The sequence below is a fragment of the Pelecanus crispus genome, chromosome 13 (genome assembly GCF_030463565.1).
Source record: "Pelecanus crispus isolate bPelCri1 chromosome 13, bPelCri1.pri, whole genome shotgun sequence".
NCBI lineage: Eukaryota > Metazoa > Chordata > Aves > Pelecaniformes > Pelecanidae > Pelecanus > Pelecanus crispus.
Window position 1 is genome coordinate 4,349,215 of NC_134655.1, and position 125,853 is coordinate 4,475,067.

Below are 125,853 nucleotides of genomic sequence, written 5' to 3' on the forward strand. Positions count from 1 at the left end.
ATTGTACACGATTTTCGTGTAGTAAATAAAATAAATAGGGAAACCATTCCTAAAAATCTCATAATTTCTTTACTTATGTTAGCTGTTGCACGAAGAAAAGTGACCAAGGCAACTGCCTCTTAAGCATTTATGATAAGCCAAAAGGAAACAGGGGAAATGTAGATACATGAATGTTAACATCACTGAGACGGCAATCAAAGTAGAAATAGCTTATTTAATTAAACCCTGATCACAAAACTGAGAAACCACTGAAACCCTTGAGAAGTGCCACATTTAAACTCAGAGTGGTTAGGTGCTTGCAGACCTTAAGCTGTCCCACTCCCATTGTTTATACAATGCTGCCCTCTAGCAACTGGAAACCAGCGCACAGGATTCGTGAAGGTTTTTCTCAGAACACAGATTGTCTTTTCCTTTCAAAAAGCATTTGTTGTTTGCCACGTCTGTGCTTTAAACTGCATTTTCAAGCTCTTATTTGGCAATTTTCTACACTAGTTGCATTTCTCCTGGCTAAAGAGAAACAGCAAAATTGGCTGCTCACTTGCAATGGTGAAAGTTAAACATATTTGGAGACAGCTGCTGATTTAGGAAGATATATATACCTGACTAACCTTTGCTCCATTAGACTAACCTCTGCTCCATTAGATGCATTATCAGGGAATCTGGCTCCAGCCCTTTGCTTACTCAGTGCAAACTGCACTGTAAGAAAAACAGCCTGGTGCCAGTCAACTCAAGCATAGAATCATAGAATCGTTTAGGTTGGAAAAGACCTTTAAGATCATCCAGTCCAACCATTAACCTAACACTGCCAAGTCCACCACTAAACCGATTAAGGGTAGAGTAGTAATTTCATGTTTCCTGGCTTGGTGGCTGGACCACCCTTTAATGAAAGTAAAAACTAGGAATCATTAAGGTTGGAAAGGATCTCTAAGATCATCAGTCCAACCCAACACCACCATGCCTACTAAACCATGCCCCAAAGTGCCACATCTACCTGTTTTTTGAACACTTCCAGGGATGGTGACTCCACCATCTCAAAGCAGTGGCTCTACATGCTTCCAAAGATCCAGGTAATATCTTGTCTTTTTTTTCTAGTGCTACATGTACAGGGGACATTCCAGTTCAAGGCTGGAACTATAAAGCCCAACCACACCAGACCACACTCATGGGGTCTGACATGACATCCTAACCCATTCTGCCTCTCCCACAGGTTCCCCCCATAACTTGTGATCACTCTCTGCTGCTAAGTCAATCCACCTGGGAATTAAGATGCCAAACGTGTTCACTGAAATTAAAAATTAAATCAATAATTTTTAAGGGCAGTAATAAAACAAATAGTTATAATTTCATTTCTTCTTTGGCCTGGTAAAACACGTTAAAATTCCCAAGCCCTGTGTTGATATCAATTCAGGCCTAGGCTAGCAAGGCATCAAAGCGCTTGCTCATCTCTAAGGTATCATGAACAGTACCACTGAAGTCAGTATGAGTTATAGACAGACTTACAGACTTTTCTGAATGCCTGCCCTAAACAGAAGTTAAGATTCTGATCTCTAATTGAGTTGAAAGCCACTGAAAAAGGGCTTCGTTTAGAAAATCTTGTTCTAATTAAAACAAACCCAAGCTGGCTCCAGACCTAAACTGGAGAGAAACTTAATTAAATATTCTGATTAAATGGCTTCCACGATTACCAAAAATAAATAAACACAAGTTTTCTGTTAAAAAACCCCACAGCCATCTCAGGGAAAGCACCAGAAATGCTAGCAAAACAATGAAGGTGAGCTGGAGCCACTGGGCTAAGGGAGGCTCTTCAGCTGCCTGTAAGACCGAACCGTTCTTAGAAATGATGCAGAATTGGAAAGTCATAGCAAAGTAAAGGTCAGGCATCAATAGAAACATACTTCAAAAGGCAAAGAAATTTGTATTTTACATAGTATACTCCCTAAGGACCTAGCAAAAGATCACTGCTGTCACGTGAATTCAGTTGAGCTGAGGAAGCATTGAGAGGAAGACATCAGTAAGATGCATTTGACTCCCTGCTTCTTTTCCTGCCATTACCCCAAGCTGAATTCGAGTGCCACAGGCTACAGCACCCATGGGCTGGGTGACTCAAGACAGCCATACTGACCTACATGTCCTTCTTACCCTCTTTCTTTTCAATGTCTTTTGTAGACAGCCCAAGTGGAGGGAGTATGGCTACCAGGAACAGCACATTTGCACTAGAAAAATCTCAGCTGTGTATTTGAGGAGGCTTTTGTATTGCCCAAATAGGACAGCAAACTTGATCATTAAATATCAAACATTAAATAAACATATGGGGGTGAAGGCATGGTTAATGTACCTGCCTCAGGGACACCAGGGTACTGAAATATCATTTTACAGTAAACTGCTACATTGCATCTGCTGAGAACTTCATATTAAACTCAAAGCTTTTCCAATAACCTTCCCCCCATAAATTTAAAACTTGGGAGGGGTTTATAAGTGACGTTACTGAAAAGCATGGTGCAGTAGTGGAAAAATGTGTTACATGGAACAAATCAGTAGATTAAAACCTCCACCTCTGTTTGTCCAAACAACTGTTCTTCTCCATTAACCATAACACAGGAATCCCGTACCACAGTCTTTGAGGCTGATTATGTGGAACTGCTTTTAAATATTACTTCTCGGTTTCTCTTTTTAGCTAACCAATGGGATGTACTTAAAATACCATTGAATTATTTCCCTTGCTTAATATTAACAACACTTTCTGAAATGTTTGGCTTCTTATCCACACCCAATTTGCTGAAAGGTCAGAATTAGATCCACTAGGGTTTCATACTGGATAATTTTTCAGTGTGTTATAACCAGTAATTGTCAAATAGCACAGTTAAATCTTGGGTAGGATTCTACAGGCCTCAGGCAAAATTCCTACTGCAGTCATGAGAATTTTTCTTGAGAAAAGACCACGGGATTAAACTGTTGAAGGAAAAGAATAATTTTATGAAGCCCTGCTGGCCACTTTACACATCAGATAAACTGGTGTTGGACCTGACAGGCTGTTTGGTCAGGAATGGAAGAACTATCTTACCCAGTCAGACCTCCGATTCAACTACTGCAAAATCTTGTCTCTGGAAACCAAAAGTTTGCATATGCAGGGGGAGATGAGAAAGCCCTAGTACTGAAGATACCTCAGAATAGTACTGAAGTACCTCAGATATGAAAATTACACTTAATCAAAAGAATGGTTAAATATAATCCTAATATAGTCCTAAATATGGTCCTACTGCAATGTAAGCTTATCTTCAGGTGCATGCTTCTGTGCTTTCCTAATTCAAGATATTAATGAACACAATGTTTCCTAAGACAGTACTATCTAAACTGAGAAATACAAAACTTCAAGAGTACATGTAGCCACAGAAGATGTCCGACATCTTCAGTTGTAGGAAAAACACCATGAGCTGATAAAAATATCACTGCCATGGAGAAATCGGATGCAGAGCAAAGAGCTCCAAGGGACAGAAAAGGTAGCAACAAGTCTCTGAGGTGAAGGGAAATTTTGGAACAATGGTACACACTGTGAAACCTTACTGGTGTTGCATTTTGTTCCTCTTTGTTCAAGGTTTTTTTGGTTTGGTTTTTTTTAACTGATTTTGGACACTACCAAATTTCCCCAGTTTCAAAATGTACCACAAATCAGCTATAGATTGAAAAAAAGCACATGCTTGGGCTCCAGTCTGGATCCTGACATATCCTGTGCAGCCCTTGACAAGTCATTTAACTTCTCTACTCCATTTCTTCCTTATTATAAAATTGCTACCCTACCTCAAAGGACTACTGTGATACTATTTTGCTGTGCATACTTTCCCAGGATATTTAGATAGACTGACTGCAGGCAGCAGAGATATAAAAAGTATTTTTAAACAAGAGGAACCTCTAAGCCATGTTAGACCAGAATCACTGCACTGGGAGCAGATAATGATGCTGAGAGAAGGGAAAGGCAATGCAGCAACTGAACAGCAAATTTTCCCCACAGTCAGTGTATCAGACAGACAGACACTGATGGGCTTTGGGCTGCAGCTGACTTTTAATGGAACCTTTCCTGATTTGTACACTTCAGAGTAAAATCCAGTCCAACAAAAAAGCCCTAATTCTGACAAAAGTCCATGCATTTAGAAACTGCACTAATCACAACTATGAGATAAAGCATCTTTCCTTTTTGTCACTGTGAAGCTCATCTCAAGAAAGGATATACCAATTATCTAACTCAATTTCTACACTGATCTGAAATGTGTAAGTTTAGAAAGAATTACTTGGATTTACAGCTGTACAATGCAGCAGAACCAGGACCATTTTGCTCACTATTTTCCCTACATCCAGAATAAAACTTTTGGTAATGTAGTTGTTAGTATCCAGGAGTCAGTTGCTTTGGAGTATTCTGGTTTATACTATTGTATATATAAAACTGAACAAATATAGTAAGCCCAAATTGAATGCTTCATAGCATGGGACTAATTATGGTTTTGGTGGTTGTTAATATTGGTTTCTTACCCTATTCTCTCACTTTGCTAGGGCAAACCTGCAATGCTCGGGCCAAGCAGATGCAGAATGTATCGAATTAGTACCTTAGGGCAAGGAATACAATAAGATGTTTCATTATAAATGCAGGGAAGCAAACTATATCCTTGATGTACTCTGCTCCCAGACACTGCTGAGGCAATTGATTTCTTTATGTCTCATGTGAGGATCACCAGAGAAAATCTCTGGAACTAGTCATTAATCAAACAAAGCATAGCACAGAGTTAGAATTTTTGAAATGGTGCCAAAAGCAGTTGTGGAAATTTGTGATGACAACTGATGAGAAACTTGGTGCCTAGAGGGAGGGCAGGATTGTGGCTTTCCTCTGGTTTTGTTTTTTTTTTTATTTTCTTTTTCACTGATTGTAACAGGATCTTTATAGGAATCTCACTAAATCTTCCAGTCAGTCCTCTGTAGACAAGAAACCAATTTTACAAAGCGTTTCTATTATACTGGCACTTTTCCTGTAGTTATACAAGATGAGACTTACCCATCCCAACAGTAGGTTTCCAGCTAAAGAAGAAAACCAAAATGCAGGGCAACAGTATGGGTCTGGAATAGAGTAGGGTGGGATGAGCCACAGTCAGAATACACTTGACAAGGGAGATGGGGATTAAAAGTGGGTTTTAAACACGAAGGAGAAAGACAGTAGGGCAGAAAGGCACAAAATAGAGCAAAGAGAAAAAATGAGTGAAGAGTTTCTGGTAGTGTGGTGGGTTGACCCTGGCTGGATGCCAGGTGCCCACCAAAGCCGCTCTATCACTCCCCTCCTCAGCTGCACAGGGGAGAGAAAATATAACAAAAGGCTCGTGGGTTGAGATACGGACAGGGAGAGATCATTCACCAGTTACCATCATGGGCAAACCAGACTTGGGGAAATTAGTTTAATTTATTACTGATCAAATCACAGTAGGACAATGAGAAATAAAACCAAATCATAAAACACCATCCACTTCTTCCACCCTCCCTTCTTCCCGGGTTCAGCTTCACTCCTGATTTCTCTACCTCCTCCCCCCGAGCAGCACAGGGGGCTGGGGAATGGGGGTTGTGGTCAGTTCACCACACGTTGTCTCTGCCGCTCCTTCCTCCTCACACTCTTCCCTGCTCCAGTGTGGGTCCCTCCCACGGGGTGCAGCCCCTCAGGAGCAGCCTGCTCCAGCGTGGGTCCCCCGCGGGGTCCCCAGCCCTGCCAGCAAACCTGCTCCAGCCTGGGCTCCTCTCTCCATGGGGCCACAGCTCCTGCCAGGAGCCTGCTCCAGCGTGGGCTTCCCCCGGGGTCCCAGCCTCCTTGGGGCACATCCCCTGCTCCGGCGTGGGCTCCTCCCCGGGTGCAGGTGGATCTCTGCTCCCCGTGGGCCTCCATGGGTGCAGGGCACAGCTGCCTCACCATGGGCTGCACCAGGGCTGCAGGGGAATCTCTGCTCCGGCGCCTGGAGCACCTCCTGCCCTCCTCCTGCACTGACCTTGGGGGCTGCAGGGCTGTGCCTCTCGCATATTCTCACTCCTCTCTCCCACCGCAATTGCTGTTGTGCAGCAGTTTTTTTCCCCCTTCTCAAATATGTTATCCCAGAGGTGCTACCAGCATCGCTGATGGGCTCAGCCAGCAGCGGTTCCGTCTTGGACCCAGGTGGTACTGGCTCTGTCGGGCATGGGGAAGCTTCTGGCAGCTTCTCACAGAATCCACCCGTGTAGCCCCCCTGCTACCACAACCTTGCCACACAAACCCAATACAGTAGGTAACAGCAACTGTCTATGCCTAATTGGCCCTGGCTAGAATGGGAGAAATATATTGTAGCAAACCCATGTGAATCAGTCGTCAGGTACAGGAAGGGGCATTACTTTTCAGTTTCCTGCCATAAAAGAAGATATTTTGCACATTTTTGCACTCTGCCTAGATAAACAGTGCTACCTACATATCACTGTACTGAAACAAGGAAAAGGAGAGTTGCAGTAATCAAGGCCATTAACCTCAGGGTGCCCTATTCTATCACACCCAGACCCCTATAACAGAAGGCAAAAAATCTCCGTATTACAAATAATGCATACTCAGAGAATCACCAGCACTCCAACCAGAAGTTTATTTAGCATATAATACTGAGCAACAGATTATTCCAAGATCCAGTGGACCTTATGTTTAGGCTTTTAGATTGGCATTTTCCAAATGACTGTGTTTGAATTATCACTTAATATCAAACAAAGCACCTAGGAACATATTACATGAAAGGCATCACAGAAGATGTTTCATTATAAACTCAGGGAAGCAAACTATATCCTTGACATACTCTGCTCCCAGACATTGCTGAGGCAATTGATTTCTTTGGTTGATTTGATACCTTAAATGAAATGGGGAAAACCTTTTGAATGTCCCAAGGAACTCTCAATTGTTTTAATTCAATAGATCCAGTTTAACCCCACATTGTTAAACTTTGGCAAAAATGTTTTGGTGTTGATTTAGTGATAACATAGTAAAAACCATGAAAATTGCTCTGAACACTGATATTTTTCAACTCTAAGTTAGGAAAAAGACTAAAATAAAATTTCAGCAAATAAAATCTCAAGATTTATTAATTTTGCTTCTTTGTCCCTATCATGCAACGTTCCACATTATTTCATAAGAAAAAGAAATATATTGTATGTTAGATAGTTAAATCTACCTTGTCAGTGAGGAATTGGGATTATGCCTGTAACTGTTTCAAATAATAATTTGTGGTTAAGCTCTACTCACTATCTTAGCTCCTTTAACAAAGGATTTATAGAAACTACACATATTCATTCAGCACAACTACTAAAATTTCACAAGGCACCGATGAACGGGAGATAGCTGCCTTTGTGGGTGCTACATAGGTGTTTGAGCTGGGCATTACATTTCTAGCATTTCATGAAAGCATAATATGTTATTTTATTCTCAAGGCCATTAATTATTTTGCCATTAATTTTTTCACCATTAACAGACACTTTCAGCATATCTTCTCCAAGTTTACTACTTTAATTAGGACCTCATCTAGCACCCTGAATCAAAAGGAGTTTTCCTATTGATTTCAATGGGGCCAAGGCTTGGTCAGTGTTCCCTCATGTTATTAAAACAAGGATTTTCTCCAACCTATTAGCCAAGGTATTATATTAATTTAATGATTAGCTTGTTTTGACTTCAGAAAGCTCTCATATGAGTTTTGGTCTTTTTTTTTTAACTCCAAGTTACTTTGGGTAAGTTCATCCTTAAAGTTTTCATAATGCAGTGTAAGGGACTGTGTTCCTTCTCTTCCAACTGATCTTACCAGGGCTGGCATTTGAGGCCTTTTTTTCAAATCACAGTTGCAGTTATGGATAATGCAAAATGTCATTTTTGTACCAACTCTAGCATTTCCATAAAAAGATAATTACCTGTCAACCCACTGGAAATTTTCCTACATCAGTGATTTACATGTGCCAGGCATAATTTTGAAGTTCATGTTCCAAAGAGCTCCCTGAACAAGAGACTGTCTAATAGGAACACCAATTAGTGACATCCTGCCCCAGTGAAGTGTGTAAAACATTCACCTGCATTTCCCGGTTTATTTTGCTCAACAAGTTTCTGGAACGGAGTTCTCATTTACAGCCACACTAGTCTGGTGACTCGATTGCACTGGTAGAAACAGGACTTTGTTTCTCCAGATCAACCAAAACCCACAGGTAAAGACTCTCAAACATTACCAGATGCTGAAATCCAAATCCTGATGTCCACCCAGACACAACGGCAGATGATTTATTGATCACACTAGATTATACAGTAGGCTCACAGCTAAGTCAGTCCTGGTGGGATAGCACTAGTTTCAGGTACTTCTCCCCTTTTTTCCAGGGAAGGCAAAGATGAAAGCCAATACTTTGCTTATACTGGGTGCTCAGGCAAAACTCAAGTCATATGATATTAAAGAAATTACTGAATTGAAGAAAAGAACAATAGCTTTCAAACATTTAGCTCTCAAGACCGTGCTAGATAATTTAGAGGTATCATGGTATAAAGCATCATGCTTAGTGCAAGATGTACTTTGTCCTCACATCTATTCGATAGGCACCATAAGCATTAGTGTTTCACTACAATAACAATGAATGTATGCTAACTTCTTTGTTTCCATGCCAAACCACCCATCTGTTCTCTGCCCAGAATTCTGTCATGCTATTTTCTTTTCACTTTTGCCCTATGTTATATTTAAGTTAAAAAATACAAAAGTATGCGTTATCTCATATATATAATTTATGATCAAGACTCTCAGTACTAATGAAATTCAACAAAGAGAGAACGGAACAAAGAGAGAATGGTTCGGAATACTAAGTTTCCAATTGTTCGAGATGAAGCACCACTTTATTGTGTTGCATTAGCAACCTCTGCATAACAAGGAGAGACAAACAGAGTGTTTGAATTAATGACCTCATTTGTGGGGGAAAAAAATCTCATTTTTTAATGCATAGTTCAGCTGCTAACACACAAACACTAGCCTCTAATGGTAGTCTTGTGCTGATATATCACTAGCAGTGTACCATACATGATGAATTACCCACTAGCCATCATTATTAATGGCTTTAGGTTTTATTCACTTACAAAAAAGGTGCCTACAAAGTCGTTTGTATTATCACTTGCTGCTTCGAAGACAGGAACAGAGGTTTGCATCAGGATTTTTTAGATTAGTAAACAGACTTCTTGAGCTCACCATGAAATTTATGAGATAATATATACCAACACTAGATATGTAAAAGTGCTTACTGCCTTTTGTCTGAGAGTGAATGCTGCAACATGAGCCATAATTATTTAGGCCATAATTTCTAATAGTCAACATTTCCTTTTGTTCAACAGAAGTACTTCAGAAAGTGCCTGCTGGAGTATAAATACAAATAAAATGACCAGCCTACTTTAGGGATTGTGTACTCTTCTAGCTCTTAGAACACCACTTATGAGCAGAACAGTTAGAACTGTAGAGAGACCAAAAGACCTGATAATGGGCCTTTTTCTCCAAAGCACCTACAAAAGGGAAGGTCATAGCTAGGCATTCTCAGCTGTCCTTGTACATGTGCAACTTAGACGCCTATTTATTTTCATAGGACAAATGCTTAACTCCTTAGTCCCACAGAACGCCACTGTGAGTGTGAAACTACAGCAACTATATTGCTGTATATATTTGCTATAGTATATATTAAATACATTCACATACACACAGCATCTTCAAGACAAAATGATCAGATACTCTTAAAGAAGTATAGCTTCATCGCATGAAGTGGACAGTCCTATCAGGATAAGTGATCACACACCACTATGGTTGAAGCACATGAAATATTTTGTTCTCCCTATGATGCCATTATTGTTTGGCACATCTTAAAAAACTGATATTAAAACAAAAGCACATTCTGAAGTAAGGGCAATATTCAGCTCTTTTCTCAAATGCACAATTGCTTTCCAAAGCAGCAGCTTCTCATAATCCAGTCCCATGTGGTTTGAATCTAACCCAGTTATAGTACTGAAGCTTTTTCCCTTTTCAGTGTCAGTACAAAGAAAACTGGGGACCAGGTCCTAGCCCATGCTCTGGCAGCTTTAATATTGTCCTAAATAGGTTACTGAGGATTACTTTTGGCACTACTTGGGAAACTTAACTGATGTCAAGCCAATGTACCCAGCTTTGTGCCAAATGCTTGTTGTTCTCTTCTAAATCAGGGAAGTAACATAAAAAGTGCCAGAGAGCAAGCTGAGGGCTGGGGCTAAAGTATGCTATGCTCTAGTGATCTGTGTAAGCACAAGGAATCCATAGGGGACACTTATAGACCAGAACAACCTGGAGTAGTCCTTAAGCTACTGCAGTTTGTTCTGGGCACAGCATAGAGATACCAGTGCGTCCTCCAAGGCTGTGCCAAATACTTTGGCAATTCTTGATATTTTGTCGGTAAGTCAGTGTCTGCAGAAAATTTCCTTAACTCTTATGTTATCCTTCCTTCCTTCTTCAAAACTTTACCTGAAATCCCTTTCACTCTGTGGGACCACAAACAGCTTAAAGGGGTTATTTAGCATATACCCTATACAAGACCGAGCTTTCCAGAAGTTAGAACTGTGCCGTTTCCAAGACCTCTGCAACACATCGGCTTGCCCGACTGCTTTGAAATTTAGGAAATGGGGCACTGCTATAAAATATTGTCACTACATCACAGATATTACAGTTGAAAATAACTTTTTTTGGTCATATTTCCTCTTCCATCTGCTACTGCAGAACCTTCTTTCAAGCTGAACTCTTAAGGGTTAACTGGCATTGGGTGGAGGAGGGGGAAAGCAGAGGTCAGCTCCTGTTCTGATAGCAGTGAACTCACAAGTTACTCCTTAAGCATGTGGTTTCATCCTAGGTTCTTCCTGCCAGCATTTTCGCACTTTAATCATACACCCACAGCAACCCAGATCTTTAAATTCAGCAATTCTTTCTCAGGTTTCAGCAAGTCATTGGCAGCCTGAGCTATTTTTGGGATATTTTCTCTACTGCAGATGCAGCTCAGGAAAACGCAGGGAGCATGCTAAAGACCTGCAGCTATTTGCCTTGTACAATTTGCTCATTTCTCTTTATTTCTCTGTTTTCCTGCACTGATCACTTAAAGGACAATCTCTCTTGCAAACAAAATCCCCGGAGCCTGATTAGAGGGACTGAAGGCTCCCAGACACGGATTGCCTGCCAGCCACAGCACGGTAAGGACATGGACACTTTTGGCTAGCCTTGCATTGCAGTTTTTTTAAGCTTTGCTGAACGTTTATTTGTGTCCATCGCTTCTAAATCAACACTGCTGGCATGGCAGGCAGTCTCCAGCTCCTGGTCTCCATTTTCATTCCCTAAAATCCTCAGCACTTGTAAGTAACACATTTATACTCACCGTCTCTTTGTGTGTTCTAGAAATCAATGACTGACACTGATTTTGATCAGTCCCAGGGGTTGGGTTTTTTTCCTTACATTTTAGCATCTTTTGGAGATCTGTAATTTGTAATCCTGATTGAAACTGTGGATATTTCTATTGCCTGATCTTCCCTATTTTAGGTATATTGCTAGTCTTATTATTTAGCTCAGCAAATTATTCAAATCAGGGAATGGTTTTATGTACAGTAGATGGAAGCATTATAAAAAAAAAGACCTGCTACTGCTGATTTACAGTTATATACATAGCTTTCTTGTCTTGTGTGCTGGCTCTGCTATAATACCTTTAAGCTGCCACACAGCAGTGCGCTAACACTACAAAGACATATACAGCACAAAACCAATGCAGCAGACCCAGCTGTACTAAAAATGAATAGGTTTTATCATGCAGTTCTTTTTATATACGCTCACAGAAATGCATCAAGTAAGCTCTGCAAGAACGGCGAGATTCCAATTTTATAGGACATACTATTTTATTGAAATACTTGTAAAAATAGTTTAACATCCTCAGGGACATTTTACTTACACCTACTACTGCCGGAAGATGAACACAGTACATGTCTAATGAATGTACAGACCAAATTCAGGGAATCTCTGGTGACAGAAACGGGAAAAGGGATTCTTTTTGTCCTTTCCTGTACTTCAGGCTTTTTAGAAAACTGGAATTGCTTTATGCTTTATCCTTTCACGTTCAGTAATATGATGATAGCAAACAGAGAACTCCCCTGAGGGCTTAATGTACATCATCCAAATATTTGACTGCAACTCAGTGTTTGTTGTCCTATTAAGAGAGCTTTTAGAAAGCCTGACTTTGCAGTAGGGGTAGGGACGCCTTCAGATAGAATAAGCAATCAAAACTACCTGTGTCTGCTGCCAGACCAGACAAGAGCATACTGTAGAATTGTAGCTCCATAGTATTTCCTATCAAAATGCTTAGACATTACAGTCTGCAGCAGCAACAAAAGTTAGCACAGTCTTTGAAACAGTGTTTTAGGAACTTACTCAAACCTCACCTTTCACCTTTTCAATATGGGAGAATTTTTTGTTCATTTTCTAGCTTGCAAATGTTTCTTGAGTGATTTATAAAACCGATCGGACGGATGGGGGAAGTGCTGTATGTGTACATGAGTGGACTGAAGGTCTTTAGGGCTTAATTTTCAGTATGGGAAAAGTTCTGATGTTGATATGCAAAGAACTGAGGGAAAAAAAAGTCATCCAGGATATAATGACTTACAACTCAGAAAACTAGAAGCAAAAAATGAAAAGTTAAACTGGTATCAGTAGATTTAGGATCAGGCTCTGAAAGTGGTATTTTTGCTTCTGAAAGCCTCTCCTCAATTTTGAGACAATTTCTGTGATACTGTCTATGTTGCTTCTGAACGTAAGACTGCTCTCTGAGCCTGGCTCTTTCCTCCCACTGATGAATCTCTGCCTCAGTTTCACTGAAGTCACTAATACTAAATTAGCTTAATGAGAAATACGAATCACTCCTTTAGTCCTTAGATCCATCTTAAATTCAATCCCAAATGTTAGCACCCAGCTTGCTGGAAATCTTGAGACTCAACACATTTCCCAGAGACCTCAGGAAGAAAGAAATTATTATAGCTGGATGTGTTTTGCTAAAAGTTAGCAAAGCATTTGATTGTTTACTGTTAACAGAAGGACTGAGATGTTATTAGACAAGTTACAAGGCATACATGTAAATGTAGGTCACATATTTCTCTCGCTCTCAAAAAAAGTTACTCCCAGCACAAACAGAAGTCGACTGAAGGAAGTTCTACCGACAGGACAGGTCTGTGCAGAATTGAATGTTTTGGGAGTTCAGTGAGATGAAACTCAGTACAGTGATACACCTGTACAGGTAACCAGTCAAAGTGGTCCTTGTTTGGGCTCATTTTAGAAAATGTCATACTAAATGGTGCAATTGATAAAACTTATTCTTAGAAAGACAGTGCATGTAATTTCACAATATGTGCAGAAAGGAAATAATCTGAATAATGAAAAAGCAGATGCCTTCTAGGACATACTAACTTTCTATTTTTAAAAACAAACTGTTGCATACGGGAGCTCTCTGGAAGTTGCAGACTCCATCTTTGTTAGAAAAGGAACACAGACCATGGGGATTAGCAACTCTCCAGACATTCCCTCATGCTATGTTAATGCACATTTTTTTCCCCCCGCATATATATTAAATCAGCCACACACAAGATACTAAAGATTAACTGACTCTATAAATGTACTGATTTATAATTCAGCAGCAGCTATGATGCCAGGCACTTCATAACTCATACTTGATGGTCCCTGCCTAGAGACAAGTATATCTAAAGGGCTAATGGATATCAGTAAGGGCAATGGCTGAAGTGGAACCTGTGCTGACTTACAGTAGAACTTGTTCTGGAGTCAGAACATGAGTCAAAACCACAATTATACCTTCACTTGAACAATCACAGAAGTGGCTCCCTCCAATTTTAATGACATCCTATGACACACAGTAAAGTTACAATAAATAAGTTATTGTGCATGAGCACAGCCATGGTAATTGGCCAGTTATATTCTCTTCACCTGACTTTTTTTTTTTTTTCCCCCTAAGTTTACTCTTTTCAATTTTAGCTTAAAATTCGGTTTAAAAAAAGTTTAATTGGTCATGCACTACTCTGTAAATGGCTAGACTAAAAGCACCTATAGTCGCAATGGTTCCATTGACATGCAGTAACTCGCTACACTGCAACAACCTGATCAGGTGGCTGAACTCTTCATTAAAATTGAAGGAACAGTTTTATTTTTCCTGGCTGTCACTTTGCACCAGACTAATTCTATTAAATTGAGCTGAGGGACTGGGTTGAAAGAGCAATCAACAAGAAGAAGTGAATAGTACAAGAATTCTTCAAGGACTGGGTCTGAATTTTAATAGTCTCATAGAGGGGGACTCTGCAACAAAAACCAGGCATGCACTGACAAATTGTGCTGGCAATATGTTGGGAGGCAGCATTGATTTAGAGGAGGAATATCGCAGAGTAACAGAAATGAGAGGAAATGTAGTAGAAATTTAAGGCTCATCGGAGGCAGGAATAAGCAAACGAGGGAGCAGCCTGGAGTGGCAAGCGGTGGACTTGTGTGTGAGGAGGTAGGCACGAGCTTGGCTAGTCCGAGTAGCTCAGCTTTGTCTTCTCTGTAGCTGCTGAGTCCTGGCAGCACCAGCAGTCCCCAGCCTTCTCCCAGGTGGCAGCAGAAGCATGAAGATGCTCTGCACCCATTTCTCTCTGATCCTCCCATCTCCATTTCTTCCCACATGATCCCACAGCAGGAGCAGGCCTTGACCTGCTTTTGGCTCTCACCTCAACCGCAGCCTCTGCCTCCGATACCAGTTAGAGAAGCACAGGAAGGTAGTAAGGGCTACCTGGGAAGGATGAGAGAGGGGCTACAGGGCCTGGACAGCAGGGTGGGAATGACACAGGAATGCAGATGAAACAGGACATCCCGGGAGGAGAGTGGGAAGAGATGGGTAGACAAGCAAAGTGCAGCTGCTTCCACCCAACACTTCCCAATGTGCTACAGCTGAGAAAAAGACAAATCCATTTTATGGTATGCCACTAAAAATAAAGACACTAGAGACAGTACACCACTGATGGCATCCTGTAAGTATGGGTGAGTGCCTATTTGGAATATTATATAGTTTGTGTGACTCACAATACAGAAAGATCAATACATATCATAACAATGAGCCAGGAATATGAGTGCTATTGGTAAAGATATAATCAGGGAAATTAATTATTTAAGATGTATGACAATGTTGGCCCAAGAACAAACAGATAAAAATCAAGCATAGCAACTAGAATGAGGAGAATACACTGAAGTAGTGAGATGGGAGCAAGAATCCTATCTTTTTTTTTTTTTTTGAGATGGAGCATGATCAATTACCAAAAGCACTGTATGTTTTTGCAAGTTGCTGCAACACTATAATCGCTCCAGAACTGTTTTCTAGGTCACTGTGATACATGTTAATGTAAGTGAGATAAGAATCAGTTCGTGGATGTAATGCATGGATGAATGGATAGGTGCTGTCATTTACTTCAGCAGATGTTGCTCCTTTTGACATTACTTGTATCTCTGTACAAAGACTAAGGTAACATCGATGCGATAGCATCAGCCTCTTTAAGACACACAAATGAAACTAGCACTTTGAGTTAGAGTAAAATGAATGGAGCAAACTTGGTTCTTGTTGATATTCTGAAGAATCTAGGAAATCTGTTAAGAGGCTGCACAGATTAGGGTATACTGAATGCATTTTAAGTGTAAACGAGTACCGAAAAGTTGTTTTCATGTTAAGATTTTTCCTCTTTTGCTCAAAACCCAAGTTGACCGGGTAGTCCAACAGGCTGCCCTCACTGTGGAGGGAGGGGAAGACTGAGAGCATGAAACCCTTACTTCTTTTTTCCCCAAAAGAAAATGAAATTGAATGCCACATGGACAAGAGACAGAGACTATAATATAGATCTGGACTGATGTGTCCATTTGACACCAAAGCAACAGACCTCAAGCACAAAGGTTAAATTTTTGTCAAAAACATGTCAGAGTATCATAACTCAGTTTCTATGTAGATTCTACAACTGCCATATAGATTACAGTATGTTTGACTTGTATACTTCAGAGGTCTTTTCACAGGCTGCGGTATAAAGAGAAGGCTCTAAGTAGCCTTCAACAGATCAGCATTTCTGGTGCAATTAACTTTTAGAAATGGATGGCTGTTCTTTTCAAATTAACTTTTGAAAGATATCCTTGCAAAATTTATGACTGAAATTCCATCATTAAAACTGGAATCAGTCACTGCAAATTCCATAATATTCAAGTATTTAAATTATCTTGAGATTGTAAGGCTGTAAGCTCTCACAGCAGCAGCAGGGAGTACCATATATCAAGGAGATCCATTTAAAGATTACATGTCTGAGGCTATGTAAAACGGTGGCTATAAGAAACAGTTCAACTGCACTCACTGGGTAATTTTACCTTAACTGCACTGAAAAGAAATAAATCCATTGGATGAAAAGACTTTATTTCTGGCATTTTAAGATATCTAATTCGTTGCCCAAAAAAAAGTAAAAGTTTTGAAACAGGTAAGCTGGATACTTTAAAATGTTACCTATAAAAAGACTGACTTAGTTGAATCACTTAATAATTTTCCTTAAAACTAGTTGGGAAAACAAACCATTGTCATTAACGTTTCATGAATTTCAGTGATAATGTTTTGTAGCCTGCAAGATAAATAGATATAATCCCTGACACCGTCTTTTGGCTTTCTAGACATTGGCTCCAGTTAAACACAGCTGCAATAGACTCCTTAACCTTCCCCATCAAATCTGTCAAACTTTCTCTAGTCAGCTCTAGTGGGTATTTTTCTAATCTTGCTGATTCTTGATTGACTTTGGTTTTACTACGTATGATGATCAGGCCAGCAATCATAAGAAGGAGAACCATTAGCAAAGGCATCTAAAAATGTTATTAATTCCTGAAAGTCCAAGCCCAAGTCACTAAGGCAAGTCACTGATGGATACTAACAACATACAGCAGATCCTAACTCCGACGTCTCCTTATTACGCGTTATCATTTCCACTGCCACCTTCTAACTTCACATAAAGCTAGATAAAGTATACAAACTCAAATATAATATATCAATGCAGCAATGGTCTACCAAATGTAAATACTACTTTTAACAAGGATAACAAATGCAGGTAAAATTTGGCTCTCATTAACACTGTCTCATTTATGCTGTGACTATGTCTTTCTTGATGCCAGACACAGTATTCAGCTGTCAGTCCTCAAAATCAGAAGGTATAAAAGGGTTGAAACGAATCATTTTTTTCTGTTTGCAAAGGAAAAACAAAAGGCCTCAGCTGGGAAAGAAGAAAGAGATTATTACCACTAAGTATGAGAAGGCCTTCAGATAAGATACTGATCTAGTCATATTTATGTCTAATAATTTAACCATTTTAGAGTTAGATGGAAACAAATGCTATTTCAGCCTTGCAGATCATGCTGACATCACACAGCCCCCAAATTTAGTTCTTTCATGTAGTTTGTCGGTGCTGGTGTTATTAATAGGCACACTAAAATGGGAACTTCACCCTGGCTCAGTTTTGACTCATTGAATGGCCTTGGGCATCACATAACCTCTGTTTCCAGTTCTGTATCTGCATAATGCATTTGTCTATCTAGTGGCTTTGCAGAGGCATGGGGCAAATAAACGAGCCACTTCACAGAATTTTTAGATTGCAATACACTGGCTTATAATCCCTGTGCACTTTTACATTTCCTGAATTTTAATATAAACTTGCCTTTTTCACGAAGGCAACTAAACTGTTTAAACAGAAGGAAGAATTATTTTAAAACTTCCAAATTAAGCCTCCTAGGATTAGTACCTTGAAGTAAAAGAATAGAACCATAGCCACATAACAAAGCTTGTAGTCTCACAGCCCAAAATATCTATACTTGGTGATAGTTTTAAAAAAGCTCTTCACTGTTCAGGGGAAGAAGGGAGAAGAAAGAAGGAAGCTTAATTTCCCACCTTGCAAAGAAATAACAGATAACGTGGTTAGTAAAACCTGCACTGCAAAGTATGGTCTGGGCATACCAGATGGAAGAATCTGCCAACCAATCTCCGTTATTAAACTGGCAGGGAAAAGAGCTATATTGTTTTGGAATCTGAACTGGCTGTGAGTGCAGGACAGTCATATTCCTTTGACTGCACCAGAGGACATAAATTCTCAGAGTAGCTGAGATGATTTGCCCAAAGGTAATCAAGTTAGTTATATGCTTAGTTAATTTTTTTCCTTTTGTCCATTGAAACTATTCAAATTTTCTAGCCTTCTCTAGATTATAACTTCTCTGCTCCAAGTCTGACCCTTTCTGTCTTAAAGGGAGAAAGACACCCTCCCGTCAAGGAAGCTCCTGAGGGGACTTTTAAGACATTGACCTGCAATACTCAGGTGTTTATTTATTTATAATGGAAGCCTAAAGTAGATGCAAAAATAAATTAGAGAGGCATCTGACATTAGCTGAAAATGCAAAGATGGACAACGCAAGCACATAAATTATCAAAAGTTGAATAGTTCAACACTGATTACTGCATCAGTGAATGCCAGGAGATAATCTCCATGCTGCAGTTTTACAAGGTCCAGACATTAGGCTAACTGCTGATGCCTCATTAGATACAAGAGATTGAATCTTTCAAGGTGGTATTCTTTAGATGTTTGCTCATCCACTGTTTTCTTATTTTTTCTTATGACCTGATTTACTCTTTGCTTGGATTAGGGTCTAGATCAAAAATGGACAGTAATGTAAAGGAATACTTACAGTCCTGGGATATATGAGACATATGTTGAATGGTGTTGCCTTAACTAACCGAGCAGTGAGTTGTTCCCCAAAGTTTGGCCCTCTCAGCTATGCTAACCAGGAACATGGATCTCCAGATAGCACAACTCCCAGAGAATGGTAAAGGCCATTCCATTTCTAATTATATCACTGCAGAACAGTGAGAAGAAACAATGTATTACCCAAATAGGGCTGCATGTAGATATGCATGAATGCAGAACAGATGCCTGGTGTTGGAAATGCCTTGTCCACAAGAAAAAAGAATTCAGAGCTCCAATCTAACTCACAGCTTGTGTCCTCAGGGAACTTGGCCACAGGACAAGGAAAAAAAATTCTAAAGCTGATCTAATCACTAATCATGACATAATCATTACAACACAACTACAAATTTATGATATATCTAGTCTGACAATGCTATTTTAGAACAATAGTTCAAACTCGGATGCAAAAAACCCAAGATCTAATTCATTCCCAGTGTAAACTGGCAGTATGCCCATTGACTTCAATGGGAGATTTACTCATTCACCCCAGCTCTAATTTTGGGTCAGCATCTTTCCAATATTTAGGATTGAGTTGCACCAGCCTAAAAACTACTCACTCTTAAATCCAAAGCAAGCATCTCAGGGAGCTGGGGGAAAGGCATATTTTCATGTAAGTATGTGCATTTAGACAGAACATTTACATTTAGTGTTATTGGAGTAACTTACCCATATAAAGAGAAAAGTTCTTAAAAAAAATAAAATTACAAAGCCTCAGAGTCTAAAACATCTCTGACTCTTTTATACCCAGATAACCAGAAAGCAAGACTCAGAAGTTGCTTAATGGCCAAGCAAAATAAAATCTGACATACAATTTGATGGCAATGGCTCTGAATGTCAGATGGAAAAAGGTACAAATCCTTAGCAAAAAGAGAATGAAAGATAATGGGAAATTTGAGTACATATAGCCCCCCACCATGATCCTGACTAGCAGACAGGTTTCTTGCAGAGGAAACCTGTGGTCATGCTGAGCTGAGGAAAGAATGGAAGGAGTCCCTGAAATAGAGAATAATGAGGAAGAAAGAACAGGCAGAGCCTTAGATACACGTAATCTGCTTGGGTTGTGTAAGCAACAATAATAAATTCAAACATTAAATCAGAATGAAATGTTTCTACTTTTTTGTTTTGCGGGAAACGAGATTTTGTTTTCATTGTGATGCAACCAAATGAGTTTCAAACCAGCAAAATTTCCTGAGGAAGGGAAATTTTGAGTTGTGCTATGCGAAATACTTTAGTCATGTTAATGTGTGAATTGCAGTAAAGCACAAAAAGATACTCCACCCTACTGCAACCCAAACTGTAACAGCAGTGAGGCTAGAGGACCAGTAGTAGCCCACAGCCAAACCTAAAGTATTGCAACAGAAAGTTCTTGATCCTGGAGAAAACACTTCACCACAGGTTGGGCTATCTTTATAAATGGTATGATGATAGAGCATATATTTAGATACTTTATTGTATTACCTGAGGGATTTTGCCAGAGAGTAGCTCTATGAGGGAAAAATGAAGAGATAACTGAGGCAGCCAAGTGGTCCATTATGTCTTCTCAGAAGACAAAACAGTGAATCATTTATGATTAGTTCAATAAGCAAAGCCACTGGTTTTAGAGCTTAGCTATAAATACATTTTTTTATGTGGCTATTGATTTACGATTTAATGATGGTTGGTTAAAAGATGAGGTTGCACAAGATCTGCATCCATTACCATTAAAGGATAAGTGTCTAGGACTTGTGGATAGGTGCTGTTTATTGACTTTGATGTATTGCATAAATATTGTGGCCATACCTCAATGACTCAGTCAGGTCAGGGTGTGTTGCTCAAAACTCTACAAATGTTGAACAAGTGAAATCCCTGCATCAGCATTTTATATATTAAAACATAAAAAGTAATACAAGTTTTATAAAAGCACAGGACTTGAACAGTAGTTTCTGAACGGCTAGATTACTTTCAATAATGATCACCTAAATTTTCATCCACTGTAACTATTGCTTTGCATCAAAAAGAAATCGACTGGGCTCCGTTGCCTAAATGGCACTGCAAGTTTCTGCCACTAGAGTGTGTCAAGGCATAAGTGAGGATAAAACTTCTCCGTACTCTGTATCGTTGAGTTCAAACTACTACTGTAGCACTGGACAAAGACAAGCAGCTTGAATGTACCATTTTTCTGATCTCCTGCTTGACTGCTAGAACTTGCCTTATAGGTTATACTGTTGACAAAAAGTCTCACCCCATTACTCTGCTTATGCTGGGCACAGTGATTTTCATATGAATACTGAACAACAGAGGCATCCAGAAACAGTCCAGCCAATTTTAAGATCCATCACACTGTGCCTGTGTTTTCAGTTCAATGTCAATGAAATATCCCTTCCAGGCTAAGACTGTTATTTTGAGGCAATACAATAACCCTGTTATTTTGTATTGAAAAGTCAGCACATCCAGTCAATGTATGTAAATCTGTCCCTCCCTGCTTCTCTCTCTGTTGGATGTGTGCAGTTGAACAGTTGCAGTAAAATTTGGGGAAAAAATCCCCACATCCCCATGCAAAAACTGAAAATCTGCTGTTGTGCTGAGAATGGAGATGCTCTGCTGTATTTAAGAAATAAATTCGAAGAGAAACTATAAAAAAACCCTCTCTTTGATAGTAAAAAAAAAAAATTCAGAACAGTTAAAATTAGAAATGCGTAGGCATAAAGCGTTGCCAGTATCAAACAGAATATGTTGAAATGTACACATTTGGAAATGCTAAAAGTCAGGTTCTGCCTCCATACTTTATTGAATCAAGGCTTGGCCCCTTCTCCATCTGTAAAACTGCACTGACAGTGCTCCCTTCCTCTCTCTTTTTGCTCATTTTTGTCTCTTCAGAGTGCAGAGTCTTATTAGTTGTTTTGATTACAGGCACTAGCTCTTAGTAATAGTTTTTCACTGTCTATAGTGTCACCCTCTTGCTGAAGATTTTAGCTACTAGACCAACCCTATTAACTATTCTTTAAAATACATTAAAAAAAATTAAAAAATCCCCAACACCCAGGCAACTACCATATGAGAGATAGGAATCCTACGCACAAATCTGTAGACACATACATACTCAAGTGGTGTTCTGAATGGAGACATGTAGCACTTAATTTCATTATCTACCTTAGTTCCCTTTGGACAGGTCTGCTAAGCCTTTCTTGGAAACTGTATCAGCTTTCTGAGCTTCCAAAGGTCCACAGTGTTGTAGTGGCAATGATGACAGAGCTAAACACCTTCTGAAATCCTTAAGGATCCTTCCAAGTCAGCCACATAAGGTCAATACAAATAATGGGAGAAGAACCCCAGATCTGAAGATTTAGCCTTTGAGTTGCCCAGATCAGCCTGAGAAAAAGAGAGAGTCTGACTGGGCACCTGGGGTTCTCATCTCCTGCTCTGTAACTTTACATGAAAATTTCAAATGTTGTATTTATTTGAAATGAACTGGTGCCTGACAAGAGAACAAGGAACATGAAAGAGAAGAATAGGGACATGAAGTATAAGGGAAAGATCTGTGACGGATCAGGTCTCTTTTACTCAGTGTATACTGAGCTAATGATACGTTAGGTAGGTACCCCACAATCACATCAGAACTAAGAGATCCTTCTTTTCATGTGTAGCCTGCTGAAATCACAAACCCTTGCACGCTACATTTTCGTCCCAAAGAACAGGAGTACGGCACAGGCAGAGCACGCAGCAAGGCTCAAGGTCTAACACTGGTACAGCACAAGGGAGGAACTATTCTTACACACTAACAGAGGCATAAGCAAATGTCTTTTCACAAGTCACCTGAAAATTATTAGGACGGTGTCTCATGAAGATTTCATAGACCTGAGCAAGTGAAGTTTTCTCCAGTTCAATAACCAAACCAACAAGTCAGAAAGAAGCAAGCAGAAACCTCAGTTCACATAGAGCTCACACAGAACATTTTTTTTCTTACAAAACAAAAAACTAGTAATTTTAATTTGGGGTAAACCTGAAATATTACATTCAATTAAAAATAAAATGTTTCATGCCATTTTTTAAAAAAAAAACGTATTTTCCTTTTTTTTATTTAGATTAATTTTGAAGTGGAAAATGGTATTTCAGTTTCAAAAGATGAAAAATTTAATTTTAAGCACGTTAAAATAGTTCCTTTAAAAACTGAGAAAATGTTTTCATATTTTTCCTATTATTCCACTTGAAACTATTTGTCTAGTTCAACCTAATCTCAAAAATGGTCCCAGTCCTTTCAAACCTCTGTTATTCTAGGAGTTTAAAAATAATTCAAAATTTTTGTCCAGCTCTATTCATAAATTCAAGCAACATTTTGGCCCTACAATGTTGGGAAAGGAAATAATCAAGAGCCTTGCTAAAGGAAATATTCAAGAGCCTTTCTAAAATACCTTTCCATTTCCTGCCACTGTGTCCATCATTGGTATTGCTTGTATCCTTGTGCAGCAGCAGCTGCTCTACTCTCACCATGGCAGAGTCCCTCATTAAAGATTTTCTAGAATTAGAGTGTGAAGGCTAGAAAGTGAACTTGCTGCTTTTATAAAGAGGGAAGAACACCCAGGAGAAGGTATTTAAATTCTGTCCTGAGGCAGAATGAAGTCGATTTATGTCAGGGATTATTTTTATCTCTCCAGTCAACCAGAAGTTATGCAGCAAAGTCTGCATAGGCACAGACACGCAGCACTGTTTTGTACCAGACTCTGACAGTGTTTGAAAATAAAGAAAACTTAACAGCAGGCGGAGCTCTGCCCTTCATGCAGTTCTCCACAGGAAGGGTTTTGCAGGCCAACCACCCAGGAGCTGGCTCTCTGCTCAGGTAGGCACCAGGTCTACCCAGTTTGCATGGCTCAGGCAGTACAAGCCAGACTTCGCTTGCAGATTGCCGGTGGAGAATTTCTGTAGAGGAAGGAGACCGTTGGGTTTGGCTTCTGCATCTACCGCTCCACACTTGTCCCGACATAATGATGACAGGAAAATGAGATGGTTATGGAAGAATCCCATGCCCCGTTCTTCACTCGCATAACAACACTAAACATCTCCAATCCGTGCTGAGATCAGGGTAGTTGAACCACGAACGCCTGGGATCTTTCTCCCTCCTTTTTAGGCAGGCTCTAACACAGGAAAGAATATATTCTTCCACCCCTGAGACCTCCATCCAAAGCCCCCAACCTTTCCATTGATTCCAAAAATCCTTGGATAAAGCCCTAACCAATTATCTGTGCAGAATAACAATAGGAAAACAAAACCAAAACCCCACAACTGTGAAATTACCTCTGGAAGAGGAATGGCTATTTCCTCCGAAAAAAGGCAGTGTATTTACTGAGTTTTTCACATGTAGGGGCACGTATTCAGTTGCCTGGAAGAACATGATCTAAAATATTAAAACTCTGCATTTAATTTTCATGGGTAGAGAAGGAAAATCAGTAAAAAGCTGCTAGAATAACAAAATGGAGCAAATGTTTCCAAGCAGACTACTAAAATAAATAAATTGGATTTTAAAATTCTCTTGCAGTGTTTGGAATACAAACATTGCACCACATATCCAGTGCTTGCAAGCAAGAACATATTCATTATAAACTAACACAAAACTACATTTTCCTGTACCACTGGTGAACAAGCAGTGATGTGCAAGCCCATAAATAAGAAATTTAAATGTATTTGTATGTTAATAAATGTAATGATATATACAGCTGAATTGTAATCACCTAGTGAATATAGTTCCTAAATTACAGAGGGTAAGGAACTAATAGGATTCTCCTCATCTTGTCTGTTGGCTATGAGTAGCATATTGTGTGTTCCCCAGAACTGAGAAAGGACAACCCTCTGGAAAAGGAAGGAGTTACATCCAGAGGCCATCAGGTAGCTTGAACTTTATGATGAGGAGCTTTTTATCTTTTTTCTTCTTTTAAATTCTCTAAGTAAAAATACCACTTATTTTAAGAGATCCCCCATCCTTTGAAACAAATACGATTGAGAATCAGTTAGATATGTTATTAAAAAAAAAGATAATTATCAAAATAGTAGCTAAAAAGAATAGTTCTTAGAGAAACATAGTTTAATCTCTTTGAAATTTCCAAGAGCACATCTTCACAAAAGCTAAGATGTGATTTTGCATTATTTAATACAAGTGTAGAGATGCAGTGGATATATATGTTTTCCTAATGAACCTATGTCCAAGTTCTTGACACTTTGAATCAGAGCAGCAAAAAGCACTGGGACATAAGATGGGGTAATGCCAAAATAAAAACATTTAAAAAGAAAAAAAAATTCTGTACATGTTTTCTGCTAAATATGTGGTATATACATACTACACTCAAAAGCTTTATTCCTTTCTTGGCATGAATTTTTATGGCAACATTACTTGCAAGTAGAATGGAAAGATTATAACATATATTACAGATTTAACACATATAAATAGTGTTCTGCCTACTAAAATCCAAATATTTTTTGGAGTCCTATATTACATTTGCTTATCGTTTTTCCTGTTATTAGAAGAATCTCATATCATTCCTATGAGATAATGACACCTAATAAGAGCAGATGAAATTTGCACAGCAGTTTGCAAGAAGGAGAACTATTTTTTAATCTCCATTTTACATAAACAAAGCTGATAATAGCAAACCTTCTGGTGAATAAATTATTAGCAATTAGCCTTAATTTGGGTAGTGTATACTATCGGACCATTTCAGCGGTAGACAAATGCAATTTGAGAGAGGTTTGTTCTCTAGCAGTAAAATAACAGGCTGAGGTCACTTTAAACAAATGTTTGAAATGCAGTGTATTATTAGTATTTCAATCACTGCCAATTGCCTTGACTTACTATAATTATTGTTTCATAAGATTTAGAACAAACATGTTGTGCTATCTGCTGCAAGACAACATATGACAAATTGAGGTGATTCAGATTGAGACTTGTCTTATTGTAAGCACATTCTGAAGCCAAGGCTTTAATCCTAATATAAATTATTCAAAGCTCCTCACAACTGTACCTGTTTCCTTTAAAAGATAAAGTAAATCTTGTATGAATTTTGCCCTTCCTTCGCACAGATGATGGCTCCTCTGATTCTCTTAGTCAGGACTTGCCCATTCCAAGCATTAATTCCTTTCTACCACTTTTCCTTTCCTAATTTTCCAAAAGGAATCTTAGTGACCACAGTTGTCTGATTTTGTCAAAAGTAACTAATTTACAGCTTTCTACAAGCTTTGTGGAGTGGATTCCCTTTTTCCACAGAAGGGTGATGCACAGGCCACCCTGTTTTACCTAGCAAATTAAAAGCTAGGTAAACAAACCTCCAAACTTTTAATTTATCTTTCAGGGGAAAAAAAAAAAGGTGTATGTAGGATAGTGAGCACGAATGGCTATGATTATCTCCTTGGTCCTGGAATCTGTGAATGCATGAATGCAAGGGTTCATACCTCTCACTTCATACATCGCAGATAGAACAGGTTTCCTGCATTGTCCTCGTGGGACCCATAAGAATTGAAACTCTGCATTAAGGCAGTAATTGCAATCAAACCACATACTTCAGCCAGCAATCCACAGGACTCAGGAAGGAGTTAGTTTCCCTGATGCACAATTAGTTTCCCTGGTACACAGTTTTTATCTATTGGATTTAGGTTTGGGTATTTTTCACCTGCCTCTGAAGCATCAGCTCAGCCCTACTTGTCTGGACATACATCCAAACTCCACCCACACAGATCAAGCCAGAAGTTAAATGAGATAGTGCCAACAGAGTTTTAAAATCAAAAGCAATGTAATTCAGCAATGTAATTCATTTATGTATAAACCATATTCTTCCACTGGCAGCTATGCAACTTCTAAAGCTCATCTGGTGATTCTTGTTCCAAAGCAGAAATAATTAATTTTATCTTCATTTAACAGTTTCTCAAATAATTCCACAAACTTTGTATAGCACAAACAGCTTTTCTGATATTTTGATTTATTTTTCCCTAGTAGTGACAACTATGTAAGTAGGACTAGAAAAGTGTACTATTCTGTTCCAGAATTCTGTTTTGGTTAATGTATTTCTAGTCTTCATGACCCTTTTCATGACTATACAGCTTGACTCTCACCCTCCACAGTCCTGAGACCCTTCCCTCTCTACTTCCTCCCTACTCTGCATTTTTTGTTTTTACAGCCCTTTTTCTCAAGCACACAGCCTAGGTCGGTCATGGAGTCCACCTCATGATGGACTGCAGCTTCAGTCTGAGTAAAATACAAATATGATCACATCTGACATGACTTCTTTTCCTCCTGATATCAGCATGACAACACAGTTGATGGCAACATAGCCATGTTAGAGCCTGGGCTGCTGCTAAGGAGAAGGGAACTTGGGAAAACATGGTAGCGACGTGACTTTAAAATCTATATGCACACAAGGTCTTTCACACATTTCCTTACCTCTACACTGGGAAGAGGAATACCGAAGTCACATATGGCATTATTTCTCTATTCCTTGGATAACCAAGGAGGGCTACATACAGAAAATACAGAAAATTTCACACAGAATATCCCAATCTTCTTCACTCCACCTCCATAAAGGCTATCAAGATCACATGTCAGATTTGGGGAGACAAGAATTCTGCATCACTTTAGGTGCTGACAGCACTTAGAACAATCTTAATTTGATCTACTTCTGATCCCTTTTCTGTTTATGTCCTTGGTGCAGGTAGTTCAAAGAGCAGGATTTTCCTTATCCCCCTTCTCCTCCTCTGCAAGTCCTCTGTCTTGTTCTCTGAACTTTGCTCTCAGCATCTCTTACTTCCCTCTCTGTCTGGCAGACAGGGCAACCTTTGGGACCCTTGTGCTCTTCGTGTCACCACAGGGCAGAGGTTACGATTCATGCAAGAGCTGCCTCCTGCCAGGCTGTGAGCAGTATGCTGATGTGACAGCTTGGCAAGTATTTGAGACTGCCACTTCTAGCAAAATAACTGTCCTGAATGCTGTTTGTCATATATACAACCACACATCCATCAACAAATAGCCCTATGAAATGCAACTCTAATGTATATTTCAAATGAGATGCCCACAGGCACTTATAACATGAGTACATGTCAGTAGCCATATGTGCTGTAATCCTCCTCTTTATACATATACCCAGCACAATCTACTCTGTATTCTCTGCTTTGGAAGCAAGATTAATCTAAAAATTTCAGAATTAATTCAAACGCATTAAATAGAATATGAATCTTCATTACTTTGGCTACCAAGCAGTTAAAGAATGTGGCAAATGACCAAGTCATCAGCCTGCCATTCAGTTTCAGCTATATGCTGTGCTACCATTTCATTTCAGGTTCTTCAAAGCCCTGCAGCTGAACTACAGCCGGGTATTTAATGCAGAACTGTATCTTTTGGGGGAATGTGTTATTTTTAAATGCTTAATAATTATGAATTCATTTGCCATTCTTTTTATAAGCAGGGGATCATAATGAACTCATCTGATATTCATGTGAATGTCAAGTGTGTTCCCACAGGAGTTTTATTCTAATTCACTATTAGTTAGTGGACTCATAAAATAAAAAGCTATCCATTTTTCACTCTGAATATGCAACGCTTGGTAATTGTTCATCAAAGGGCAAATGTAATATTTTTCTTTGATAACTTTCACTTCTGATTTAACCAGGTAAAGAACTAGCTTTAAAGTAAGGGTACGTTTAGAAACAGAAATAGATTTGATAAGCTGTGAGTCTTCCATTTAAAATGCAATGAATGAGATTAACGTGAGCTAGCATTTAAAAATATAGATGTATTATACTATAAGCATACATGCTTGAACTACATGCATTTAACGTAACAAGACAAACTGTACCCTGATATATAATGCCTAATGATAGTTCCATGAAAGACACATTTTTAGTGTTCATGAGGTGATCACAACTGTTTTCATGCAGCTGTTGTATTGCAATAGAAAATTTAGAGGTGAGATACTTACAGGTCACCGCAGGATTTGAATGTGATGACACTGGACAGTGGGACTTTGACCTGTGAAAACAAACACAAAATAAGCAATAGAAAAAGAGAGAATTCAGACTTTGATTTGGGTTTTTTTTCAGAGAGTTAAATTCATGGGGTTTCTTATGAAATTATTTTCAGATTTCTTCTAAATCCCTAATCTAAACTGAATGTTAGCTGTAAGGACTTACCCCATGAAATGATAGCCCTGAACTATTTCAGCAACAGTTCCTTAGATCTGACATGCTGTGCTAGGCTTCTCCTCAAGCATCTCACAGTCACTCTTCCAATCTTTAAATGCTCTTTAGAAATGCTGACCAAAATTAATAAATTATTATAAAGATGCAATTCAGAATCCCATTTGTAATTGGAACCACTAGATTGATATAGTTTAAGATACACAAGGAAAGGAGTTCTTTTTCTCAGTTGAAGTAACAGAAGGACATGTTTTTAGTGTTAAGGATTATCTCAGTTACTTCTTTCTGCATGGAAATGGTCATTTCCTCAAGTCAAATGTACAGTGTTTAAATAAAAATGTTACCCCTGTGCAATCTCTGGCAGTCAGGAGGTTTAGAATATTAACAAAACCATTGAGAAAAACAAGCATGCAAACTAAAGCTCAGATGTGAGTCTTAATGATCACAGATATTTCTTTGTGTTAAAGATTGCAACTTCACGTTTTACAACAGTTAGCAGAAAAACATAAGCAGCAGTGCTTCCTGAATGCTATGACTCCTTTCGTAGTTGAAGAAATACTGTTTACTTTACTCTTTTGAAATACTTTTTACTTTGTGTAAATAATGATCATGTTAACAACAAAAGGTCTGTTAAATTAAATTGCTGTAATGTCAGATAGGAGGGACTGAGTTACATAGATAATGTGAAAATAGAAATATCAGCAACAGTGAATGAAGACTGCACAAGAGGGCTAAAACTACTGTGCCAAGAACTGGGTGAAACTTTGTTGAAGCTTGCATGTTTATCAGCTGCTTTTTATTCAAAATGAACATATTTATTTTATACATTAAATAACTGTGACAAAAAGTTATCACCACCAGCAGGTAGCCTGAAGGCCCTTCCCTAGAGTGAGAATACAAGAAGTGTGGGAGATAAGAAGCTTGAGAAGACATACAGTTTTGTATAACAGAATTTGTGTGTGCATGGACATGTATCTATATAAATACCACTTTCCTTGAAAGCAGAGGATAGCTCAGGAGACCTAGGAACAAACAAATCATTCATCAATTTACAAGGGAACCTACAGGTTTAAAAGGCCTGATTTTGAACTCATCATTCTTTAATGGTGAAATTCTATTGACTTCATTGGAGTAATTTGATTTATACATGTCTGAAAGGAGAATTGACTTTTGCAATAGAAAGTACATTAGAAAATATTACTCTGGAGAACATGAATTCTACAGAAAGGAAGCAATAAAACTAATGAATAAGTAACTATGAATAAGTGAGGTACTGAATGCTACCAGTTCCCACAGATTCAATTTTATTCAGAAGCTTGCAGGACTTGGGGTTCAGGCTTGCTAGTCTCCTCTAAAGCCTTAAAGATACAAGAAAGAGTTATGGATGTGGTGTACATGAGCCGTTTGGCTTTTGCTACCACACCCAAAAGAAAAAAGAAGAATCTGCAGGACTGAATGCATGAAAGCAGATAGGGGTGAGGGTGAGAGGTGACTCCAAAGTGCCATGAGGATCAGCCTTAGTGGGGCTGCACTCACAAATCGCCAATGATGAAAGTAACAACTGCAAAGAGGTTTTGCTGGAGCCCTGCTGGCTTTTTGCCACAAAGGGTAACGTCTGCTATTAATTAACATTCTATCTATATCTCTAGGCTCTTCTAAGACAATGTATTTACTACTTTTAGCAGTTACAGGTTGATAGTACTGAAGCACCAGCACCTTTATGGCAAAACACTGGCATTTGTCATTTTTTCCTTTGTGCAGAAAAAGAGAAAGTGCACCAAAGTGATATAAATGGTGATTTTATAAAACTAGTCACAGAAAGGAGGACTAACATGACACTCAGGGTGACACGTACCGATCAGAAGCACTGGAAGATAGAAGGTTAAGTAATTCAGGCATCTAATATAGAGAATGCTAATACTTCTAGGGAAAAAGGAAAAAAAAAATTCAGTAAATAATAATACGTAACAGTACTGAAGGAGAAATACTTACAACTGACAAACGTATTTTTATAAGCTGCAATAGTCTCCTGCAGCTAATGAACTTTCTTTCAAAACAACAGTCAAAATACTTCATGAGGTGTGACTAAAAACATCCGATATAGAGTGATTAGACGTTCCCACCTGGAACCGTGGAAGCAGTTCTTGGCCATCTTAACAGGTTCTTTTGTAGAAGTGAGAACGGTAAAGGGCAGGCAGAAGGATTCACTGATTCTTTGCTGCTCACAAAGATTAAAGAAAAGTTCTTCAGTCATTGGAGAAAAGAACAGTATATCTCATTTCTCTGAAAGGAATAGAGAGATGACAGCTTCAATGCTATCTGAGCAGCGTAAAATACCAGAGCAAGGGAGCACGAACCTAAGCCAAGAACTGGCCGTTAGAGCAATGGAGGTGGAATTCCTTCACATCAAAAGCTAGATAATATGTGCAAAAAGATAGCAAAAGCAGCAGCCAGAAAAAATTAAATAATTTCACAAGAAAATTAAATAACATCTGAAAAAGGAAGCGCACTCTTACATCAAAGGGAAGATCAAAATTTATGCCTGTTAGCTTCCTTACATGGGAGCATTTCTGTCATCCTAATCAATTAACATTGTTAACAATCAATTAACATTGCTAACATTCCCCTCTTTTGTGAAATTTCTGCTCCTTGCGTTAACTAAATTTACATGAAAGTTTCATTTTGGTGTTTTTACATGAGATACAAAATCAAGTGCTGACCACTTGGGATGGTTAAAGATCTAATGCAATTCTTAGAAACAAACAGGCATGTAATTGTGGTGTCCTGATCAGATTTTAATTCTCAGCAATTGCATTCTATCCTCCTAATTTACTCATTCATTTGAAAATTAATGATGACATTTTTTCCTAATACACCTCAATTGTTGTGTCCTATTAGATTGTTGCTAGGTTTCATTAGGGGTGGCTGTGTGACTGAACTGGATAAACAGACACCTATATATTGTTCTAAATTTATTAACTTAAAACTCTTAAAGCTAGCACTTTAGAATCTTCAGAAATGAGAAATGCTATTAACAGATATGGGTTGCTTTACAGTAGTGGAAAACATTTTGTGAAGGGGACCAACTACAAACAGCCATGTCAAAAAATATGTCCTAAGGCTTATTATTAATGTATCAGCTAGCATAAATCACTGTAGCTCCACTGACCTCAATGAAACCATGGTGAATTTATGCTGAGAATATAGCTATGTAAGCTACATCATCTTTTATCACTGTACAATGGAAAAATACATTCAAAAAGCACAGGATATTGTATTAACATAATATTTGAGGAACATTCCAGCTCATGGAATTAAGCAAAAAGAATTCCATTAAAAAGCTACTACTAGTCTCACCTTTCATTTATACCAAGTGCTTTGATCCTTAGGTTTTTAATTAAATAACTTTTCTGACTCCACTGACACATTTTTTTTACCTCTAGATAGAAAACTGTCCAGTCCTAGATATTTAGTTTGACAAATAACATTTTAGAATACGTGGTGGGTTTTTTTGTTTTCTCGTTTGTTTGTTTTGGGGGGTTCATTTGGCAGGGGCTTTTTTGGCATTTTTTTGGGTGTTTTGTGGTGTTTTTTTTAACAAACCGATGCCCAGTTTTGCAGTGCAAGCTCCATGCACAGATGGTTTAACAGGACCAAACCCTAAATTTGCATAAGAGTGAAAAATGTCTGTAAAACAATGTTAATTTTAAAATAACACAGATTGGATTCACAGTATGGTGAAATTATAACATAGCTCAAAATATGAAACAGGGCCAGGATTCCAGTAACACAACATGTGAGGGCCTTTTGGCTGCTGGCTGGTATCACATCCTGAGATGACTTTTTGTACAAGATTTTTTAGAAGAGACTTCAATAGGAGCTTGATATATGGAACAATAGCAGGATATGGCCTCTAACTGGTAGGAACAATTACTGTTCTCAGACATGTGCAAGTTAACTTTCATTAACTTTATTGGATTTTGTGCACACTTTTCTGGCCTAGATTCAGAGCTGCATCTAATTTCTCCTGGGGACAGATGAGACAGGGAGCATACTGAAGAACAGGAACTATTCTGCCTAAGCAGAATATACTGAGGAAAACTCACATGAGCCTCAAGAGTGTGATAGACCAGTTGGGGAATAATGTGAGAAAGCAATACAGGCAAACCCACTTTCTTCCCAGCTACAGCCATAATGCCTTGTAGGCTGCAGGGCAGGGGAAGAGTTGTCTAGACTGTCTCCACAATGGGTGGAAACTCCTCAGACCAAAGGAATTCGCAGCATGTAAATCTTCCAGTTTTATGGCAGGCCCATCCAAAAAAGATCATTATGATGGGAAGATACAAAGTTAGAATTTAACCTTTGAATTTTGGGAGATGTAAGTACAGACTCTTCTCTAGAATAATAACTAACTGGAATAATAACCAACAACTTCATCGAGATGCTAGCTGTTTACTGCTCAATTTTTGCGGTTTGGTTTTTACAGAATTAACTGTGGTATAACATTTCCTTTAGTTCTAAGAAAGTGGAAAATGATATATTTTGAAAAGAGGGCTTTCTGTTTCCCTGTCTTTCAGTCCCTAGCTCTGAGTTTTCTACAGTCTCAAGCATAAACTACTTCCCTTCAGCCCTTTCAAGGCTCTTTATCCACCCCTTATCTTTCATATCTTTCCTCAACTGGCTTTCTTCACCTATTATTTAAAATTCAAATTTCTGGGATTTCTTACAGTTTCCCCACAAATACGTGTATCTTGGTTTTGGCTGGGATAAAGCTAATTTTCTTCCCAGTAGCTGCTATAGTGCTGTGTTTTGGATTTAGTATGGGAATAGTGTTGATAACACACTGATGGTTTAGTTGTTGCTGAGCAGTGCTTACACTGAGTCAAGGACTTTTCAGCTTCTCATACTGCCCTGCCAGTGAGGAGGCTGGGGGTGCACAAGAAGCTGGGAGGGGACACGGCCGGGACAGCTGACCCCAACTGGGCTATTCCATACCATATGACGTTGTGCTGAACAAAGAAACTGGGGGGAGTTGGCTGGGCAGGGTGCGGCCACTGCTGGGGAACTTGCTGGGCATCGGTCAGCAGGTGGTGAGCAATTGCATTGTGCATCACTTGTTTTGTATATTCTTTTATCACTGTTATTATTTTCCCTTCCTTTTCTGTCCTGTTAAATTCATCTCAACCCACCAGTTTTACCTTCTTTCTGATTCTCTCCCCCATCCCACTGCGGGGGAGTGAGTGAACAGCTGTGTGGCATTTAGCTGCCTACTGGGTTAAACCACAACAACGTGCAATTCCACTTTAGGCTGCACCTTCTCATTTTTTCCCCAGCACTGTTTAGGCTGCCCAAGGCTATTAATTCTCAATTCTGTATAGCCACTCCAATAGGCCAACACAGATTTTTGTGCGGCCCTCTGATAAACCAGACTGGAGAACTGATTTGGCTGAAAAATAATCGAAGGAAAAGAATAATTGTTTTGCAGCTTGATCTTCTGCCTCACATCTGCACAAACAGCTGCATGAACACAACAGAATGGGTGGGTCAGGAAACAGAACAATTAGCTGAGGTAGAGCTGCTTAAACCAACATTACTACTACTGCAGAAATGCACACAGAACCACAGCCTAAGCGTGCTATTTTAAGGACCCTTTTAAATCCCTCACCTGTCACAGTGCCTATTAAAAGAATTGATACTAATAAGGCAAGGATTATATCACTGCTGCTTACTGATGCTGCCCAATTTTGGCTCATTGTTTCCTTGTTCTGGTTGTTCTCATCTTTGTTTTTTTTTTTTTTTTTTGTGAGGTACTGAGAACATAGATCATCTTTTGGCCTACTTGAGAACAATCCGACTTCTACTACAGTCAGTGCAAATTTTACCTTGGATTCAAAAGGAATTGGATCGTGTCTGTTAGCATACTATTTCCCCCAGATACCAGCCATTCTGATTTTTTTGTTTAAGAAGGGGGCAATCCTTCAGAGCAGCTTTGGATCACTGAGAAATATCTTTCTGCAAATAATTCTATTCTTCTTATCATCATTTCTCTAACAGCTCTTTTCAAGAATCTTGGGTTGTGACTTTTAATTAAAAAATTAATTTCAATCTCTCATTTGTTACAAGTGACAATTCTAAAATCACTCGGGCTTTAGAACATGAGGTGAGCAATAGTGCTAAACAGCTGGAGTCATAAAGGAGAGCTACATCACACCTAAATTACACTGATCTAATTGCACTACCATACTGACTCCATTTGTACTGCTAAAGAACTTGTTTTTTATACTGAGTTCACTCAGTACATTTGACTGCATATGAGGCACAGCATAGTCATCCACCAACAGGAGAAAATCTGCTAAAGTTAGCAAAATATAGAAGTACTACATACGTGAAGGAACTGAACACATTCAGGGTTCCTTGTAATAAGAAACATAAAGGTCCTTGAGACTTAACTGAAGCACAGGGCCAATGAAACAGATGTTGCAGTTAACTGAAGCCATCTTATCCAAAGAATAAACTCTTCTTTAAATATAAATGGAAATTTTCCATTGAGCTATGAAAAATGTTTTGCGAGTCTGCAGTCCTCTCCACTTCAAGATACTGACAAAAAAATTTGATAATACAGTTGTGTCTTCCCGATTACATTGCACTGAAGTAAAATAGGAGCACAACTATAGGCAAATACAGCAAAGAACACCTGCAGAGGTGGGAAAAAAAGTAAGCTGTTTTAAATGCATAAGTAATATATTTAATTTACCCTTTCATTCAGGGACCATTGTAATGCAATATTTAATCAAAAAGTGAGCGCTGTGCAGTATCAGTAGTCTTGATACTGCTTAAGGATGTCAGTCCTAGCTCTGAGACTTACACTGAACGTTACAAATATGTGTCCCAGTGGAGTGAACGATTTATATTTATGTCTGTATCACGAGCTTTCGCAATTATTTGGTATTTTTACAAATATGGTGTTAAATAATGTAGGCTGGTAAAAAAAAAAAAAATTAGAAAAAGCCAGAATTCAATACCTGGAGAAACTGTTTTCCCAAAAGCAACAGAAGGTGTCACTGCTAACTGATTTTAAACAAATGAATCCCCTAAGTGGAAAACACTGCCTTTGTTTTGAAAGAAACTTGAAAGTTGGTTGAGGGGAACTGGGTTCCTTTCTTAAGTATTCTCCAACTCCAAACATAAACATTACATTTAAAAATGTAAAAGACTGCTTTACACCATCTAATTCTTCTCCATTCTGTTTGCTATTATTCCCCCGCAGCTGTTTCACCTCAGGCTATGATTCACAGTCAAAGCCAGAGAAGTTTAGGCCAGTATTTGGACAGAAACCCTCAAAGGGCTTTTTAACCCGCTAGTATTGGAGCTCTAGTAACTGGGGATTTTCTCTTCAAATCCATAATTCAAAATCCGGACAAAATCAAGATCATGAGGATGCTGGAGAAATCATTTCCAACAAGAAATGTAAAACTGAGTCTCTGAGTAGTTTACGACTGTGAAAACTTTCTGTAGACTGCATTTTAGCTCAGATAATGACCGTCTGTCTCTCTAAACTCACGATATTATTTTAACTCTATGGCAGTCCTCACTCCCTTGTCTTCCTTGATACTGTGGTGTTGCTATTCTATGTTAAACAGCTGTTACATCCCATGCCAGAGATAACACTGACGGGTGAGGTGTTATTTTCTAAATATACATACACACAGCTTTTGAACTACTTTATAGCCCTTTGCAAGTCTCACCATAAATTCAGATATACGTGAGGCTAATATAAAACACATTTCCCCTCCCACCCCGGTAGCTTGGTAAGCTTCATTTGAGATGTGTGGAGCACTGCAGGAACTCGGCATCTTTTTCCCTCTGGAATTCCCTTCCCTAGAGCTCTCACCATGGGAAAGCCTGGGCTGCAGGCACCGAGGGCTGTGGTCTCACAGGGCAGCAGCCGCTTGCCCCGCAGCTGAGGGCCTACGCTCTGAGCCGCTCCTTATTGGATGGGAAGTAACTAACAGAGCTGTAATTAAAAAAAAAAAAAAAAAAAAATATATATATATATATATATAAAGCCCGTAGCTTTTAGCCATCACGACTGCATGTTTAATAGGTGCATCCAAGCACTCTCTCAGCCTGCAGACTCCAAGACAGCCCCTCGCTTCGCTGCTTTATTTTTTTTTTCCCCCCTCCCTTCTCTTCCCAAGAGAAAGGCATCTCAGGTCACTTGAATTATTTAGCGGGGTGTTTTTAACCATCTCAAGGGCTTTGCTTCTGCCGCGCGGCTCCTGCGGAGCTCCAGCTTGTGGGGGGTTTTTTATCATTATTTTTTTTTTTTTTAGCACGCGGGGTGGAGTTGCTCCACTTCCCTGGCAGAAGGAGGAGAAAAAGCCCGGGGGGGAAGGCGAGAGGGGCGGCTCGGCGTGTGGAGGGGAGGGGAGAGGCCGCCAGGCCCCGCCGCGGCCGCCACACCTGCGGGCCGCGCTGCCCCCGGCCCCGGGCCGCTCACCGGCTCGCTCTAACGCAGCTCTCTCTGTCTCTCCCCCTTCTCCCTCCCGCTCCTCATTCATTCTTCCCCCTTTCCCGCCGCTTCCCTCCCGCCCCCTCCCCGTTGCAGGCGGAGCGGGCCCGGCAGGAGGCGGAGCGGGCCGCCGCACGTCCCCCGGCCGGTCGGCCGGCCCCCCCGCCATGGGTCGGAAGCGCTGCGTGGGGGGAGACGGCTCCAAGATGGCGGCGGGTTGCTGCGGGGTGAAGAAGCAGAAACTCTCCAGCTCCCCTCCCTCGGGCTCGGCCGGCCCGGGAGGCGGCGGCAGCGGCTCCCACTGCGGCGGGGCGGCGGCGGCGGGGGGCGAGCCGGGGGCGCTGCCCCCGCCGGGGGGCTCCCGCCTCAACGGCCTCGGGGGGCTGGCGGGGGGCGCCGCCGGCTGCGCCCTCTCCCCGCCGCTGCCGCCCAGCTGCGGCGGGGGCCCCGCCGGCCTCTCCCCGCCGGCCGCCTCGCTGCTCTCCTCCCCCGGCGCCGGCTCCGGCGGGCCCGGCTGCAGGAAGATGGTGGTGTCGGCCGAGATGTGCTGCTTCTGCTTCGACGTGCTCTACTGTCACCTGTACGGCTACCAGCCCCCGCGGAGCCCCCGCTTCACCAACGACCCCTAGTGAGTATCGCCGCCGCCGTGCCCCGGCCCGCCGCCCCCGGCCCGCCCTACTGCGCGCCCGGCCCGCCCGGCTCCCCCGGCCGGGCGCCCCGCCGGCACCCGCCCCCTCTCCCGCCGCCGCCGCCCGGCCCCTGTCCTCGCCTGGCCCCGGCCGCGGCCCGCCTGTCCCGGGGCCTGGCGCTCGGGCGCCCCCGCCCCGCGGCCGTGCGGGCGCCGGCCGGGCTCCCCGGGGGCCGCGCTGCCCTCCCGCGCCCGGCTCCCCTCAGGGAGCGCCGCGCCGCCCGCCCGCCTGCCCCCCTGGGCCGGCCGCGCCGTGAACCCCTGCCGCGCCCCGCGGGGGCAGCTCCCCGCCGCTCCCTCACACCTCCGGCCGCGCCTGCCCCGGCAGCGCCCTGCTCCGAGCCGCCTTTGTGCGAGCGCGGCGGGCCGGGCTGCGCGCCCCGGCGTGGGCTCCGCGGGGCCCGGGCTTCGCGGCGGCCTCGGGCTGCGGGCGCTTCCCGCAGCGCCCCGGGCTCCGTGCCCGCTCCCCGCTCCTGCTTTGCCTTCAGTAGCGCCCGCTCCGCGCTGGTTTCGCCGGCAGCCCTTGCTGGGACCCCTTCGCTCGGCGGCCTCTGGCCGTGTGTTCTGCCTGAGCACGGGCCTCTGCCTCGCCGGTGCTGGGTGGTGAGCACCCAGCGCAGGGACCTGTCGTGCGAATCCCGGATTTGCGAGCGCTGGTGTACCGGTACGCTCCCTGTGCCGGGCGCTCGTAACGCTACCGCGGTCTCAAACTGTGCGGAGTCCTTGCTTTGTAACGACCCCTGAAGATCACCCGGTTGTAGACATCCTGAGTAATCCACCACATCGAATTCCCGGAGTTTTGAACAGATTGCATAAACACCTGTTACTCCCATCCTCCTCCGCCTCCCAAGCCTCCTTGTGAGAGCCTCCACCAAGGGCCTGCTTCGTGCCCGTCCCTGGCCGCTCTTGTTCAGTGTTTGTCCTGAGCCCCGTGCCCTCCCGCCTTCGGAAGCGACCTGCCGGGACGGCGTTGCCCAGCGTGTCGGCACCTGCAGCCTGCCTGCGCCGGGGAGCCGGGCGTGCTCTTAGAGAGTTCAGACACTTCAGGGAGTAGTTTCTCTCTGACAGGAAGTTACTTCCTCTCAGCTGGGACGAGTTACTGAGTCGCTGCATGCTCCAAGTCTGTTTGAATGCAAAGTTAACGTGAGACGTTGTTGAAATTAAGTTTCTGCTGTTTTACTTTGCTTTTAAATGGGATGGAGCTCGTGTGGTGAGTTTCCAGGCTTCAGCAGAGACTCAAGTGTGTTGGTCCACCAGAGAGCATGTCACTTGTTTCCTCTTACGTGTCGTATGGCTGTCGAATCTGTGAGAACCCGTACTTTACCAGTACTTAATACAAATTTTCTCTGTGTGTCCTAGACCCTCGTGCACCCTCAGCAATGCAAATGGTTATCGTGCAGTCCGTGTTTCGTTAATGAGACGTAGTGTATGCTTCTCAACGTTAAAAATAACGTAATGTATTAATGATCTTATTTGGAGTCCTTGCTATTCTAACACCCAGGATCTATACATCTCTTGCGTACTTTCAGCTGCTGTCATGACAACCCATCTCTGTGGATTCCTACTTAACCTGCCACCCCAGCAAGTCTTCCCTATACGCTCTTCATAACTCCTGTGTGATTACATCAGAGTACCAATAATGAAAGGAGGGCAGGGAGACTCCACTGTGAGTTTCTTTACCCAGGTCTTTTGTAAATCTATGTTTGTCCTTTTGTAGATACCACCTGTTTAGGAGCTGCTGCTCTGAGTAGCCATTTTGCTTTGTGTTGTCCTGTGTCTGTTCTCCATCCCAGACCACTATAGGTTACAGCATCAGCTTTGTGCCGTTTCACTCTTTCGTTGCTGTCAGAGAGTGGAATTCTGTCTGTGTCTCTCTGTAACAATATTACCTTGTTGTTGCTATGTTTTTTTAATTGTATTGTGGAATGTTTCGTTGAACAGATTAGTGCTACTGTCTCTGTTTTGTTAGTGGAGGAAACTGAGGTGGGGTGGAGATCTCGCCACTGAAACGTTTTCCAGTAAGCACTTTGATTCCTCTTAGTAACCAGTAGATCACTTCACCTTTCTGCTCCCACTTCTTGCTTTAACGGTAATACAATAGGAAATTAAGTACAATGAGTTGTATTTTTCTAAAATTCGTATGTGTGCTTAGGTGTTCTTCAGATTTAGTTGCTAGACCTGGTGAAAAGTTGCTGTACCAATGGATGGCTGAAAATGGCATCGCCATTAAAATTAGTGATATCATTTCTGCTTATTCCCATGCTTGTGCCAGCATGCATGGGTTGTACAGATTGAGAAATGATCTAATCATAATTTTATTTTTCTCCCTGGTTAGTCTTCACAGAGATTGGTTCCCCCTAGATCGTTGCATGGCTTCACAAACACTTGTGCCTGCACAAGTATGAGGTGGGAATAAGCAGACAGATGGCAGAACTGCTGCTTTCAGCAGCCTCGTGAGCTGATTATGTTTGTGCAGTTGGGGAAGCAACTTTGAAAAAGTTCTTCAGTATTACATGGAAAATTCTAGGTTGGTGAATAAATTGCTCCTGCTGAGTGTTCAGAGGCAGCATGACTTCAAGCATTCAAAAGATTTGCAGACAGTCTTATCGATAACTGGGTAGCTCACAAAGATACGATGTTGTCTTCGAAGCTGAGCTTCATCCTGTACAGCAAAAAAACCTGAATGAGAACTGGCAGTTTTCAGTGAATGTATGTTGCCGCTTTTTGCCTGGAATCCTTTTGGAAGTTTTGTCCGTAGACCAAAAGATCTGTTCTAAGAGTAGTAGTCTAAAATAATGTATGTGAATTCTAGAAATATTTTTTTTTTATATTACATTAATTACAGGGAGGATGAAAGATCTGTAAGCAGGTATCCTCACACAGGCATGACTCATGTTCCTTGCAGGTCTTTGAACAATGAAACTGGGCATGATCAAAGAAAAGCAGGTGGCTGAATCACTTGGACAAGGGGTTCTGGTGCGTTGTCTTTTGAACAAAACCTGCTTGTGACACCTCCGGATTTTCGTAACTTTTTGATGCCAAGGTGAGGACCATGGCAGGGCTCGAAGGGAAGGAAATTTGGAGCAGTTAGTAGGAATGAGACCAAATGCCTGTTTTGAAAGGGTGCAGGTTTTGGACTCTAGCACAGCCCATACATGGATGAAATAGGTGGCATTTTCATATCTCTGACTAGTTCCTAAAGCACAGGATAGGGGGTGTTGGTTGAGGGTAGTGCTAGGGAGCTGGGTTGGAAAGAGTGACTCATGTAGTCAGAAGAAGGTAGCTGGAAGATACTGAATCTGTCCAGCAGTGTCTTGGCGAGAATAGGCTCACCAAATCCTTCCAGCCACAGGCTTCCTCTTCTCTTGTAGGCTTCCATTGGTCTCCCAACGTTTTATTCTATCGCTGTCTTAATTGAAGAGCTTTCTTCTACCTATAATTTCACTTCACTTTGAGTTGCTCGCTAAGTGACCCCTTCCCTTCTTCATGGGATATGTTCTGCAGGGCATGCGCTTTCCCCTTGTTTCTAGCAGTGTGGTGGCTCAAACTACAGGTGCAGAAGGAGTGTGAAAATTATCCCGGAGGTGTGGAAGCTGATACAAAGTTTGAAAATTGCTGCCCCAGACAAAAATTGTCACTTACACAAAGTGTCATTCAGACACTGGTATTGAAACGCAGTTTGATGAGTAAAGTTATAGAACACTGCAGTTGATTAAAGACATTTTTTTTTAGAAGTGGCCATAGAAATAAATTGTAAGGGGATGCATGAAGAGTTGTAAAAACATTTTACCCCACTCATTTAGGGAGAAGGAAAACTGACTAGCCTTTTTTCCTGTGTTTGTTACCTTTCTGACAAATAACTTGCATCCCTTTATTTCCTTTCTGGTTTGGTCTTGCGCAGCACACCCTGTGCCTCCGTGGTCAGTGGAAACAATACTATGTCCTGCCTTCCATTGTGGAAGTGGGAAAGGGCCGCCCGCCAGTGCGAAAGGGCTCAAGGTTCACACTACTCACTACTATTTTTCTTCTAGTAGAAAAGTGTTTGAGTGGAAGTGCAAGCGTGTGCAGGAAGGTTGTGACAGGATGGGAAGGGTAAGTGTGTGAAGAGGAGTTCAGTTAAGCTGTGCTGTGGGGAATGAGGAAGACTTTTTTCCTTAAGGATTCTCACATCTCTGCTCACTGTAAAGATTTCCCTTGGCACACAGAAATCACCCTTCTGAGGAGTTTTTGATCCTGCGCGGTGTCTGCCTCAAGCTCTTCATCATGCCTACTTAATTTTAATGGCGACATCTTCGTGGGGAAGACCTTGTATGGCAGTCCAGCAGGTTAATGCATTTGCCGGTTCTTTGCTTCTTATAGTCTCTTCCTGAAGGTCACCTGCTAGCGAACAGGATTATTTTAGTGGTGACCACCCATACTTGACACAATTTTTAAGGGGAGTCGCTTGTTCTGCTCCTGTCACCTGGTACCTGGTAGCCAAGAACAACACTTTGCAGCTGGAGTGGCTAATGCAGCCCGTGCCCTGCTTCCCATCTGACTGAGAAGCTCTTGGGAAAGATCTTTACCGTGAACGTCTTGCATCAAATGCCTAGAAGATGGCTTGCTCATACCCTCCTCATCTGGCAGGGGGGTCTGCGCCAGAGGCATTAAGCGGTGCGTATAGCCGATCTGCATACCTGTGGTAGATCTGGTGCTTTAGGGAAGCATCAGACCCGCTGTGCCTGCGCGGGCTGCCAGCCCTCTGCACGTGCGGAGGCTCCAACCGCCAGACAGAAGCGTTGCTGGCAACCATGTTCTTTGCCATAGGGATAATCTGTATGGCTTGACCATCTTCTGTGACTGAAGACCTCTGGATTAAAATATTTGCTAGGCGATATCCAGTCTTGACCTAAAGGCTTAACTTGGAAATCCACCAGTTCCTTTCTTCATTGGTGACTTGTAGTATTTTCCAGCAACTGTTCCATTTGGCTACAGGACAGAGATATAGATATGCTGTAGTGTTGATGTGCCTGACCTTTGTATTTCATTGCATTTTCAGATCTAAGATCTGTCAGTTTATATGTTCTAGAAGGGTATGGGGTAGCAGTACTACGCTACCTTAATTCTTCACTAGTGAGGTTTGGAGACATTTAAATTTAATGCAGTTTAAAAATGTGGAGCTAGCTAATCTTGTGCCTGTTAGTTTTCACACTCTCAAGGAAAGTTGTGATTCTGCTCAGAGTGAGTGTAAATTGACCCTGTAGTAAAGAGATGGTTCTACGGTTTGTTACTGGCCATCCAGTTTTTGCCTTAGTTACTGTGTCTTGATACTCTGTTGGCACTAGTGGTGGTGATTTGCTAGTAATTTAGATTGAAGTAGTTTAAAATCTTCCTGTACAGTCCCAAACCTGATTTTTTTCCAAAATGCTGAAGTATTCTCTGATGCTTTCGTTTAGGGTGTTGAATAAAGATTAGGCTTGTCTGTAGGTGTGTACATATGCTTACACATACATGTACCTAAAAATCTTACAGCTTGCAAGTTCATAGGATTACATGCTTTTCTCAATTTCTTGTTTCTTGGCTGCAGACTGATTTCCTGTTTTAGTCTCTACAAGTTACTGTAATGTTTAAAGTTGGAGCCTTGTCCTTGACTCCTTGCTTGCCTTGGTATATGCTTCATTACAGGCGTTTTTGTGAAACTTTGCCTGGAAGCTTACCAAAGCATGAGTTTCACATTGTCTTAAAAAAAACAACGTTCTTCCTTTGCAATCCCTATTCAGAGTTCAGCTGTACCTATTGACTATTTGTGATGTCAGAAGTTTGAAATTTTGTTGTTTCGCTGCAGGACTTTGTTGTATGGCAGTGGAGACTTACTTGTGTGGCAGAGTCTGTGCAATAATTTGTATTTATTGTCACACTCGGTAACATTACAGAACAGCTATAATGATTGCTTGGTCATGGCTAAAGATCAACACTAGTCATAAAACAAAAAAACCAGCAATAAAGCACACAGACAGGGAAGTGTTCTCTTGTGTCTGTGCGTCTGTCTGACTTCATTCTGTTTTTCATGTGAATGTCATGTGGTTTTGTATAAGCTTCAGTATTTTCTTCTGACTTAACACGGTCTTTACTGTTGAATATTAAATGTTGGAGTATGAAGTGGTGGTTCTTTCAGAGTGGCATTCTGCGGTACACGTTTTTAAAACACAGTACAGTAGAAAATGTGTATTTTGACAGGTGTTGGCAGTGCTCAGCAGGGAATTCCCAGCATATTTGAAAGCAGGACTGGTGAATGCATCTTGGTACAGCAGAGGAGGACAAGGGATAAAGCTACATGGCTTCAGAAAGGACTTACCTTTGCCAGTATGTTTGCCTTCTGATACGATTGATGAATGGAGAAAATATTGCTATGATAAACTCCAAGTTAGGTTAACTATAATTTGAGGGCTTTTTCCTTTATAAGCTCATTTTAGCGAGCTGTTCTTATGTCCAAATGAGGTAGTTTCTATTATTACAGGAGATCATATCATAGGCAGTCTTAAGGATGGACCCTGGTTTTGTTTCTTCAGCTAAAAACAATCACCACAAAGTTATGGTAAATGCTCTGATTTCACTGCAATACTCGTTTTGCAGAAGTTAGTCGTTCTCACACCACTTGCAGGAGGAGTCAACAGCCACCTCTCCCTGTGCCATCAGTCTGGTCATTCATTTTTATTGCCTCCTTTGTTTTAGTTACATTCACATCTTTTGTCATGTTTTCTTTTACTCTGTCCTGTACTGAAGGTAACTTCCTGCTAAAGATTTCCGTGTATTTTGCAAATTCAAATTTTGACATTGTTTTTGACATTATATATTCCTATTTAACCTGTCTGCCAGTGAGCAAAATATGTTTTGGGTCTGGATTTGACTTACTTCATGTGTACATCTAACCCAATATTCTTTGCTAGAAATTGTGGAGGACTTGATTTAAGAATGCAGATATTTTATCTGGAGTTACTAAAAGAGTGCAAAGCTCTGCCTCTTCTTCAGTTGTGAGTTAAACATGTTGTTTCTTATGACACCTTTATAATTGTAATGTTTTCTGGCATTGAATGCTAAAACAAGAGGAATCTAATGTTGGGACTTTTTTTTTTGTCATATCTGTTAAGAAACAAGTAGATATCATCTAAGTGTATGGACAGTTCTGTTATCAAGCCCTAAACATCCTTTTAACTTCTCATCTCCAGATAGATAGGGAGGGGTTGCTATTGTTGACAACTAAGAGATAACCAGGAAATAAAAGTTTGGAAGATGGGGCTAGCTCAGCTTAATTTACAGTTCTAGGCTGTGACCAGTCAATGAATGAAATATATTTATCTAGTCCATAGTTTTTGGTTCTCTGAATCAGACTCATGCCATAATTAAGGGTGCAAACTCAGTACGCCAAGCTGTCTGTTTTTACATTAAGTACTTGTTTACAGTTAACTGCAGGTTTCCCATAGCATCAAATTATTGTCTTCAGAAGTAGAAGTGCTAGTATGCTAACACAGAAGTTGTTTGAGCCATATACTGGTGGTTTCTGTGGTAAGTGTCTCTGTGGAAGGCAGGAAAGATGCAAATTATTTAAAAATAATAGTAGACTCATCAGACTTTGGCCAATACAGAAACTGTTGCTAGGCTGGAGGCCAAAACAAGTCCAGTCAGGCTCTGACCCTCATTAGCAAAGCATTATGAAAATGCTTGACCTTTTTTATGGTGTTCATGTTCCTACGCAGTGGGGTATTACATTGGTGCTCAGTTTGGCATTGCAAAGTTTGCATTTAAATAACAAGATGGGGCAGCTCTACTGCAGCTGATTCACAAATTCTCAAAAAGGTGTCCTTTAATAGCAAAGAATGTTAGGGAGTGCAACAGCTGTAGAATAGAATGTAGCTGTTAAATTGGTCCTAGTGCTGCATTCGGATAGTATGTAGTTAATCGTTTGAACTTGGATTGATACATTATCTAGATTTCCTTACTGTTTGTCAGTGCTGTGGTATATGCTGACTGACCAAAAGCTGTGGTGTCTTTCAGCCCAGCGCTGTAAAGAGTAGGTGTCTTTCCTGGGCTACTTGTATGACTTTTTAAAAAGCCTTTCATTTTCATAACTGGGATCTTGTCAAAATGGATCAGCGTAAAGGGCTTCATTTGTTCAGTGGGTTACTCCCCTGCTCCGTTGGCCATAAACATTTATTCTGTGAGATATTTGTTGCATTGGTCACATCGCTTCACTCCTGCTGTCCCCCTTCCGGACCGCACGTACATTTCTGTGCCTTACAGGATATGCCTTAAATTTCTGTGATCTGACTGGGCTTTGATAGCTTCCTGGAAGGCAGTGCTTCTTGTGAGTATGTGGATATTGCTTTGCCACACTGAGTACTTGCAGCCAAGGTTATTAAAGCGCTAATTTCATGAGAATGACATCTTATGGAATGCAGAACAGCTCCGCTGAGTTGTGGCAAGGTCACTGGGACAGCAGCCATATAGACATACGTATGTCTTCCAGAGCACTCGTGCCTTTCTGTGTTATAGGGAGTGAGTTCTCACAATCCTTAATGCCGTAGAAAATCTCATTTTATGCCCTTCTTCCCATTAGCTTGAACTCTGTGGCATTGTTGGCACAGCCTAGGGCTGTGGTGTTTGTAATATATGAGCCTTAGACAGACTCCTGTAATTTATGCTTTAACCCTCTGCCAGCAAAGATGTCTCCTCTCCAGGCTTCACTGGCACGTGATGGGTTCCAGCATCTGCTACGTTGCCCACTTCACTGGGTGGTACTTGGGAGTCCATGTGTGAAACGGAAGAGGAAGGAGGGAAGGATCCTTGTCATAATCCTCTTGTAATCAGCATCAGAATTACTTCTGCTGCATCCTTTCCAGAGAGTTAAATCACTTTCCTTGTTTTCCATGTGGCATTTTGCACAGCAATAAGAATTGTGTGGATGAAGCCCTGGAGTTCATGAGTTTTAGGTGTATTAGGAAAGGTGGAAAAAAGTGTGTGATCCTCCACTGATGGGCAACAACAATGTGAGTCAATTAAGTAAATCTGGTTGCTTCCAGCCCCTTTTCCAGGTAACTGTAAGAATGTAAGGAGTGGGTGCCACACCATTTTCCTTACCCGGTAAGTGAGCACAAGGATAAGTTCAGCTGTCAGTGAATGACAAGTTGCAAGGCAGTTTTTTCTGTATAAATAAAGATGCTAAAAGATTGACTTTTGGGGAAGATGATGTGCTAGGTAGAGGTCCCTTGTAAGCTTCATAAGGAGAAAAAGGTTTTTTTTTTTCCCTAGTCCTTAGTACTTTAATTTGGCTGCCACATTAAGCAGGCAATGAATGCAGTCAGAAAAGTGTTGCACAGGCCTTCTCTAAGTAGTCTTTCTGCAGAGAGAGTATTGGAGGCTGAGGAGGTGGTTGAAAAACCCACAGAAAAGGTGTAGTCGTAGTGAGGAAAGAAACCCTCTTCAAAGACTGCTGCAGTGCCTGCGGGGAGGTGAGTAATGTACCCCTTGCAAGTGATGTATCCCTTATGCATGAGGGGAACAAAACTTCAGCAAGCCACTGGCCCAGATGAAAAACTGCAAGCCAAGCAATGGAAGGCAAGTTCTTGTGGTACAGTGTTGTACAAGTGGTTATCCAAACTCTGAAGAACCAAATTGAAATGTAATATTAAAACTAATCGCTGTAAACATGCTGATAGAATGTGAAATTCTACTGATTATAGATTCATTGTTCCTTAAGAAATAGGAGCATAATTCTGGCTCTGATTCAGTTCAACTGGAACTGAAAAGTAAACAGATAGAGAACAGGCAGGTGGCAAAAATCTCATGTGCGATACTCACCACCATAATACCTGAATTCCTGTAAAATACTGGGAATAAAAGTTGAAAGAAGGTAAAGATTAGTGCTGTTCATTTGGAAGAAATGCTGGATAAAACCAAGCACTAAAAATAGAGGGTTATAAAGAAGGATAAATAGAATATAAATTACCTTTCTCTTATTTCACAGAAAACAGATTCAAGTGAGACAGATACTCCCATATACGCTTACCATTGTGGTCTCTTTTCACCTCAAGGGTGAATTGTTGCGGTTTGCTGTGCTTGGACTATATTTTAACATAGAAATGTAAGCCACTGCAAAAAGTAGCTCCCAGTAGTGCTTCTTTTTGGGAGAATATGAAATCTGTGCTTCCGGTTATTTGCTGCCAGCTGCTTTTGGTTTTTTTTTTTATTTCCCCCCCCCCCCTTTTTTTTTTTTTTTTTTAATTTTGGAGTATTTCAAAGTGTTAAGTTTTTTTACATACGTCATGTAGGTGGCTTGGAATAACCTACTCAAAGACTGCCTACTGCCCTATACCATTCTGGTAACTTAAGTGTTTTCTTCCTCTTTAAATGTGTCAGAGATGCTCAGCAGCAGAGGACTCTTACTTGTCATAAACTGAAAGTAGTTAGACTAGACAGGATGGATGAAGATAGAAGAAGGTGATGCGTGCTCTGCCGCTACGATGTGTTTTATGATAAGTGGTTGGAAATAAGAAACTTTTGTCCCTGCTGAATAAGTGGGCTATTCCTGAATGGTTCCTAGTATGGTTTCTGACAATTTTTGCAGACTGAGACTGTCAAAATTCATAAATTGAATTATGGAGGCTATAAGTCTGATTATTTTTGAAGTTTTCACTGAAGTTTTGTCTTGGTTTAAAAAAAGTTCTTGTTTTTTTTTCCCTAAGGAAAAGTGCTAAGCCATTGATACATGCTTAGGTATGGTTTAATCTTAAAAGTCAATATGTTGCAGATTGGAGATGTGAGATATTTACTCTTCCTCTGAGCAGTAGTCATCTAAACGTATGGATCACAGACATACATCCAAAAGTTAGGCAGCGTAAGCACAGTATACTTTCTTGGTTTTCATTTTCTGTAGAGTGTTTAATGGAAATTGCTCTGGAGGAGAAAACTAAGAGCAGTCCAGAGTGGTCTCTGACATTTTGATACTAAAGTTTAGGTTTTTGGAGATGCCAGAAATTTCTTGGAAGTTGCCATTGCAGAGATCAGTAATCTTCAGATGGTTCCACAGATAAGGCCTCTAATTGTTTTTAAGTGATTAGATTAGTCTAAAAAGAAAGAGAGAATCTTGCACAAAAACATTGGCCATTGGACCCCTCAGTGTTTCCAGGATTTTGCAAGTTCTGTCCAACTTCTTTGTATGCAAGTTATTAGAGGTGGCAAGTGTGACTTGAAGGGTAAATCACTGCAGCGAGATTGGGAAGACTTGTGTTCTGTTCCTGACCATGTCATTATGGTGGACAAACCTGGATGAGACCCTCAATCTCTCTACCTTGTGTCCTTACTGAAAAAAATAAGGTACCTCAACCTACTTTTTCTTTGTTAAGTTAGTAGTGAGAGGGACTACAGAAATTGGCTATTGTTGCGATTGTTCTTTCCCTTGACTGGATTACCCTGAAAGGCACGCCAGGAAGCTTTCCAGACTTGGCTCAGGATATTTTTGCCTAAATTGGCAACATGGAGGCATACACTTTTTTTTTTTTAAGCTGTTATCCATTATATCTGAAATGAATTACGGTTGTACTCGTGTTGGCTTGAATCCTTTGAAGGCTATTGTTGCTTCTCAATTAAATCACAGAATTTTCAATGAAATTTTTTTTTCAGGATAGTTTTCTCCATTTGGGTACTCTTAGTCGTAGTATCCTCCTTCAGCTTTCTAGGCTACTATTCAGTGAATCCTTTCTCTGAGAACACCTTAGACAGTTTTAAGTCTGTTACTGCAAGTTGAAGACAAGACCTTCTGAAAATCATTTTGTTTCTGCTCTAGACATCCTGTGTGTCCTAGTTGCATGAACACCATGCTTTTATGGGCATTTTAGAACTGAGAGGAGAGTATGTTTACTCATTTACTGCCCTGTTAGAGCCAGTAAACTATGGTTCTGTAGTGAAACAAGATTCCTTGATTTACTGGATGTTGGAAAATGGAGACGAGCAGAAAGAGAAGGTAGGGTGGCAAGGAAGGTACAAGTGGTGACCGTATTATACTTCCCCAAATATTTCTCTAGTGTTCAGCAACTTGCAGTTTGGGATGTTTTGAGCCAGAAGCAACATCTTTTATCAGTAATTGTCCCCAACATCACCCCCACCCCCACTCCCCCCAGCAATGGGTTGATTGTAATGAAATTTTAATGAGGCACAGTTGGAAGGAGGATCAGAATGCTGTACAGCAATGATTGAAATACTTTAGGGCCTATACTGTTAGAAATGGGATGAAAATCAGTATTTTATAGAGCAGCTTCATGTACTTCAGGAGTAATTAAAAACTGATTCTGTAAGTTAGGAGTTTGTTTCTTTCCTTAGTGGTTTCCAGGTATTACCAGTTGACTGTCAGTTGTCTTTTTTGCCTTCATTATGCTATAGATATGTAAAGGGCAAGAGAAATTACCAGTTATCAGCATTAAATACAATTGTACAAGAGAGTGGCTGAGATCTTATTTGTAAAACTTTATGGTTCTGCTACTCTCAGGAAAAAGACATTTTCTGTTTGCAGAGCAGGGCAGCCAGAGTGCCTGGAAGAAGTGTGAGATCAGCTTGCAAAGGAAGATGAGAAGAGCTAGGCTGCTTTAGAGGATTGGAACGATAGCTGAGGTACAAAATTTGATCGGGGGTGGTGTGTATGTATATGTGTGTATACATACTGGTGTATGTGTGTATAATATATATGTTTGTGTATGTGTATACAGGAAGAGAAAGACAGAGGGACACAAATTAACTGTTTAAATTAGATGCCAGTACTGCGAGAAGAACAAAAGGGTATAAAATGACTGTGAATAAGTTTTATATTAAGAGTGTAAGGTTTCTACTTACTGGAGCAGTATGGCTTTATAGTAACCTTTAACAGGATTAATGGGGGCAAGCAATTCAAATAGTTTAGGTAGATCTTGATTACTTTATGATAAGAAATATATGATGCATTGCCTTTGGTAGTGTGCTTAATAGATTTGATAGATTCTCTCTGAGTTCATTGGAGTGGATTTGGGCTTTAGGCATCAGTGTGGGTTTTTTTTTCCTTGTCATGGTCCCCCTGTGAAAGGGTACTGATGGATGGCAATAATCCTGGTCCCTTAGTGGCTTGTGCCTTGCTAGAATGTTCTAGATTGAGAAATCTTCTGGTGATGAAGTTTTCAAGAATGAAAACATTAGTTTTGCCATTGAAAGTCTCCAGTTATCAGGCTGTTGTGACAAAGCATGTCTTCTCTGTATCACATTATTGTCAGTTTATTTCTGTCTTAAAAATTCCTCTTTTTTTTTTTTTTTTTAAATTGACGCTTGCAGATGTTGGTAAATTGTTCATGTCCTCTTGTACAGCCATAGTAGTTAGTAATGATCCACAGATACTTCTGATACAGAAGTTCAGTGCTGTCACTGATAGCTTCTGTGTCTGCATATGGGGATAGGTGTTTTAAACTGTGACACTGATACTTTTTGGTTTTTTCTTTTAAAGGAGAGATGCAGAATGGTGATGATAGATGAAGTTTAATATCTTATCTCTAAGGACTGTTAGATGAACTCTCTGTAGGCAGCTTTTGATAGAAAAGTGGAATAACTTATTTTTGAACAGATTATTTGTTTCAGTGTGAGTTCAGAGATGCCCAAGGTAGCTCTCTGTGACCTGTTTAGGTCTAGCAGGATTACTACCTTAGTAAGTGGGGTTTGTTTTCTAATAGACTGTTCTGCTTTGCAGAGAAACTCTTACTGTTCTTTCTACCCTGCTTTTGGCTTGAATAAGATTTATGCCTTTCTCGAGGTGGAGATGAATAAAAGCAAACGTTGGTCAGTAACAGAGCTCTGTGGAGGTAATAATGTGGAGAATGTTATGTGTATAAATAATTTTTCACTGAATTGGAACTGAACCATAACTGGGTAATGGTTCATGTTGAACAGGGCATGGGGATATTGCTTTTCTGAACACAGCATCTTTGCTGTTAATAAGAAGGGTTGCCAGAATAAAACCCAAGGAAATCACAATTCAAATGGCAGAGTATTTGCTAAGCAGTAATTTTTTTGAACTAGTGATGCTGGAGAGAATTTACTACTTGACTTTAGCCAACTAACAAAATGGATTTTGATTTACACAGCAATTCATGACAGCAAAGAAATGGAGGAGAGGTTCTATGAAAGGGAGTAGCAGGGAGCTGAAACAACAGGCTCACCCTGAGGTATCTGGGGAAGTCGGGGCTTCCATGTTTACTTTGAGATGTCAGAAGACTTCAAATTGGTAGGTTTTGAAATTGGGGTATGTGAACAACTTTTTAAGCAAAGCTGGGTTTTGGTGGGTTTTTTGTTTGTTTTTTAGGGGGGAAAAAAAAACCCCAAAACCCAAACCAGTGAAGTGAGATAGTAGGTGATTATTGCTTCCACAGCTGGTATGTTTGTTGTTTATCAGTGTTTTCAAATGGTAGTTGTTCTGTTCCCCCTCATCCCAGCTGAGGTTTCCCCCATCAGCTGTAGGGTGGCCACTGCTGCCTGTGTTTTGGGCTTAGATGCAGTTGAGGGAGTGGCAACCCCTAAGGAAACAAAACAGGAAACGATGGTCAAAGGAAGAGTTTGGCCTCACACCATGAGGTAAACTGCTGAGGTGGGCCGTGCCACCTCCTGTGCACGGGTATGGTCTGGCACAGAGCTGAGCGCTGTTGATGGGGTGGGTGCTCTACCAGTGGCTGCACCTCAGCAAAGTCAAGCATGTAAATCCATGCTTTAGTTTTCAGCAGACCTTGCCAACCACAGTGTAGACCCACCTGGCACAGGTTACCGAAAGAAAAATAGGTGCCAACCTCCAGCTGTCAGGTCTGGTGAATAAGAATTGTAGCCTGGAGTCAGGTCAGTGAGTGACACGATAGTTGAATTCTTCTGCCTCGGAGGAGGTGAAAATAGGAGGCCTGGCGCCTTAAAGCATTGCACTGAGAAATCCGAAAAGGAACAACTTAGACCTCTGTGTTGTTGTCAAGGAACTTACAGCCTTTTTCATAGTCCTTTAAAAGCCATCTACCATTATAAGTGTGTTGATTTTAAAAATAAATAGGTAGTAGGATGGTTGAATCTTTAATTCGTCTTCTGGAATAAAGATACACCTTCAGTGGTTTAGCCTCTAGAAACTTCATTGACTAACCAATGTACAGATTTAATAACAACAAAATAATACTGCCCCTTAGGTCAGTGATTTGGTCCACAGATGTTTATTTCGGTTAATTCCCAGAATGGTTGAGTTATGGTTGTGTGGGATCTGCTCATGGATAGTGAGTTGTTGGGGGCTTTTTGGTAGTATACCAAATAACTATCTTTAACAAAACCAGTGGTTTTCTACTATATATTTTTGTGACAGAGTCGTAGCATACAGTATTTCCAGAGAACTGTGGTACTACTTTTGAAAGGCTACATATGTTTCGCTGGTGTGCAATGTAGTTGTAATTTCGTGTTAAATAGCTTCAGAAATTTTGCGTAATTTGCAAAGTTAATTTGAAAATGTAGTTAGCTTTTTGTTTTCACAAAATGGCATCTAGTGAAGAAAAAACAAAACTTGCACGCACTGGTTTTAATGCGTCAAAATTAAAATGCACCCTGGTTATTTTCCAGTGTTTCCAGGCCGATGAGACAGTTTTTGAAATTCAGTTTTGACATTTGAAGGGATCTTACTGAAGGTGTTCTGTACATAGTTATGAGAGCCTGTTTGCATCTCATGTGGTGTTTGAGAAAATATTTAATTTTAGAAAGAAATGTTTAAGCTTTGTTGTGGAAACATTGTAGTCTCTTTGCTTGAGGTTAATTCTAGGTCTTCCAGAATTTTGTTTTTCTTTATTGTTGTTAGTGCTGAATAGCTGACTACCTTATGCAGCGCATTTGTATCCTGCCAGCCACTTGAATGACATTATAGAACTGGACTGTAGTTTCACAATCTGACTTCACTCACATACCAAATCTATTGCACGCATAATTAACAGAGTGACTATAGTCTGCTGGTTTGGGGAACTCACGTGAGTTAAATGCAACTTTTGGATGAGGCTGCACGTCCATGGCAAGCAAAACATCCTCATGTGTGTGCCCCACACCCTCACTTGTACTGCTTGCATTGATCAGCGTATGCTTGCTGTGCTGTTTCTGCTTGATAAGTCAGCAGCAGATACTGTACTGCTTTTTGTTAGGCTATTTTTTTTGCTGAGTTTTAAGACTTTTTTTTGCTGAGTCTCTTAGCACACTAAATACCAGAGCTGGCTTAAGGGATTGGGTCTTCCCATGCAGGCTGGGAAGGGATGGGACCCTTGCAACCAGCCATTATTAATTTTAGGCTGTTAAGAACTGCAGCTTAAGTTGCTTTAACCTGAATTTGTCTGCTCTGAGACTGTTAACTGCTCTCCTGGTTGAGACCGGTAGCCTGCTATTGTTTCCAGCAGTGCTGAAGGTATCAGTGGAGAGAAATGCTTGAGTTTCAACCTGAATTTTTTTTGTGGACTCACCTCGGTCACTTCTTCCAGCTTTTGGTACTATCGGCTGGTAGATTGGTGCCTGTGAGTACATCCAGAAGCTATGGAAGAAAAAGCAATCACATCTGACAAACTTCCTTTCGTGCGTCTGCTGTTGGCACTATTGCCAGTTGTTTGCCCTACATCCAATTCCCCAGTCATCAGAACAAAGCTTACAGGCTGGAATATAAGGCTAAACAAGGTTAATGGGATTTTTTTTTTTCTTCCCCTGCTGAGTTCATGTGGGTGCATCATGGTGCTTTTACGCACGTAGTTGCAAACACCCCAACGTACAGCAAACCTGCGCATCATGGTTTTAAGATGGTGAAATTTGTCAGGAGCCTGCAATATGTAGCAGAGGAATGTGCAGGCTGTCACAGAAGGTCTTGAGCCCCTTTTGGGTGGCTGAGGATTACACTTACAAGTTTTCTCCAAAATGATCCTGACTGATCCCTTCCATAGGACTAGCCAGTGTTCAACCCAGCTATTCAGTGGGTCCAACAGCTCAGTCCCCAAATTCAGAGGGATAGGTAAGCTGGCACCAGCTGGGGGGAAGAGTTGTGGTCTTGGTAGGATTTCCTTTTACAGAAGCTGTGCATGCTCTTTCCAACAGACTGTAGTTGTCTCTGCACAGGGATCTGATCTGCTGTTACTTTGCAGGGATGGAAATCACATTTGCTTTTCTGTAGTGCCAGTCCTCTTGGGGTCTTTTATGTGCGCTGGAGTTAACACTGGCAACCTGTTGCCCAGCCGTTCTTCAGTTTCAGGTTTGGAACTGTCCTGTAAATGCCTGATCTAGGTGAGCTATGTCTAACTTGTCTGTTAAGCCTAGTGCCTCCTCTGTGCTTAATTCAAATTGACCTAGTCCCTCTAACCTATATACTATAAAGGTAGGTGTGAAAGTCTCCCCAGTTGCTTTACCAGTAAAGACTGGGAACAGTGTTCAGTGAGCTTCTCTGCATTGGTGCCATCATCCTTGTATCCCTTTTTCCCCTTGGTCTGCAGGACATCCCACTGGTTTTTCTAGCCGGTTTCCTGCTTTTGATGTAGTTAAGTAACTTTGCAAGGTGCTACCCAAACATTTTTAGTTCTTTATTTACTGTTTACTTTTGACCTACCGTGTGTTTTATAATCTCTTCTGTTCTCATGAGGCAAGCTTTCTGGTTTTTAAAAGCTGACCTCTCTCTGATGCCTTCCTTAACTTCCCTATTCAGTCATGCAGGGTGTAGGACTTTGTTGCTGGGACTGAGATATTCTTTAGACTGCTTTTGTTTTCTCTTGTAACCGTGGTGAATGTTTTACCTGGTCTTTTAATACAGAATTTTGTCTGCTTTTGGGGTTTTTTTTGGGGGGTGGCTGTGGCTTTGTTTTTAACAGCCTCCAAGCTGTTGTGGTCTTTTTGCTGTTTGGATTGCTCTTTTAGGGTTGTGTGTGTCTGGGTTGGGTTGGTTGGTTTGTTTGGGTTTTTTTTAGGGGGGAATGGGTTGGGAGGATTACTAATTCCTTCAATTTTTTTACACTGTTCCATTTCTTGAAATTCATTATCCATGTGCCAAATATTTTTATTGCCTGCTGTATTCAACTACAATGTTGAAATATAATTACATTGCAGACACAGTTACAGAGCAGCTTTCCTATTGATATCCTTTAACTAGGTCTTGTGTACCACTGAAAACCAAACCAAAAATGGCATCTTTACATGTAGGACCTAGCACTAATTTCCAAGGAAGCAGTGATTATTGGGGGGGGGGGGGATCTCTACATGTCATTCTGATGAGGCACAGGGTCCAATTTAATTTATATCAGGAGATTTCAGTTGCCCGCTGTTACTACCTTTCCTAAACTTGCAATTTTATAATCTCCCTGAACTGGTACTGCAGTTGATGATATCTCTTTATTACTTGATTATGCAACTTCTACCATAAGAAGTTCATTGGGTTTTTCTTCTGTAATACTTTATGCCGTTAAATGTTTGTATGTCATTCCTAAACAGTGCCATTCCCCACCTGCCTGTTCTTTGTCATTCCTGTTGGAATTGCTGAGTAAGCTGGTAGCCTCTCGGCGTTATACTGTATTGATTTGTCCTCCTTCCACCAAGTCTTGGAGATGCTTTTTATTTTGAGGGTGTCAGGTGAGGCCAAGCATTTGGGCTTCCCATGTGTTACTGCTGAAATTTCTAGCAGTAGTGTAGAAGTTTGTAAGTTCCAAAACTCTTATTAGCAGGGCAGTCTGGCTGACTCTGGCATGGCTAATGTGCATGCCTAACAAGTTCTTCCTGTTCTCATCATGCCTAAATCCTTTCCCTCCGTATAATTGACTTCCTATCTCAGCCTCCCTCTCAGGCCTTGCATGTGGAACTGGCAGCATTTCAGAAAATAACACCATGAAAATCCTGAATGTAAGTCTTCTGCCCAATGACCTGAACTTATTCTCCAGAGCATCCATCCTGTGTTTGCATACACTAGTGTTACTAGCACGGATCCTGTGGGCTATTGTTTTCTTTGCTGAATCACCAAATAGCCAATGTAGATGCCCTGTGAGGTTGCTGCCTTTTGCATCTGATGGGCAGTGTGCCAACTGATTGCCAGATGCCACAAATACAGCTAGCTGTGTGTCTAGTAAAGTCGTCCAATACCCCCGTCTGCTTCCTAGTCTTTAAGGCTGTCTGCTGCAAGGAGGATCCCTAGTTCAACAGGATGCAGTAATACCAACCGGAGGGTGGATTGTTTCTAAGAGATTAGCTGTGACCCAACTTATGACCACGTGAGTGCTTGAGATGGCAAAAGACATGATGCAGTGTGGAACAGAAAACAAATAGGTAACATGAGAGCGCTTTTTTAATGGCATTGCTAGTTATCGATTATAAAACTGCAGTGAGGTTCATAGGAGGCGGTGGTTTGTGGTAAGTTGGGGGGTTTTTTTAAACTTTTTAGATTTGTTCCCTTGTAGTGAAAACATAACCCTAAACTTGTCAGTCTTCAAATATAAAAAGTGCATTTTTGGAAGCAAAATTATTGTAGACAGCACCTCTGTATCTGTGTGAAGTTGTGTTTGATAAGAGACAGTGAAAGAACTGATGTCTCAAATGAGGATCTACTTGGCCCTGTGCGTTGTCTCCCGGGGATGGCCAATGACAGATACCGCTGGAGGAATATAAGAACAGGGAAAGCCTGTAAAGATGCTGCTGTATCCTCCAGTAATTTCCCAAACTAGAGCGGGTGTCTTTGTGTTTATTGGTTGTCTACTTGTATGGCTAGTGAAAGCATGTAGTAACCAGTGTAGCTGCTCAGAAAATGATGCTTTGTCTGTTATTTTCGTGTCTGAGAGTAACTAAGGCATGTCTGCTGCGTACTAAAAGTTGGGGCCTCGATTAGACACACTGGCTCTGTGTATTACTGCATCATTCTGTCATAGAGTCATCGAATCGTTTAGGTTGGAAAAGACCTTTCAGATCATCCAGTCCAACCATTAACCTAACACTACCAAGTCGCTAACTGCGGTTTAGCCCTCTTCCAAAGGGACCAGTGACAGGTCATCTGGCCTGTCGCTAACACACTTCTCTGCCTAAATGCTAAGTGCTTTTCTTGTTCAAGGTTAGCACAGCTATGTTTACATTATGAGCAGTTTTGTTCTGTCTTCTGCTTTGCCTAATCTGCTAAAGCAGCAACGTAGCTGAAAGCTCCTCTGCTTTTTCTAGCAATACAGGCAGGTCCAATAAAAGTAATTATCTTTCTTTAAAAATCTTACTGCTGTTCTTTTTTTGTTTAAGCTGTACTGCGTGCATTTCTTCTTGTGGGGTGCAGATGTAAGCAGTCATCATGCTTGCCCTTTTTCACTGCCTCTTTTGCTGCTTCTTCACTTTTTGAGCTGATGTGCCTGCACGTGCTCCTGCACAGTGAAACAGAGCAGAGAAACAAGCTTGGTTTAAGTTAAACTGGCAAAAAGGAGAGAAAGATGTTTTTAACCAGATCGGTTCCCCAATCACACATGTTTGTTCCAGAACAGGAAAGGAGGCTATCAATCTGGGGATGGGAAGGTTGGGTGAGGCTGTTTTTATTTAAGCAACAGCTCTGGACTTCGCTGTTACTCAACCATCTGTGCAGTCATTTCTGATTTAAGGGGTGGAAAGACATTGAGAGATCATCTAGTTCATCTGGAAGCATGATATCTCTGTATTTTATACCTGTGCTGACTGACATATGTCTGTCTGTCTTAAAAACATACAGTCTCCATAGCAGACATTACATTCAAAGCAGTGAGAACTCCCTAATTTTGAATCATCTTTGTCAGTCTTACAAGTGCCGTCTTTAGTATGTCTTTTCTGTGACAAAAATATAAATCCCATTTGGCTCCAATTCCAGCACTGTATTTAGTCTGCCTTTAAACCGTTGTCTCATTGGTTAAATTACATGGCTAAGTTCTATACAAATAGTGCAATCTAGAGTGCATTGATTTAATAGTAATTCTTGTGATCCAAAAGATTAATGTATTCCAGCTGTAGAGTTAGTGAAGTCTGAATTAGAGGGCAAATTCAAATTCTGCTGAGGCTTGTTTTTTAGCTCGTCTTCCAAAATTATCATGAGCTTCTTAAAACCAGTACCAAAATAATCAAGTGTTTATTAAATTTTCAAAGTTCTGCATTTTAAAAACATTCAAGTATACTCTAATGTATCTTGTTACTGTATAGTCCCTAGTGTTCCAAGTCTCTTGCAAGCTACTGTTACGCAGGGGACCTTTAGCATATGGAGTTTAACATGAAGAAGGATCAGTGTTTTTTAAAGGAATAGTTTTGAATGTTTGGCTGAATTGCAGTCTCTCCTGTCAGCTGACACCTTGGCATATAAGTTTTATAACATATTACTGCTATTAAAAAAATCCTGTGTAGTTCCGGTTTTTTCTTAGGTTTCTTTAAATATTTCTCATTCCTTTGAACTAAGTTCCACTTTAGGAGAAAACTCCTGTGTGTTAATTTCTCACAGGCTTGACAAGTTCTCAGTCATTGGCATAAATTTTTTGTTCAGCTGTTTATGTTGTGCCCCTAGGTGCTTATGTCGCGGCATGCCTCGTGCATTTGGCAACGAACAAAAAGCATTTTAAAGGTCCAAATGGATGCCTTTATGACTGTATGTCTAGTGTCTTATATGTATAAAGTGTGTGAATTTAATTAACAAAGTTATTTTCCAGAACAAATTGCATACGCTTCTGCCTGCTTCTACTCATTCATCTAATATTTTGAAAGAACGTGTCTCACAGTTAGCTGAAATTCATTAAGGCATAAGTTATGATTTGTCTGTAGCAGGAGAATCCCAGTTAGAGCTCTAATAACATTTTGTGTGACCTTTTAATAACTACAACTCGTGGTTGACACTGATGTCTTAACTAACTGCTTCAGGTAATATTTCAGCAGCACAAAAAAAACAATTTATGAAAACCCAGCATCCCCATTGCTAATGGTCACTGGCAGTTTGGGTAAAACTGTCAAGTAAGCAGAAGAAAAAATTCAGTATCTTCACTGGCAATGAGAACAGACTTTCTTTTAAGGTAGTATGTGTAGACTCTAAAGGTAGGAGTTGTGTGTTAAGCTGCTGTCTGAAATCTATGCAAAACAATATTCTCTGGCTCTTGGTTTGTAGTTAACATGCAGCAAATACTTGTGAGCATGGAATTGCTTGCTCTTGTAGAAGAATGGAAATGGTGCTGTGACGCTAAACTTCCAGACTTTTAGTGCCTAGAGAATGCTTTTTCTCTATCAACTTTCAAAACTAATTTTATGCCTGAATCATCCTGCTAGTGATAGAAGGGGAAACATTATACTAGCACCTCAAAACTAATGTTTGCTGTATTCTTGCTAGTGAATTCTAAGGAAAGAAAGCATCTAGGAGCTGGAGCTATTCTTACCTGATCTCTTTAGCATTGTCTTCACTATTCTTTTACAGGGTAGAAGTTCTGGGGACCTTATGCAGCTTTCTAAAACATTTTGGGTGTGGTGTTCTTAAAACATTTGGTTTTGGATATATTCTACTTCATGGAATTTTAGGAAAGGGTTCTGCTGAATCCTTTCAAAGCATTAATTGCAAAAAAATGACTATTCGAAGGAAAATGCTTTCACTGGAAATATTTTGTCTCAATTCCAGTTTCTAAGTAGAATGATCATAAACTATACATGAGATCTTCAGTGGTACTGAAATTGTTTCAACTTTGACTTGCAAAGCTTCCAAAGTTTTTAGGGTGATGGTGTTGCATCCTTTAAAATGTTTTTCTTTGATGTTAGTATCTCTAGTTAGGACTACTTGCTCCTCCTCAGAACAAGATTGCATAGTGTTGCTGGGGGAGGATAAGTAGTGCCAGTCCTTTTAAGTGCTTGTTAATTTGAGCACTTGTTAATTTGTTAACATGTTTGTTCATCTGACTACACTTGAACGTGGGATACATGAGTTTTGAGCTCATTTTTTGATATGGGAGCAGCATGTGTTTTTAAGTTGTTCACTTTCTTTGAAAATTGTCGGGGGGTGACTTTGGCTGGGACCTGTCCAGTTCAAAACACTTAAAATGTAGCCAGAGCTACTTGATGCAAACTATTTACTGGATCAAATGCAGTGGTTTCCCATTTTTTCTGTCTACTGCTGTGAAAGGGAACATAAAATCTTTTCATGGCTTCTGGGGTATGGGGAAGGTAGGAATAGCCAGGGAGAAAATGCCAGCTTTGCTTTAATAGTTTTTGTGAATAGTTTCTGTTAACAAACCAATAGTTTCAATGTATAATCTGAAGTAAGTTTGAGTTGATGAAAAGTAGTCTAATGTATGACTAATAATAAAGGTATCGGGAAACAGAATTATATTTCTTAGAAATATTTAAATACGCCCCATAGAAAGTCATAATCAGCTGACTGCAGACTCTGAAGTAACAACATTAATAATTTGTAATAGCACTACATTGATTTATTAACTTCATAAAGTTTAATTTTTCTGCTCTGGTTCATAATTGTGCAATTGGGGAACACCAATTTGCTTAAGTAGGTCAGAGCATAAATGTGAGCAGTTTTATAATGTAAATATACATATTGTTATATAATTTTATTAAATGTTACAAATTATGGTGTCTTAATAACCTAGAATACATTGACACTTGGTTTTGGTTGCTTTTGACATTAGAGCAAAAGTTTATCTGGAGGTACAGTCCCTACTCTGGATGCGTTTAATAAGCGTGTCTACTGTCTTGAAAGATTAAGTGTTATTTTGGTAAGAGGAGTTAAGTCTTCATGTTTGCATTCCCAAATTCAAAATCCACTTTCTCATAACTTTTTAGTGAGTTTTTGGGAGACATGCTGAATGCCACAGAGGTTTTAATCAAAATGAGGGTTCCAGAATTTATGAAAGCAAATAGCGACCCATTTAGGGAGAAAGGCTGCAACCCTCACTGACTTGTAGTGGGCATGTGGAATGTGATAACTTGAGTATTACTTTATTTCTTCTTCCTCCTTTTTAAAAGCTCATCACAAAGGGAGATGGATTAAGTATGAAAAGATGGAGGGAGGACAAAAAATGGAAAAGGAGACGGAAGGGGAGGGAGAAGGGAAACAAAGGATAAAAATACATGAAATACAGAAATGGGTACAATGGGCAGAAGAATGAATTTTGAAGCGTAACGCATTCAGAGCCTGATGGAGGCAGAAGTAGAATCATAGAATCGTTTAGGTTGGAAAGACCTTTAAGGTCATCCAGTCCATCCAGTACACACTTAAGCTGTCAGTTCCCAAACAAACGATTGCTTTTTAAATTTGTATATACCCATGGTATTTGGCATTGAGGATACGAGTGCCCTACTGCTTCCCATAAGGAGCTGTGTAGAGATGGGCTTCTGTGGCTTCTCCATCCCTGCCATTCTGGTGCTGGGCTGCCGAGAAGGCTGGAATCCCATGGGATGGAGGGCTCCCTGGCTTGGTGAGAGATGGGAGCTGGCAAGTCCAAACTCACACCTGCTTTTCATCACCTTTACCTTGAGCAGTATCAACAGTGCCTGTTACTGCTGTATTTCTGTAGTGTTCCTTGAATAAATTGTGATTTTGGTCACTTATTCCCATTCTGTAATACCTTGTCACATCTCAAATTGTGTGAGGCTGGTAATGCTGATCAGGGGAGTGTTACGTGATTATGGCTTTGTTACAGAATGGTGTACAGTTCAGCAATTCCTGATCTAGTGCTTAACGAGAGCTGGAATCAACTAGGGTAAGTGCAGAGCCCTCCTATCTGCCGTCACACGCGTGGCGCTGTACTGCTGGGATAAGCATGCTCGCCTCAAGTAGCTGAGGGATGTCTGTCTTCAAGCTGTGGTGCTCCCTCTAGACCTGTGCTGAGAGACTCGTAGGCACCTTTAATGGGAAGAATAGGTATAAAACAGTAAACCTTTTTAAGAAAGCAAAGCTGATTATTTATTGTCTTCAGTGATTTTTGGTGTTGAAATGGAGAGATTTGGTTGGTTGGTTTTGAGGAGCGTGTTTGTATGTTTACCTTGCTGGTCAGGACTTGGGTAGGATTAGCAGAAGTTTACAAGGTAGAACGTTAAACCGAGTAGTCAGAGGTAAATGTGGAAGAGCAGGGGATCATGGTCTGCATGATCAGAGAAAGTACTGTGATAATACCCTGGTGAGGAGCCTTGGCATCACAATTGCTGTGTTTTAAAGAGGATGTAACCCCATGTCCCATTCTGGTAGTTCCCTTTTATGTCGTTAGCTTTTATTATTAAAGACTAGCAGACTTGTTCTACTTGGTATTTAGAGGAAGATCAAAACACTCAACTCTTTCCCCACTGTTCCTTCACTTCCACAGTCTTCTGGAGGAGCTCTGAATTTTTCATTTTACTTTGCCTTGCTTTTTTCTTCCTCATGTCTACTCTCAAATCACATCCTCCCGTCCCTCTCTTGTGTGGGTGACGGCTTTGTGCCACTGTTCATTATCATTGCAAAGAGTATTCTAAATTTGAAATGACTAATGTTTTCCCTGTTGCATGCGTGATTCTGACAAGAAATAGTAAACATTAAGGCTGTGTTAACACTGCTGTTGCGAAGATCAGCGGCCAAGGTGCTGGAATAACCTTGTGATGGTACATTGGCTAATACCTGGGTCATACTTGAAAAGCTGTCTCCACAGCTGTATGGGCTAGAAATATTTTTAATGTTTGGGTGGGGGTTTTTTGTGGTTTTTTTTTTTTTTTTTAATTAAAAAAACCCCAACCTTAATTAAAAAATATAGCCATGCCTATACCCTTTCTGGCCTAACTGCATAGGATCTGTGTTGGATCCTCACTTAAACTTGGCCTTAATGTCTTGGAAATACAAGTGGCTTTAGTGGCTAACGCACAACCCTTGGGACTGATGTTCTGAAGACAATTCTAGATGACTTAACGATTTAACAGCTACCCAGATGTATAAACCTGATATCTGCTGATTGAGATATAAAACTGCTTGATGATCTTGGGTTTGTGGTGGACAAGAACCGAAGTTGGAACATTGTTGAAGCATTGTAATTTGAAGCAGTATGACCTGATGAACCGGTAGGTCCTCTTGGTTAGTGCGTACATGCTCAGCTGTGCGTCTGTGCAGACACCGTGACAAATCAGTCCCTCAAACTCAATTTATACCCAGTTGAGGTTGTCATTATGGGAATTTGGGGAAGAAACATTGAATTTTAGAGGAAAATTCAAGTGTCTCACCCTAAAACAAGATATGTAGACTTAAAGGTGCATCAGTAACCCTGAGCAATGAAGCGAGTAATTCGATGACCTCTGTGGAAGGTGCCATCCTGAGGAATTTCCAGGTGCCCTGTGACCAGTGGTGCTGCAGACTAAGTGCTCTGCCATTGCCACCCGTACCGCCCTGAGGAGTCTCTCTATGGAGGATGTTACCATGTTATGTCGTGCTCCAAGTCCTTATGTTCAGTTTCAAGCACACTTGTGGGCTGGCAAATTAAAAACTGCCTTGAGTATAGAGGTGGGTAAAACCGGGTTTATCCTGAGCCACGATTCTCTGCTTGTGTAGAACATAACTTTTACTGTTGATTTTGTTTCTCTGAGGAACTGTAAATATTCAAATCTTTTTTTAGCAGTGCGAAATAAGCCTACATAACCAACTTGTGTGATTTCTGAGGAGTTCTGGATTTTGTTACATGTAAATATTTATTTTAGCAAAGTGAACAGCAAATTTAGGAACATATGCCATAGAAACTCGATTTGTTTCACGAAGTTGATGGATTGTCTTGTGAGAGTTGGAGGGAGAAGGTGCAAAAGGACAACTTTGTAAATGCAGCATAGTGTCTGACTGAGCGTCCGGTCTGGGCATACCTAAAAATTGTCATCCCACCCTTGTCAATTGTTACTTTTACCTTCTCTTTTCTGGAATGCTGCCCATATTGCCTCAGCTTGTCTAATACAGTATACAAGAACAGCAGCGCTGATCCTGCAGCCAAGTGAACAGCCATGTCATCTGGCTGTATTTGTGAATTTATGCCAATTTTTAAAATGAATTTTAATATATTGAATGCAGTCTTATTTAAGGTGGTGTAGGTTCACTTTAGCAAATGACCTACCAGTAAGCAGTCCTCTTATTTTTAACCCTGATTATGCTGTTGTTTAAACTAGATTTTCTTAAAATAGTAGCTGCTTTCTGACCTTCCTTAAGATTAGCTGCTCAGCTAAGCAGAACTTGCTAACAAATTCACACCTAGCAGCTCAGGTTTTAATTGTGAGGCTGATCTCTGTAGGGCATGTAATGATTTCAGGAAAACCACCAAAGATACTAAGTCTGTTTTATAGGTAAAGAAAGAGATCTCTAAATGTTTGTTTCTGAAATAGAGTCGTTGGAAGAGTTGCTCGTTTGATCATTTAGTCCTGAGAATGACTGAAAGAATGTGCTGTGCCCTCAGAAGTATTTAATAACTTTTTCAGTAATTATATAGTATTTTAAATAAAATGGCAGATTTTGCTTCCAGCTGCTGAAGGCAGTAGATTGTAGTGATTGTCTTCAGATCATCATGTATTGGCAGTAAGGAACCTGCTTCGTTGACTAAATGTGTTGAAGGAGTAATGCAATATAGACTTTTTTTAAGAATCTCAGCATATCTCCCACGAGGAAGAAGAATGTTATCACAGAATAAATTTCCTCCTGTTCGGGGAAATCTATGGGGTTTTTTGATGTGCTCTCATCTTTATGAATTTTGCTAGATGAAGTCCTAGTCCTAGTAAGTTGGGTTTTTGTGTGTGTATGCGCGTAATTGGACACAGGCAGGGTAATGGATTTCAGACGCTTTCATCGGTAACTAATTCTTTTTCCGATTGTGTAGAAGTAGCCAAGCAAGCAGTGCTTTTTTAACTCATGTAAAAATGTGTGTTAAGTGGCATTGTAGTAGAAAAACTAGCTTTTTGTTTGCATCTAGGCTAAGTAGGCTGAAGGAGAAACTAAAGTTTTTAAGGTGAGCTAATTCTAGAAAAAAAGTGATACTTACCCTTCCCCCAAAAGGCTCTTTATATTGGCTTTCAGAATAGTGAAAATATCATCCATGGGCTTCTCTAAATTTTCACTTCAGAGCCCACTTTGAACTTGTAGATAAGTTGCTGCAGAAACTGGCTTCTGTTCTTGAATCAGAATGATTACATTCTTACACACTCAAGTCCATGTTGAATAGCACCTTGAAGCTCATTGAAGCTACTCAGTCTTACATTCTTTGAAGCAATAAATAGATTAATGTTTTTTGATCTTTAGAATACGGTTACTGTTACATCTCTCTACTCACTTCTGTAATACTGGTACATAGAAGGAAACATACAGAAGTGTAAGACAAATGTGTATTTTTTTCTCAGATTTTTTTTTTCCCCTCATCCTAGAGGTTTGTAATGACAATTGTCTTTCCCACAATTTAACAGATAGTTTCACGTGTGAATTGTCCCTTTGTTCTCCTACATTGCATCGTACAAAATCAGAAAACGAGTCTGCAGTAAACATCAGGAGGCCATGTGGTCTTGTCTCTTGTTAAAGGGCAAAATCAAATATATTTCCAGTATTCCTGGCACTGGCCGGGTTTTGGAGGCCTTTGAGGATACAGTGATGATGGCAGCTGTATGTCCTCCCAGGCAGGCAGGCCCAGCATTTATGTTTCTTACCATTAGGATTTTTTAAACTGAACATTTTACAGTTGGGGTTTCTTAGCATCGTCTCTTGCCAGATGTTACCCTAAGTCTCTGAGTTAAGTAGCTGGCCAACAGTTTCCTTATCTTTCTCTCTCTTCTCATAAATGATAGCTGTTTTTCCTTTATACTCATTAATATTCATATGTCATGTTGTAAATTAATTGTCTTCACTGTGCCTCTCTTTCTTGTGCTTTGCTGTTTTTCTGTCTGTCTTTTCAATGACCTGATTTATTTCCAATTTCTCCAAGTGGATCTATTACTGTGATTGGTGGTCTTTTTTGCACTTGTGCCCATTTGCTTTGAGGAAATTTCCTTTCCTGTGAGGAGCTGCTGGCTTTTTCTTCCTTTTCTTGCTTCTCTTGTCTTCCAGAAAATCTTATGTATTAATTGTCTACATTTATCAAATTCTGTCTTTATAAACTTGGGGTGGGTGGGTGTTGCCATTCTCCCTTATTCCCCTTTGGGGAATGAACTCATCTTGACTTTCTCATGTCTTACCAGATTTTTTTCCAGAATATATCTGATAAGCTAAAATGTCCTCACACTATGTTGTATGCTTGTATGACTGCTGCAGAAGGGCACTCGCCAGATTTTGTTGTTGTTGACCAGCTCCATAATACCATCCATCAAGTTTCCCCTTTCATCGCAAACTAGATACGTTCAACGTCTGTCCCCCTCCCGTGCCTCACAGGGTATGTACGGGGGCCCTTGACAAAGCTACCGGTGTCCGCGTTCCAGCCTCCTTCATTACGAAGCTGTACTCTCTTATATTGAGTAATGTGAATTAGCTCGCTGAATTGTGACATCTGGAAATGCCACAGCCTGGAGTATAACAAAATTGAGAGTGCATCCGTTAGCGGGGAGGCTGCTTTCTGTGATTCTGAATGCGGCTGGCATTGCTTGTGGGAGGCAGCACAGCGTACTGTTCTAATGATAAACTTTAATTTTTCTTTCTCCAGATGCTTCTGGTTTGAAACAGTATTACGTGAGGGTTTAGCATTATTTGAAGGTGTGGCATGATCCCAAATAAGACAGAGTAAGCTTTATGTTAAAAAATAGAAATGTTAAAATTTGTGGAATTTAGGAACAATAGCTTGCTCACTTGTGGAAAACAAGAAGGAAAACACTGCCACTGCAACTTTGCTTGTCGAGAGTACTTTCTGGGCGTGTTGTAGCTTGGAAATCCTCGGAGCTGAAGTGGAAGCACTCTGGTGTTACACAGGGATGAGTGTGCTGGCTTTTCAAAGTGTCTGATCCGACAGCCCTGGTGTCAAGTAACATTAGGGCTGTAGAGACTTTCTTCCCCTCTCTGGTTATAAAAGATGGTAGGTTAAACAACTGTAATTAAAATGCCTGTCTAAATATCATTTTACCTCTCAATTCATCAAGTTTAATCCTTTTCACTTCAAAGGCCTACAAGTTTTTTTTATTACTTGGAAGTCTTCAAGTGAAACCAAAAAAGTTCTCTCTCAACTCGCTCATTTCTCTAAGTAGAGAAATATTCTTGCTCTGTTACCCTTCCTTTCCCCTGTTCTTCCCACCTTCCTCCCCTTTCTTTTCCTCCCTTGCTGTAACAAGGAAGAGAAACTTTTCATACTGCTCCTGATTGTACCAGAAAAAGGCCAATGTATTAACACTTCTTGCCTTCTCCCCCACACCCCAACTTCAAGAATCCCACCCCATTTTTATTAAATGTACTGGTAAATAAAAGACAGCTTGTATCCCGTGCCGCTTTATATTAAACGAGGTTATTTTTCGCGGTGCTTTCTACATGATGTCAGTGTAAGTTATTGGCATGCTGACTCTTACTGTGATAGCTGACTGATTACTAAAATAGCTGGCACGCTTTCGCTTTCAGTCTAAATGTTTTCAGTAACATATAGCAACCAGGTCAATAATTGATTTAGGTGATTTTTGATTGTAAAACATTAATAAGAAATTTACTTAGGGCACTGGTAAGCATGGTGCATAAGAGACTATTTCGATACTTTCTTTCAGTGTTTCCATAGGTTTATACCTTGTGACCTTTATGTGAAGTGCTCCTATTCTCCAGAAGTTGTAAAGGATTACTGCTGAAGTAAAGTACAGGGCTGTCCTAGTTTCTTCATTAATGAAAATAGTGTAATAGTAGCTGAAGTGACCCATGGGGCAGCACTCTGATCGGGTGACCCATGCTCCGGAGCTTCAGCCACACATTTTCTGGCTAGCCTTTAAGGTCAGTGTTTAGGGTGTTGGATATATTTCAGTAGTCTGTCAAGGAGACAGACTATGTATGTATGCCCCTTTTGATGACAGCAGTCGTATATAAGGAAGCAAGATTAGTTTAAACTCTTAACTCTGTTGCAACTGTCTCCTTTAATTCAATTTTGCAACTGAAAGTAGGAAAAAACAATATATATGATCAGCTGGTTTTCATGGAGTAGTGCCTGACAACCTCTATAGCAAATAACTGAAACAGTTGCCTGCTATTTAGATTAGAGCTGGGCAAGACTTTTCAATAAATAGTAAATTAGGCAATGGCTGGATGGAAAGTTTATAGTCTTCAGGTCGCTTGTGAATGTGCTGTGGCACCTGTAAAGAGCTTTAGATGGAAATATTTTTTCAGTGTGTGGCTCACAAGCAAAAAAAACAAAAAAAACCCAAAAAAACCCCAAAACAAACCCAAAATCACAAAAACCAGACCCTTACGAAAGAATGATTAAGATCTTGACAGATGCTGCTAAGGGTCTGGATTTGGTCCCTTCTGCTTCTGTACAGTTTGAAACATCTTCCACCAACTTTCAACTACTGAGGGTTCGGGGCGCTCTGCATCACTCCTGTTGTTAACGCTGTCAGCAGGGTACGTCAGAGGTTCCTGGCACCACGATGAGAAGCTGGATAAAGCCATCAGACAAGTAAATTTCCGAGTCTCTTGGTTCTAGAGGGCTCACTCCCAGGCTTGGAGCTGTTTTGCTTTTTAATAAGATGCTTCACCCTAAATTGAGTAAGAGAAGTACTTGAAGCTGATTGTTAGAGCCCTCCCAGGGAAGCGCAGCATCTGGGTTGGTGACTTTTTTTTTTTTAAAAAAAAACCCACCACCACCACCACTCCGCAGCTTTCATACTCACTCAAGAGGGAGCCAGAGGCAGAGAGGTGAGCGCGCTCCACCCCAGTACGCTCTCCCACCCTTGTGGGATACGTGGGTTCAAACTTCTTTAGGCAAAAAGCGGACTCGGATCTCCAGCGTGCAGTGCATATCCTTGCTGTACATCGTTGGATAAAAGGGACTCCTAGCATCATATCTGCTGCCTCTTCTGCTTTTTACTGAAGATTTTCTCTTCTGTTTTCTTCCAAGTGCCTGGAGGTGCAACTTTTCATTTTAGGTCTAACGATGTGTTGCTCGTAGAAAAACCCTCCTTTTCATTCTAAGAAAAGCAGATAACAGATGAAAATAAGGATTTTTTTCAAGTTGAAAATGTACATATTTACTTAGCTGTTCTTGACATTGATATCTGTAGAGTTTGGCACTTAGCCTCAGATCTCAGATTTGCCGTTATATTAGATGGCAAGTTTATTTGTGGGTTATTGGCTTTAAAACACAAGAAAAGCATTGCAGGCTTGGAGAAAATAGGCAAGCAGCTGAAACCAAGGATGCCAATAAAGAGCCAAAGAACATCACTAAAAAGAAACAAATTCTTTTCTCTGCATAGCTTGTCCAGGTTCTGTGAACACGTTTTCTGTTGTCTTTGTTTAGTGTAAGACTAGAAATGCTTTGTAAAGTTTGGAATGGCAGACTTGGACTTTATATTTGGCTGTGAGAATTAATCCTCAAATGTAGCAGTCAGTGTTTCTAGTTCAGAGATGGAGGCATTAATGCAGGTGTGAGACCCTTCTCCGTACTTCTGCATACGGTTCTGGACACTGAAGTTCAAGAAGGCAAATTTAAACTGGAAAATGGCGTAGAGAAGAGCTGTGGTGGTCAGAATGGAAAGATCCCCTTGGCGAGGAAACTGAATGAACACAACCCATTTAGCTCAGCAGAGTGAAGTCTGAAGAGGCATATGAATTCTTTCTATAAATACTTCGGGGAATAATAACCAGGAAGGGAAAAAACCTATTTAAACTAAAGGACAATGTTGGCATAAAAATAACTAGGTACAAGCTGAGTGGGAAAACATTTTGGCAGGAAACTGGAATGTTTCCAGAGGTTCTGAACTTCAGTGAGGTTTTGAGGCAATGTTCTAATTTTTTTGTTTTGAGGGTTTTGTCCCCATTATTTCTAGTAATTTTTAAGATGGAGAATGCAGATAATTTATGAACAGAATTATATAATATAATTATTCCTTATGGTAGCAGGAGCCCTGAAGGTCCCTTTCAGCCTTATTTCTTGAATCTTAAGAGTGAGAATCCTCTTGGGTCACTGACTGCTCTGAACCTTTGGTCCATATTGCACTTTGAAGACATCTGTGATGGTAATTAAGAAAAGTGATTCTGTTCAGTAGGCTTGTATCTTCTGCGTAGACATGCTGATACCTTTAGCGGCTCCTGGGGAACAGGGAGGCAAGTGTGGGGTAATACAGAAGTTGAAAGGTTGGGAAAACATCTTTAGTCGGATTTTGTGATGTGTAGCATGTGCGGCTACCAGTGGTGGTTCATTTACCCAATGGATAGAGGTTTAAATTTAGTCCAAATGGTGTATTTATACTACTACTACCACTGGTACAAAAATATATGTATATAACGTTACTTTTTCTGTTGGTACTTGTTGACAAAGACCTTCAAAGCATATGCAAATGTTTCAATAATCTATTTGACATTCAGTGATGGTCTCTGGGTGTTTTCTTCTATTGTCCTTTTAAAGTAGCAGTAATGATGCATGCTAGAAGGAATTCTGTTTTGATGAGAAAGTAAATGCGTATATGTTTCCCTGAATTATAGCCCTCCACTAAGTGTATTACAGCTAATAAATCTCATAATCCGAAGATAAAGGTCAAGAGAATAATCCTGAAGTCCAATTTGAATCTTATTTAGGCTTGTTTCTATGCAAGGGGAGAGAGTGTCTTCAGTGCCATTGCAATCCAATAATTTTGTTGATACCATTTTAGGGGAACTGGGATGCCTTTCTTGAAAATTCTAGTACAATGCCACTTGATCTGAATGGAGAATAGTCTAATAACCTGCATTCTACTAAATGTTAGGTAATAGTCCCTTCTGGCTTTATGCTCCTTGGTTTTTTTTATCAACTTTTTTTTAAAAAAAAAAAAAAAAAAAGGAGGAGGGGAGAAATAAAAGGAAATCCAAAAGAAATACATGACTTCAGCTTCCTCTTCTACTAATCCTCATTGAAAGAAGGGAACTTGTCCAGTTTAATCAAATAAAGAGGAAGTTGCTCTACCAGCAGGCGATAGCACCAGGTTTTGGAAAGTTCTGAGAGGGCTGGATGCTGCTGCATTGAGGAGCGGCCGAGGGAACCAGGATTGTTTAGCCTAGAGAAGAGGAGGCTGAGGGGAGACCTTTGCTCTCTACAACTCCCTGAAAGGAGGGTGCAGTGAGGGGGGTGTTGGTCTCTTCTCCCACGTAGTTAGCGATAGGACAAGAGGAAACAGGCTCAAGCTGCGCCAGGGGAGGTTTAGATTGGATATTAGGAAAAATCCCTTCACGGAAGGGGTAGTCAAACATTGGAACAGGCTGCCCAGAGAGGTGGTGGAGTCACCATCCCTGGAAGTGTTCAAAAAACGGGCAGACGTGGCACTTGGGGACATGGTTTAGTCTAGTCTACCCTTGATTGGCTTAGAGCAGACTTGGTAGTGTAGGTTAATGGTTGGACTGGATGATCTTAAAGGGCTTTTCCAACCTAAACGATTCTATGATTCTATGATTGGTGCTGTAGAGACCGAGAGGCATATCCTCTTCTGCCATCACATGATGAATATCTTGTGCCACACCAGACAAAGCAGAGGAGGAGAGGAATATGGGCTATTCCTTGAGAGTCCAAACCCACGCACATCCCTGTGTACATACCCCCGTACAGTTACATCCATCTCTGTGACACCGTGCAGGGATTCGTGCAGTTGTGCAATGGCGGAACTGCTCATATAATAAAGCTCTTAGCCTTAGTATAAGAGTCTCAACATAGCTAGGAAGGGAGGTTCTGTTTCGCAAAATACAGAGAAACTTGCCAATTACATTTTTCCTGATCCTTCAGATGAGGAGTCAGACAAGACGTAGTTATCACAGGTTGTCTTGCAGTGCAGCGTTGTTAACCTTACAGCGCGCTGTTGTAAATCTGCTCATTATTTGCAGCCGATAGTAGTAACAGAAGATGATTCTTATTTTCTGATGCAGCCAACTTGACTTTTTATGAATTTTTGACTGTATCTATGCTTCCGGATCTGCTCCCTTCCTTAAAGGCACATGTGGTAATTATGTTTGCTTTGTAATCTCCTGCTTCTCAGATGCTAGCCTGAGGTAGGTTGCCTCGTGTTACACTTCTCGATCTTCGTAGCAATGTCTGTGGACTACATAGTAAGGAGACCCGGTAGGAAAAAGCTGTACAGAAAAACAAGATGAATTCAGCATGATGGTTTGTACACGTGTGTAATGCTGAAGAGCAGCGCCCAATCAAAGAGCTTTGGAGAGAAATCGGTTGCGCATCCTTAAGTGTGCGTGTGGTGGTCGCAGGTGCTCTAAATGTCAGAGGTGCACCTTGTTTCTGTCAGCTTTAGTGCAGCATGGCTGTAGTCTTCATTTCAGGAATGATACATATTTATTCCTGAACGGCCTATGACTTTCCACAAAAATTAACACCAGATTTTCTTAGGGGTTTAAGGGGGAGGCGCTCCGCAGTTGAGGGGGGCAGGGTGCGGTTACTTGTTTTGCAGAAATGTTGAACCTGTTTGTGATCAAGAACACTCTGTGCCAAGTTGTTTAACTGAAAATGCCTTTTTAAAATTTTTTTTTGGTTTGGGTTTTGTTTTGTTAAGCCTAACAGTAAGGGAAAGTGCACTCTTGTTGTCTAATCCACTTTGATTTGTCTCCTTTCTGGAAAAATAGTAAATTCTATATCCTTTTCTTCTCTCTACGTCCCTGTTCATCTCAGGATTAGAAATCTTTGTTAGAGTTGAGAGGACTAGGTATGCAGGAGCCATGTGCACTCCCTTGAGAAATTGAAGTTTGTGTAGTTTTCTGTTGCTTGCATATTGATGCAATGCTCTAGAACTGCAGGGAAAACTTGGGTCGCAAAAAGTTGTATGGTGTGTCTCTTTCTTCTTACCTTAGTGTATAGATTGGTACAAAGTTGTTTGATAGTAGAAGTATTTCTTTGTAACTGTCACACTCATATAACTGAGACATGTTCAACTTACTGGAGATTTTCCTCCACTCCTGGTCATTTTTGAGATTCTTAAATACTAACTTGGGATTCATGGAGAAAATATCCTTTCCTTGGGCAGTTCTTTAAGTTTGGAGAGTGTTATTAAATTTTCTTGTCTTCCAAGGATTTCTGGTAGTTTCTTGCCAGCAGTGTTAAGGACCAAAGTATTTGTGTTCAGGTGGAGGGGTGGCTAGTGTGACAGGCATATTTTTCCTGTCTGTAAAGGTTCCTTATGTACAGATGTCTAAGGCGAGGCTTTTCCCGTTCACAGGATAAGGCTGATGGGTGAAAGTGAGGGACGTTGAGCGTACTGCTGTGACCAAGCAGTTTCATTCTGTCCAGTAATCTTATTTTCTATTAGATCGCATGAGCAACATTTCTAGAACAGTCAAAAGAATTGCAAAGGGCATTTCTAAATACTATGGCCTGCTCAGATACAGTTATTTTTAGAGATTTGGCCCCCCATTGCCCGAAATGGAAGGGCACTGTTGCTGTAATTTCACACCGACTGTCAATATTGCTTCTGTGATCATGTCTTTTTTTTCTTCCCTAAAACAGCCCACTGTTTGTAACATGGAAGATTGGTCGAGATAAGCGATTGCGTGGATGCATAGGTACTTTTTCCGCCATGAACCTGCATTCAGGACTCAGGGAGTACACACTTACTAGGTAAGATTTTGTTTTCTGTAGCCTTGACTTCTGTATTCAAATAGTCTACTGAGCAGATGATAGGTGTGCTTTGGTTTGTTTTGGGTTTTTTGGCTGTGTCACTGTACTGATCAATGAAAAATTGTATTTCCTTTTGATGCTAGGTGTATTGCCTGGTTATTTGACTACTGGTGTCATGAGGCTATGGTTTCAGTCAAAAACCATAACTTGAGCCTTTTTTCTTTTTATTGGTCTGGAAAACTGCTCTCCAGTAGCTTATTGTAACTGACTATTGTAGTATTTTTTCCGGTGTTCAGACAAATTTTAACCTTAATAGTTAATGTCAGGGCAGAAGACCAGAAAGTCAGATTTGGGGATTATCCTATTCACGCTTCTAAAACAGCAGGTATTCTCACCTCTTCTCCATCAGGTGCTTCCAATCAGCTGCAGTTAATTTAATGCTACAAATTTCCATTACATGTTACTCTTCAGATACATCCCAGCCCCTGAGTGGGAAGCTTCTGGATGAGGGAGGTAAGTGATGATAATCCTTCACTCCCTGGCAGCATAATCCTTCATTTTTTGATGTACACCTAAATTCATTCACCTTAATATTGTTCCATTTCCTTTGCATAGAGTGAAGACTAATAAGTTTATCACTAGAGCTAGTAGCAAGCTTTCTACTTGTTTTTTCTAAGAGTTTTCTTAAGTTTATTTTCTAAAGAATCAATGGAATTTTGTTCCACTCAGTTACAATAGACTGTTTATAGTGCTTTAAAATAGAAAGTACATTCTCGCATGTGTAGACCTCTAAAATTGTCATCACTTAAAATAATTGGTGCCTCCAGATCACTTTAGATTTGAGGCTTTGCTCCATTACAGGATCTTCCTCTTTGCTGTTAAAATGCCTTGTCAATCCCAATATTAAGTAATATTAAAATGGGACATGTTCTTTCTTACATGTCTCCGAGTTTGTTGCAAGCTGAAGTTCATTTCATGCTTCTCTGCTCAGCTTGAAGAAATCAACTGCTCATCTCCTGGAGTCCTTCTGAAAGACCTAGTTACCTTTATTGTGTTGGGTTTATTTATTATGTGATCTGGAATGTTTCTGTCTGTGTCCTTTGAAACCTCAGCAATCAAAATGGTCAGTGAGAAGAAGCTTATAATAAAATTCAAAGCAATTTCTCTGTTGAAGGGTAAAAGCCTTAAAATCTTAACTATTAGTGAGCCAGACTGGAGAAAAAACAACTTGCCCCTTGCACTGGAGAGTGTTTCATTTAAGTGTACGCTTTACAGTGCCTGATCGAGAACAATGAGCTTGTGCAGAAAAATACTCCCGAAGACTAGGAAGAAGGTGATAGCCAAAAAAGTAGTCTTTGCCCATAGATTTTTTCCTGTTCTCACAAATCAAATAGTGCTGTATTCTTGCATACCTTTAAAAATGCTTATAAGATTCTTGTCGCTGCATTCTAACTCTGAAAGCTGAAGTCAAAATATATGAAAAGTGATGCAGATTAAAGGGAACTGAAATATTTTTAGTGCGGTATTTAAGCGATGGCCACATGCTGTGGAAGTTTATACTAGGCTGTTCAGAGGATAGTTCAGTAATTTTCAAGACAAGAGAAAAATGAAACCATATACCAAACAATTTTTCAAAAATCTTTGTGAGATCATCAGTTGGTTTTTTTTCTTTAAAAAAAAGTTATATTTAGTGGCATATTGGATTTTATTACCTTTTATGGGGAACCTTTTTCATGTCTGGCACCAACAATGTTTTCTGTTGTTTTAAAAACAAAAAAACCCAACCTAACAAACAAAAAACCAAACTTCATATATGACCACTTAAATGTAAAGTTCATATCTGAATGTATGAAGAAGTTGTTCCCTTCTATCAATCATTATTTAAAAAAAGAGAGGGTTACCTGTGATTAGTTTCCTTCATGGTGTGAGTCTTTTCAACTACAGAGTTTCAAGGAGAGCATTTGAGGAATAAAAGAAGCACCTTTGAAGCGTCTATGGACTTTCAGAGTTTGGAGCTCCACAGGCCTCCCTAGGAGGGATCAGAAATTTGGATGTTATAGCTTGATCCAGCAGTATGTGGGCAATAGGCTCCTGCAGAAGACACGACAATTCCTGAAAGAGGGGGAAAAAAAAACCCCTTCAGGGAAAGCAAAAATTAATCAACAAAGCGGGTAGAATGAGAATGGGCTCTCCACTTCAGAAAGTGGAACTTGACCAAAATTTTCAGTTGAGGATACAAGCAGATATTCTTCTGAGTTTATTTTACTTTGAGACCGAGACACACTTTTCTTCAGTTATTCTGAAGATACAGCGTGGATAAACAGAACAAGGTGGTTTGTCTAGTTCATTCTTACCTTTTTCAGCACCTTCTGTGGAGTTGTGGCCTGAGTTTCAGTGAGTAAAATGGTACAGAAGAAAAGCTGTTCTTATATGCCCTGGTGCTTAAAGATCAAAATGTCCTCCATTTCCTTCACACATGATTTTATTACAAACACGCTGAGTAGTGCTTAGGATCATGATAAATTTTCCTTAATTCTAGTAGTGATCTCTAGTTGTATACGACGTGTAGCGTATACATCTATCTGCATACAATAGTGTAGTTTCTTCGAAATAGCATAACGATAGTTCATCTAGGAATCTGAAGTGAATGATTTCTTTCTTGGGGCGCCTGCACCCCCCCACACCCCACCCCCCACCCCCCCCCCCCCAACTTAAAAAACATCTTTTTGGGGTCTATAAACAAAAATGGTGATGATGTGTGACCAAGTGAGTTTCTCTTCCCCATTTTGAGCACTGTAGGTTGTTATGCTGGTATTGCCAGTATGTTCTAAACAGGAAATTTATGTAGAATGATTCATCATTAATTGGATGCATCTGCCTAAGTCGTGAGGAGGGATGAGAATACCCATAGTTAAAAATGCTAGTACTGTATTCCTGATAAAATCTACATGTTAGAATTCCATTTTCTCTGCAGTTATATCAGTGAAACACAGGGGAAAGGAAGTGTAATATTAAAATCTTCTGCAGAACTTCATGAAAAGATAGATTCAGTTTTAGTAATTGTTACATAATTTTACTAGGAGGCTAGCTGGATTAAAATCTATCCTTGTCCAAAATGTTTTACAGTATTGAATATTGTATATTAGGACATAAGTAGTTTATTATGGGCAAAGTAGTCCTTTAGACTGAATGTGTTTGTTGAATATCCCACCTGAATGCATAAAAATAAACCAATCCAGATTATGAAAAATACCTTGTGTTTTACAGCTCCTTCAAGAAAATACACTGAACTTGGAAGCAGGTTACCACAGAATTTCGTAACAGGTTGACAAATTACTTTTTCGTGTATTCCGTTCAGCATTAAGACTTAGGTTTTGGCATTGAAGTTTTAAACTCCTGCTCTCTTACTCTTGAGGTGCTGAATGAAATGGTTTCATTTATTAATTTTAGTTTAGTTTTTCTATCCATTTCATCTAATTTGAAGTCATATTTTACACCTAGTGGATATAACAAGTATAGGTATATAAATTAAGTTTTAAGTCTGCGTTGGTTTATCCTGTCAAGGCTAGAATACATATCTGGGGAGGGAAATAGTAGAGAGGAGGTAGATAAAGGGAGATGTTATGTGACAGAGCATTCTGTCATAGAAGAAAGCAGTGAAGAAAAACTGGAGGACTCCAAGCTGTAAGTGGATTAGCATAATGGCTGAAAACTGGATTTAAATTTTAAAATAATACGTAACCCACCCTCCTTAACTAGCATAGGCCTGTCTTCACTATGTGACGTAATCAGTCTTTTTTGTTGTGTTCTACTTAACCACTCCACCTGAGAGAAATATGACTGCCGTCAGACATTCAGCCTAGATGTGGTTGATCAAGAAATGAAAACAAAGAGGGCAGCTTGGGATGAGAAGCACAAGATTGAAGGAAATGAAACCTGCAATGAAACCCAACTTTCTCATAATTGAATTCGGGTGTAGATTCCATATGAGGATTTGGCTACCAGTGGCATCAACTACTGCTCTATGTTTGTTGGCAATTCCAAGAGTCTTAGTCCTTGTTGTTGCCATATCACCTGCCTGCTCTCTGTGGAAAAGCATTGACCCTTTCTTCCTGTTCCACACAGTAAAGTTAACCATCCAATTGTAAGACTACAGGATGGCAAACTTATTTAAGGGGTAAAATTGAGGAATACTGAATGACTGATCACATTAATATTGATGTTGGCCTTATTTACTGAAGACTAGAGGTAAGTATTCGTGCAGACAGGGCAGTTTCCCTCTTGTGTTTAGTTGAGGTTACTACTCTGTTTAATGCCTGTTTCTTTTTACTAATCATAGACTTGTTCAACCCTCCCTGTAATCAGCCCCTACAACTCAGTGCTAACTTTCCAAAGCCTTTACTATCAGGCAGTGTTGCTATGGGTGTAGATAGTCATTGCCCTTGATCCAGGGCAAAGCATACTCATGTATCAGACTGCAATTTTTGAACTGCAGTTGGGGGAATTATATATGTTTTTGACATTTGTTGTGACCTTCACTGTTCACGGAAGTCATAGTCTGAATTAATTCCTGCAAATAGCATTTCATGTAATATTTCAGAGCACATTGTTGCTTCTGTGTTGCCCACTGATAATACTTTGCAGGCTGTCTTATTTTGTAGCTCTGATTTATAGTAGACCACTGCTGAAAGTCAGCTTTTTTTAATTCTATTACTACTGTGTGTCTGGTGGCCACCAATGAAAAATGCCTGATAATTGTGAGATGAAGCTTACACTATCACTTTCAAAATTAAACTCTGCAGAGAGCAATGTAGGCTCTTGACAGCCTGAACTCACCAGTGTTATGCCATTCTTCTAAGTTTAACATCGTCTTTAAAGCCAGGAAGCATCATGTTGCTTGCTTCCTTTTCATTTGTATGTTTTTACGAAAAGCAGGCGGCTACTGGTTGCCTCTGAGTTTTCAAGGACATCTTATTGAGGCAGAGGCCACAGATTTTGCCCCTACTAAAGGATGATCAGCAACAGAGGGAGGATCTCGAGGTGAGAATAGGTGCTTAGGGAGATCTGTGGTAACATGGTTCTGCGTCTAGTTGAGTGGATGGACAACCAGTGTGTCCCACTGAGCATGTGAGAAGCCAGTGGCAGTGGCCATCTGGAATGTGTAACTCCTAACTCCCGCTTTCCCCTACGGACCCCGGTTAGTTGTTAAGTTTTTAGTCGGGTTCAACTTAAAATCCACTAAGCTTTATTATTAAAAGTGTCGTACATGCTGCCAAAGCTGTTTGAGCCAGTAAGGCTGCAGGCAGCTGGGGCTCCTTGGGTGGTCACAGCACGTCTTTCACTTACACCATCGTATCCCTTCGCTGAGTGGGAAGGCTCTGCCCCAGGGTCTGCAGCTAGGAGTGATTTCAGAGCAGCCTACGTTCCTGGGGGGGTAGGAAATGGGGTACCAAGCTGACACTTAAAATGGTGTACTGAGTGTTTCTCCCTCAGCCCGGGGCGGGGTCTTTCTGGCCCTCAGGAAGGTTCAAGAATGCTGAAGACATTGCAGGACAGCTTCTCTGCTAATTTGTACCCTGGGCCCCATTGAAAGATGGGAGGTTGAGGATGTTGCCGTGAGGTGGACGTCTTCCAGTGACCAGTGTAAGGCAGATCCCGCTCGTCAGGTAGTCAGCAGCAGAGTGGGCGGTTTAAGTGATTCTCATCGCTTTGTAGCCATCTCCAGTCACTAAAACTCCTTAGCAAAAGGAAGGTGTCTGAGCCAAAGCCGTGTTTGAAAGGGATTAGGAAATGCATAAGCACTGTAACCTTGTGGCATTATTGCGCTGAAGGCAGGAGGGAGTAGCTGTTTCAGAGAAGGTGGGAATGGACCCGAGGAAACAACAGGCCATATCAAGGCAATAGAGGAATTTAAACCAATTTTTACTAGACTTATTTTTACAACATATTCTACATGACTCAGAGATAAAGTGTAACGGCTAAACATACGGCATCTTTAAGGTTTTTTTGTTGTGTGGCCACAGGATTTGTGAGCTGCCTCAGCTGCCAAAATACAGAGTAGCTGAGATGCTCCCGTTCTGTTTGGTGTTTTTACTCTTCTGTAAATTCGAGGTCCGCTCTCCCTGTCTGCTGGCCTGTGCTGCACCTGATTTACCTTTGCGTATAAATCACTTGCAAAGGTAGCTGTAATTTTCACTTTTGCTAACAGGCTTAAGTGAGTTCTTTTTTTGTCCTCAGCAGTTGTCATATCTGAGCCACGTGCTGTTTCTCTCCCCCCCAAAATGCAGTGCAGGAAAGGGTGGGGGACGCTGCTGCAGATGAGTGCGTTTCAATTGAAATCGGTAGTGGGGGGCAGACGTATTGAAAGTGATTTCTGTCAAGCACAGTTAGACATTGTATTTGTTAGAAAATGCATCCATGAAGTTTCCTGAATTGGTGAGTAAAAGCAATTTAATCAGGTTGTTCTAGTTTATAAGTGAGGTGGGATGTCTAGAGAGCTGTAATCTCTTTTGTTGGGCTGATGCAGTCACATAAAATTAGATAAGCTTTTAGCATACAAGCCTTGTGTAAGTTGTTAGGAAAGCCTTTTTTAAGAAGGCAAGTTAATCTTAAATGCAATAGAAGCCTGCTCAAGTTTTGATTTTTTTTTCTAAAATTATTTTATTTGTATTTTGGTTTGTCCTTTAATTTATATTTCTGTTTGCTTCTGATTATCTTTTGAAGTTGTAACTTTGCACATGAGATGTACAGGGTTTCCATTGGTGTTCTGGACATTTAATTATAGTGTTAGTAAAGATAAGGTACATTGTGTTAATATTTTATTACAATCTTTACAGGAATTGCAGCTGACTTAATAGAATTATCTTAAACTCTAAGTCAGAACTGGGCCAAAGTATATTGAGACAGTTCAGCAGTAAACTTTGCTTTACAAATTAGAAGATAAATACATATCTATATATCTATATACTCGTGGTGGTGTTGACCTCCAGAGGTGTTATTAATAATCTTAGAACCCTCTTTCTGTTTTCCAAAATGCTTCTGGTAAAATAGAAAATGAAGGTATTAGCACCTTAATTTTTAAGTGATGACTGATTGCCTTTAATGAAACTGAGGCAAAATTATTTTAACATACAGATATTTTGTACAGCCTCATGTGTTTTGCCTGCCATGTCATCTGTATAGAGATGAGACTTTACTGAAACGTGGAGCTGTTCATATTTCTAAATTTCATCTGAGCAAAAAAAAAAAAAAATTGTTGCTGAACTATTATAGACAGACATTAATTTTACAAACACCACCACTTTAATTTGGGTAAATCATCCGATCTGTTGTAGTGGAATATAATTGTTTAGTAGTAAAATGGATTGTGATGTAAACTCACAATACCAGGAACTCTAAATGAAGTATACAAATTTGAATTTATTGAGCCAGGCGTAGTTACACTCTGAGAGTCAATTCAGTAAGTAGGTCTGTAATGATTTTGTGCACACAGTGCCAGGTCGTTATTTCAGGGAACTGTTGCTTAACAGAACTGTCTACTGCCTGTTCTCCATGGGCAAAGCTAAATACCAGACTGGCTCTAGAAGTGGAAAAAACCCCAAACTTTTGCTTTAATGACGGCTTAAATGCTGCTCCTTATTTGATTATGAAATGAAAATAAAATAATGTTGTTTAGGAGGGAGAAGGAACATGCTCTAGTGAATATATATTTCTTGCACATTATGTGTGTTGAGGATGTAGTAATTCTGCCTTAATTTTTTTTTTATTTAAAAAAAAAAAGGTGGGGGGAATACCAGTTTTGTAATTGTTGGTCTATTTTTCCTGAGAAAAACCTTGCTAGAACCTTGGACCTAATGGTAGATGATAGTCTGTTTCCTTAGCAACACTTCCTGAAAGAAAGCAAAGGAAAACACTACAAATGGAAGGACAGTCCTTAGACTATTATCGTTATGAAAGGAGGAGCATGTAACGATGGCCTACCAAAGCTTTTTAAATAAATCCAGGGTTATCAAATATTGATAACCATTTTACTGTTTTGCTGGGAAAACAATTGTAGAATATGGATTCTTTGGCACAGGGGAATGCATTACTGCATTTGGTAGATAAACTTACTCTGTGAATTCACTGTTTATGAAAGGTAACTGGAAATCTAGGAAAAATGGTATTTTAGAATTCAAAATTATTACAAAATTGCTGTATAAAGCGGCTCAGTGAAGTTTGGAGGGGGTTGCTGAGACTGTCATAAGTCTAGGATCTAAGCAGTAGCATTTGGTATAACTAAGGAAACTGTCCAGAATTAAAATACTTATTTCATCAGCTTATTTTAAACATGCATTAAAAATTGGGCATTTCAAAAATACACTTCTCATAAAATGCATGCTTTGAAAAAGCCATGATCAAGCAAAATAACTTGCATTAGTTGATGTAATTTATGGTATCTTGAATAAATCGGATATTCCTGAAACTTGATTAATATGAATGAGTAACTGGGGAAATCCAGCAGTTACTCAGACTTTCCAGATGGGTTTCAGGGAGGAGCCATGTCATTTGTGACTCCAGCCTTTCCCACGATGCTGTTGCATCTCATGTTCTTCCCACACAGGCTCCTTCTGTTACGCTAAGAAAATAGTGCACACCCTGTAAGTTCAAAGACTGAGTTCCAATTGAGTTGAAACACGAGTTTGGTTGAAAGTAAGATTTGTATTTGTCTTTGAATATTACTTGACATAAGTATTCAGGAGGGAGGGTGGAGTCAGGGGAACTGGCTGCCCTGGTTTTCCTAGGAAAGCTCTTAAGAGTTGCCCTAACTCTTACTTTTCCATTACTAGTATGGATAGCTGTCGATAGTCCATGGGTTTTGGTCAACTTTTTCATCTTATTGTATGATACTTTTAAAGGGAACGTCTTCAAAACATTTCCTAAAAATCCTTTAGAATGGATTTTGCTTTCATTTGAGACTTTTGGTGACTTAACTGATTCCTTAAGCACTACAAAAACATACTGGGTTATGGGCAGGTGCTGAAGAATACAAGATAGGACTGCGTACTCACGCAGCAGAGAGAGGTGTAGATAAAGTGTGTCTCAGAGCACTTGCGTTTTAAAGAATGGTTTTGCATATTTGGAAACTCTTAGCTAGGACAGAATGGAAGAAGTTGGCATAGAAGTTACCTGTTTCCGAGCAAGTTCCTCTCTCTGGCTGTTCTCAGCCTAGCAGTAGATGTTTGTTAATAATAGAGTAAGGGACATTTCCCACAACTTTATTGCTAAGGTGGGAGAAAACTTCCCACTGCACGTACTGGCCAGTGCTTATATGTGCTAAATATGAGAAGGATGTTAACATAGTTTGTCCCTCACTTCCTCAGATGCTGGAAATTGAGGTGCAGCAGTGGTGTATGAGATACCTTGCCCAGTAGAAGTAAACTTAAAGGCTTTGTTTGGCTCAAGGAGCTAATTTTTGGTGAAATTTACTGTTTTAATACAAGTTATCAGGGATTAAGCAAGGTCAAAGGAAAAAGAATTCTCTCTTATGCTTAGAAGCTGTTAAAATCTTTAAACTCTGCAGCTTTGTGTGGGAGGTACTGTGGGAAAGGAGTCTCAATTAAAGTTTTCAGTCTGTCAGCACCTCCTCCATTTAGGTGTTTTCTGATGCTTCCTTTTAAGACTGTATAAAGAAGAAATAGCATGAACTGGGTGTGGGGGACCAGGCTCCAAAAGCCCTCGTTATCTCTGTTCACTTTAACACAAAGATGTTGAAGCTTTCGAAATTGAATTTACCATTTTCCATAGACAAGAGTAAGAAGAATTAAAATGCTTTTGTAAACTGTTGCCTGGTATTTTTAAATAGTACCAACAGATACCTGTTCCTAAAACTCATTCCTGTTGACACCAGGAAGAGAGAAGTTGTGTTCTTTACAGAGCTGTCGAGCTGAGATGGTGGAAAAGCTCTTGGAAGAAGAAATAGTGATATCCACCTCTGGTGGGATGTAAGCAGCCATATAAAATGCTGAAGAATGTCTGAGGACATCTAAGCCTAACCACACTTCAGATTCTGAGGTAGTCCAAAAGTCTTAGAGGCCCCAGCGCTCTGTACTGTTCCAACTCATGTAATGTATGTATTTGTGAGCATGTGGTCTTGGGGGGCAGAGGGGGAGTTGACCTATCTTGAATTTCATCATTTACAAATGACTGAAGTTTTTTACTATTCATTTGATGCATTGTAGGAGGGAATATATAGTTACCTGAAAATAACAGTTATTTTTTTCCTAACATGATTTAAAAATACAATATTAGGGACAAAAGCACTCCAGGTTTGTCTCTTCCCTTTGAATTGTTGATTTGCTTTTCAAATTCTGCCATTTTCAACTGTACTCCATAAAAGTGTATGGAGTGATATATACACTCCATACAAGTGTATATTGGTGATAACCTTTAATTTAGAAACAGAAATTGAATGTGCTTTGATTTCTTAGCTATGTAAATGACAATGTATTGATTCAGTTTACAAAGCATCTAATGCTGTGGAAGTATGTAAATAAACAGTTTCTTAGAAATATTTGATGTAGATCCAAAAAAATTTCTAACCTCACAAATTCCTACTTTTATGTGAATTTTCAAAACATTTCAAAACATTTAATTAAAACTTTTCTAAATGCAGTTGTAATTAACACATAGAGAATAGCTTTTTGACCATAGTGGAGAATAGCTTTTTTGGTCATCAGTACCAATTTCAGCAGGACTGATAATGCTCAATTCTTAAAGCAAGGATATTGGGGGGCTGGGAGGGAATGGTGACATGCACCTGTGTTTTAAATGTAACATGCAGGCTACAAAGTCTGTTAGCTCGCATGCTTAAATTTAGGTTTGCTGTTCCAATGCAATAATCTTTCCCCCCCAAATGCAGATTACTTGTAATAAAGGGTCAATAGTCAGGCAAGTAGTCTCTCAGGCTGGAGAAGTACAGTACATAAACAAGTCCCACAAGAGTTAGGGAACTTGTGCAGATGTTAAGGAGCGCTCTGAGCCGGAGCACAGCTCTTGGGAACGTCCCCATCTGTCATGCGCTGCGGCCCCAGCTCCATTGAAAAGGGCCTTTGTGATAATGGCCCTGGCTAACTCTTGTGTAAGTCAGTATATGAAGTCAGGTATAGCAAACTTCTACCAGCAAGGAAATGTGACTTTGAAGTGAATGATGTTACGCCTTCTTATTTTTACTGAATTTTTCAGTTGAGTAAATTTTAAGTAGTTTGAATTTGGTTTGATTTGACAGGGGAAAAGAAGAAAAGCTCTTGGGTCTTTTTTTAACAGTACAACTTTTTGATACTTCAAGTAATTTCAATGACTTATACTTCGATAATACCACAAACTGAAATAGGTCCCAAGCGACCTGTAGCATGCACTTAATTCATCCCTTTAGATACCAGCCTAATTGCCAGTAACGTTTTCAGTGTTTTATTCATAAACAAAAGCCAGATTAGAAAGACATCCACACTGGAACATTCAGACAGTGTTTCTCAGTGTAGAAGACTATTCATTTTTTTCTCTATGAGAAGAGTTGCTAAAGAGAATGATTTAGAATAAAAATACATTTAGTATGTAATAAAAAGTTTACTCCCATTCAACTGAAGTGTCAATGTAAAGCAAAAATGTTTAAAGCCAGAATACATCGACTCAACTGTATGAAGTTTGAAAGAGATTGGAATGTCTGCATTTAAAAAAAAAAAAAGCCAAAACCAACAAAACCAAAAAAGTTCTGTGTGCATATGTATGTTTTTAACAGCTTCGGTTCTTATGAAAGACAATTAAAAGAGCTGCTTCTATTATCTGTAGGCCAGTTACTTCCAGATGCTATTGTTAAAGCCCCACAGATAGCATGTTGGTTTTGCCATGACGAAAAAGTGCTTGTTATATATATGAACACAAGGAAGGGAAAGGGGAAATGTAATTTTAAAATAACTGAAAGGTCATTGCAACCTCAGTCCTGGCATAGGGCATCACTGCTTTTCACCAGAAATATTTTTACACATTCTGTCAAGGAATTGATGCTGGTTTTGTTTCTGTTCCCAGAAGCTTCTACACAATTTGCAAGCTGGTTAGATGGCCCTTTCTCATCCGTGCTGAGGATGCAGTTTGCTCACTTAGCTAGAGAGGCTTTTTTCCTCTGACCTAGACTGCTAATCCCTCATTGCAAAGAGCAGCAGCTGTGCTTTGTCTGCGGAGGTCTCTGCACTGCATGCAGCCTCATTCGTTAGAGCAACCCCCTCTTTGTGTGTTCTGCTTTTTCAATTACCGAAAGGGTGACTTTCTGTTTTCTTGCTCAGAAAACCCTCTTCGGGTTTATGGCAGTCTACAATGCATGACTTCCCCCGCCCCCCCCCCCCCCCAAAAAAAAAAAGCTCCTGGAAACCTACTGTTACACACAATTTCACAAAACTGTGTGTTTGACTAAAGTGTTCCTGACATTCGGGAGGTGAAACATTTCTGAGTTGCTTTTTGGAAAGGTGATGAAGCTTATTGCCATTTAAATATTAAACACTTTAGATAGATGTGTTGAATTGTAGCTCTAGTGGATATAATTAAAAATAAACCGATCTTTTGTGTGTGTCCACACTGTATACTCATTTAACATTGAATAATCAGGCTTCAGTTGCTCTTGGTATAATCCCCTCAGTTAAACATACGTACCGATGTAAGAAGTTAGTGGTAGTTGAAAACGAAGGTAACACAAGAACAGAACAGGCAGTCATTTGCTGCTTTAGGCTTTATGCCATGAATGGCAAAACTCCTACTACCTTCAAAGGGAGGATAATTTGGCCTGTAGCCTCTCTAAGAGGATATGATGTAAAATATTTAATTAGTAAGCACAAATTTCACATTTCAGTTAACTCATAGTCAAACATCCGTGTTTATACTTTCATGTTGTGTAATAATCTTTATTCTGGAGCTGAGCAGAATTTTCAAATATATGTAATACTGTTGAGATAATGCATTCCTTGAATACTTAAGTTACAGTTTTTGAGGCTATAGACAGATGTAGCCTAACCTGAACCTTTTGCCTCCTCTCCATTTCAGAACTTCCTTTTCATTCCACTTCAGCTGGTTTGATTTGCTACTCACAAGCCTGGTTTAGAGTGGAAAACATACAGAGCAACAGCTGGCAGACTCGGAACTGAACGTACTGTTCAGCTGAGCTTGCAAAGGTTCTGTTGCTTGGGCATCTTGACCTTAGATACAGTGATTTGTGAATGCCCCATCCAGTCACTTCTGTAAGCTGAGCGAGTTGCAGGTGGCACTGAATGCGCCACCCCAAGTAGACAGAATTGCGGCGGAAAACTGGAAGGAATAAAGGGATGAAATGGTGACCCACTCTCATGAGAGACAGAAGTGGCGGAGTTACTAAAAGGAGCATAAGAAGGTGGCATACAGACAATGTATTTGTGTGTGAAAGAAGATGAAGGGAAGGAAATGCAGGAAGCAAAGCTTCCATCTCTATAGAATGTGTTTATGTCTAAAACATACTGGGTTTTAATTGGTGATTTGTAGAGGTATTGAAAAATCATAGCCTAATCTGTTAATGAGATTCATACATGAAGTAAAAACCTACACATGCATAAAATTAACAGAAAAAAATGTTGAGAAGCCTTGTTTGTTGCCTTCAGTAGGGAATTAAGTTTTGTCCTGATGCAGCAATTCCTGTGCCTGCGTTCTAGGATGGCTTCATGATAGCAGGAGTAAGCGTCTAGAAACCAAAATGGTTTCTCTTGTGCCTACAAATTCTCATGAAGTAAGGAGTGGCTATTTCTTTCCCTGAGGTCTTGTTACATACGATGTGCCACAAGGGATTCATCTTGTGCCCGTCCTTTTTACTGTATTTATAAAAACCACTGAGAATTAGTGAGATGCCAGGAGCTCATATACCAACCTTTCCACGGACAGCACTCGGATTTGCATCTCTTTGCAGAGGTACTCGCAGTATGTGTAAGAGATTGCACTTAGATAAGAAACAGCTGCCTTAAACATAATCCAAGTTGAGTAGTGATATTGATGAAATGTGTATCTTCGGAAAGAAGCCAGGATATTATTCAGTGCCCTGTATTATGAGTGGACATATTCCAATCTGTAAGTGTGGACCCTGGGTTATTCTGAACGTACGCACTTGTTCCAGACTTTCAAGGCTGGATTCTGTCACCTTTCCTTTCATTCCTCATACTATACTCGTCAATACCTTCATATTTCAGATTATGTTATTATCTTAATCTTTTTCTATGAAACATCTAATGCAACACCTCAAGTAAGTGAATATGATCTTTGTCCTTCTCAGTTCAGTTACTGCATATTCTGCCATGCCTTTTGCTTTCTTTATTCTTAACCTGATTATATATATTTAATTTGTCCGTCACTGTGGTTTCAAAGTCCTGACCATAAAACATAGTTTCTGTATTTGTGACAAACGGTATAAAAACGAAGCTTAATTGTAAAATTCCATCCCCAGCATTTACTGTCTTGGTTGTTTTTAAAGTGACCCATATTGACAACTAATAAAAATTCAACTACATTGTATTTTTATATAAAAATACAGTTTATAATATGTCTGGTGACAAAAGGAATATTGAGGAAAATCAAATACTCTTTTGTTCCAGGCTTTCCACAGTATAATAAAAATAAACCCTTTTTACAAGCTGCAGGAAATTGAACATGTAAATGTTCAAATTATATTAATATATTTATATATCACTGCATTGCTGAGATATTTAGGAATATGTTTTTCCATATATACGTGCTTCAGATGAGGCTTTTTAAAGTGCATAAAGAATTAAAAATATTTCATGTTAACTTGTACTTTTTTTAAAATTATGACTTGAATGCATCTTTAGAGGGGAGTAATATTTTATGAATTGATTAAATGAGGGTTGAATTCAGCAATGAAGTGGCCTTAAAACATTTTTGTCTTGACTTCAGTATCTGTTTTGGGGTGGAGTGGTGATCTTAGGTCAGTATTGAGGGACTTGCTGGAGATGCAGAGAATTCTAGAGACTTGTTTTTATGCTCCTAGGGATTTGAGTGGTTAGCCTTGCTCAAGCTGTACCGATCTAAATGTAATTGAGCAGTTCATTTTTGTTAATTATCTAAACTTTGCCATCTGCTGGAGAGCCTTTTAGTGACATTATAATTTAGTCCAGTTGGAGCTCAATTAGTTTTCTGACTAGTCTGTTATCATGTGTTCACCAAACAAAAACCTACACACCAAACCCTGGTCACTTTTGTTACTCAGTTTTTAAATGAGCCTCTGGAATGCCTGTGACAAGCTTACTGTGTTATGTTGTGAGAATGTTTTAAGTGCTGTGGATTTGCTTTTTATGTATCAAACCAGGACATTTCCATGGCAATTGACACCTTTCAGCTTCCAGAACGTTTGCACGAGTATGGCACAAAAATTGTCACGCCTTTTTGAATTCCATTGTCCTCATTTATCCCAGCGTGATGATAGATGCAGGGAGGGGTGAGGGGCGATCCAGGAAAAGGCAGAAAAGAAGCTGCCACCTACGAGGAAACCGCTGCATACAGCTGCTTTACCTTGTGTTCCCCTGTAGTCAGAAAATCAAGGTCCGTGCTGAGCAATTCAGAGTGCAGACAGCTGTTTTGCATGGATATACCGAACCGATTTTGTTCTGCTCTGGAAGTATGGAGTGTGTGGAACATGGCAGTTACAGCTGCTTTGCTGCACCTGGGGAAAGGCGCAGGAATTGCACGCTTTGCGTTGTAATTCGCTATAAGCTGTACCTCTCGCTCACCGACCTGTTACGTGAAGACTTTGGATTTCGCATACCTTTGTGAAGGCATACCTCTAACTGTTACTGAAGCTCTGCTGCATCTTACAGTTAGGTTAATGTAAGATTTCTCTTTTTTTCCCCCCAGTGTAATAGCACGTACTGTATAGTAATGCAAAATGATCCCCCCACACCCTGCGGGATTAAAACAGTGTGAGAAGAATGCAGAGTTTTTAACTTACTTGCTCTTTCTTCACATTCAAGGAGAAAAGTCAGTCCTTTAGAACCACAAAAGTGATATAGCGTAAGATTTCTGGCTTCAGGAAACAGTAAGGAAGTTGAAGCCATAGAAATTTAGGCAGGACACCACAATAGTACTTTGTGGATTTTTGTCATTCTAACTGCATTATATTTTCTTTTGGGAGCAAATTGCAGGAGCTGTGACTTTTGTGATCGTACTTTTCCACTTGAAGGCCGTAACAGCTCGTACACAAAAATCTCCTAAAGTTTAAGGACCTCTCCATACAAGCCTTCATTGTTTCCTTGACAGATTATAGCAGTAAGAAAGACAAATTCAGGCATTATGTCTACACAGTGTAACGTTATTGTGGCATAATGATGAACTGGCTTTATTAGAAGAATCTGGAGTGTGATGGAATATTTCTCTGGGTAATTGTCAGAGCAGTAGAAAAAACATCTTAGAATATTCTTTTTTCTTCTAAAAAGCTCGGTTTAAATTTATGGAAGCCTTAGCTTTTACAGCTCCATGGTTATGAGCTTGCTTTTCTTACGAGAAGTTTTGAAACGGCGAGGAGTTTGATCATTTTCCTCTGGTATTTACCTAAGACTGACAGACCCAGCTGAAGCACCAGCAAGAGTGAAACCTCCAGGAGTTTCAGACAGCGGTCATCAGGCAGGCGCGCATCGGCTCCGTGTCTTCACAGGCACTCGCGTTGCCCGCAGAGTCCCTGCGGAGCGTCCCAGACCGCGTTATCATGCCGTGCGTGCCGGGGGTTGACCTCTGCATGTGCCAGGAGTCAAGATAGAGTAAGAAATCAAGGTGAAAATAAGGATTTGTCTGGACATTTTAAGTATCCCTAGAAATATTCTATAAACACCTCTTTTGTTGAGTTAAACAACTGGTGAACTTGTTTGGGGGAAAAACAACGAGGTCCCAGAACCTTATCAGCAACACCAGTACGGTTTGCTTTTTGATTGTGTGCCTGGGTGGCGCGATACACATGCACACACACACAAAAATACTGTTAAGAATATAATTGAAGCCATTACATCATTTTCCACTTGTATGTGGAAATTTTCCACTTGCAGTCAGTATCAAACTCGGTATGTATTAAAGTAATTTTTTTTTAAGATTTCCATAACCCTTTGCCTACATAGTGTGATGCCTTAGTGACTGTTGCATTGCATGCTGTCCAAGGGAACTGCTTCTGTACAAATGTTAAATCAGTGAGTTCATACAGCACAAGGAACAGGTGGTAAAAAATAGTTCATGTACAACGGACATAAGCAGTGATGAGGAAACAGTTGAACGCAGTGTATCCTAATTGTCTCTCCTCAGGTTTCAGGAGTAGTCCAAACAAAATACCTGAATTACTCTCCTCCTCCCTCCCCTTTATTTGACTACTAGTTAATATTTTTATAAATATATTTTTCAAGAATTTCCAGCTCACTGATGAAGTGTTGACAGAAATCTCTAATTTACAGCCATAAATACATACCATTTTTAATACAGCTTTTGTTAACTTTGCCTGTGTTACAATGTCTTCTTTTTTTTTTCCGGCATTCTTCTTGAAAGTAGTCCCATTAAGGGGGGATTGTTGAGGTTTTGCTGGGTTCTGTCATCACCAGCAGCAGCCGCTTCTGCTTTGTTCCAGCCCGTGAACCGTTTTGACGTGGCTTGCGCACTGGTGTTAACGCGTCTCTGCGTGGGAGGATGCGCGTTACCCCTGCTCTGTTCGGCAGGAAGCTGCAGCATTGATCCAGAACCTTGCCAAATTGTTGTGTGTGGTTTTTTTTTTTTTTTTTTTTTTAAAAAAGCACATCTTAGATTTAGATGAATAATTTTACCAACCAAGAAGTTTAGGTGTCTTGACTTTGGCAAACTCCCTAAAGATGAAGTTTTTAGATCTTTTAACATCTGAATTCAAAAAAAGCTTTGAAATGTAGTTCTTGTCCCTGTTGTTGCTCTTACCTGACTGGAGAGGAGCTCAGGAAACTACTGCAGTGAGCAAATGATGGTTTCTCTCTCTTTGGTAGATGGTTCTTCTTTTGCCCAGAGGTTCTTTCTTCCTTGTCACTCAGGCAATTTGAAACTGGTAATAAAACCTCAGTATATTAGTTTGTCCTTCAGGATATTGTGAAGAAACCAAAGTGTTCTCTTAGGAAAATGTTTGAAGTAGAACACTGTAAACTTTTTGTTATGTCCTTCTGTTTCTGGGTCTACTCTTAATAGTTATTATGTATTTTTTAAATCAGTGTATTATATTAATCTGTCATGCCATCTGCAAGTTGGACAATATCCAATCCTGCATAGTTGTTTAAAAAAAAAAGAAAAAAATGGGAATGACTCTGTAAATTCAAACCGATGTGTTTGCTGGCTTAGTGTATTGGGTCCTGTGACGACTGCAGCCTTGCTGACATTAACCAATTAACAATTTCTATACTGCTAACAATTTCCACACTTACTAGAGAGGTAAGACATTTTGGAGGACATATAGACAGCTTATTTTAAGCACCTTAGGCTGCCTAAAAAGAGACTTAATTGTCTTACCTAGTCAATGAATGGAGGTTGCCTTTGCTGATGAGGCCTTCTAAACAATTTATGTACATGCTCTGAGTTGTCTTTTAGAGGAATGGTACTCTTTTCAAAGCTGAAATAACTGTCTAAAATAGAGTATCAGCCTGTTCCTTCTTCCTATTAAACTGCGTGACTGAATCCAGACAGAGATGGGGAGAGAGACTTTCTGGCATACTTCAGTTTTGTGGAGTTAAAAAAATTGATTGAAGAGCCAACATGCCAGATCGATATTTTATTTCTCCCACCTGAAACACCGTTGCCGTTGCCTGCTGCACTGTGCTAATAAAATAGGCTAAGAACTTCAGAGAAGTATTTCTGTGCCAAATGTCGACAAGTGTGTATTTCTTTTTTTACCCTGCGACTGCCACTTAGCAACAAAATGTGAAGGAAGTATAAATGTTGTTCTTTCCCTTTCTGTCTCCCAAATGTAAGGGAGGGTTCAGGAAAAACACGTCATTCACAGTTGTTTTGCTTCCTGGAAATGACCTAAAATAAAAAAGAAAACAAAAAACCCCCCAATATAAATAAATTCTTTTTCCTTGCATTCAAGTGATTTGATGATGCATGTAAATCACTCCTTGAAATCTCCGTTTAAGTTGGCAAAACTCTGCTGGTCATAAATAAATTCGTTAGAAGCCTGTCATGTGGGTTGTGTTAGGCTGCCTGATCTCTTACGCTGAAAGCTAGGAGAATTTTATTTAAATAACTTCACTTTCTGAAGAAGAGCACATTCTGCCCTGTTTTCCTGGCTTAAAAATTAATTGCAAATTTTGGAATGGGAAGTTGCTAGTTTTTTCTGGTCTCTGCCAAACTGAGTTATGATAGCGGATTTTCATTAGGAAAATACTGGTGATCTGCTTAAGTGTTCCTTAATTTCTTCTTATTGAAGTTACTGAATGAAAAAGTAAAAATCTTAACTAACTTCACTCATCAGTGACCCAGCAATGGAAAAAACAATAAATATTGCCGTATTTTTTTTTCTGAAACCCTGGCACCGAGTGTCTCTTGCTGCTGTCATCTTTGCTGTTATCTAAAATCCAGTGAGTTTGCCACTCATTAATTTCAGGATATTTTGAATTAATTGAAGAGCAGTATCTAGGCCCTTAGGGCTCAGTTTACCGATGTAGGGCCATTTCTTTGTTAAATGCATTTTCTAAGGTAAATCTGCTAGGCAGGTTTTGCTCTGTGAAAGAATCGAGAATCTCAGGGTTATACTTACTGAGCTAAGGAAAAGGGGTTTTCAGAGCAGATAGATGGTAGGCAGAGGACTTAAATTCTACAAGTAGTGCCAATGTACTGTTTATCAGAAGAGGGTAAGAGGTTGTAAAATGAGATCTTCAGCCTGTTTTTCATAACTCTACTGATGATATTTGAAGAATTGTTTAGATGCCAAAAAATTATGGTTTGGTTTAGCTGTCTTCAATATCAGAAGCTGGTTAAGAGAAAACTGATTATAGCAGAGTGAACTGAAAAAGTAAGGGGAAATTTATTTTAATTGGATTAATTTGATTAAATTTATCAGTTCTGTTTTGATCAATCCTCTGGGAGCTATGTTTCTACATGGTACGCTGAGCAGATTGTGAAAGAGGGGGTGTCACAAAAAGTAGATTTTTAGGAGTCGGGGATCTTGGATTCTATTCTTGATTCTGTCACTTACTCACTGTGCAAGCCTCCTAAATTGCATGAGTCACTTAATGTCTCTGCCTCATTTACACTTCCTATAAAAGTACTACTTATATCATGCCCAGTGTTTGACAGTTGCCTTTGCATCTCCTTCCCCTGTGTCATGTTTTAAGCCCCCAAAGTAGTTTCCAGTAACGTACAAAATTGTATCCAGTTTTGCCTAAACTATCCAGTTTGGGTCTGTAGATGTGACTGTCCCCAAAACAGAGGTTTAGTGAGAAATTTCATTGTTAATAATTGTCATTAAATAACAACCAATAGAATACCAAGAATGTAATTCATTTAATACTTCCATTCATCTACACCTAAATCCTGGTTTTGGTGCTTATATGCCATCAAACTTTTTTAAAGGATCTTTTAAATTCAATCACAAGGTTTTTCAGGCACTTGTAAAGTGAGTAATGTAGCTCCATTGCTATTTATTTCCCCAATTTGTGTCCTACTGTTGGTTACCCATCTGCCGTGTCACATTTAAGAGCCATAGGTTCTTAAAGACTGAAGCTGACTTTTTTTTAAGGCATTTTTATAGCCTACAGAAATTACAGATGGACACCACAATGATGTATTGCATTTTGGTTCACCTGCTCATATTGTTATTTCAGATGACTCAGAGAGCTGCTTTGGTGGTATTTTACAAAAACAAGATGTAGTCTTAAGGAATATAAACCTTAATTTTATTTTTTGCTAAACTTCATGCTGTTTGTCATGGTAACTCAAAAGACTTTGAACAATTTCCTTTTCTTTAAATATTTTCAGTGTCTTTAAAGTGTTTGCAAGCTTTTCTAGATCTCAAATAGAAGGAGGAGTGGTACATGGAAAATGAAATTATTAAAAAACATTTCTGGAGAGCTTACAGCCAAACAAACTTCATTTGAGGAGAAGCTGAGATTTGTGTAGCATGGCTCAGCTGAAGAAAAACTGACAGCTGAGTAACACCTTGTTTTGTTTTTTTCTTGACTGGCAATTACTTGATCTTAGTAGGACACCCAAAACTGCATAAATAAAGTATATTTAACTAGAAAGGCTGTGCATGCGTGTGTATGCATTTTGTGTCTAAAAATAGCTTTCTTTGAACAGGATTCAATTTTAACTTTGCCTGCTTCTCTTTTAACATGGAGTAGAACTCCATGTGGAGAAACTAGCTGGCCAATAAAAGGGCAGTAGAATTCCCCTTGCTTGGCACTGCTTCTTTTCAACTCTTCGCTACCACGTACTTCCATTTAGTCAGCAGCAATATATGTAAATGAGTTCTGGGCATTAACGAATAAAGAACAGATGGTTTAGAAAATGCCTTTAAAATTAGTATTTTTTTGTCTTTAAAAGTAGTTTTGAACTCTGCCTGATTTTTCCAACTTATTTTACTAATTATTTTCACTTACCCTTCCTTAATTCTAAGTTTAACAGAAAAATTGTGGAATTAATGTTTTTGAAACCTGGTATCTAATATGCCAGATTTTGTTCCATTATCATTATCTCTTTCTAATGGAGGAATTAACAGAAGAATATAATATGGATTGAGTAAGATTTTACAATCACATTCTAATACTACAAGCATACTGCTTCCATCAAATAAAGAGAACAGAGTCTCCTCTGCTCATCAGGAATGCCGGCAGACAATTGTACAGTGACTTTTCATTCTGAACAGCTCGGACCAGTAACAGGCTTTTGAGGAGAACAAGCATACGTCAGCTTGTCTGTATTTCAGGCTTGCCTTGAGTTGGTCACCCAGAGGCATGCTAACGTGGCAAGTGAGGCAAAAGTCTGAACTGACATGCGTACGTCTTTGTAGAGCGTATGAAGTGCATGGTAAGTGCCGAACTGCTGCCTCTACAAACTGACATTCTTTCTTCCCAGAACAGGAACAACAAAAGTAAAAGCTCGTGCAAACTTTTTTATCCTTGGTAAGTGTTGAGATCTGCTGACACTTCCGAGGGTGATGCCAGTCTGTTAACCACCGAGAGCTCAGGTTTTGTGCCGTGTGGGCAGCTGCCCCTGAGGAGCTCTACTGGGACCCATCCGCTTGTTTTCCTGACACCATCGGAACAGCCGATGGCGATCTGTTCGCTACCCACAGAGAGAAGGTTTAGGCTCAAGGATAATGGCTGAATTCTGAAGGGAAGCATCTCTAATGAGCTATGTCTCCTGCTAACCAAGCATTAAAGATGCAAAAATGAAAACAGTTACTCTGTGAAGAGATGATACAAAGCTGGTCTGCTTTCAGGCTTTCAGAAGGTACGTTGAACTTACTTTAGAGTTTCGACCATAGTAGTAACAAAAGAATGACTGAGAAGGCAACTGATACTCTAACTGTAATATACAGCACTTACACATTTCCTAGTTTTAAAGTAGTATATGATGCACCTAGATCAAACTCATTAGGGCAGGTTTATTCAGTTGTAAGCTAGTTCTTCTAAAACTAGCATCTGATACAATTGCTGGACTACTTTGGTTTCATAAGTTTTGCATTTAGTAGACAGAACACTTCATGTGTAGCTAACCAGTACAAATAAATGCTGTCTTGTTGGCATCTGCCTTCACTATGTTTTGTTACAATTGCTGATTGTTTGTCAACACAAATTTCTCCAGGTAAATTTTGGTTTTACTTACCTAACAACAGAGACAAAGCTATTTTGAAAGATGAAAACAAATTGTAAGATGGGGTCTGGAGACAGGGTAAGGAGGAACAGAATAGCAGCAATATTCCGTATTGACCAGTCGCAGTGGCGTCAGAGACCGTTACTCAAATCTCTGATCTTGTTCTGCCAGGTGTCTCGCTTATCTTCAGCAGCACGAGTGCTAATGCAGGATCTGTGCACCGATGTGTACAGTCACGGAGGTGTCGAGGAGCAATTTTTCAGCAGGCTGTGCAGATACAGTAGCACCTAGCAGTTCTGAAGAAACTAGGTACAGTTGAAATGGCGCTGTCATTGCATAAGCAATATTTTAGTTATCATGAGGTAATTCCGTGAAAGCAACGTGTTTGTGCCAGTGTCGTATTATTGAATACTGGAATTAGCCAGCGAAGCTTGCTAATAAGTACGCAGCGTTCACTGCGCGGCTCTGCTTTCACTAAAACTGAACTACTTTGTTTGCTGGGTGTGCCCGAGGCTTTTGTGCCTCTGTGCGCCTTTCTGCTTCCACTGTGTTCGTGTGAAGGTTTCATATCTTGGCTTTTTATCAATATTCAAATTTGTCATGATTCACCCATCTTGCTTCAAATTATTATCTCAGCATTTGAGCAGGCTAGCTGAGATGTGGCTTAGGCGTGCGTTGTACGATGTTTGTTTCTCTACTACTTAAAGTATGTTAAATTAAGGATGGTTTCTCATCTAGTAATGCCAGTGCAGTAGATCTGCAATGAGTGGGAATTTGTCTGAGACTTCTACTGCTCACGTTGGGATCAGGTGTACACCCAGTTTACAACCATAGTAGACAACCTTTGCTTCCAAAAGTTGCAACTCACAAGTGCATTTTGGCAGCTTTAGGAAGGGGAATTGAAAGTTAGATAAACTCCTTGTGTCGAGCTGTGCAAAAAAAAGTTTTTTGAAGGTTATAAATTCTGACAATACGGGAAATGTTTTGCATGGTAGGATTGTTGCATAAATTATGAAAAACAGGTTTAACAAGTATTGGCAATATCTATGCATACAGTTGTTTTCTAAGATAACCGAATTTGTTCTTCGTTAATGAAATAATGCTTGTCTCTCCAGGCACTTTTCAGTAGTGTATTCAAATAGATTGGTTATATGATAGAGGTACAGCATACCTCAGGGAAATGAGAAATTTGCATATAAGCAAACCTGTAGTAGCAATGGATTTTTAAGAGGATTGGGGTTTCTGAACCTAATTTTTTAGTTTTTAGTAAAAGGTGGGGTAAAACACTAAAAGTGTGGATGCATGCGCTTATTAAATAAACGCGTGAAGAGCTCTTAAGTGCCGAGATCCCATCTCTGGCTCAAAATACCAAAGCTATAAACAGCTGGATTCCTGGGGAGTGTTCTAGGAAAGTACCCCTGGATATTTACTGTGTTCTTATATTAATTCATTTTGCTTACCGCTGTTAGTTAACAACTTAATGCTAGGCTAGATGGACTTCTGGTTTGAGTTGTTCTTGTGTTCAGAGTATCCTCCCTTTACATATACTTCCCCCCCCACACCCCTTACGTTGGGGGATATGAAGGCTGAATTAGCTGTTCATGTTTTCTTAGGTTGCTGTTATGCTGTGGCGATATGAGTTGATCTCTGATGTTGCTCTGAAACACCAGGATGAGAACTTTGCCTGGTTCCGAGCAGTTACAAAGCTAGCTTTGCAAATCCCATCAACAAAATCTGGAAGAATACCATCTTTTGATAGATCTTCAGTGAAAGTCATTAGTTCAATATCACTGGCATTATGCTTTAAATCTCCTTAGTGTTCCTGGTTCTTCACAGGTCTGTGTAGGCCTGTCTGACCTACATAAATGTCAAAAGATTTATCTTGGCTAGTTACTTACTGTCCCAACATCTTCTTTCCCATCTATGGCAACTTTACCTGGAGTTGCTGAGAATTACTTCTAAATAACAGGTAGCCTAGGCCTGCTAACCGTTGCATAATTGTATAATGAATTTGTCTTCATAATGAAAATCTAAATTTCTGACCTATTTTATAATGTAAAAATACCAAAGCAAATTCCAATACTATGTTGTTTTTGTAATTGTAGCGTATCTGGGAAAAATGCCTGCCTTCCCCCTGCCCCAGAAAAATAAAGCTCTGTTTTAACTCTTCAGTGTATGGTATTAATTCATGATGGGAAGCTATTTCTGGTTACACATATGATTATTTCCTTTAGCTAAACTTTACCTTTTTTTGCTTATGCATCCTTATTTGGTCTGCTTTAATAAAGTTATGCTACTCCTTACATAAAATGGTGGTATCTGATGCAGAGGCTTCAGCCATATTCTAAATACCATGGCTGTAATTGTATCAGGTAATGGCAATCTCTGGCTGTATGCCAAGTAAAACAAATAAGAATGTTCTAATTGTTAGATGAAACAAGGAGACTTATGAAGAATTTGGTAGTACTTTAGTAAGTCTCTTAATCTTAAATTGTTTTCACTCATCAAAATGGTCACTTTGGCAGATCACTGTCTTTGCTGGAGATGAGCATGTTTATATTCATACATGCCATATTTTGAATCTTAGGAGAATAAAAAATTATGAGATGCCATGCTCTCTGTAACCTTCCCTTTTCCAGTTTAACTGGTTCTTAACCAAACTTAAGCAAGTCGGTTTTTACAAATGGTGGTAACTGTGTACTGTCTGTTAATCGCTTTGTTTTTCAAAGCGTGTCGTTGGAATTTGCACCCATAGCTCCTCTCTGTATTGAATGTTACCCCATTGGGTGTGTGTACGTCTATAGAATGGTACGTTAGCCTGAGAATTAGCTTAGCTGTGTGCAGGCTTCCCTGTTACTAATCATTACCTCTGCTTTGCAGAACATCTTCAAGTCCTGTAGGTTTACAAGTCTGTAGAGCCCTTGGATGTTTTTACCTTTTTATATTCACCTTTGCCAGTACGCATGAATATTGTTCTTTTTTGGAGAATATTCTGCTTGTTTGGATTTCTTTTCCCCTGAATAATTAAGTTCTACAGTTTGATTACTGTATTTTGTGTTTGATTACTGCAGGCTATAGAATTTCCCCCTCTGCTTTTATGTGGATAGTTTAAGCCTTTTTGAAAAGGCATTTACTACATTGCAGGTAGAAGAGCTGTTGCTTTTGTAGCTTTTTCCAAAAACTTTCTGCTGCTTCATTAATAAGATTGTCACAGTCCCAAAATCAGCTCAGGCAGGAATGACCCTCAGAACACCACTTGACTGACTGGCCAGCCAAGAACTGAAACAAATGTCTAAGGAAAAAGTTGGGAAAGTTGGTCAGTGTGTTACACTGGCAACTGGATTATCAAACTGTTCATCATTTCATCAGGATTTTTTTTTATCCTTTATACTTTTCAGTTGATTCATTAGATCCCTGAACTTAAAAATCCCCAAACAAACAAACAAACAAAAAATTCCTTTGAAATTCTGTTTTGTCTTCAACAGTGCCCTTAAAGATAGTCGTTTCCCCCCAATGACGAGGGATGAGCTGCCACGGCTTTTCTGCTCAGTGTCTCTACTCACTAACTTTGAAGATGTATGTGACTACATGGACTGGGAGGTAAGGACGTCAGATATCTTTTAAGAAAATTACTTTGATACCATGAACATCTATAGCAGAAGTCAAACCATTTAAATTATCTGCATGTATTTAGTGTAGTTGTCACTGTTTTGCACTCTATACGCGTTTTGTGCATAGATTCAAAAGATCCTTTTGGTAGAACTGTCATCACCTTAAAAGTCTGAGCCATGAAAATGGAATGAAGTTGTATTCTTGCCCACTTACGCACTCAGAGAGTGGTCTGCAGAGCTGTATTTATGTCTAAGACTCCATCAAGCAAGGTATTGTCTTAGTGATGGTGGCCTGAGATCTCTTTTGTAGCATAGCGAACTACAGAAACGTGATGGATCAGTCCATTGATCCTGGAAAGAGCATGTTCCAGTATGAAAGTTAATAGTTTGATGTAGGCTTCTGGAAACAAGCACGGCAAAAAACTGCAATCCCAAAACAAGCTGCCTTATTTAGCTTGTGGGAGTTGAACTATTGCTTTCCCAAAACTTTCTTTGCTTTCAGAGCAAGTGGCCTGCACAGACCCCACAAAGCCCTTATACAGTGAGGCCAAGTAAATCATTGCTCTTGCTTTTCTTTGGTCCTTATGTGTGGAGCTGAATCTATTTTAATTGTTAGGTTCTAGGAAACCTGCATGCATTCTCTTGGAACAGCAGCATAAAAGAGATTAAGCAGCAAATACTGCTTTTAGTTATTTCTGGAAAGGTATACTGCAGGAAGCGTTACTCTGTATTCTTCTGCTTTTTCCCAAATTATTTGGTATTAGACACTTGCAAAAAAGAAGTCACTGGACTTAAGATGAACTTCTCTTCTCAGTATGACTGTTGTGTTGCTCTTTGAGTCCATATTTGAGTGGACATATGACAATTTCAAAATATTTTTTTATGATAGTAGGCATGTCATAATGCCAGAGACAACACACAAGTTACAGTATTTCTTTTTAATAATTACTTAGCCCTACTAAATATTTAGGATTTCTTAAGAGAAAAAGAGGCTTTCTGTTGTATTCACACATAAGAAATGTAAATTGAATAGAAATATCATTTCTTTGTAAAATGGTAAGAGGCCCTACTGTATTAGAATGGTGGTATCCAGTAGTAACCTCAGCATTATGAATTTTACAGTAGCTGAAAGTCTAATAAAAATACATTTCCAGTCCAACTCAAAGACAAGGGCTTCTTACTTTTACTTTTTACTTCTTACTTTACTTTTACTTCTTACTACTTACTACCTACTTGGATAGGTAATTCTGAGTGAGAGGAATGTAAGCTTCCTTTGGAGTTTATCAGCATTTTCACTATAAACAGAATTATTCATTATTTATGTAATGTCAGACCAAAAAATAAATCCTAGCCGAAACTGTGTGTGCATTCTCAACAAGAAGCTTTTTTCAGAGAAGTAGTTTGTCTTGTCACTGAGCCCGTAGAGTACTTTAAATGATGTGTTCAAGTAATCAAAATTGTAGTGACTTTTAATACTAAACCAAGCTAGAAGTCAAAATTAAAACTGGTAGAATTTTTCTGCTTTACTAGGTTGACTTCTGGTAGTAACCATAGTGGTGTTTTCAATTTAATTTAATTTATAATACTTTATTAAAAATCAGACTATGAATATACTCGGAAAATGTCTCTTTAAAAGTGCGAAGTGCATAATGAAATAGCATTTAGCTCTTTCCATGGGATAGTCTATAAATATTATTAGATGCTGTTTTATTCTCTCGGTAATAAACTTCTGAGATGACCAAAATATTCATCCTTAAAGAGAAGCTGAAACCAAAGCCTGAGTTCAAAAATCCACTCTCCCTTGGAAAGACTGGTTTTGACTTTGTTCCTTGGGAGACTTCTGATTAGTAACTTTAATACTTGCGTGACACAAAGGAGGCTTTTACTTCCTATGCCCTTTCCATGTCTTGTTGCAGACTCCTTGAGACTTCAACAACAGTGTAAACAAACTTAATGCAGAACTGTAGTCTTGCTTAGTTCTGACTGATTTTATAGACTCTCACGATTCTTCTTATTGGAGAACCCTGATTTAGGAGGGAAGAATGGAGGGGTCAAAAATATAATGGTCCCTGTGTTATCCATTTGCTTAGTTGCTCTCTCCTATTTCGTTTAAGGTTTTTTAATGATAGTTTTTTAAAACCTTTAGCAAATTCCTAGGAATTCTAAGAAATGGTCACAAAGTAGGTTCCATGATTCGTGGTTTGGTGTTTGGTGGGGTTGGGGTTTTTTTTTCTCCTATAAGTCAAATGTGCTTCTCAAGTGATTGCGTAATATATAGTTGTGGATCATCCACAAGCTTTCCATGCAAAAGGGGCAGGGGAGGTTGTGTATAAATATGAGAGATACAATTTTTAATTGTTAGTCCTTAAAAGAATGATTCATCGCTGTTTGTGCCCCTGTCAGTGAGATAGCTTATGTCCTCCATATTTCTTTTATGCAATATTAATGGCAGAAAGGCATTTCAGGATGTCTAGAGTATGACGTAAAGAGAGATTCTTCATCTTTCATCTTGTATAATGCTAATTTCCAGATCATCCTGAAAAACATCGGCCTGGTTAGGAGACCTTACTTCTGTAGGTATGCTGCTGATGACCTTGTGGGAGCCAATTCAGCAATTTGCTGACAGAGGTCACAGTATTTCAAAATTGCCAATTCGGACAACTACAATGCTCTGGGGGCCCAGAGACAAAATCATTTGAAGACACGGCTCAGGAGTGTCTCCTATATCCTGAAGCAGAGTGATAGATCTTCTTTTCTCTGATTAATGAATTATCTTCCCAAACTAAATAAATTAATGTTTCAGTTGTAAAAAGCAACGTGCGATCCTTTTGCAGCAGGAACTTCAACCAAATAACAGGAGATACGAGTGAATTGACTGCTGTTAGCTCCCATGTGGTTTTTCAAATTGCTGCCATTTTCACCTTTTATAAAACTAACTAGGAGAAAGTACAAACCTTTAAAGGACCATTTCAATGCCATGTTTCATGAGAATGCTTCCTGAAGTGTAATTTAGCATTCTTACTTACATGTGACTTTATATGAATTGCAGTGCACTTTAGTAGTTGAACAGATGTAGGGCTTTGAAATGAACACTGGGAGTCATGAACTCTTTCTTCATTTCTGCCAGACAGAACCCATGCAATATTGCCATGGTCCAGTTGCTGCTGGGGTGGAGTTTCACCACCTTTCCATCATGAGAAACTCTAAGATACGTTTCTTTTTTGATAGTACTGCTTTTTTTATTAAAGATCAGATATCAAAGGACTACTTGGGAGACAAGTCATAAAGACCAGTTGTTTTGAAACACATTTGATACTGATAGCAGTCGTTCCTTCCCTGCATAAACTCGGCTTTATCTCTATTTCCATTCTCCTTGAGCTCATCTTTTTGATCTGCCGTTCTACCAAGTCTTTTCCTTCCTGCACAAATTTGAATTTCTGCCTCAGGATGCCTCCGATTTTGCTGTTGATTCTTAATACAGATGTTAAGATTAATGCCTCTACTCATTCCCTCTCTGTTTCACGTTATAGCAAATGAACACCTTTTAAATGTATTTTCTCATTAATTTAATTAAGAATCCATGGGGGTTTTTGCTAGAAGGTAAAGCTTGTCTTGCTAATTCAAACCTTCTCCCCATTTTTTTAATTAAAACGACATAACTATTATGACTGTATGTAATAGGAAACTTTTTGGGAAACATTATTGTAATTCCAACAGGGTAATAAATAACTGGAATTGACCAGCGGCTCTTCCTTAAAATACCTTGAAAGAGATCTTTGCCCTGAAGTTGTCGTTCTTCAGTGAAGTCAAGTCTGCAGAGTTGTACATGCTTGCTGTGTTGATACAAAAGGCCTTTAGCCCGTGCGCGCTGGTTTAAATATTAGCTTAAACAGTTGTAGCCAATAATGTTGACTGAAAGGTGGCTTTTCATTGTTGACAAAGTCAGCACATTTAAGAGTTGTGGAAATTCTTTCCTTCCTGCGAGTGCAGTGGCACCAGCAACTCTTGCAGCTTATATGCCTTAGAACAGAGAAGAAAGAGTCTTGATCTCAGTATTTTACTCTTTGGACAATATTCAGTGATTTCATGGATGTAAATAAATGATTCGTTAAAAAAAGAATGCTTGTCATGAAGTAGAGAGTAGTCTCCTGAGTAGTCTTTCGCCTCCATTGTTAAATCAGAATGTAATATTCAAGCCCTACTAAAGGTGATCAGAAAGAAGCCAGCATATTTGCTACTAATGTGAGGCTAAAAAGCTGTGGACTACTGCTAATAAAAAATAGGCTCAGCTTCTAATAAGGAGCAATAGTCACTTAATCTGAAGCATTGTATACAGCTATTTCCATAGCACTAGTTAGGTAAATAAAGGGGAAAGGTACTATGTTATGTGGTATCATAAGGAATACTGTACAAGTTACAGGCCAACTTCTTTTGTTAGAAAAGGTTTTATAGCTTGCTGCTGTTCAAAGATTGAGCTGACAAACCGTAAGTCAGTAGAAGGATTAGCCGTCACCCAGAGCAGCCTGATCTGCTTCATCGTGGGGCTACGTGAACGCTGTTACTGGTAGGACCGAGGCAGGCAGAGTTTGTCGCAGTTTAACTGGCGAGCTGGCGGTAAGGGTTGTACGTCGAGCCGTGTTTCTCGTCTTGAGCGGAGGAAACAGCAAACAGCGAGTGAACTTCAGGACCAGGCAGACACGTCTTTCTGACGCCTAGGAGGTTTTGCACTACTCCAGCTCCGGGGTATTCCATGTGCGTTCTTTGTAACGGATTCTTTGTTACCTGCTTTAATGTACTTCTGACAAAAATGTTTACAATTAATTCGTCTTAAACTAAGTAGTGATAATTGCATGCAAATCTCTTACAGATTTCAGTGCAGTAGATAAAACTGAACAGAATGATTATTTGATCATAACTTACTCCACAGTGGACTAGAAGCTTAAATTTCAACAAGGCTTGATGTTTTAGATACTTATCCAAATTCCATGTTGATAGTCTAACGAGAATAATGTTATTTCTTCCTCTCAGTATGGTTCGAGAGTCAGTACAAGAGGAACAGATTTGTAAACTGTGCTTGGAACTTTGAGTCGGAACAGTTGAACATGAGAGTTGCTTGAACTTCGGTTTCGGGGTGGGTTCTGGAACAATTCTTTCTTAGCCCAACTGAGATCTATAGAGAGACGTATTACAGCAATAGTCTAGCAAGTGCCAGAAGCGCTTGGTAGAACAATAAATGTGGTGTGTGCGTGTTTTCCCCCGTCCCAAGGTGTATGTAAATAAATGATGCATTAAAAAAGAATGCATATGAATGTGTATAAATACACAACGAAGTCTGAAGTACTGTTGGTGTCACTTCAGAAGTAAAATAAAAAATGTAGTTTAATGCAATCCTTAGATCTAGTGAAAGGTCTGAGGTTTTTAATTAATACTGTCACTGGACCTAGTTTTAGGTAGCCTCTGGCCACTTATGCAGTGGGCCAAAAAGTTTTATCTCCACAAGTACTGGATACATAGTATACAGTATTTCATGCTGTAAAACCCTACAGAAATATTTCTGTTGGAGGAGATTGATTTGTTGCCTTTCTAAGTCTCCTTATTTCACGTTTCTCTCCCAGTAGCAATGGTCTAAACGAATTCCTGTCCGTTTGGCAGGCTGATACGGCAACCGTGTAGTCTTTTGTGCAGCTCAGGAGGTCACCTGTATGTAGGCAATTCCCTAATAAATGGTAATAGATAAGACAGAATTTAAACTCCATCTGCCAAAGAAGATTGGTTGGTTGGTTTTTCTGAACTGCACAAATAACGTTATTCTACAAGAACTTGCCTGTAGTGCATCAGCATTGTTAGTCTGAGAAGCATGCCATAGGCTTTGTATGAAGTTCTCTGCTGAGCATGGTAGGCAAGCCGGTTGCAGTCCAGTTAATGCCTTCCAAACACGCGCCTACCCTGTACCTCCCATCTTAGGAATATTTGGGGAAATTTCACGGAAGTTTTCATCGATGCAGGAACGTTGGTCTCTTGAGGAAGTCAAAATAAATTCCTAACTGTGTGTGCCCATGCTAATTTTAGCGTGGATCATTCTTATTTTGCTTGTGTGTGGCTTCCATTTGTGTAACTCGGGCCTGGTTTCAATTAACTGGAGTTAAACAATGAAAAGCCATTTGTACTGGACTAAGAATACTGCTTAGCGATGCAGTTGGAATTCACGCTTCACAGAACGCTAGGAAATTTTCCCAACCAGAGGAATTGTGGGTGCAATTGTGTTGCCTTACTCATTTTGCTCTACATCCTTTTCTTCTACAGACACGGGCCCAACAGGCCATTAAAATGGTTAAAGGGAAAGATCCGGTGCAATGCAATTACCCACTGCTTGAATGTCGCATCATGCTTAGTACATCACTGGTGCTGCTGGTGGTTTCTCATGAAACTGTTGTGCAAAACAGTTGTGTAGAATTTATAATCTAATATTCTGCAGGATTTGAAGGTGTGCAAAACCTGAAAATATTTCATCCGAGTGCTTAGGCAACTGAATAGAGACAGTTACAAAATCACCAGCTGCAAAAACTTATTCTGTTCTTGGAATAAACTTGGTAGGCTCATTTCAGCTCCTGACACCATTTCATTTTACTTTCACGTCTTTGGGTTCATAATTACCTCATCTGAGGACACAGATTTAATCTCTCTAGTGATTATATATCCATGTTATGAAAGTTAGGTTTAGGAGTGTTTGGTAATGAAATACCGTGTTAAAATTTGCAATGAATTAAATTTGTTAGTCTCAAAGTAATTTTCCCTATTTAAGAAATGTTAGGTTCTTGGGGAAAAATTGTTGAGGCCATGGCCAGCCACAAGAGACACTCTTCCTCCCATTTCCCCATGCTTATATCACATACAAAGATTATAAAAATTAAAAAAAAATAAAGTCTTAATATAAGCAAATATGTTAATTGACAAGTGAGTGGTAGAGCTTTGTAAATACTCCTTTTTTTTTTTTTGAGTGACATGCAGTTACAGTAAAATAGGTTGTCACTGGAAAAACTGTTACAGCATTTTTTTTTATTAGTTTTGTGTCCAAAAAAAAGTGCCATACAAAATAACGTGATACCCTTTTAAACACAAACTATTCATTCCCACATACAATGTTGGATTTAAATGGACATAACATCGTAGTTACATGGGCGTGAAAATAAAAATGTCCGTCTACTAATGCTTTTGTGTTGACGCACAGAACTCAAAAGCAACTGAAAACTTACTGGCAATGGAATATCTTTTATGGCGTGCCTGATCCAAGGGCAGGTACTCGCAACAGAATTATTGTACCTTGAAAACAGGGGTGCTTAAACAATGCCCTGGAAAGGTGCCTAGCTTTTTTTTTTTTTTTTTTTAAATTTTTTTTTTTTGGCAGTTCAACTTTATATACATCTAACTCCTTGGTATTAGTAATTTTGGATTCCATACTGGCATTTTGTCATATTAGAGTACTTAGTAGCACGGAAATAGGAGTTTGAAGCTGAATGCTTTGGAATATCTCCTTTTCCTCGTCATACGTTAGCAGAAATTTTGAAGGCTCCAGGCTCGAGTTCGTAGCATGACAAATCTTTCATTGTTCGGTTGTTACTTTGAAGAAAACGAATGCTGTTAATTGAAGCATCATTAAATTTGCCAGCTGTTTGGTCGCCTGCAGATTATATCTGCTGATGGCGTGATTTTATCAGCAACAACATTGCTGACGGTGTCCAAGGGAGACGGTAGACTCGAGGCAGAACGACTTTCGCATCTCAGCTGGCTTTCCTCCAGACCAGAACTGCAGCTCTGTGGTGGGGAGGTGAGGCCCGTCTTTGTGCCGCTGCCGACCTTACAAGGCTGTTAAGGTGAACGCCTTTCAAAAAGATTACATTCACTTCAGTGCCACCTCTTGAAACTCTTTGCGAAACGGTATTAACCGCTGAAAGGGTCACATTTGGGGTTTTGTCATGTTAGAAATCTCTTGTGTCTTTTTTTCTTTTAATGTACTAATAAAGCTGCCAATTTCTTGCAGGTGGGTGTACATGGCATTAGAATAGAATTCATCAATGAAAAAGGATCAAAACGCACCGCCACCTACTTACCGGAGGTTGCAAAGGAGCAAGGTCATTGTTGCACTTTATTTCATATGATCTGGTGGAGAATTTAAACATACATATAAATCTAAAATGCAATATTTGACCTTGCACTGATGTCAGATGATGGAGCAATATTTAATTGTAAGAAGACTCTTCTATAAAATGCCAATTACATGCCTGTATCAATCCCCTTATAGGGATTCAGTAAACTGTAGCTGTTTTTTAACCAAGTCATAAATGCAGTGTGGCTGTAGGAAAACAAAATGTGGAGGGGTGGTACAGTGCTGTCAGCCAGCTTTACAGTTGTTCAAAGCTGTCAGTTTTTGTGTAGTTGTTACGCTGTGATATCAGTGATGTGCAAAAACTCTGCTAAGTGATGGGATGTCTGGTCAATTATCTTAACAGCTGATTTATTCCTAAATGTGCAATGATCAAGTTGGGTTTTTTTCAATTAGGTACTTTCTACGAGTACTTAATTCCTTTTATAAACACTGGCTTCCTGGGTTTTTTTTGATGGATGGAAGGGAATTACTTCCAGTATGAAAGTCCAAAATAATGTTGTTAAAGTCCCTTTTAATAGAGGCACAGACTGAAGTTTGTGACTTAAAAAAACCACAGTAGATTTTGTTGAATAGTAATCTTTTGGACTAAGCAGCTGGCTGTGACTACTCACTACGGGGTTTTTTCCCAAGCTTGACAGCGTGTCTCAATCTTTTACATTTTGCCTTGCTGCCTTCCCCCCGCCTCTTCCTTTTTATATTTGAGTTGGTCTGTTAAGGAATAGGATGAAACCTTTACTGAGGATCATCTTTAATTGATAATTCTGGTTCCAAATAGTCACTTAAAAGTTCAGAGGCTTTCCAAGACAATTTTGTTTTTCTAATCTAAGGCTGGCTAGTTAGAGAAGTGGGGTTTTGTCGAGACCTTTGGTGATCACTAAACAAGCTTTTTTCAAATTCAGGAATTGGGGGTGGGGTGTTTAAATTTCTAAATACTAGACCATGCATTGCAATCTGACTCTTTAAAGTACCCAAAACTACCCATTTGTATTTTTTAATGTACCCAAAACTACACCACCCCCCCCACCCCCCCTTTTTTTTTTTTCCCATGTAAGAATGTGAGTAATGTAATTGCATCTTTTGGAAATAACATGTCTAACAGCTACTTAAAATATTAGGCTTTTTAAAAATCAATAAATAGTTTTGAGTAACATGAAGATTTTATTTAGAACAACAATGTGTATTTTTTAATCCATCACTACTTTTTTATAACCCACCCACCTATAATATAATCTAGTAGTTCTGAAATTAGAAACATCACTGTAAAGTTAAGTGATATTTATGGAAAAGTCTAATCTCTGAAGTTCTCTGCACATGTTCAACTAATAATTGTTTTAAATTTTATTTTATACAGAAATTTAAGTTTTCATACTGTCATAGCCTTTTATAATGTATAAAGTGATTGTGATAGATGATCGTACCTGAACGTTTCAGAAAGGTTTAATTTTGTGTCTCACCCCCATCTAGGACACCTGGATATAGTGGGTCCACTTTTAAAATATTTCAACTACGAGATAAAAATACATGTTATTTGTAGAGCGAACTTTGTGTGTAAAGAAATCCTATATGTCATATTTCTTTCAGCTGTTCTGAAGCAGGGAGGAAGGATCTATGTTTTATACAGAACTTCAGCAGAGCACTCTGATTATCAGTAACACTACATACTGTACTGTATTTTTGCAACATCTGTTCTTACTGCCGTATTTGTCACGAATTTTTACTCCTGTAAAATTCAACAGGATGGGACCACATTCAAACCATAGATTCCTTATTGAGGAAAGGAGGCTACAAAGCTCCGATTACTAATGAATTCAGGAAAACAATAAAGCTAACCAGGTATGCATCATGGGATTCTACAGATAAGTCCTGGTTTTGTAATACTGTGATGTGTTCATTCCTGGTAAGTGCTTATTTCAGCTGTTAATAGTAAGCTTTCCTGTATATATTATTAATGATTTCTTTCTTCTCACAATAGCGGTACGGACTTCTGCGAGTATGTGTGCCTTGCCTAGGGATTAGCGGCACTGAGCGAGAAAGAAAAGGCTCTTGTTAAATAGCAGGCTACGTATATATCGGGGTACCTGCATATTTTGTTTTATAACTCTGAAAAATCTTAGCAGTGTATTAGCTCTTGCTTTTTACAGTTGGTTCATTGGCTGTAAGGGAATCTTCAGGGGCTGTACTAGTTAAACTGTGGCAGGGTATTCTCAGGAGTGAAGACATTTTGCTCATTTAATAAGATGTGTTCTTGAGGGCTTCTTAGTGGGTGGGAGCCAAAATATTTTAGAATTAGCAGCAGATATTCTGCCCGTAATATTGTAGTTATACGGTGAAGGATGGAGGAGTAAATGTCTATAAGAATGCCCCTAAACCGATGTGTTTTTATAAGCTTGCAGTACAAAATGACTGCTAAACTCCAGGTAGCTATTCCATGCTTGGAGAAATAAGAATTTTTTAAATCTTAGTCATAAGGAATTACTGACTGTTCCTCCTCTCAGGGAGGCCATGCTTGACATGCTATTGATACAAATAAGAAAGTCAGAATCCTTTGTCCAAAACTGTCATCCTTCCCATCTTTTACCAACTTTTAGGGACTTGTAGGGTTACAAGGTTAGTTCTAAAAATGTTGTATGTATTACTCTTGTTTCTGTGTCCTGATTTCTTTGGAAATTCTTTCCTTCTTAGTGCAGCTAGGTGTAAGCCAGACTTGACTGCCTTGTTCATAATTAAAACCCAATCCTTTCATTTCAGACCTTTGAAAATACTTGGATTCTCCTGGTTGATTATGCACTTTTATAGGACAAAGACCTGAGATTTTGGTTCTTTTCAGCTTCCACGTTTGTCATCTTCATGTACAAATGTTGCTACTACTTAGCAGCAGTTTATGTTTAGACCAGATAGAAGGCAAAGCATTTCTTAGAAAAATAACTATTTTAGTATTAGAGGAATTACTTGTTCAGTGGTGATGTGGATGAAGAATAAAGACTTTGTGTCTCAATGACTGTTCAGAATTCTGGATTCTTGTAGGAACCTGATCACTGTGGAGTAGCTGTGGCTAGGGAAAACATGCTAGTCTGAAAGTTAAATGAGGGAGGAAGGATGTACAGAATCCAGCTAAATTTCCAAATGCAGAACCCCGATCTCCTTTTAATTCATTCCAGCTGTACACTTTGTTATCTTCTGTTGAAAAAGAATATAGCTGAGGGCAAGAGTAACAGTGCTATAGTTCTTAAATGATAATTTCTGCACACCTCAGTAAATAAGGAATATATTTTTCCAAGAAACAAAAATTCTATATAGCACACATTTTCTTCCAGCTACATGATCTTGTTTGGAGCAACGGCATGGGAGCACAGAACAAAACAAAAGAAACAAACAAAAAAAAACCCCAAAAACCCCCCACACTCCCAAACCCCATTTTAGTGGATTTAAGTTCTCCACATCCAAATAGGTAGCAACCTCACTGGCCTGATAAGTGGAATAAACAAAGTAGAATTTTTAATGTTCAGAAGAAACTTTTTTTTTTTGGCTGTCTGTTTTACTTGCTTAAAAACTCAGCTTCTGCTGACATATGATAAACAGTAGTATTAAAATAGTAACCATTTCCCAGCATCAGACAACCTTTTTTAGAGCCTCATTACAATAACTTCTTGTCATACAGTAAAACATCTATTGGAAGAGTAGAATAAGTGCTTTTAACTTCTTTTTCAAGTCTCTGAATTAAAGTTTATGTCCTGTGTGTGAAATAAAGCTTTAAGCTGATCAGAACGAGCCTATGGTTAACTATCTTCACTTGAGGTTAACACCCAGTAGTTCTCACCATGTTTTGAAGAAGAGAACTAAAAAATAGTGGAGCTGACAGAAGGGCACCAATTTAGGGGTCTAGAATGCGTGAGGACAGGAACTGCATTTTCCCTTGCATCTGCTTAAACGAGCAGATGTGATTCCAGTCAGGCTGCCTTTGGCCTGCTTTGTGACTCACTTACAACCAACTTTAACTGCCAAGCTTATGGTTTAGTTTCATAGTGGCAGGGGATTTCATTCACAGGCCAGCTTACTTGTCAAGTGCCGAGTGCCGTGTACCGTTCACATCGGTTCAAGAGGAGCCGCAGCTGATGTCTCAGCAAGGACCGGCGGCCGTTTGTTAAATTAGCACATCAGCAACACATGCTGTTGCTGGGCACCTTTGGTGGCAAAAAGCTGCAAGCCCAAGATGTTCTGCTCTGTTCCTCTGGCAAAGAGGCCACAGAAGCAAATGTGTTTGCCACCTTAATTGCTGTGGTTGGGAACTCCACAGCAGTTTAAGCTTTTGTGTTGGGTTGTGAGTGCAAGTGGCTGAGCCATCTGTTGTGTTTTTTTCAGACCTAAAAGAGGAGAGAACAACCAGAGGAACACCACAAGAAAAATACGATAGAAAGGGGAGGTGTCAGTATTTTAAATCACTGTAGCTGGATTCACCAAATCTCACCCGTCAGATCTCTTATGCAAGGTCTTTCTAAGTGAAAGTTGTGGAAATGTGGAATAGCGTTGGGTTTGTGGAGATTTTACACTTCTGCAGATAAGTGTAAATGTGGCAATATGTTCCTTGTTGTCAAACAACACTGATGCAAGTATATCCAAAATATTTGTTGTCAGGGCCCAGGTTCTGCTTTTAGTTACATATAGCTGGCCGACGTTACTGCGGGGCCTCTCTCCATTATTTTTCAAGGGTCTTGGGAGCCTGGAGAGGTCCCAGTGGACTGGAAGCTGGCAAATGCTGTCCCATTTTTCAAGAAGGGTAAGAAGGAAGACCCTGGCAATTACAGGCCTGTCAGTCTTACCTCAGTGCCTCGTAAAATTACGGAGAAGGTTATTGTGGGAGCTATTGAAAAAACACTTGAGAGACTACGCAGTCATTGATCATAGCCAGCACGGGTTTACGAGGGGAAGGTCCTGCTTAACCGACTTAATTTCCTTTTATGCCAAGGTCACCCATCTAGTTGACCAAGGGAAGGCAGTAGGTGTGGGTTCTTTGGATTTTAGCAAAGCTTTTGACACGGTCTCTCACAGTATCTTGCTGGACAAAATGTCCAGTACACAGCTAGACCAGTCCGTAATATGCTGGGTGAGCAAGGCTGCTGGGTTGGGCTCAAAGAGTTTTTGTAAATGAGGTTACATCAGGCTGGCGGCCAGTCACCAGTGGGGCTCCCCAGGGCTCTCTTTTAGTGCTCTTTAATGTTTTTATAAATGACCTGGAGGCGGGAGTCAAATGTCCAATCTGTAGTGCTTGTTTACAGTTTTTTCTCCCAGGTTTTATATACAGAGTGGGCTGAAGATATGGGACATTCTCAATACATTATCACGAGTTTCTATTCCTTCTACTTCGAGCAACATAGTAGGCAACAATTTGTAACAGTTCTGTTTGCTTAAAATATTTTTCATAAGCACTTATTTGTCATGTGAGTCAAGAATGACCCTGACAGCCATGGCGGTGCAACTGAAGTTAGGCTTATTCCTAACGTCAGAAGTACAGAGCTGCTACCGCTAAACGTACCACTAGTGCAGTATTTTTAGTACTACTTACAGCTTCCTGGTAACAGTTCCTGACTTTGCTTCTTTGCTCTTTTCTAGGTACCGTAGTGAGAAGATGACGATGAGCTACACAGAGTACCTTGCCCATCGTCAGCATCACCACTTCCAAAATGGTATTGGGCACCCCCTTCCACCGTACAACCATTATTCCTGACACTGAGCCGCATGACCAGTCACTGGACCTCTCTGCAGACCTCTTCCCAGGAGACCCTGCCCCTTCTTGGTCTAGCTATCTCTATTACTGTACCATTTTATGATGATAGTTTCCGTTGCCATGTTGAGGCTTCTTAGTTGGTTAAGCTCATCGTGGCAACGGGAGGGAAAACTACATTACTACAAAGATCCCACACTTTTTTTATTATTGAGTCACTGCAGATTTTTTTGCAGCATATATAGCCCTTGGGTTTTTTATGAAATTTTAAATTTCTACTTCATTAACGTTGAATTATATCAATCAAGGCTTTCTGTGACTGTGGATGGAAGGAAGAGTTTAAGGATTACAGTTAGGGATGCTTTGCTAAGCAAAAAGGCATTCATGGCTTTTGCATTAATAGGGGTGATGGGGAATGAAACATATCAGATTCAGGTATTATACTAGACAATTGCATTTTCATAACGTTCTTAATAATGTTGTGTGTACAATATCTCACCCCCGCAGTAAAGATTTCATGTAGCTATATACATGATCTTCAGATCCAGCACACACAGCCAAAATGTCAAGGCTGACATACAAAATGGTTTTTTGGATGAAGAGAAGCACTTACGTGTACAACGAGAGGTGATGTTAACACGGCAGCGTTTTCAGAATCGAGTGCTCTGACTGACAGGGCGCGAGGCGGTGCAGTAGGCTACCGGACACCTTTGTCTCCCGTTCTGTGCTGGGAATCGAGGGCGATCCAGCCCTGCCAAGCCTAGTCATACCGATGCATTTGTAATGAGACGATGCCTTTCTGATGAGCTCAAATTGGGAGTTTTTTAAAAACAGGTTGGTGAGTAGCAGATGTCATATTAGGAAGAAAATGGATTTAGATTTTAGTGCCTTTGACTATGACATAACTATATACTCATATATATATAATTCATAGAAAAAATATAGCAAATACGCCAGACTTTCTAGCAAACTATATTAAGTCTGCTCTGGCATCAGGTTTTGGGGGATTTTTTTAAAGTGAGATTTTTATTTTTTTTTTTTTGAACAAACCTATTTTGGAAAAGAAAAATCCCTGTTTTGTTCGTTCTTATTTTGAACTTGTTGAATTTTATCAAGTCATGAATAGTCAGATAAAGTTAACTATTGTTTAAAAAAGAAAAAAGACTGTTGTAAAAGAGCACAGGACAAGTATGCCATAATTTTCTATGTTTTCATCTATTACAGGAATAGTACTTGAGAGCTGTAAGTACTGTGTAATAATTCTGATACCCCTCCACGCGGTAGAAGAAAGAAAACTGATTGGAACTTTTTCCTGCTGTAAAAATAGGATTTAGTAAAAGGTATGCGTGGTATATTTGCAAGCCCGGTATGTGGTAGGAGCCAGCTCCTTGCTCACGTGCCTGCAGGACTCCCGCTAATACCTGTGGTGGTGCAGTGCGTATTCTAGGGGACAACACGTGCCGTCTATTATAGAAAAGACCTTCCTAATATGAGTGAGTAAACCACAGTAAGCAGAAATTCCAGTTATTTTGAATAATGAATGTTTGTAAACATATAGCTATATAAAAGTCAAATAGATAAAATCAATTAAAATTCAGTTGTTAAAAAAAAATCAGACTAATTCTAAAAATGTTTCAGTAGGGTTTCGAACACAGATAGGGATAAATTACGCTCATCTCGTAGGTGAGGTTAGCTTTGCCACTTAATTTCTCTGGAGGTTCTTGTAGAAGGTCTTTGGTATTCCTTCATCCACAGCATTTGATGTCCAAATATTAACGTTTTCAGTTGTGATGCCTTAATTTATAAGCAGAGGGCCTGAAATTTCAGGAGCCAAGAGATGCCAGCCAGAAGCTGCAAAAATTAATAGATGTTTATACAGAGGCTATTTTGGATGATACTGTTGTCTTGTTTCTACTTGGGGAACACTTTTAAATGGATTAGTCGTCAAGTGGAAATTGTGAACAAGTGGCTACCTGATAGAGTTGTGTTGGGTTTTTTCTTGCCCTTATAGGGAAACTGAGCACAAACCGAATCATTCTGCTGCAAAAAAGAAAAAAAAAAAAAAAAAAGTCATCCAACCCCATCTTTATCTGTCATCTCGTTACAGCACGCTCATGCTTCTGTATGAGCTCATTGTTAGAAGTTTTTTAAAAAGATCTATTATATATAAAAATATATATGTATTGAAAGGTGCTAATCAACCTCAAGCAGGTCACGTGACTGGTCATGCGGATCTAAAATCATATCAGATTTTTTAAAAAATCTTCGATATATGCAGATGTTATACAGAATTTCTTACCAGTGTAATAATGATATACTGATGAATAAACAATCCTGCAGGTTTTTAAGGACAAGGTCAGCAATACTTCCCACCATGGCTTGGGGGGGAAAAAGGATAGTTTTGTCTCCTTTTTGTATACAGCATAATGCACAATGCATTTTTGTCTATCTCTTAGTAGCCGTTGCTTAAAAATATAGTTAAAAGGGTGTTATACAAACTGTAAAGGTGTGCTTTTGAAATGAGTTCATGCCAGACCCTTCTGGACCAGAGTTTTGTATCGCTAATTAAAAGCCTGTTACAGAGTCTGTGGTCAATCAGATTGTATGATAGACTGCTTATTCCAATCTTTAAAAAAAAAAAAAAAATCTACAGTGTTTCTAGGGCACCTACCTCCTCAGCATGCAAGTGCTGAAAACGCTATGGATTGTTTCTGTGTAATTGTGGGTTTATTTGTACAAACCGTGCAGTTCACTGTGACATGCACTGGGACAGAATAGGTCTGTTGGCTTAAAGCTGATCAACAATTGCTTTCACAAATGTCATTCCCTCGTAGGTATGTTTAGTACCCTTTTAGAAATACTGCTGAGTTCAGATACCCTTTTTTTGTTGTTGTTTTAAATTTGGGGTACTTTATAAGAAGTTAAGGTACAACCAAGTAGCTTATTTCACTGTTTTTTAAGTTGGAATCGTTAACTTTTTATGAGCACTACTCAGTTTGCCTTACTCATTGAAGAGATTGTTGGGGGTTTTTTTTAATTCTTTTGCTTGATGTTCCTAAAAACTCTGTTCCGTAAACTGAGTTAAGACAACGAAACCGTAGCCTTGACGTGCAACTGTTACTTAGTCACGCTTCAAGTGGCCTTCCTTCTGCCTGGACTGCTGTAGCACTGACTTTGCACCATCTCAACCCCGATGCCTATCATAGCAGGGGGAGGGCACACGAGAGTTCTGACCTCCGAGATCCTCTTCGGTCAAGGCAGTCAAATCCATTTGCACACCCTGGCGTTTGTATACGGACCTCTCTACTTGTCTTCAAATGTGCGGGTTTTTAAAATTGTTGTCTGGAGTAGGTTACATCTCTTACGTGTGTTAGATCGAACCAAAGAAGCCTCCAGCCATGCCCAAATGCTGCTCCTAAAGCCTGCCTTCCAGTCCTTACAAAATCCCTGCAGGATTAAACATGTTAACTTTTTTATTTTTGTACAGTTTCTAACTGATTTTTGCTAGTGATGTTAATTGAATTAAGTTTATTTGGGGAGTGTGAATGCCTCCTCCATTTAAATAAACTGGTGACTTTCCTTTTATGTTTTAAAAAAAAAAAAAAGTTTTTTAAAAAAAAAAAAAAAGAGAAACCCAAAGTGTGCCTCTCAGATTTAAGGGTTTCTGGTTACAGTTATTCTTAAGACCAGCAATGATTCTTTATATACAAAGATATGTTTTCCTCGTTTTTTATTACTGTTAAAGAAAAAATAAAAAAGAAAAACCTCTTTCTTTGCTCTGGACCCAGTAATTGCGCTGGTACATAAACGCACTGAGAAAACAAACTTTTGTTTGAAACTTTTGTAACAACTTATGACTGTTTTTGTATATCAAAGTTGATTCTTTTCAAGATATTTGGATCTAGTTTCTAAGTTATTTTAGTGTTTTATATGTTACAAAAAAAAAAAATTAAATTGTTCACCAGCATCTTGAGTTATCTGTAATGCAATGGTGACACACAATGGGCTTAGAGCTACCTGGAGTAGCTTGGCAGCCCTCTGTCTTCTCCTTCCTTCCTTAGTAACTTGACTGATTACAATAATATCACAGATTTCCTGAACCCCCTTCCTTTATAACTAGATCCTCCCTCCTTCCACATTTAATTGCTATTAGTGTGAAGAAACTGTTGAAATGGGCATTTTAATATAAGTACGGCTTAAAAATTGAGAAAAATGAGGAAAAAGCGGAAAAAAAACATATAGAAGGTTATCTGTGGGTCTGTGAGATATGGCTGTGGAAAGATATTGTAGTAGTTTTAACACTATTGTTATTACCTTTTAAATCATTTACCCAATAAAATAAGGAAAAAGAATCACCACTTCTTTTTATGTTTCTCTGCTTAATTGTGCGGCTTGGTCACTTTGTTTTATTTAAGCATTTGCAGTCGGTGTTCACATTAAAGGCTGATGGTGAGTTAGGAACAGCTTCGTGTGATTAACTCCGTCTTTCCCGTTTGCCAGCTGTAGGAACAGGTTGTGGCCAGGTGCACGCAGCTTTCGCTCTAATTCAGCAGTGAGTCACTAAACACCCCAAGTTAAATCAGCATTTCTATCAGTTGTAGCATTATTTATATCAGTGTATTTATCAGTATTTATGGAAGTTATCAATTCAGTTTTGTACTTTTTTCCGTCTAACTTTAAACATGGAATTTTGTCCAGGCTTGGGCTCCTTAATTCTCCAAGAGGGAGAAGTGGTTTCAACCTTTTTAAGCAAAACTTGGTTGCAGAACCAGTTATACTGGTGTAACCAGTATGTTGCATACACTACTTGTAGCAACATTATTGAACAGAATAACGTGACAAAATGCATGTCAGAGAATATCTTGGAGTACCACCTAAAATAATTTCAATATACTTTCTTCATATTACTCTTACAGTAGTAGGTGTGATTTTTTTAAGTAATAGCTAGGCTTGCTTTGCCATGAGGGATTTCTTTATCTTGCCTGTTATATCTAGCTAATGTGTAGACTGTCGTGTTGACCAAATGTTAGGGAAAAAATGTATAGCGTAGCGTTTGCACTGACTTTATGGGGTTCCTGCAAAGTATGGAAGGCCAGGGAAGAAGCCTTGTTCCCCTTCCCCAAAAGCTTTTAGTCTTAACACAGTGGGGCCATTTTTAAGTTGTTTTATGTGAGCAGATCCAGCGAGAACAGCGCACCAGAACCTTCAGTTCCAACAGCTTTAACAGGCAGCACCAGTTTTCAGTGTCCCTGTAGTAACCCTGGCTTGGTGGCAGAGCTTCTGGGGCTGAGGAAGCCTTGGCGAACCGCTGTGGTGGCATGGAGCGCTACCAAAGAGATGCCTTAGGCTTTCTTTGAGAAGGGAAGGACCATGTTCTTGTGAAGCAACAAAGCCCCAGTCCAGCTGGTGACAAAACAAAGTACAGGTAAACAGGTAAAACTGACTTGGAGAACTTTGTTCCCTGAGCCAAATTCTTAGTGCACTGAGTGACATTTTCTACAGAGTCTGAGTTAAAGGGAGCGTTATTTCCTCTGTAGGATAATTCCTGAGGCAAAGCAAGAAGTTTCTAACATCTCCCTGTAATTCAGACCTGATTTTAGAAGTGGTTTTGTTTGCCTTTGACTAATTCAATATTAATAGATCTCCCATCTGTAGATGCAAAGTCTTTGAAAGCAAACCCATAAACCCCACGTAACCTTTAGATGCTGAAGATTGATGCAGCCATTATTGCCCTTGCTTTGAAGCCTTGATTTAGAAGATTAAAAAACCAACCCACCACCTTCTGAAGGGAAAACCTGCCTGAGTAAATAGCTTCCATTGTTGTTTTAGTATCTCACAGATTTGGTATCATTAGTCTGAATTAGGTAAAAACTACCTAAAACTCACAGTCCGTTCAGACGCCTAGCTAGTTAAAGCTGCCACTCTCCTTGCTACTTTAGCCAGCTATGTCGTTACCGCACCATAAAAATCAAACTAGCAAAACAGTACTGAGTATTAAGGATGCTTCAGAGGTGGAAACTTGCTTATTATTACATATATGTTGTATTAAACCATGAAAAGCTGACTTACAATTAGAGTTGCAGAGAGCGGCAGAGAATAATTAGCAGTGCCTGCAAAAGCAAGTTGCTCGCTTGGTTCATCTCAGGTTTCCATAAAGCCCTTCGTACTACATTTCTACTTAAGCTGTTGTATCCGTCTTTGTACCATTCAAGAGAAATTAAGCTGGAGAATTGGTTCTGTTCCCCAGCTGTGTGAAAACTTAAAACTTTTACAGTGCATATATAATACAGATGGGCATATCCTGCATGTTCTTTTTTTCCAGGAACAGTATTTGCCAGGAACCTTACACAACAAAATATCTGCTTGTCTGAGATGTACTGGGTCACAATATTATTGCAGTCTACTTACTTAAATGTATTTTTAATTACAGCCAGAAGTATTTCTGAAATGCGTTAAAACTACTTTGCCATCACCTATGGAGTGATATTGTCGGAGTACCTTAGTTACAGTAGCTTTCCGAACAAAGTTTTGAGCTGGAAATTTCTGTACGCGTTCTATGATCTTCTACTGAAGTGATGTAGAACAGGAACTAAAAGGTGCTGCCAAAGCTGTGGCAAGAACAGTGGAAGAAGCGGCGAGAAAGCATCGTCATACTGTAATACTGTTTGCTGAGCTCTTTACCTGGAAGACAGGGACAGGGAATATTTAAACAGCGATTAAAGGATTTAGGTCCTACGCTGAGGTCTGCCGGTAAACTCAGGCTGGGCTTGTGCTGATTGACAGGTAGCAGGCACAGCTCATACTTAAATGCTTGAAACTTCCAGAAATCCCGGTAATCATTGGTCTCCCTTGCTGGGTGCAAGATAGACTACATCTAGCAGTACGGACTGCTTAAGGCAGGAGAATCCCTATTCTTAGCCGATCTGATGATTAGCTATGAAAAGATATGGAAGTCCCTCAGTGACTAACTGCTAATATTACAAATTGAAGTGGAAAGTCAGTTTTGGGTTTCTTACCTCGTTTTAAGAAGTCTTAAGCAAGACAGACTCGGTGCCTGGCATGATTACAATGATAACAAAACCATACAGTATCCATTAAAATGCATTTATTTCTTTTAATTCAAAGGTTGAACAACTATTTGCCCACTGTTCTGGACTTGGGGCACAACAACAACAACAACAACAAAAAAAACCCCCATCAGACCAAAATACAAAAACAAGTACACAAATTATCCCTTATTTGTAAATGTTGCCTCATAACCAAGTTTTAGCACATTAAAAAGTTTACAAAAATTTATAACACTCTTACAAATTATTCAGAACTAACAGCATATGTGGCAGCTGAGCCTTCCCACATCCACCCTCGCCCTTGCCATACCGTTCTGTGCCTGGATAACGCCGTGCTTGGCCGAGCAGGTTGGGCAAGTGGAACTGCAAGTTTCCGAAGAGCGCGGCGTGCTTCAGCCCAGTGCCTGAGCACCTCCAGCTCCCCGGCACAGTTTGGTTGGTGAGAGCGCTGCGGGTATGCTCACCCGTCTGCCTGCTGCGTCCTCTGCAGCATTGAGATAATGACTCAGTAAATGCAGAAATAATTTTAAAAAAGTACAAAATTGACCCTGAAGAAAAATAAAATCATTTAAAAAAAAAAAAACCAAACAGCTTGGCTTTGACTAATTTACACTAAAAGCTGCAAGACAGATTTACAGCAATAATCACTTTAAGTACAAGATCACAAAAAATCAACAGATTTGAGTCTTGTCACTGTAAAAATGAAAACATCAAAGTTGACCTGTCTGCCTGTAGAAACCTTTCACCTCCTAGCAGAAGGGCTGACAGATGCCCTCTTCCTGGGTTGTTTTTTTGGGGTTTTTTTTTTTTTTTTTTTTTTGGCCTTTCCAGAGCTTTGTTAACTATTAGGACCAATTTAATTCCGAAGAATCCACCTCTAGTGAAAAAAATTGCAACAGAGAAAGAAACAGCACATCTGTATTTGCCATTAGCATAGGATGCATAGGAAACAACTGCTTGTGGTTTAGATGCAAGACTTGGGACATAAAAGTAAAGTACAGTAGTTTAACAGTTGCAAATAGCCACTTCTGAAAGGAAAATGCAATTGGGCTTTACAAGAGGATATCAAATTTACACAAATATCAAACCCCTGATTGTGGCAGGGGGTGTGTTCATAGACTGGCTTTTCATTGATTTATACAAGCATGGTCAAGAGCTGCTAATTTTCACACTTCAAAAGAAACGAGATGCAAATTCTTCTTTGGTGCTGAAATAGGAGGAAGTTAAACAAACAGATCCAGCTCAAACACAGCACACGGTGTCTGATCCTTGAAAAGTAGCACTGCACCTATCCCGGGCAGCTAAAGCCGTGGCGCAATGCTCGCGACAGTCACGGGCTGAATCGCCACGTTACGGTGGGTGCAGAAATTTTCCTAGCTCGCTTTTCTGCCTTCTACTCTAAGGCTGCATAAACAAACCGATTGGTAAACAAGCTTATTGTAGTTACTAATGCTCCATTTATGTGTACATTTGGAGGCAAATTTAGAGTTGGTCACTGGCAGAAAGTGTAATCAGGTTAATCCATCGCTCCTTGTTCCTTTCGTTTGAAGTGCCTACACTACTAAATATTAGAGTAAAGGCTCTGTTCAGACACTTAATACACACCAGCTCCTCTGTGAAGTCTAGGCAGCAGCACTGCACAAGACATTTATTTTTCTGGTGGTGTGCCTGACTTGCTAGTGGACAGCAAATCAGTCCAGGGTGAGATTTTACAGTCAGCTACTGCTGAAAGGAATAGCCTGCCTGGCTGGCCCACCGCCCGCTCTGCCCCGCAGCTATTGCTGATGTTTTCCTCACTGTTAGCACTGTGACAAGAGATTTAGGAACACTGGAGCTGGGAGAACCAGGCCTACCCCTTCAACTGTACACTGCCCTGCTGCAAAGTAAAAGCTCATCACCAGGTACGGGGCAACAGCGTCAAGTTACCTTGACACAGATTGCGTGCGTAGTACCAGGAGAGAATGCCAGTTAGCTTCCAGGAATAGCAGTATAGTTTTGCTCTTTAATTTCCTGCATAAATAAGCATAAAAGCAACCAAAGAAATCATCCATATAGTATAACGGCCTATAAAATAAACCATTCAGGGAAAAGAAAATCAGCCTCTGCCAGGGAAGAGAATAAATAACCCCGATGAAGATTTTAAGTATTCTGCTTTCCCATTCAAACCAACATCCTGCACATTGACCAAGCGCTGCCTGACGCATATTCCAAACAGACACCCGAGACAGCTGAGGAATAAAGGGGGTGCAGTTCCAGGACATTCACTTCAGGAGTTCCTTCCCTTTCTGCTCCCTTTCTGACCTGTTCTTCACCTTCTGTGAGGCTGTGTCTCAGCTATGCTCATACAGTTACTTGTGGTGCCATACCATAAACCAAAATGAAATATTAAGTTTAAAAAGCCTTCAAAAAGGGGCAAGGGAAGGGAGGGAATAATTTAACTTTTGGGCCCCTCACTACAGTAAAGACATTGAGGTGCTGGAGCATGTTCAGAGAAGGGCAGCGGAGCTGGGGAAGGGTCTGGAGCACAAGTCTTGTGAGGGGCAGCTGAGGGAGCTGGGGTTGTTCAGCCTGGAGAAGAGGAGGCTGAGGGGAGACCTGATCGCTCTCTACAACTCCCTGACAGGAGGGGGTAGTGAGGTGGGTGTTGGTCTCTTCTCCCAAGTAACAAGTGATAGGATGAGAGGAAATGGGCTCAAGTTGCGCCAGGGGAGGTTTAGGTTGGATACCAGGAAAAATTTCTTTACTGAAAGGGTTGTCAAGCACTGGAACAGGCTGCCCAGAGAGGTGGAGGTATCAAAAAGACACGCAGATGTGGTGCTTAGGGACACGGTTTAGTGGTGGACTGGGCAGTGCTAGGTTAACAGTTGGACTGGATGATCTTAAAGGTCTTTTCCAACCTAAACGATTCTATTCTAACTCATCCTGCTTCACTGATACTGTACAACAAGCAAAGCGGCAACAGCTTACTGTCAAAGAGGTGAAGGTTCCACTGCCTTCCCTCCCACCTGACTCCAGTTGCACCATTTGACTCTTTCACAGCAGCTCCAATACTTCTAAAACCCCTATTGAGTGCAGTAGTTGGTTCACCTCTCTACTTTTTTGCCGAATGACCTTGTTTAGTTAACCATTTTAGCAACTTAAATTGGGACAGAAGAGTTCCACAAGCTCCAGAACCTGCACAGGTAAGGTTTGGAAGGGGAATACAAGAGTCTCGTTGGCTTTGATTCTGTCCACATACTCCATATTGGGAAATTATGCCTGAAATTTCCAGTGTGACTCAAAACTGGACCAGCATAACAGAGAAAAGCATCAGTCACAGCACAGTGCAGCAACAGACACCTATGATACGGGGCGGGAGGGCAGGCAGGAGCAATCTCTACCAGTGGTTCTGCTATCAAAGTCAATGGTGCAAGCGATAAGATACCAAGAATCCTTTCATCCAAGTTGCCCCAGGGATTTCCCTCCTGTTGGATATATTTAACATTGACTTAAAAACCAGTAGCAGGAATGGCAG

The 125,853-nt window shown here is 39.9% G+C and overlaps 1 protein-coding gene across 2 annotated transcripts; it reads left to right on the plus strand.

The window, feature by feature from the left end:
* Positions 1 to 11,067: 11,067 nt before the first annotated feature.
* AMMECR1 (AMMECR nuclear protein 1) lies at positions 11,068 to 116,531 on the plus strand. Of its 2 annotated transcripts, XM_075720453.1 has the most exons (7): positions 11,068 to 11,239; positions 37,620 to 38,151; positions 74,808 to 74,918; positions 101,264 to 101,378; positions 109,428 to 109,518; positions 111,290 to 111,386; positions 115,161 to 116,531. In XM_075720453.1, exons 1-7 carry the CDS (start codon positions 11,068 to 11,070, stop codon positions 115,273 to 115,275), a joined length of 1,233 nt encoding a protein of 410 aa, XP_075576568.1. In that variant the 3' UTR covers positions 115,276 to 116,531. The 2 variants fall into 2 exon arrangements, with proteins under 2 accessions (XP_075576568.1, XP_075576569.1); XM_075720454.1 differs by lacking the exons at positions 11,068 to 11,239; positions 74,808 to 74,918 and having other exon boundaries at positions 37,691 to 38,151.
* Positions 116,532 to 125,853: the final 9,322 nt, after the last annotated feature.

Coding starts and splice junctions, on each gene's coding strand:
- AMMECR1 (XM_075720453.1), top strand. CDS start 11,068: ATGCTAAAGACCTGCAGCTATTTGCCTTGTACAATTTGCTCATTTCTC. Junction 11,240..37,619: donor TGCCTGCCAGCCACAGCACG/GTAAGGACATGG, acceptor TCCCCGTTGCAG/GCGGAGCGGGCCCGGCAGGA. Junction 74,919..101,263: donor AGGGAGTACACACTTACTAG/GTAAGATTTTGT, acceptor TGTCTTCAACAG/TGCCCTTAAAGATAGTCGTT.